A 144,179-nucleotide genomic window follows, 5' to 3' on the forward strand; every position below is an offset into this window, starting at 1 on the left:
CTTTGTGCAGCCCAGGTACTTGTAAAATATCAAATTTAATCTATCCAGTGACTTACATATGGTCTCCAGTATGACCTGCATTCTAGTTATTTTTGTAAAAACCTTGCTTCTTTCAGTAAAATATGAGTTGCTGGTCTCCTGGCAAATGTTCTGAACAGCCTTAAAACTGCAATTCAAAACAAAAATCAGAACTGAGAAAAATAAACTAGGAACTTGCTCTTATATTCGTATTTCTCCATGCTTTGGCATATTTTATTAATGTTTGTTTACAGATTTAAATAATCTCAAATGTTCATAATGAAAAAAGGTACAAATTAAAATGTGGCAATGTCTGGGAATACCTTCTAAAAACTGCCTCAATTTAAAAACTTTTTTTTTTTTCTAGCAGTTAATTGATAATGTATCTATTAATGTTTGGGTTAATAATGTCCAGATTTACGATCATACTAACTCTGAATTACACACTTTCCAAGTTTAGTGTTTCCATTGATTCCTCAATGACTAATTAAATTAATTACAGCTATACATTGGCCTACTTGTAACACATCAAGCTGACAGTACAGGAGATTAGGAGCTAGACCAAAACCAAACAAACTGTGCTATGCTATATATAAAGCATTGTGTGCCTGATTCAACATTCCTTGTAACTGAATTTTCCAAAGAGCCTACAGGAAGGAAGAGCCTTATGGGCCCTTTAATTTTAAATGTTCCCTGCTGTTTGTGCTTTGCATTATCCTTTACAATATTGCAATGCTGGATGGCTGGATGAAGTTGTGCTCCTGATCACTTACTAGAGAAGACTTTTCTAAAAGCAAGGATGTGAATCACAAAAGGAGTCCAGATTTTAGACAGCATTACAGTTTATAATTTGGATTAGGTTCAGAATGACTCTGTACATTTCAGGCCACTTTAAGCTTTCAATACTTAAAAATTAATGAAATGTTATGTTGTCAGGGAAGCCATTTTTAGCATTAAGGAGAAATACAAGAATATCTGTTTAAAGATTAACAAGGTTAAATGGAGAAGAGCACTGTTTAACAACAACTTTTAAAAAAATCATCGATCTCAGTGGTAAATGGTCTAAGTTAATAAATGTAAAAATAACTCATTAAAGAAATACATCTAAGTGGCATTTTTTTGCCACCAATGTTTCCATTTAATTATTTTCAAAGCCACACAGAGTTTCTGGTGGTTTTATTCAAATGTATTAAAGTGGTTGACCCACGGAACTATTTTTATCTATATATATTTTTTCAGCCAACAAATACTAGACATTAATTATATGTGCAATATATGAATAATAAATGTTATTTTCCATTGAAAATAGTATTTAGAGAGGTTTTCCTTTGGTACTTTTAAAAAGCAGCTTGTAACTAGGGAGAAAACTCCTCACAGGCAAGTTTTACCCATTTCTGAGGGTTTTATTACTTTCAAGACTATTCTCTATATAGTGGTGCCTGATTATTTTCCATATGCTACTGTCTTGCTTTTAAAAGCTCTTTCTCTAATTGCCTTTGAGGTTTCCTTACATAACTTCTTGTTCTTTTTCTCTCTTTTTATTCTAGTTCCAACACATACTCAGGCTGTAAAGGGATTTAGGATCTCCTCAGAGCCTAAGGATGTGTAGTTTTCTTTGGGTCAGTGCTGAGTGACATAGCTTCTTCTTTAGTCAAGAATTACAAATCTCAGAAATGCTGATGATAAGATCTGAAACTTTATGTACTTATCTGTAGTAATGTCTGAAAATTGCTTCTTCCAAGTATAGTGGAGATTGTCTCTTGTGCAGGGCAACTTAGGCTCTCCCTAAAAGAGCTTTTTTTCTGTTACATGCATATACATTCCATTTTTCTCTTGAGGGTGAAAGTAGATATAAGTAGGAGAATACATAATCTAGTCTGTTCTTATCTTAGTTTTTGACACCCTGTAGGAAAATTATATTTAGAGCTGTGCATTATCTCATGTACTCTGCAAAAGATGTATCTAATTGGTTATGGTCCACAGCCCTGGTCTTTCATCTGAATTCTTGTATACACAGAGGTGTGGTAATCAGCATGCACATGATTACTCTACACAGTAGGCTAGAATTTAAGACTGGTATTTTAACTGAATTTTAGAATTATAAGTGTTATTTGTATTCTTAGGTGGCTAAGTAATCAGTGAATCATAGAGATTACAAGGTACTGAGTTAAATTCTTAAAAGACAGCAAATAAGTTACTGCTCTCAGAGGACATGGAAGAGAAAGAAGTGAAACCAAAGCAATATTTCTAATAGGATAAATTTTGCATTAGGTGAGCAAGTCCTGGCAGCTTTTTCAATAACATGCAGTTTTGTCTTCACTTCTCTACACAGAAATTTACTCCTTTCTCTCCCTCAACTAATTTGTTCCATGAATTAAATATAACTCTAAAATGTAGAATTTATTTTAAAGATATCTAGTCTGATTTGTCAGGTGTTACATGCCATACAAACAGAAAGATAGAGTCTATCCATTGAAGAAAAATAAATTTTCACTTGCCTTTCATACCTAAAAAAAAAAACATGTAAAAAAGAAAGATATGCATTTACTCTAATTAGTTCACCTGTTAAAATGACCAATTTTTACCTTCTCTTCAAAAGGAATGGTATCAAAAAATGACCCTTTTGGTTAAAGACTATGGCAGGTGAGTTTGTTAGAGTAATGTAACATGAAGTGCATGAACATTTGAATTCTGACTCAAACCCATGACTTCAATGAACATCTGAGAGAAAACTTCTCATGTGTGCAACCTGCAGCACCTTAGTGTGAGAAAAGTTCAGGTTTGACTGTTTGAGGAATTCTGACTAAACAGAAATTACTTGCACATGACTGAGAAAGAAAGTTGAAGAAGAAACTGGTACCTGGTGATGAGGTTAATGCTCTCGTTTTGTCAGATTTTACAAATCACTACCTGTCAGGCAGAAGATTTCTCAGAAGCCCATTTTAAAAGCACCTACTGGGTCACAGTTTTTAGAAGCACTCATCATGCAGTGTCAAAATCAAAGCAGAGCATGTAAGGGCAGAGTAAAATCACAGCTTAAAAAAAAAAAAATTCTGCCTTTTAATTTTTTTTTTAATAGGATGGTAAGTACAATGCTTATAGGATTAGCATTTTGTAAGTGTTCTAATCCTTGTGATTTTCCATAATAAGAAATTATTTTTCCTTGTTTTTAACTAGCAAACTACAAACATTTGGGCTGAAATTCTTCATGCTACTGTTTGCTACTAGCTGGGTATCTCTGTAAATTTCAGCTAGCAAGATAGAACCAACTCTGAGAGTAAAATCAAGCAAAATACATCATGTGGTTTATGTTCTAGACCTGAGCAGACTGAAAAGATTAAATATTAGGATCAACCTATAATCAATCTTGTAAGACATTGTTAAATTCTCCAAGGTGGTGGTGTGGATTTTCTCACTCTGATTAAAACTTGTTTCATCTGGTAATTTTGTCATGATTACAGCCACTTTTACCAAACTGCACTTCACAGTTAAACTCTTCTGTCTCCCCAAGCAGTGGTCAGACATCTAGTGTCCAACACAGACATGCTCTGTGAGTCATTGCTCCATGGGGAATTATTCAAGTTGATCATTCCTGGACTCATGACCCCCTCCTAGGTTAAGCCAGAGCATGAGTGTGAGTCATCCTGTGAACTGGAGGGCTTGAATGATTTATGCTAAAGAGGAATAAAACATGCACAAACAAGGCAAATCAGCTGTCTGATGTCATTCACAGCACAGTGACACGGTCAGGTATGAGGCAGGGGAAGGGAATACAACACTGGAGTCATGGATGTCCATGAGCATGGCAAAGACAGCAGTGCCTTACACTGGCATTACCACTGAAGCCCTGCAGAGTGGAAATAGAGCCTGTGGGGTTTACCCTCTAACCAAGGCAGTGACTGATCTGTGCAGTAGTCAAATTACAATAATTCAACCTAGCTAAGTCCTTTGCACAACTTGTATCTCAGCATCATTTCAGTTTCCACCCTTAACAGTCACCTTGAGATAAAGCATTGCTTGCAAAAACATCTCTATTTGATAGGGACAAACTGGATGAAAAGAAATAAGGTCCTTTGCTACAGCTTAAACTAGTGTTATAGAACATAATGGGGGATTTTATATTAAATTGCCTCTTCTATACAGTTCTGCAATCTAAGGATCATTCAAGACACAGGAAAAAATAAGGCACCTATGATCTGACTTGTAGCAGAGCCAAGTTTCCTCAGCACAATTTAATGGTAAGTATGATTTGAATATAAATTTCTAAATATTTGGAAAACATAATTATAGATATCTTACATGGGACACGCAACATGATTTGATTTAACTCTTTGCATTTTATTCTTACACTTTGTTTTTTTTATCACAACATGAACAGATTTTCTTTCAATTTTTACTAGATTTAATTATTAACATCAGAAATTGTGAAATGTAAGCTGCTTCCTGTATTCAGTGCAGAGTGCAATAAACTGTAAATAATTCATGGAGTAGTACACTTCAGAAAATAGCAAACTCCTTGTAGCACCGTACAACTATCAGACCTAATTTTTGCTATAGGTTGCTAAACCTAAGATGCAATTGCTGGCTACTGCATGAGCTAATTATTTTCCTAAATGTTCCAAATTGATCTGAATTACTGAATTGTTTGCCCACAGTAGGAAAAGTTATAACCCATTCATCTCCAGATTTTACTGATCATTTTCCCCAAAACTTCTAATGCTTAATCCGCATCATGGAAAAATTCTCTTTTCCTGCTAATGTTTTTTCTTTTACAATGAAATGTGTTATATTCAACTAAATGAACAAGATTTTTATGACAGATTAGACTAAAGCAGAGAGATGTCACACCTCCTTCCTTAACATTTGTTTAACTGCTTCCCAGTTCTGATGTGACCAGAGTCACCTGGTGCACTTCTCTCCTACAGCAATATCACACCAGTGACTCATAAATCATTCTGTGATCAACCACTGTGTGCCCACCACAGCTGCTTCCAGTCAGTAAGCTCACAAATTAACAGAAACTCTCAGTATTAGTCCCAAAGAATACTTGTACATGATCCTAATTAATTTTGTCCCTTGTGTATGGATCCAGTTCTTACAGCCATGCAGGTCTGCCTGGACATTGCAGCCACCTCCTGTGCCAGTGAGACACGTTTTGCTGCCAGCAAACTCCACTGTCACACTCCTGTACCTCCCAAAGAAATGACAAAACAAGTATGGTTTGAAGACACTCTCTAAGAGCTCCAGTGATAACCCCATGTAACAGCACTTTCCTTTTCAATCACTTTCCCCTCTAACAATATTATCCTCTCAATAATTAGTGAGCACTGGTTATCATGTGCACTGAAGGTACAGTCATCAGGCAGGAGCCCTGCAGAAATAATGCATTCTTATTTAGGCACACACTGTCTATTGGTGCATGTTTAATTTACCTACAGACCAAAATAAGCATTTATAAAATTATTCATTTAATTAATAATAAAAAAAAATCTTTTTCTACTGTATTAGCACTAGTTGAATATGAAAACACTAATAGGCAGAAGAATTGAAATCTCTTTTTTTTTTTTTTTTTTTTGCTATTCCTTGGGCAAAATATTTTGTTTCATAAATGATGATATTTTTTTTGAAGTTTCATTTTGAAAAATCAAGCCTGAACTAAATTTTAAAAAAAAAATTGAATAGACCAAATGTTTTCAATGCTACATGGAATAAATGAATAAAATCACAATGAAGTATTTTTTGTGAATCCATACTAAGAAAAATGTTTGCCTAGAAAAAAAAAAGTTTGGATTGACATAGAAGGAATGTACTTTCTGATTGTTTTGATTTTGCAACAGAACTAAAAAATATAATTCATTTAACCAGCCTCTGGTTTTACAGAAAGCATGAGCTCTGGAGTTCTCATATACTAACCTCATAACTTTGCAGGTTTAGTGTTCTTTTACCACAGGTTTTTCAGGACACAAATTAAAATTAAATAGTAGTGTGGCAGAGATAGCTCTGGTCCCAAAGCTCAGATGTTGTCACGAGCACAAATTCTGGAGGAGATTGGACTAATGGAGGAGTGGCAGCACCAGGAAATCTCCCCAGTCTCTGCCAGGAAACACTTAATGCAGGGACAAACTCACTGCCATGTGCATAAACAAGCCTGCATTTCCATGATGGAGACATAGAAGCATGTATCAAAACCCATATGCATATTTGAGGTGATTTTTTTTTTACTGGTCCTCAGAAAAAGCTAGGAGGAGCTTGAAGCAAAGATGAAAAATACAATTAGAGACAAGTAATAATGTTGACAGACATGGACAGTGGGTGAAAACAAGCCTAGGAAAAACTACTCTTTCACATGCATATGGCAGAAATAAAAAGTTGTTTACTGAAATGGAAAAAAAAAGGTCATAAAAGACATCGTGCGCAATACAACTAAATATTTATTTAAAGGCATAAATTGTCATGGTGCTTTGCATAATTTCTGGCAGAAACCCTTCTTGAATAAACAAGTCCTACAAATTTGATCCTTATATACTTAAAAAATCCATTTCTAAGAGATACTTCATATGTCAGAGTGATCACATGTAGCTTAGCAACCAGGATGTTATTGAAATTCTACATAAAAGTGCATGAGTCATATTTAGATATGAAGTAAGTATAATGATGAATGTTTAATAAATGGCAGAATCAGTGAGATACTAGTTTTTATAAATATGCAAATCATAGTAAATTACATTTTTTCATACATTTGCTGATAAGAAGGGATAAATATCTGTGCTTTTTTCCCCCCATAAGAATGTCAAATAATATTTTCAATGTTTTCAGGTTATTTCCCGTATTTATTATCTGAAGATTTTTACACATCAACTTCACTTATCTCAGGTGTAAGGATTTGTCCTAAGAACATACATGATATCACTCTTATCCTGCTCAAGATCTGAAAGAGTCTTGTCTGCTTCATGTTGAGATTTGTGGGTGCAAGTGTCATGCATCTAACTGACAGAAAACATCTGTCTAGGGTATTTCATGTTCCTGACACCAGTTTCCTGATACTTCAGCTCTTTGGTGAGGCTTTATCCATTTTCTAAGAACAGACTGTTCTGTAGTTAGTGCACAAAACTTGCTCAATGTACTGCTTCAAAGATCACATGACACCTGAAATAAAAAAAAAAAAAGTGGAAATACAATTAATACCCATGAAGAGGTCCTGTTTCATGGCAGCACTGTTGCATTCATCACAAGCTTGGACTCCAGCTCCTTTGGATTCTTTCCTAAGCAGTAATCTAAGTACAAAATAGCCTATAACAAAGTGTACAAGTACACATGATGAAAATGCAAGATTCAATGTTGAAAGAGCGTTGATGCACTTTAGAATGACAGTTCTCACATTCCTAGCACAGACAACGTATTTACTTCTCATTATTCCAGGCCTTAAATCTGTACCCATTGCTCCTCTGTTCCATGCTAATTTGCATGCAGCATCATTAACACCAGCTTAGAAGAATTGTTTAGTAATTGGCTGTTAATTGGCATTGTGCATGCTAGTCTATCTCTTTGTCAAAGCTTTTTTCTTTAATTCTGATTAGGAATCAGGAACAAACTTTGATTAGTTATCAATCAGATAGGAAAAATCATCAGAAGTTTTTGAACTCTGGAAATTCCTGAAAATATTGCATGAAATAGAAATAGGCCTGTATGGAAGAAAGAGACCTTAAAGTAATTGAAGGAAGAAGGTGACTCTGTCAATATAAAACTTATTGCTGGTTTAACATAAACTGGGAATGTTGGACATCTAATCCAAACTAAGCTAAAGTTTCACTGATTGTCCACCATAACTTGCACAGACTTTGTGGGATCACTGCTGTATTATTATAATTATGAACACATTTCTCATGCAAAATGAGACTACAACAGTCATGGTGAAACCAAGAACAGCTTTTGAACAGTTCAGAACCCTTATTTATTTTATTTTTGGGGCACAAATCCATAGTTTTAGTCTGTGGTGAAAGGAAAGCAGAGGTAAACAGCATCTCAGAGAAGCAGTGTGAATGAAAGCCTGTCTCTTTTTCTGATATAAGGGGATGTAGGGGGTACTACTTTATCACAGAACCCATTCCTTGATCTGTTTACAGCAAGGTACTGAGCGAGCTAGGCTTGTGTAGTTCTTTTGAACTTCAAAAATTTTACTTCAGTTATCAGCACTTGTTGCACCACCAGTAACATCAAAACTAGACAGAATTTCTCAGTGTAGTTTTTCATCACGATTTAGGAAAAAAGACAGTAGTCTTTCCTTCCTAGGATCCTGGCATATGCTAAATAGTCAAATAAATGATTGCTTAAGAAATGAATCCTTAGGAAAGGTGTTTAAGAGCAGAAGAAAGTAGTAATTTAGATTAATTCTTCTTAAGGAGAAGCTTATTTGATTTTTTTTTCTTTTATATTATCCAGAAAAAGTTGTATCATCTTAAACTTGGCCAGTCAATAAACAAATCCTCTCTAACCTGCAGGAAGATTTCAAAACATTAGCTGTGAACAGCTCTATTTTTTGGTGTTTTGGTGACTGAATGTTGTTTCTGTTTTGGTTAATTATACAATAATGAACGAAAGGAATGTTGCTCTATGAATTAATTTTTGGAGTCTTTCATGGGCATCAGCACGCTAAGCACTGTAAAGGCATGGACAAAATGCTTCTTCCTCCTTGACCATACTGTTTCTAAACAGGCAAAAAGGGAAATGAGACGAGGGAGATGGAAATTTGACCAAAATTACACAACTGACTAATAGCAGACAAAGGATTTCCTGCATTTAAGCAGGGAACGAAGCTGCTTTTTACACCTAGGGTTTACAGGGGAAATTAAATACTCTGTTTTTTTCACTTGCTAGGATGTGGATATTATACTGGATTAGGAGAAAGTTTTGAGTTCTCTGGCTTTGAGTCTTGTTTTCAGTCAGGTTTGCTAAGGAAATGAAACTTGTGCAACCACGGTGGGTGGGTATGGGTGGCTGCACATGTCCCAGTAGTAACTTTTGAACCTGTTGGCAAACTGTAGCAAATTGGGCACAAAGTATTGGTCTCACAGATAAGGCAATTCAAAACTCTTGGTCTCAAAGGTAATATTATACAAATGTTGTGAAAACAGGGGGGACTTGTGTACTGCTTTAGTTTTGATATTAACAGAACAATGTACTTTCTTCAGTTATGGTTTAGAGTTTTCCTCTGTATTAAAAAATTCATTAATTAAAAACCCAACAACAAAGTGAAACCTCATAAAACAGTGCAACATTATGAACTGAGGCTGAAAGGAAGAAATCCAAATACAGTATTATTCATAATACAATAATGAACTGGAATAACTGCTCGTGGATGGATGGTATCAGATTTTCCTTCAGAGGGTAGAACTGGTGGCAGCAGAAAGCTTCACTGCTGCACTTAAAGGAAGAAAGAGGAAACAGATGAAACAGGGATGAAGCTATGTTCATGATGGAGAATATTTGTGTTAGTGAGCTCAAATGCCATAATCAGGCAAGATCTAATAAAAAATATTAGAATAGACAAGGCCTCACTGGGGAAGGCAATGATTTAGGTTCTAACATTAGAATGTTTGGTTTTAGCATGTGTCTCATGCTGGAACTTGCTTCTGTACAAGCTGGTGAGATACCCTGGCAGGAGGGTGTAATGGAAGCTGGAGAACAGGTATATATGCTTCATTTGAGTACTCTGGAGCAGGTCAGAAATTTTATTTCCCCTTTTAAAAAAAGAGTTCCAGTATAATTCAGTTCCCCATGCCTCGCTGTGAGCTGCCTCCAACAAACCAAAGCACACAATTTCCATTGTGTCATCCACATTCATTCAGCATAAGAATAAAATGCAGCAAGCGACCTTTTTACATGGGATGGGCTAGGGAACGTTTTTATTCTGGTTGCTATAGTAATGAATACAGCTAATTGTGCAATCACTGTGATTACACATTTTAAAAGGGTGGTACTTTCAGACAGTAGCAATACAACTGCAATGTGAAAAAGTGATGTAATCAAGGAAAGATGGAAGCATATGTCAACAGAATGCTTAAGACGTGTTCATTGGATTATGATGAAATATTTTAAAGAGGAAGTCTGGCTTAGTTAAGATATTTGCATCAGCTTCTTACATTAAAATCATCATTTATCTCTTCCACAGCTTTCTTTTGTGACCTTAACCATGAAACACAGAGTTAACTAACATTTATGAGCAGGAACAAGTCACTTTGGGTGCTTGGCCATGAAACAGGATCCAGAACCTAAAGTTATTTACATTGACCACAGACTGCATTCTGAGCTGGGAGCAAATGAACACACTGGTCATTCTTTCTGATAGATTATATCCTAAAACATCATTTGAGGTGCAGAAGAAGTCTTTGCTGGAAGGAGGCATTTCTTTTAATTTGAGGTTATGGAATTTGTTCTGAAGACAGATTCCCTTCAAAGGGAAAGGAAGTTAACAGTGTGGTTCTGAAATGTATTTAAATTCAAGGGCTCAGATACTGGGAGCCCTCATAGAGATACTCTCACAGAGAATGCTCTGACACTTATGATATCATTCTATGAGATGCCTAAGTTCAATTCCTTACACTGTTTGTAAAAATTCAAATCTAATCTTAATGTCTTAAATGGCAGGCTGTGGGGTAGGAGGCTCTCACTCTCCCATTCAATAACTGAAAAACCTTGTGTGCACAGGCAATGCACACAACAAACATGAGCACTGTCAACTACCAGAACACTTCCTTGGGAAGGGGAGATTCAAACAACATATCCAGAAGAACAAATGGATTTTGATTGTTGGGGACTTATTAACCTGACCAGAAACAGATACCACCAGACAGAGGAAGCTATGTCAGGACATTAAGAATTTTAACTTGGGTCTAAAGATTTTGAAAGACAAAATACTCTTTGGAATAAGATATCAATCCTGCTGAACAGTTCTTCATTAGTAAAATGACCATGTTGCTAGTTCCTTTATTACCCCATGTTGTGTGTGACTAACTACACCAAAATCATCAGAATATCAGAAATTACCACTGTATGGCCATGGACAATAAAATAAACTGACAAAGATTTAGCATAGTTAAACAGCTTCAATGTAAAAGATTCCTTTAAGCAATTTTTCAAAGTATTGAAAGAATTAACCTTACAAAAACATGGTATTTGATCAGTCAAAAGGAATGTTTTGCTGTTTTCCAAAACATATTCCATAAATCAACTGTAAAGAGCTTTAAATTATTCTTTTTAAAATAATTTGTCTTCTGAGAGCCAGAGACAGATAAGATACAAAGAAATAAAGAAGGAAAAGGAGGTATTTGCATGAAAGATAAACAAAAATTTTTAAACCACCAAACAACACATTCTGATCTTACATACATGGCACAAAAATGAGATTGAGATATATATGATTGAGATAAGCTTGTTAAATAGCTGGAGTGACTTCCTGAATTTCCTCTTATTCCTAATGTTTCCAAAACCACTGAGATTAGAGTTCAAGGAACAGGAAAATAAGGTGAATGATGAAAGCAGTTGAGGGCTACAAACAATGCCTGCAAAGGTGGCTGCAATGTAATTCATACTATATTTAAGGAAATACAGGTAATTAAAGTACAAAAGCAAAAGAAAAAATCAATTAAATAACTCTTCAGTTCCATATGGTATATCTAAGCATGTTCTGCAACCTACACAGCTCTAAAGGAATGACTTCCTATTGGAAGCATGTCAAATATTAAAATTATGTCTCTTTCTCTGAACAGCATTAGTACAGCATAATCTTGGGAATTTGCATGAAAATGAGATGGTCTAGCACATCTACATAGTTACCTGACTTCTAGTGGTGATGAGCCATGCTGTAAAGTCAGTGGCATGTGGATGCTTCCAACTGGGTACCTGAGAAATCATCAAAACTGGGTTAAAGAGGTGCAAGGTTGTGAAACCCAAAAAGCAATTACTCCTGAGGTGTGCTACTATCTATTTTTTGCCACTTATTCTGCTAAAAAAGCCAAGGGGTCTACAGACTATTCTGTTAAAAAGTTTGAACTATTTTTTCATTGTCACAACCACAGATTGAGATTTCCTTTTTTTTTTGGTCTACAATCTTAAGTAATATTCTGTAACTAATTCTGAGAAAAATAATGTGTAGCATGCACTTAAAAGCAACATAAACCAATCTGCATTATGAACACTTGTTCATTGACAGTCATTCACTGACTCATTAGTCACACAGTTTGCTGCAAATATTTTTTCCCTCCTCTTTGTTTTCTGAACTTTTAAAGATAATATTAAGTTTAAATACAAATTTTAAAATTTGCTTGTATTTGATAAAGAAACAGCACCTTTTTTTTTAACCTGTGAGTCATCCTGAGCAAACATTAACAGATCTTTCCTTCAAAATTCCAAAGTGATAAAATAGGACAGGTAGGTAGAGAGAACACACATAGTCACTCTTCAGACAGAAACAGAAACTCTGACTTCACTACTGTATTATTTTCAGGTTGTCAAAAGACTTCACTGTTCACGTTTATACCACAGGATTTAAGAATCTTTCAGAAGTGTTTTTCCTGGTTTCAGGTGGGATAGAGAAAGGTACCGTAACTTTTTTTCACAGATGATTGAAGCAGCAAAATAAAAAGCTGCAAACTAACAATTTTGAAAGACCTTCTACTTGAGGCTACAAAAAGCTTCAGATACTTTGCCTGACCCTATTGTAGACTGACAAGCAGAAATATTAGCAACAAAAGGGTTTGGCATATTTTGACAATTGTGCATTGTTTTCTAAGTTAGATATTCAGAGACACCTATAATTGCAGACTGAGTTCCTGAACCTAACTTTACAAGGACCTCTTAATATTGCCCTTAGAGGAGATCTTAATAAATAAGGATGTATTTTAAACAATATTAATTTTCAGCATATGAATTTTCAGCTCCCTGTTTGGCATTTTGGAATAAGAGTGCATTTAAATGTGAATACACTGAAATTGCTGAACTGCTGTCTAAATACCTTCAAATGGTTCAATCATTTATATGCTACTGAACACTGATAGTGGTATATATTCACCATTACATTCTGTTCAGTACTGGTACAACTTGTCTCCCTGATTAAAACTGAAGCCAACAATAGATAGGTCTTCTAATCCAGAAAAGTGACAGTAACACTCAACAATACTGCTATTCTGAGTGGTCCTTTTAAACAGGAAACAATACACCTTACTTTAAACTTGAAAAGGTAAGGCGGTATAAAACTGGGGAAAGGAAAGGATCTGAGGAGTTCAGGAAAATTAATATAATTTTAGGTCTAAGTAAGTGACATTGCCCTCTACTCATTTTGCATCTAGCCACAATGGACCACTAATATCCATCTTCTCTCTGATTGTTTAAAATTTTCTTTATTGCATTAATTTTCCTGATCCTGTTCCCAGAAACATTTATTTCAGTGTCTATTAAATCTAGGAAACTGAGGAGTAGGCTTTACATTTCCTTCCTGAAAGTATAACTTTGATGGTGTCAACAAAAGGGTGTTAAGTATTTTCCTGTAAAGGGTCTGAGAACAGTTTTGCTCCTTCACCTTTTCAAGGTATTTTCACCATAACCATAAGACCTATAGAGACTGATCAGTGTATTGCCCTATCCTGATGATATTCTTCAGGGACAACACAGATGTTTAACAAAATACTGTGATGGGTAGCAAGCTTTGCAAACAACTTTGAAAAAACCTTCAGGACTTTTTCTAAATAGCTCCAAATATATTGTGAAATATCAGCTCTCTTCAACTTAGAAGGCATCAATTAAATTACTCAGTCTACCACCTTTCCTCCTGGGCAGGTGGAACAAAGAGCCTCTAGGTCTAGCCATAAGTATACAGACAATTGAGAACAAAAGAACACGAGTGAGAAATGGAGTCTTAGAGAGCTTAATCTTTCCCTTCGTGCACACACTTGGCTGGTAAATTTGCCATCTGCAGCCCACACTAAGATTACTTTTTCCTTTTAAATAATGGCCAACTCACTGCTAGTTCTTGTGCCAATAACAGCTGAGGAGAGCCAGCCCTTGGCAGCCACTGTTACCTGTAACCACACGTTCTTAGCCTGGTTCTGCTTCCTTCTGATCCTCCAGAGCCATGGGCTCGATTGATTGCTGGAATTGGTTTAAGGGAAGATGCTTCTTCTTCCCTATCCTCTCTCTTCTCCATTTGACTCACATAATGAACATACCAGAGAAACAGAGAGAGGGACAAGCAAAACCTGGTGAGAGGAGCAAAGAACCTTTCCCTTAAAGTGATGGAACAGGAGAGTGCCTCAGTAGAGAAGAATGGGGCTTGTCTTTGTGGCATTACATTTTCAGCATTCAATTCAGTGCTCAGTTCAAATCAGCACAATCTTGCATTTCAAGGTGAACTCCCCTTGGAAAAGTTCCTGCCCTGCAGATGAAATCAGAAAGGGCAGAGAAACACCACTCACCACACCCACGTCCTGTGAAACCCCTATGACTACTCTCATTTCTTCTCACCTTGCAGTCAGCAGGAGCTGTCACTCCTACTTGTCCACACAATCCCTGCCCCTGACTTTGTCACTACAAATAAAAAGGGCAAAATTATTATCACTGGCCATGAACACTGCAGCAGCAAAACTGAATTTCATCCACTCAGTTTGGAAATTTTGAAGCAGCTCTGCCAGAAACAAAGCACATGGAAACCATGTCTACATTTCTTTCCAACTTGAAGGGCCAGTGTAATTTTAGAAAAAATTAAGTAAACATAACATTAAAAATACCAAATCCCAACACTTCTGTGAGCCCAACTTTCATCCTGTTATACTTCAAAGGGACTGCTATATCCACAACAATTTAACTGTGAAACCAATTTTAAAATGTTTAAACAATACACTTAGTATATTTCTAGAGAGTGAGTCTGGCCTCTTGCTGCTGACCAGGAGATATCCTGTAAAGGAAGTAGCTAATCACTGTCTCCTTGGAAAATGTTTACAAAGGGAGTTTGGGATGATGTTATCTACATCCTGTTTAAGTAGCTATTTTGTTCTCTTAAATCAGATGGTGAACCAAAAAGAAGCATTCTTAGTAGTATTGTTGTGCTTTTCCTTTCTGTATCTTGAATTTCTGGACAGTTATTTCAAGGGTACCAGCTGTTTTTCACCTTATCTATCCATACTTTATACACTATACATATGTACATATACACTTTATGCACATACTATATGTGCTTTAAGAAATAAGGCGCTTTGTGCTGTTCTTGTCAAAATCAGTATGTACATGTAAGCAGCCAAATAACAACTGACCAATTATGTTTATTGTGAAAAATCATAAAGGAAAGAAAGCTACTTTGCCACTCAGTTATAGTAAATAAAAACTTTTGTCTTTCTCTGATGCCAGAATTAAATGTGATTTTATTGATAGAGAATACAGATTTCAGTTTGCAATATTGTGACCTTTCACTGCATATTGTCCCACTCTGTGCTGCTTCTGAAGTTCTTGCAAGGTAGGCAGATTGTCCTTATAGGCAGATGATCAATATTTACTGTATTTCTGCATTCTTTTAAATAGCAAAATACCAAAATCTTGAATCAATAGAAAGGCTGGGGAACTGTGCCTAAAAGCCACACAAATCAGTTTGAATCTACTCAGAAGAATGCCACCAGTTAGTAACATTTCCTCACTCACCAGACCTCTTGATGTTTTTTTTATACTGTCAAGACATATGTTCATTGCTTTTTCTAAATTTTAATAGAATAATTAATTTTAGTCCACTTTTGTTTAAATTTTTCTGATTAAGAGCAACAGCAAAATCTAAGTTTCAATTATACATAGCTGATAGTGCAAGACTGTTGCCAATCAGCACCTCACAAATTATCTGTATATTCACCTAATGATGAACTTAGACATGATTCTTAAAGTAAGTTTTAGACTCCCTGATGACTTCAAGTCTGTGAGAGAGTCCAGAGTGCACACAGAAGAAACATTTAAGTTATTAAAAATTAGAAATATCTAAATTTTACTGTGCTCACTTCATATTGTAAGATTTATCTAAACAGAAGAAAAAGGGAAGAGAAATTTGGCCATTTTGGGGGGGATTTGTCTCTGCTCAAAATCCCAATCAGGGCACTGATGAAGCTACATGTGCTGCCTGATGCATTTATTAATCTACCAGTCTCACATTTCCAGGACTGAATGAGAAAACCTCTAATTTGGGTTGCAAAATCATGCACTCATGTGCATTCCTGGAATATATTAACATTTTCACAAGCACATATGCAATTCTTTTCAGAGTATATTACTAAGCAATTGAATAAATATTTACCAACACAACTGCATATAAAAAATCCAGAACTTTATAGCTCATTGTTGTGAAGGACAGTGTGGGTTTTTTTCCCATTTAATAAGGCCCACAGATATAAAGTGGCAGCATGCTTATACCTACATGGGTCACTGCTAGGGCTGGACTCATTCAATCCATCCCACAGACCTTTGGCATTTGAAGTGAACAAACTTACTCACAGTAGCTGTAATCACCAGCCTGAGTTTCACTGGGGATGGTGGGGAAATCATGGTTGGCAAATAACCAAAAAATGCTCTGGCAAAATTAAAAACCAGCAAGTCCACGCTCTACTCTAGGTTCTGGCAGTTTTTCTAAGCTTTTCCTTTTCTGTTTTCATGAATTCTAGTCGTGTCTCTCTTTCACCTTGTCCAGCTAAAGGCTGACTGCTGAATGTTAATGTTTAACTGAAGCAAACTTGACAGAAGAAATGTCAGTATAGAGTAGAGAGAGAATTACCCAAGGTCTGATAACCTCAGTGGGGTTATCAGAACAAAACCTTCACTAACTCTGCAGCTTTCCAAAAATGGAAATGTTTGATAAATTGGTGAATGTACCCAATTATCCTAGATTATCCTGATCAAAAGGAATAACCCAGGCTTGGAACAGACACTAGAACCACTCTACTAGCTACAACAGAAATCAACACTCACACCAACAAACTGTTCTAAGAGTTTTAAGATCTACAAACTTTAATTATAACAGAGAAGTACATATAGATGATACCTTAAACAGGGCAGACATTACAGAGCAGACACACCTTTGGCATGTCAAAGCTCAGATTAATTTTTTCACGTGCAATTGTTAGCAGGCTCTCTCTGAGGACAAGTTGTTAAATCTGATTACTACTTAGTTTGCACAAGATTTTGCAAAGATATTGACTTTGCATACAGTGACTCTTCTAAGGTTTCTATTTTCTGTTCTTCTTCCAGATTATGTTAGCAAGCTTTTCTTCTTTTCTGGAATTGCTTCCTGCACTATATTATCTGGCTTGCCTCTAAAGTTTTCTACTGCCCTGCCACATACCAGATGCTCTGTCAGTGCCAAGGAACCTTCTCATTCATGATCCCACACCACAAGGACACTGAAAAGCTTTCAGAATGTGTTTTTACAATGATCTGTTTTAAATAGATCTTAGTAAATTCTACTGGAAAAATGTTCTCATGCCACTCTTTGGTTGTGGCAGCAGCTGAGCTAATATGAGTGGGTGATGAAATGAATTAAATAATTAGTACTGTATGGCAGAACATGTATAATTTTTATTTAGGTTATCTGAGTTTATTTTTCTGCCTGGATTAGTTTTTGTGTTCAACTCACTTTATGGTAGTACATGCTCCACTGCCCATTTGTAAAGAGCAATTATAGACCCAAAAAAAAAAAAAAAAGCAAACAGAATAAGCTCAAAATAGATATGACAGTACAGCTTTCAGAAGATTACTTTTACTCTGATTCAAGGCCAATCTATGTTTGTGGACTTGCAGTAAGTTGGAGGGAAAAAGGTGTATCTTGAAGAGCAACTGAACTCCAAACATCCAGCTTGATATGAGGCAGTAAGATGTTCCTTTCACTTGGTTCTGGTAGTAAAATCCAATTTAGAAGTTACTATTGTTGCAAAATCTTCCAGGAATCTGATCACATGAGTACAAAAATACCTAGCTGGTCATGTTCCCTTGGGAGCAATGTGGTCCATCCTAGCCATTAGCATCTTGCAACTCTGTTAGCGTGGTGCCTTTGTATCATAAGTTATACTTTAAAGCAATTAACTACTGATTGGAGCTCTGAGAATAGAAGAAATATCTTGCTTTTCTGTAGAACACATCTCTGATCCTCTGAGAACACAAACCAAGCATGAATCTATTTTACACTAGGAGACCATTTCATCTGAAGAATGTCACATTCAAGGATCAGTATGTCAGACTGCTGTCTGGGCATATAAACTAAAACTGAATATTTGTATGAGATTGTGTACTGATTTTACTGATTGTGTACATAAGATTTACTTATGGATTACCTTCAGGCCACAAAGACAGAAAGTAGTCATTCTGTCAAACATCCATCTATTTGTGTAGGTATGCATGCATGTGAACTTCTCAAGGAAAAACTGTTAAGGAAGAAGCAAAGATGAATAGGATGTGCTTCTCTGAATTACATTTAAGCCAGGAGATTGGCTTAACAACACTACTGCCACATATGTGACCTTGGATGTATATTAATGTGTTTGTGTTTCTTAAACTAAAACAACTTTCAAGCTCTATGCTAGGAATGAACTTACAACTTACTAAAAGGAATGTTGCCTACTGAATGTGGTTTCCAGGAATATGTAGGGTTTTTCTTTTTGCCTGGAATTCTTCAGCAAAGCAAAAGTCAGGTTGCCCCAGTCTCTGTTGTGATAATGGTATTTATCACTGCCTCTGAGAAAAGCCAATGAGCAAAACTGATCATTTTGGAAACCTGAAGAGAAATGTGCCCTGAGTACTTTGAATATCTGAACCTTTTCAGTTAGTCTTAAAATTAAAGAATCAGTTTATGAAATTTGTCTGAATCTTGGTGTGAGGCACATTGGCATTATGATGACTAAGTAATGTTTAAAAACATAAACTGAGCTCTAGAACGAGATCTTGATAATGCAGCATCTCCTGGACCCTATATTTTGTATTGCTCTGTTGAGTGTATTTCCAAAAAAAGACCATTTGGGCAAATTTCGGTTACAACGTGACTTTGGCCTTTCAGATTTCTTGCCTGGCCATTTCTTCACAGAAGCAGAAAAGTTGACAACATTGAGTTGGAAGAGCTCTCAGAAACTCTTGGTTGTGATACGAGAACCATGAAAGTTTGTTGATCTTAAAACTCTTACAACGGTTTGTTGGTGTGAGTGTTGATTTCTGTTGTAGCTAGCAGAGTGGTTCTAGTGTCTGTTCCCAGCCTGGGTTATTCCTTTTGACCAGGATAATCTAGGCATTGGGTACCTTCACCAATTTATTAAACACTTCCATGCACTGGGGCTCCTTTGCTTGCCCTGCAGTTAAACTGGAGGGACAGCGTAGGGTGCCTGATAAGCTTTTCAAACGGCAGGCATCAGCCTGGGCACCTGAGTTTTGTGCCTCCGCCTCAGCATCCCACAGGGGCTCACTTGGTGATCCAGCTGCGTGTCCCTGGGGCGAGCTGGGTACCCGGGCCAGCTCCGCCGGGACGGCTCAGCCACCAGGGAGCCCCGGGGCTGGGAAGCAGGAGGGGAGGAGAGGGCAGGAGAGGGCAGGAGAGGGCAGATCCTGCCCTGCCCTACCGGGCCGAGGCGGTGCCGTGAAAAAAAGTTGCGGCGGCTTCAGAGCTGGGCGGTGAGAGCCGGGAGCGCTCTTGGGTACCTGGTAAAGCCGGCGGCTTCAGAGAAGAGCAGCCCCAGCTCCGAACTTCCTCCAGCCGATAAGATCTCCGCCAGCTCGTCACGGGTGGCGGCCGCCGCCGTCGCTGCCCTACTTGACTCGGCTTCAGGCTCCTCCCGGGCGAGCCGGGCGCGGAGAGCGGCGGCGGGCGGGGGCGATGCGCGGGGCCCGCCGCTCCGCCCGGGCTGCTCCGCTCCCTGCGCCGCCCGCACCGCGGACCTGCGGCCGGGCCCGCCATGGGCACCCTGGGCAGGAGGAGGGAGAACCAGTGAGTCTGCCGTGCCGCGCCGTGTCGGGACCGTGCGGTGCCCGGGCGGGGCTGGCCGGGCTCGGGGGTGGCACTGCGGGCCCTGCGAGCGGGACCGGAGAGGACAGGAGCGCGGGGGGGGCTGTGCGGGGCAGGATTCGGTTCCAGCCTTTGGGATGGATGCCGGTGTGCGGCGGGTCAGCGCGGGGGAGAGCCTGGCGTTCCCGGGAGGGGCGGCGGGCACGGCCCGGCTCGGTTACCGGGGCACGGTCCGACTCGGTTACCTGGCCACGGTCCGGCTCGGTTAGCGGGGCATGGTCCGGCTCGGTTAGCGGGGCACGGTCCGGCTCGGTTAGCGGGGCACGGTCCGGCTCGGTTACCTGGCCACGGTTCGGCTCGGTTAGCGGGGCATGGTCCGGCTCGGTTAGCGGGGCACGGTCCGGCTCGGTTAGCGGGGCACGGTCCGGCTCGGTTACCTGGCCACGGTTCGGCTCGGTTACCGGGGCACTGCCCGGCTCGGTTACCTGGGCACGGCCGGGCTCGGTTACCGGGCCACGGTCCGGCTCGGTTACCTGGCCACGGTTCGGCTCGGTTAGCGGGGCATGGTCCGGCTCGGTTAGCGGGGCACGGCCCGGCTCGGTTACCTGGCCACGGTTCGGCTCGGTTAGCGGGGCACGGTCCGGCTCGGTTACCTGGCCACGGTTCGGCTCGGTTAGCGGGGCACGGTCCGGCTCGGTTACCTGGCCACGGTTCGGCTCGGTTACCTGGGCACGGTTCGGCTCGGTTAGCGGGGCACGGCCGGGCTCGGTTAGCGGGGCACGGTCCGGCTCGGTTAGCGGGGCACTGCCCGGCTCGGTTACCTGGCCACGGTTCGGCTCGGTTAGCGGGGCATGGTCCGGCTCGGTTACCGGGGCACGGTCCGGCTCGGTTACCTGGCCACGGCCGGGCTCGGTTAGCGGTGCACGGCCCGACTCTGTTACCGGGCACGGCCAGGCTCGGTTAGCGGGGCACTGCCCGGCTCGGTTACGTGGGCACGGCCCGGCTCGGTTACCTGAGCACTGCCAGGCTCGGTTACCTGGGCACGGCCGGAGCTCGGTTAGCAGGGCACTGCCCGGTTCGGTTACTGGGCACGGCCGGGCTCGGCCGGCACCGCCCCGCCGGGCAGCGGCACCTGCTCGGGGACGCTTATCCGTGATGCTGTCCCCGCCGCCAAGGGCGCTCCCCGCTCTCCTCAGCCCCGCTCTCATCTCTTTGCCATGTCGGGGCACTGCTGCCAGAGGAGCTGTTCCAAGGAATAACCAGCGGTGCCACCGGCTGGGCTTTGCCTGTCCAGCGTGGCCAAGTCGGCCACGGTGTTACTGTGAACTTTTTTCAGGTGTGGAAACTTCAGGTTTTCTCCCTTGTGTTGCCAAAACCTGAAATATCTTCTGCATTTGCTCCTGCTTCGTTACTGCTTGCTGGGATCCTCTGCCCTGTGTTGAAGGGGCACTGGAACAAAGCTAGGAGAGGGGCTTAAGCTTGTGAAAACGCTGAAAGCTGATCAGGCTCTCGCTCTTTCTGTATGAGAACAGGAAGTCAGATCACAAAGCTGAGAGGGAAATTGAGAAAAAGGGGGAAGGGAAGAGAACATTTGCGTGTCAGCCACTGTCAGCCTAACAACGGAGGAGCTCAGTGATGGTTGCTGCCTCTGAAGGGTCCGGAGTGTATTTTCCTGAGTTTAAACTATGGGAGCCTGGGATCAGTGTTGGGTTGTAAATGACAGCGTGGTGAGTGTCGTGGCTTTCCCAGCATTCAAGTGAGACGGAAAGGTGAGGATAAGGCTGGACTTTCACGGGGATGAGGTAGGGTCCAGTCTGTCCTCATGAGGCATGCATATTTTTAACTTCATGCAGGAGTGCCTGTTCGGGGATGTCTGTGGATTTACTTCTGCTATCCGTATGTAATAAGCACACTGGAGGAATTTCTGTGCCTTTTCTTCCTGGGACTGTCAGCTGATTAATAAATAGAGCCTTGCATCGTGTTCCAAGAAAAGTTATTTGAAAGCCTAAGGTAGCAGCTTAAAGATGCTGCAGCCACTTATTTAGGAAGGCTGTGCAGTGTCTGAAATAAACCCAAAGAATCCCTGAAATTTCAGGAGTCCCTGAAATAAACCCAAGTTTTATTGAAACGGCAGTGTTTGTTGTTCTTTTGTTACTGTATACTCTGAAGTCAGATTTTGCAGTGGTTCCTGCTATTTGCAGGCAAATATATTTCATTGCTTTTCACCAATACAATATTGTTCCAACTTACTATTTCATACAGAAATATGAACTTGTATGCATGCAACGAATTGCCTTTAATATTATCCATAAACATACACATTCTTGAAGTAGAAGGTATTATATGGTCAAAACACAAGACTAAAATTAGATATGTGCTTTATTTTGGTCTCATTTACAATTGCTGTCAAACACAGTTATTTGCTCATGTACACTATTTTAAAACAACTTAAGAGGAAATATTAGTATAGAATAGATGCAAAATTAATATATTTGTTTTGATTGTGCCATAATCCACTATTAGGTGCTGATACTATGCACTATTGTGCTAATATTTTGTTTACTTAACAGTGACTTTTCAAGTTAAATTAATGAAGGTAGTCTGGTGTTTTCCAGTGTGTGTAATAGTTATATTTTTCTTCTCCTTTGCTTTTGGTGGGCACACAAACATCTGGTATTAGGTATTATTGCATACTCTCCAACAAAGAGACAAGATTTCTGATATCCCTGATAGATCATTCAAGGAGCTCTATAACCATGTGCTGTGCAACTGATATTTAGCAGAAAGAAATGTCACTTACTGAGCAGCCCCTTTGGTGTACATATTAAGTGGGAGGGTAATGTCTTTCAGCACCCTAACTAGAAGGAGTTAATTGTCCCTTAAATCTCTCCTCCTTTCCCATGCAGTGTAAAATTTGCCACTCTCTCTTCTTGTATTTACTTCACTATTGTGCTTTCTTCTAGGCAACCTGCCCAAGCATGCAGCACTGCCCCTGAACCAGCCCTGGAGCTGCAGCAGAGCAGCCACTGTCCCAGCCTCTCCAACCACACTCAGGTCATGATGGTGCCCTTGGGGCACCTGGCCAAGGGAGCCACTTTGGAAGATCTTCTTGAGACCTGCATTCAGTCTTTTGGTGAGTGCCTGGGGGTGTTGAGAGTCACATTAATTTGTTTCTGGCTTGGCTATGTTTGAATCCCTTAGTTGGGAATTAAGTTTATTGGTGGATAGAAAGGTGTTGACTGAGAATTGTCTGTGCTACAGGTGATTGTAGTTTTGGTTGGTGGATGTGTTTATGCAGATGTGTTTAATATAAGCTGAGAGATTAGAGTAACTACTGCTTTTTCTTGAGGGAACCAGGCAAATTCCAATAATCTACACTTTTAAGAGTTGGTGTTCCTTCAAGTACCAATTTTGTAATCTTTAGCAGGTAATAATTGCATTTTTTGCATATTGCAACAACATTCTCATAATGCATGTAAGCGACATGTTCAGATTAAACATTTTTAAACAAGAAGGGCTATTTTTAAGCTAGGTGAGATAACACTGGATTGTTTTTTGCATTATCAGTATAGAATTAAAGTTGTTTCTTTATAAAAGAGAAAGAATCCAAACAGTTATATTTTTTTAAACTTTTTGGTTATCTTTTTACAGTATGAATCGAAATATGGATAAGTGTAACCATTGCCTAAGCAGTGTATCCCTAGTTTCCTTTTCCAACTTTTTCATTAATAGATGTGTTTATATTCAATATTATTAAAATATGTTAATACTAAAGACACTTAAAGTGATTCTGAATAATTTGCTTATAAGTAGCACATCTGTTTGCTTTCAGTCTTCCAGTGCTTTGAGCTACTCCCAAAGTATATGTGGCAAAGTCTTAGTTTCAGAAGTAGTCCTAAGAAGATAAATGTACTTGAACACACACTCAGCTCTAAAATAATTATCTATATAGTTAAACAGTAACACATCGTCCTGATCTACTGGTACAGTGCATAAATACTGTGTAAACAGTGATTAATCTTTCACATTTGTTTAAAATGAGTTGTTGGTTTTTTTTTTTTTTAAACTTTAAGGCCTTCTAATCAGCATGTGCAGAGAAATGCATGTCTGAGAAAAGCTGGTGAAACGTGTAATGTCAGTAATGTCTTTTTTTTTTTTTTGCTTCTTTTCTTCCCCACTTTGTTATTGTGAAGACACTGAACTGCTATACAGCTCTATTCCTAAGATTTTTAAAACATAAGACCTTCAGGTAGTTGTAATACTGTGACTACTTGACCAATATTAGTGTTTCTATATTTTTATAAAAAAACAGTAATATAAATGCAACATTATAAAAATCCAGTATAGCTATTGAAGTGGTTAATTTAAAGTGGTGCAGGTGAAACCCTGAGCAGGAGATTTATTTGGCTAATACTCTGTATAGCACTACAGACATGCTTAGGTGTTCTCAGGTTCCTGGGCATCAGTATATTAAAAGGACTAAGGTAATGAAGAAAAGCAACTGTACCTGTGCAGTTCAGCTACACATGCATGTGAGTCTTTCTTAAGGGTTTCACACTTGAGCTAGAAAATTTACTGTAGTCCCCTAGATAGGGTTCTCTTGACCCTTGTCAAGCTGTACATAAGTCAAGCAAGGTGAATTGTAGTGCATCAGCAAACATCATTATGGCTCACTAAGGATTTCTAAAATCATGTGTGCTGCAGAGGTTTAGACCCTTAATTGGACAACTCATAGTGGTGTCTATATTTATACACCTTCTATGAAATTATGAATGTTCTTAGGCTGTGTTGGAGCTTCCCATTAAGGTACTTAAATAAAAATACATCTGTTACAACACTATAATGCATAATGAAGTTCATTAAAGAAGGCTCTTGTAGCTATCACCAAAACCAGTGCAAAATTCATTCTCATTATTGTGCCAATAAAGGAAGAGATGAAAAAGATTTTAATCTGAGATTTTGAAGAGAGTTGGGGGCAGGGAGCAAAATGGTGGGAAAAAAGCATAGCTGCAGAATGATTACAAGAATTCTGAATGATTGAGCAAGTTTCTTCTCATGCATAGTACTGAAATCTTCTAACCTCTATGCTAATAGTTCTGTTTAGGCTGAGATTATATCTTCAGTCTTGGAAAAGCTATATGCTACCTATAATATTTTGTATTCTATAAAGTCATTATTGTGATTTGAGCAAGTTTTATTTAAATGTTCAAAGTACAGATCCCTCCCAAGACATTGTACATTTGAAGTTTGCTTTCTGGAAAAAGCCATTGATTCATCTGCTGTCTAGTCCTAAGGATAACAAGAGGCAGTAGATGGAGAGGCTGATGTGTCATGTTACAGAGTATATACTGCATCTTGTTAGCATTATACTGCACTTGCTGATGTTATGTGTACAAATACAATTCCTCTGTAATGGGTGTAGCTGAGTTTATATTCCTGGACTCAATTATACAAGTTTGAAAAAAGCAAACTATATAAGAGAGGCTGCTGTCACCAATGGTATGTAAGGAGAAGCTGGCAGCCTTTTGCTGTATATGCAGAGAATATCACAAGAAGGTCTAACTAAGAAGCATGCACACAGCTGTGAAGAACACAAGCATAAGTAGTTTATCTTACAACATGGATTAGGAGAAGAAAGGAGGAGAGGGATATGCTAAGTTGAAATTAAAAGTGAGATGACTAAACTTTGCTGCATTCCAAGATGTTTTGTAGAAAAGCTTTGTCCAGGCAGCCAAGTTAATCCAAAAGTCAATGTAGCTAACTTAAATTCCTACTTTGGGATGATTAGTGTGTGTGTTCTTTCACCTCTCACACTTGGTCTTCTTTAGCATGGACTGATGAATGACAGGCCTGTGCCTTGGACAGAAACAAGTGAGGGTCTTAAGTGGCAGATTGAAGTCATGTAGGTGCTCACTACATCTGAAAGAGCAGCATCATACCAGTGTTTGTTCAACAGCATGATGAGAAGATGCTAAAATTAGAGGTTCCTACAAGTCCCATGAAAGTTTGAATCAGGATGAGGAAGATTAATCATCCTGTAAATGAGTTGCCAAAAGTAAAGGCAACAAAAAAGCAAGGATGTAAGTGAAGGCAAGAGTTTGGGGAAAAACCAGCACACTGAGAGATTGAAGGTAGGAAATATCTTAGAAAGGAATACTAGTCCTTTCTTAGGAGAAGATCTGTAGAGACTTGAAACCACTCTCACAGGTTTTAAGAGAAGGAATTTGGTTATAGAGGGCAGAGATTCAAAACATGTTCCAAAATGTGTCTCAGAAGACCTCCCAATGTTATAAGCAGCTACAGATGCTATGAACTGGATTGACAAGAAGAATTGTAGAGCACAATAAATGCATCACATGTGATTACTTTAGAAAAGTAGGGGAGGAAAAGAGAAAGAAAGAAGGGAGATGAATGCATAGAGAGGAAAAGCAGGAGGTAGGGTGAAATGGTTAAAAAAGCTAGAAAAGACAATAGCTGCAGAAAAGTTCAATGCAACCTCTACATCACAGAGATTAATCCTGAACAAAAAGCTCATAAAAAGTTTTTAACTTGTTAACAAAATGGTTAAAGCAAAGGGAAGCAAAGAAGGTAGTTAATAGGTCTTGACCTGGAATATACAGCTTCAGGAGGGAGATAATTTATTCTGAATGACACCTTCATTAGTGACTGTGGTTCTGGAGTGGAATTTTACATAGAACCATGACTTTAATCTCCTGTAGTACATAAAATGCCTGGAAAAAATGTACTTTTGACTGGCAGACAGTTCTCTGAAGGTCAATATGGCTTTGTCTCCTGTTTTGTTGTTAGTTGTAAAGGCACTTAATCTATCAGCTTTGTTGTTGAACCCATCACAGTAGGATCTGGTCTGCTGGCAGGTCAGTAGAACACAGGAATCATATGCTTATTAGCACAGCCATACTTTTATGTCTAGTTCTTATAGTAATCTTTGTGAGACTGTATAAATGCATAAGATACATTTAGTTCAGAAAGTGTTACAGATCAGTGAAGAAAAATGCATTAGCAGTGTTCACTGGGTACCTAATTTGTTAACTTTGTATCTGCTAAATGCTCATGATGTTTATCACCCCAGGGAATCCTCATGCTACCATGAACTTGAAGTTCTAAATACGTGTTGTGAAGTCAATTTCTAATCTAAAAAATGTTCTCTTTTTTTGTAACTCCACTATATGTTAGTACATAGTAAGAGGTCCCTGTTTCTTTCCTTTGACTTTGTCTATTTTTATCTTATAAATTTACCTTTTATAATCTAGAGTAAAGTTTAAGGGTGCTTATTTTTTTAAAACAAATATACCTTTCAAAGATCCAGTGAGCTATTTTAGCATGAATTCAAGCTAATAAACCATGTAGGGTCAGAGGGCCTTTTCCATGCCCATGCAAAGCATTTCCTTAAATTGCAATCAGGACAACATGTGTCTTCAACATGGTGCCAATTTGATATCTGCTTGTTTTATCTGTAGTGAACTCCTGAAATGTTACCTAGAATTACCCAACAAACAATTCCAAGAGTGCACTTGAAAGCAATTGTTTATTCAAACACTTACATCTTCCTAAAAAAATCTGAGGATCATTTAAAAGCTGAGAAGTCTGTAAGAGCTCAAGATGTTATTGTTAATGAAGGTGGTTTTGACCTTAACCTCTGAGTAAAAGATTTTTTCTTTGCCTCTTGCATTTGAACACTGGAAGTATTTTTACTTAAGGATATGGATGCCCTATGCTTATCCTACAATTCAGACACTTCATTTAAAAGGAAATCAAGAAGTGTCATCTTCAAATGCATCTCACAGTACAGTGTCCCTGGTTTCTTCAGAGATGTAAGTAAAAGGCTTTAGGAAAGTAACAAAAAGTATTTCTGAGACCACATAGCATAATTCAGTGTGAAATCTCATCCACAATAAACTGTTTACAGTGGAGCTACTTGTTTATACATATATGTGAATTTTCACCCATGGAGGACTTGAAGGAAGTGGAAAATTACAGCTTCAAAGATCAGCAACGTTCTTAATAGCATTTATGTGAAGCTAACACAATTTACAACTTCTAATGGCCTTAACAGTCACAGGCAGCTAGGTCTAGGAGTAGGTTGTGATGTTTTTCTGCAGTGTTTGATCCATGCTAAACTAGTTTGTTGCCTCTATGTGTGATAAAGTGACATGTTTGTAAACAAACATTAGAAACACTGGAAACTACGTTCAGTCTAATCTGAATTAAGGTTGCCACAGAATTGTTTTGATAGAAATCAAAAATCTCACAAAGGTGCTGGGACTGGTGGCTTCTTAGGTGTAAGCTACCTAAAATGATACAAGTTAATAATAATTCACATTTTCTGGAATAAAAACTAACTACATTCTTGCATTGTGTAGTTCTGATAATATTTTTATATTGCTTGTATCAATATCATGCAAAAACATATAGAGGCTTAGGAATTCTTTGAGAGTCAGCTTCATATTATATCCATCTTACAAACAACAAAACAGGCAAGTTAGAGTTCTCTCTTTAGCCCTGTAGGAATTTTCTCCTCTAAAATACAGAAAAAATGAAAACTATCCAGGTTTTCTCATATCAGTTAACTGGAAAAAACCACTCTGCCTTTAACATAAATACATTCTTCCAATCTTGTTCAAATATACAATTAACTGTTAAAACAATCACAGTTCAACTACTGAGTTTATCCTTTTATCAAATTTACTATGTAATAAATTCTAATGTATAATTCTGATACAAAGGCAATAAATTCTTTCAAGGCACATGCACACCCACAGAATGCAACTATGGCCATTTGCTTTTTTCCTCTCAGGTTTGCCTGAACAATTGTTTTGTGGTTTTTTTGTCTCATGCTGCACAAGCTTACAGGGTTTTATCCCTTGCTCTTGAAGCTTGGCCTGAATGTTGAGGTCTCTAGTCCCCCCAAGTAGTTAAATTTTATTCATGCTGCTGTTCTGTGTGAAAATGATGTTTATCATTGTCTGTTAAGTAATTTGAGGGCTATTTTGTCAAAGACAGTGCAGAAACTTTAGTATTGCCTGGCAACAGAAGCTATGTTAATGATCAATTAATGACATTGTGGGAACAGAAGAGTCATTACTGCTCTGTAGAATGCATGACATTGTGGGAACAGAAAAATAGGTGCTGTTTAGCTAACTATTAAAGTTAATTGTGGTTGTACCAAAATGAAAATGATTTCTTTTTTAACCTGATGTCTGTGAAAAAATTTTCCCAAAGAAAATGAACTTTGGTTATTTTTATATATATATTATAAAGTTCTCTTTAGCAAATTTGACTTCACTTTTCTCAATATAATTTTCCAAAGCCGAGAAGTAAGTAATAAAACAAAATGAAGAAAATTTAGACTTTTTTATTTATAAAGAAGTCTCTTATTTGCTTATATTTACTACAGTGGTATGCCTGCAAATTCTGTCTTCGTGCCTCTAAATATGACTTCAGGAAAAATAAGTACAACTTTTATTTAGCAATGCAAAATATTCTAATTGCCCATCAGGCAGTTCCCAAGCAGCAGCAGCCCTGACAAACCTGCAGCCTGCTTTTAAATGCTAAGCATTCCATGGTATGACATGGTCAGCTGGGGTCAGCTGTCCTGGCTGTGTCCCTGCAGCTCCTCACTGCTGGGGCACTGGGAGAAGGCATTCCCAGCTGCTGGTTTGCCATAGGCTGGAAGCACCAGTTCCAGATGTATGCCTAGAAGTACAGCAGAGGCTAGGAAACTTTGGGATGTAAGTGAAATGGTAAATGAGGAATATTAGAGCAGGATTGGAGCTGGAGCATGCAGCAGTAGTGAAAACTGAGGTCAGGAAGTGAGACCCAATTGATCTGCAACCTCTTCAAGCCCTTGAGAGGCAAGCAGCTTGGTGTCTACTAGCTGCAGTTTGAACCTTTGGGTGGGACAGGCTTCATCATCACCACTGCATCAACCACACTGTCAGAGGGAAGCTTGTTGTAGAGCACTGCAGTGCAAGGGTCAGGCACACATCTGGCCTCAGTGGTCAGACAGGGACACAGAAGTTTCTGGTTCTGTTCTGGGAGTCTGTTTTTTCCTATGCATCAGTGCATATGCTAGCACAGCTGTGTTGCCAAGCATTACACTTGAATTATTCAGGAGTTGCCTGCAGCTCAAAAAATTCACATGGCTCCAGTAGCATGGCTTAAAGCTTTAGGAAAAGTCTCAAATGCTTGAATTATGTTTTGTAGGCTTTGGAGAAAAAGACTATTTGATTAAAAAGTTCACATCTAAATTTGCTAGAATCAGTATTTTAAATATGCTGTAGAACAATGTGTGGTGTGCGTCCGTGCGTGCAAACTTTTTGTCTTCTGTGTACCTCATCTGAATTTCCAGGGCTAATGGAATGCTTTCCACCCACATTGCATTTCGTTTCTCTCAAAGTACATTTTAATTTATGAAAATAATCCCATTTTTCTTTGACAAGAGCTTTTTATCTCCTTGTTTTCATTTCAAAGAATTACCCACCTAGAGCTCTTTCTGCAAGATGTAGCTTTCCAAAAACTGTTTCTGAGAGAGGGTAATGATTTTTCCCTAGAGATTATTCTCCCCTAATGTTCCCTCCCCTCACAAAAAAAAGTCTTGTTATTCTTTTGGATGTATATTATCCCCACTTTTGTCTTTTGATATATCTGCTTCGTTTTTTAGTATTTGGAGGAACAGGAGTGGGTTCATCATCCTCTATTCTGCAGGGTGTTTAAAGGGAGTAGGCTTGAAGAAACACCATGTTTATGAGGTTTCTTCTAACATGTGTGTTTACTTGGCTTTTTTTGGAGAGCTGTTATTGCAGGATTGATCACAGAGTAGTGCAGTTCTTTCCTCTCAGGAAAATACTGATTTCTTCTAAGTTTAATTTTGGAGTTTTTCTTCCTAAGATCAATTACTTGTGTAAATAAATTTATGTAAAACTCAATAGTTGCAAGCATGTGTGGACAACAAGCCAATTTAAAAAGACATAAACAAACAAAACCAAAACTTTGGTGCAATTCTCTGAATGTTTTGGTGCTGTCTGACATCATGTCACTCTTGTGGCACAAAGGGGAATACCATCATCCTGTACAGAATTAAATGTAAGCTGGGGAGCTCAATATTCCACCTGCTTTCTGCTGCAGCTAAAACTAAAAAAAGCCTTCTATTACCTAATTACTGTGTTATTATATATATATATAAGGATATTCTTCTTAAGTTATATTATTTCTGAAAGATATTAAGCACTTAAGATAACGATTTGGAACAAAGAAAAATTCATTAAGGATGAGTGCAAAGCTCTACTTAGAGTAATCAGCTGTAAAAACAGTATGGTAAAGTCCATCATATACAGCATTTCTTCAGAAAAGGATCTCATTGTCCAGAGGGACTTTAAAACTGAAAATGGTATTAATTACAATTAATAATATTGTATCACTGCAAAAGACTCTGAGTGTGTGTATAGAGGGATGTGTGTACTTCCATATTTTCTGTATATACATTATACATGCACATTTACTTACATTAAAATGTAGGTGTATATAAAGGTATTATGTAAAGGATACTAAGAATAATATTCTAAGTCTGGTGCTAAGATCTCCTCTGTAGTACTATATTCAGGTTTTCTTCATAATGGTGCAAGCTACAAAGGGTTCAGAAAACAATATCAAGGTTGACCAGGTAGCTAGAAAACCTTGTCTCTGAGGAATAAAAAAATGTCAAATTTGGTGTTTCTTAGCTCAGAAAATAGATGAGGGATGCAACCCTGAAGCAGAGAAAATATATTGATAAGCTAAACAAAATTTTCTTCTCTGGGCTTAAGCAGTCCAAGTTGCCTGAAATATTTGATTAGACAGAAATGAAAACTCTTAAATTTTAGAGAAACTCAAGCATTGGAATAAGTCATCTACAAAAGCTGTGAAGTCCTTATCGCTGTAGAATTTTTAGAACAAGTTAAACTGGTTCTGAAGCACGATTTTGAGAAAGCTGTTTCTATATTGGAGCAGCAGAATAGAATATCTTGCCTCCTAGCCCTGATATCTGCCATCAGCTGTCATTAAAAAATTTGTTCAATCTGTTTGCTGACCCTCAATATTGGTGTCATAACTGACAGGGAGAATGGTGACTTCTTGGGACTCTGATTCTGACCAAATGTATTCAATTTAATGAAGAGAGTTAAATGACTGGTTCTGTTACAGGGTATCAAATTCCAACACAGTAGTAAGTCTGGAGTAAGAAGGCTACTATGGGTTGCAAAAGTTTTAAGCTGAAGGGGAACAGACTGTTTCCTGTTTGTAAAGGGAATTTCCAGGGACTATCTGTAAAATACTAGTGAAATATTTTATTTAGTTTTGGTTGCTTCTAGCCATTTTAAAGTTATCTTGCAGTACATGTGGGGCAGATTAATTGACTTAAGGCTGTCATTTCAGTCACTAAACCCTGCCATGTACTCCCACATGTGTCTGCATATTTCATACATGTGTGTGTTTCATCAAGGTCTTTGAGACCTTGGGACCTTAGGAACATAAGTTGCCTCAGTTTTCAGATCACATGTTGACTTAATAATTTTTGCAGACATTTATAGCACCATCCCCACACCATCTTCTTTAAACTGCTAGAAAAAAAAAATTGCAGAAGTCTTGAAGAATTCTGTGCAGCACATCAGAATAGCAGCCCACGACCTTCAGCTTTGCACTTTACTTCTGTCAACTGCTTGATACTTTTGTTTTTGGTGCTACTTTTTGATAACCACTGGAAGACCTAAGGGAGTTTACAAGAAGTTATTCGTGTTCTTAGCAGCTTAGTCACTGATCATGTGATGTCAGTGCTATGTGATTCACTCCTGATTCATTTCAAATTGTACTCTAGGTGATACAGTTGGAACCTGCTTATGAAATAAAGATGGCACTTATTAAATTAGGCCTCTTAGAGAAGCTAACTTTTCTTTCCTGCAAAATTCACTTTGGTTAAGACATCCTTGGCGTTCTTGCTACTGCCTTATTTTATTAATGCTTTGGAGGGAAGGTCTCAGTGCAGCCATCTTCTCTACTGAACATATTCTTTCTGTTAAGTGCATTTACCACAGGTCTGTGGCCATCAGGACCTGGAGAAATGCAGGTAGTTTACTCTTAAAGCCTTACTGACTTTTGAGTAATTTGTTTCTCTAAACCAGTAGAGGATCGAGCGATACTTAAGGTATTTCTAATCACAGATTATGGATTGTGAGGAGTCACTCATTGCATCATGCAATAGGGTGGCTGATGGGCCTAGATCAGAAGGTTCTCACCCTTGTGTGTTCTGAGTCTCACATAAGAAATGGAACTTTGTAATTGTAGGTTTTAGTGGCTTTGTGCTACTACATAGATCATAAAATACTTACCATTAACTGTCACTGTGCTTTCACTCATGGAGTTAAATGCTGGAAAAGTATATTCAACTTCTGCTTTCTTTTTTGTTTCAAAGTATATTTATTAAAAATCTTAGTACAGTAAGGGAATTTACAGGAGAAAAACATGGGAGCAGTTGGTTATTTGCACTTTGCTGCAGCGAGACAAAGCTCAGGTTTAGGCAGTAATTTGCAGCTTTCTTTAATGTAAATTATCTAAGTGAAACACACCCATGCCGCTGGGGCTGGTTCACTCCGTGGTTTTGCTCAGCAGGCTGTGTGGTTAGAAGCAGGTACACAAACGGAAATGAAAAGGAGTTTCAAACAAACTGCTGGGGGTTCAGGACGCTGCAGAGGCACCAGAGCAGCTTGCAGCACAGCCAGGACAGCTCTCCTGCTGCCTCCACTGCCCGCACAAAGAGCTTCACCATGCTAAATTCTGTGCTGGTCCGGTTCCATGCAGGCTTGCTGTTCACTGCCCAGCTCCACTGGCAGCATTTAGATTTCTTTTTGCACAGTGTTTGTTTTGTTTTTTAAGCCACCATGAATACAATGGGGGTTTTTTTGTGAAGGTGAGCATTTTAGTTGGATGGGAGAATAGATAGCCCCAAACCTAGTATTGCTCTGATGTGTGCAAAATAATTTCATGTCATTGTAATGAAGTGTATCTCTCTTGCAAGGTAATTAGGTCTGGATGTGGTGAAGCATAAATACACTTTTATTATGCAGGAAAACACCATAAATGTGTTGACCTAATTACTAATAGTAGGCAGAACATAGTGTTTTTCTCTGCACCTTTGTGATATGAAAAAGCTAAATAGAAGAGAGACCTAGAAAACAGAAATTCAAATGGGAACCTGGGGCCAAGTGGTACCTGTGTTATGTCATAGCAGAGGATTTTGGAATGCACACAACCAAAGTGCCAAGGGAGAGAGAGTGTTAATTTCTGTCTTTATTGTCTGGAAATGATCTATATTGTGCACTTATGAGAAGCTGTATATTCTTAATGGTATGTGTGCACATACCCATTTGGCTTTCAAGTTAAGCATGTACTGAGCTGTTCTCCTGATTAAACAGGAGCTAGTGGATGGACCTTCTGGCAGAACACCAAGTTTTGTCAAAGGATGAAAACTGATACAGGCTTTTGTGTGCAAGGCCTAAAATAATCTTACTCTTTGTGAAGACACTCAAAGAGTACAAAATGCTAAATACTAAAGGCCTGAATAAGTATTGATTCTTGTTGTCCCAGCCTTCCTCTGCAAGTTTTCCACTTTTCTAGCTGAATAACTTGCTGGTTTGCCCTCAGTGTTCATGCTGTAATACCTAGGAAGTTTAAATCTCAGAACGATTCTTTCAGCAAGGAATGAAATTATGTGTGAACACAAGCAAGGAACACATAAACTTTGTAAAACTGAGAGCTTGTATCATACCTTTACTTGGGGTCTATACTGCTCTCATTCATGGGGCTGTAGGACAGGCAGAATTTCCCCTTGCCCATAGCACTGAAGGTGGACACATTTGGTATCTTTCTGTAGAAGGGCATGGAAATTCATGTTCAGCAGCTAATGTGGAATGTTTTGCAAATGGGCTCAGTTTAACGTTCCATTTTGGTGATGTGCAAGTTAAAGTGCCTTCTCCCTGCCTTTCCCAGCAGTCATTTAATATGCTGGAGATCTGCCCTTTCACATCCCTCTTCCATTTCACTGTGTTGTGCTTTGCTTCTCTATCTTGTTCCTGCTGCTGCTTTTTAAAGAGAGAACTACACTTATTCCCATAGAGGTTAATCTATTCAAAATTATTCAAAAAGATAACATTTATTTTGTATTTGAAAGGGCGTGAAATTCCAGTTCAAGCTACTTAGGTTCTCTTATGACTGGCTGTGGGAGAGCACTGTCAGTTAATATTTACAAACACTGTCACAACTGTTTGTTGCAGAAATGGAAACTTTTTAAAGTGTTCTGCTACATCTCATGCCCTTGATCTTTTTGGAATATGGAAAAAAAAACCTGCACAAGACTCAGAAAACAGATGTTTTCAGAAAACAGCCTTTTTCCTGCTGAAATCCTTGTAATGCAGAATTCAAGCTGATGTGAAATGCATTTAGATCCACCACAGGGAGTATGCCCAGGTTAACCTCTGGGTTTCTAGCATGTGTTGTATCTCATTCCATGTGCATCTGTGCACATCTGTGATCCTATCCTGTGTGTGCACTTTGGTGTTATGTGTGTCATCTGTACAAAAGGGCTCACAAACACTTGAGAATATTGCTGTTCTCTTTGCTAAGGGTAGTCATACCAATGACTGGATGATATGGATCAGTAACTGAACTATTTTGCTCTTCAGTTCATTGATTTGTTTCCAAGTTTATATTAATATGCCTAAAGCCAAGCATGTAAGTGGATTGCTGGGCTTAGATCATTATGTATAATTATCTGAGTACTTTTGAGACACAGCTACTTTTTTGCTTGCCATTTTTTTCTTATTTTTAAGGGTCTGAAATATAGTAGTTGTTATATGGCTCTCACCAGAAAAATTATGCACTCCCTAAATTAGTAAGTTACTTCTATCTTTGAAATAACTTACGTGAACAGACCTGATTAAAATTAGGATTCTGAAAAAAGCCCGTTGCAAATTGTTTATGAAGATTTCAATATGAATAATCCTTTTTGTTTTTTAGATTTAGAAGGAAATGCATGTAAAAACAACCAGCTGCTAAAAATAATTCTGGCCATGCATCAGTTTTTCATCTCCTCTGCAGACATGCTTCAGAAACTTGTTGATCTATATCCTTTGTAATCTTCATCTGCTTTTAAGGTAACTTAATAGCCTGACAAGTTTGAGATGGGTAAGTAGAGGATATTTAATCTATGGGTGTGTTAGTATTCCACTAATTAAATTGTATACTTGCTCTTTACAGTTTTTGGTGGTATGGTGTGCTTTTGTTTGGTTTAGGATTGGCTTTTTTTGTTTGTCTGGTTTAGCTTGTTGTACACAGAGGAAAAGATGAAACTCCAAGTCAGGTTTTAAGTAGGATAAATCACCCTCTGTTGGCTGTGGAGGGAATATCTAGCAGGTGTTTGATTAATGTAGGCATCTCAATTGGGTACTGTGAGCCTGGGCCTAAGTTTCAGATCTGTTTCTCTCTCTGCCCACTATGAAGTCAAAGAGCAAAGAACAAAACTGTATTCACTGGGATATGAAAATTTTCAACAAAAATGATTTCTCTCAGGCACCCTCAAAATTGCTGAGATAAATCATAAGCATTTCCTTTTTATTTGTTCCCATTTTGAGTTGACTGCCTGGACTCATATATGTGTGTGTCTGGCTCATTAGATTTTTCACCATCTAACTACTAGATCATGTTCACAATACTAACCTTTCTTTGGAGTTTTTAATTGTGGGCTATGTAACCTGTCTTCTTAGCTTTACAAAATGTTTGCTCCTAGTAGATGAGCACAGTACAGGATGGAGACCTGTCATGCTAGGAATCTCCATCCAATTTTGGTACAATTCGATTTAATAATCCTTTCTTTCCTCCAACTCTATCTTCCAGACATTTACAAGCAGCATCCTTGACAGCAGAGCTTTACTGAGCACTGTCTGTCTGTAGCAGGACTGTCCTGCTGCTTCTCTGATCACAGGTGTAGGATCAAGTGTGCTCAGCTGCAGCTCTGGGGTAGTGTTGCATTTCACTTAGCCTTGTGGGCTCTTGGAAAATGGAGCAAAGTCAGTGCTTGCATCTTCTTTCTGAGATGGAAAGTTTTCTACAACCAGAGAAGCAACTCGAACTTTTATTAGACTTGCATATTTTGCAAGCTTGGTTTTTAACTCTGTGTATAGCTCCCTGTAAAGACACTGAAAGTTAAAGACAGTTTTGAACGGATCAGGTAGTTGGGGCTCTTGTATTTTGCAGAACCTTGCAAGTGTCCCAGTTGCACCATTTCCCATTCCCTAAGTTGTGGGAGTGATTTTAGGTGGTTGCAAGTTATTTGTAAGTCATCTAATTTTAGACATCCAGAAAGGAGTCCTTAAAAATATTTGGGAATTTACTCAGACTTCACCATTTCTATAGTCAGCCTAATGTAAGCATGCTTGAAGGGCAGATGGCATGTCCCTTCAGCTGTGGTACATTTAGGCTGCAGTTAATTGCCATCAGATTGTGAGATCCACAAGGTATTTCCATTAAATGGTGTTTTTCAGGCCTGAAAATATGTGTGTTGTCTTCATCAAAAGAATTAAGACATGCGTAATACATTTTCAAAATGGATTTTCCATGACTTCAATGGGCATTGGCTGCAATATCAAAACATGTTTTAAAGAGCTAATAGACTAAAAATATGGTTGTTTCTTTCAGTTGCCAGAGCAAATTAAATGAAAACTGTTGTGTAACTGAAAGGTGAGGTTACTATGGAGAGGCATGTTACATTTTGCTCTACCATTGTCTGCAACTGGTTATGGTTAAAAGAAAGTAGCTTTTTTTCTTTTTTCTTTTTTTTTTTTAATCTCCAGTGAATTAGCTGAAAAGGATTGTTCCATAAATGCATTGATTGATAAACTTGGTATGAATATTTTAAATTTTAATGATGTGTCAGTGCACAAGGTTTATGGGGAATTGTGAGAAATGTTGCAAAGAAACATGTAGAAAACAGAATCCCTTCACGTTAACACTACTCAGTACTCTGGCAACTGCATCAATATTACTCATAGTAGTCATAGTTTCAATAAACTTTGGTAAAAACCTTCTGATATACTTATGTAAAACCCTAATCTGATGTAATATTTGCCATCAGCAGGATGATTCTTGTTGTTTGCATGTTGGAAGTATCAAGCATGTTACATTTTGCATCATGTGCCAATGGATCTGGTTTTCCTTAACAGTTTTCTACCTATCTGAATGCTTTAGAAAATAACTCTTCCATGCTGTGTGTAAAGATTTGCTATTTTGTGAGGTAAGTAGCTTGGTTGGTAGCTATTAGTTGTTAGTCTGCAGACATCCATGTGACAAATACAAATATGTTTTTTGCATATCTGAAATTGACATTAAAAAGAGAAGCAGATATTCTGCTTTAGCTTTTCAAGGTTCACTTCAGCAGCTTTTTACAAAAAGGTCCAACTGGCTTTTAGCAGATCTGTTTAAATCAGTTGTCAGGTCACAGTTTTGAACTGAGTCTATAAGAATCTGTGTCTTAAACATCAGTGAAAATTGACAGTGCTCAGGAAATTATAGAAGTGGGTCTAATATTATTATATAGATCTACTAAAAATTAGGTGGGAAATCGCAGATTTTTTTTACTAAGCAGAGCTCTATTGCATTTGGTAAGTAATTCTTAGTAATTCTCACTTGCAATGGTCCTGGAACACTTTTTTTACCTAGTAAATATAATAAAGTTTGATATCTCAGTTTAGAGAAAACAGAAGAGAAGGAAAATACTCAGCTCTAATAGATTGATTGTACCTCTTTTTACATAAAGGGGGAAATTATTAGTAAAGGAAAGTAGAATTTGTTTTAAATTATGATGGTTTTATTATTCTCAGAGCAGAGTATTATTGGTTATGTCAAAATGCTTTAGTATTGTGTGAGATCTGGTAACATTTTCGCTTCCAGGCAAGTGCATACATACATGCATCTGTAAGAATGTGCATTTCCATTTTTCCAGCAAGCACAGGTTTTCACATATTTCAGTGCTGGGTGCTGTGTCTGTCTGGGATAGAGTTAACTTTCTTCATAGCAGCCTCTATAATGCTGTGTGTTGAATCTGTGAGTGAAACTCAGATTATTTTGCCTATTGCTGAGCAGTGATTGCACAGTATCAATGTAATATCAATGTAATATCAATGCCTTCTGTTTCTTCTGCTCCTGCCTGAGTGTGGGCTGGGGGTGAGCCTGAGGCTGGGAGGGGACACAGCTGAAACAGCTGCACTGACCAAACCTTTTCAAACCTTTTTTCTTTTTTTTCTTTTTTTTTTTTTTTTTTTTTTTTTTTTAATTTTATTGTAATAGGTATTGGATTACAGAATTCTGGATTATGTTCAAAATGGACTCTAAACTGTCCACAGCTATGGAGGAATTTCAAGAGGTGGTTAGAGCTAATGGTGAGGAGTTACATTGTCGTCTAATTGACACATCTCAAATGTGAGTGCCAACGCCTCAGTATACTCAGAAAACAAACTTTCACTCTGAATTTCCTTTATTGAAATACCATGTCTCTCATAAGGCATATGTTAGCAATCCTTAGAAAAATTTGTACTTCATTACAGATGAAATATACACTGTGTAGAGGAACAGAATGCCTTCCAGAATGGCTTAGGTTGAATTTAGCTGCTGTGGGGACTTTGGGCTGATTCTCTACAATAGCTAAGTTTGACTATCCAGGAACTTAGAAAATTTGTAGATACCTAATGGTTTTGCAAGATCACTTGAATTCAATGAAAAGGGAAAATACAATTTGGTTGGGTAAGATGAGGTAAAAAAGTGTGTTTATATTTTAGCAACAAAGGTAATGAAGATATAGTTTGTTACATTGTCAGACTCTTGATATTGTTTAGATGATTTTGGTTATAAAATACTTGTCATGAGAGGAATAAATCCTAGAGCTATACATCATGGAGCTCTTTCTTGGGAAGAATCTTTCCCTGTTACATGAGAGTGAGAGAGTTCTGTGGAACAGTACAACTGACAAAATAAGTATTATTACTTTGGAAATGCACAGGCTAAAGCAGAGTGGAATTTGGCATACATTATGTATCTGGTTATGCAAGAGGATATTTAGCTTTTCAAATCGAGATGAATTTTATTACTCTATAGGTCAATAGCAAAGTGGAACAGCTCATAATCAGAGGTTGCTCAAGGAAATCTAAGAATTATTAAATGGAGGAATGCTGAATGTGTTCAATGAAGACAAAGTTACAGACAGCTATTCTGAAAATATAGAACTGATTGCAGAAATTATATAGACTCATGCTGTTTATATTGTACTGAAAACAGTTTATATTGTTTATATTGTACTGAAGATGCTACATCAATAAAATAAAGACTAACAATAATATTTTGTCATGTAATCTAACACATGAAAGGAGTTTGCTGTTTAGAAATGCAAATAATTCACTTTTTACTGCAGTAAGGCCTGAAAACACTGTTACCTCTGACTTAGGAAAAGAGGAAAAAATTACTGTAAATAACTTGGAGTATTTTTGTTTTAAAAGAAATTCTAGGGACTGGTCTAGAAAGCTGACACAGCGTGTAAAGGCCAACACCAGTAAGAAAAGGAAAGTCTCACTTCTTTTTGATCACCTTGAGCCAGAGGAGCTGTCAGACCACCTGACCTATCTTGAATTTAAGTCTTTCAGAAGAATATCAGTAAGTTGTTTTTATTTGTTTATTTATTTATATTAAGTAAATATGGGAAGGCCATAGAAAATATGGCAGAGAAGTAGTTTTACAAGATGAACTCTGCCATACAAGATGTTGGACATGCTGAATCTGTTTCCAGACTCTTTATTTTACTGGTATTGAAGGTGGCCAGTGGAACTTAGTGAGTAAATCCCCTTCTGCTACAACCATATGAGAGTCAGAGAATGAACCTCAGCTGTGAAAGAGTTGTAAGGAAGAGGAGTAAACCTTCTTCCAAATCCAAGATATTCTTCCAAAAAAGCTTGTTTGGTATCAAGGGATGTCATTGGACACAGGAACAAGCAGCATCCTTTGACTCAATCAGTAGTCAGGCTGGAATAGGATGAAGGAAACTTGGAATATTCTCCTAGAATGCTAACCTTCTGTGGCTGCAGTGAGCAGTGCAGCAATCCTGTGCAGTGATTAATGGGCTGTATTGAAGATGGCCCCTGGACTCTGCTTGCCTTTTCTGGTTGTGATGAAAAGACTTTAGAAAATGCCATTTTTAATTTGAGTGCAGGATAAACATAATTTGTTATACAAGCTGTCATATACACAAACAATTCTTAAGGATATATTGAATTTTTTTTTTTGTTTGGTTTTGGTGGGGTATTTTTTGTAACTCTACCATATAAGCTGAGCCTATGCAAGAAAAGGGGCTCTCACTAGATGGTGGAAGATTTCAGTTATGTTTTAATGTACTTTATTTTGAGCTGACAGTACGTGACTGTTTTGTGTTAAACTCAAAAAGCTGTAGAACTGAAGTCATGCACAAATTGCTGCCTGTAGGCAGTAATGATATGCAAAGCTTATATAACTTACCATTTTCAAAACCTCTGTGCAGATGTAAGGTAATTAATGAGTATTACAAGTATGGTTTTAGTCAGAGTGTCAGATGTGTCACATACATGCAGGGTACCTGCATATGTGTTTGTACAAATTGAGCTTACCATGACTTTGGTCTGAAAATAATATATAATTAATAATTAGCTACATTAATTAAAGTTTTGCAGAATATGTTCATGATGTCCTAAGCCACAGAATCCTTTCATTATTTTAACATGGCATCATATAATGGGAGAAAGTCTGAAAATTACCAGTCTGTTACTAGTCACTGAAATAACTACTTAAAACTTGGGCACTTGAAAGTCAGAAGGGAATATTTGATTACATGCACAGCATACAGCTAAATCTTCCATGAGATACCATCCATCTTGCAGCAAATTAAAATGCCAGGAGTGGAGTTCTCAGAGTAATGACTGGAGGCATGTTGGTGCTTGGAAAGTATTTTAATCTGTAGTCATAAAGTACAGGGAGGCCACAGTCTTTGTAAGAATCTGGGTTCTGGATTCTTTTTGAGGCTCTTAAGTTAGTCATCACAATAACAAACTCTTGCATTATTTAAGTACCTGAACTTCTTTACAGTATGTGCCACTAACAAGCTTGTTACAGCTGACCTCAATGAATTTGTGTACCCCAATTGATTCAAAACTTTCAAGTAACATTTTAGAGATTAATTTCTTCAGCACTTAAAAAAACCCCAACCTTTTCCAAAGGACATGACTGCTGAGAAAAAAATATATACTGATTCATGGTTGTACTGAAACTGCTATGAAGTCCATAATTATTTAGTCAGATATTGAAAAAGTATCTATCTGTATAGTGTAATTGCTGAAATTTCAAGATCTAGCCAAACCTGGCCAGGGTTCAATATTCAAAGAGTAATTGTAATGTAAGTACAATGTAATCTCAGAGACAGCTCTACTTATTATTAATATTTCTTCCATTTTTAATTTAATAAGGACAAATCTAGAGGTGTCTGCTGTCATCTGCTTTTAAAGTGCTAATAGTTCTTATTAAACAGATGGAAAAAATTTATAAAGTTGCAAGAAGGTGAGTGAGGGAGAGTAAAAAAAAGAAATGTAGAAGAAAGAAATACAGCTGTGGAAAGAAATGTATGTCTCTTACAGCTATGAGTGTTTTTGGTAAGATCTTAGTAATAGTGGTCATAGTAAAGAATGGATGTAAAAATCCCATGTCACATTTTCTGATGATTCAAATTATTTTTGTTAATGGATAAATCAACAGAATGGATAAAAATTGCATCAACAAAAGTGAGTGATTTGTTCTCTTTAATGTAAGAATGGATTAAAAAAAATTGCTACAGGTACCAGTTGAAGAATTTTAGATTGCCTTGATGAAATAAGAGAATCTCACAAGCAGTATTAAAAGTACTAAGGAATCTGTAGCCCTTACTATCAATGGTCTTATCTCAGTTTCATATTAATAATATTAATATGATAAGCATAATCATATTATATTAACAATTAAAATTGCTTTTTGTATTAGTGCAGCTTAATTCAGAGGTGTATGAAACTCCATGAATTTCCATTTGCACTTCTTTTGTTCGTTCAAGTTCTCAGATTATCAGAACTACATTGTGAACAGCAGTGTGAAAGAGAACCCGACCATGGAAAGATCAATTTCTCTTTGCAATGGTATCTCTCAGTGGGTGCAGCTGATGGTTCTCAGCAGACCAACACCACAGCTTCGTGCTGAAGTGTTCATCAAGTTCATTCATGTGGCACAGGTCAGTTCAAATCTGGCATGTTAGGTGTTTATTTTGTCTTTCTCTGATACATCTTTCTTTTTTCTGCTCTTCCCATGCTACTACAGCCGGGTGAGCTGAGGTGCTGGCACTGCCCTGCTCCATCCACACCACGTGTGTATTTGTGTGTGTGTGCTCTTACCAAGAGTGCAGATGTTACAGTCATGGCACCAGGACTTTCTCATGTTCATTCTGAAGAAATTATTTCCACTGTAACACTAGACTTGCTTTTGAATCAGCAAGTGAGATTCCCAGCTGTGGCTGTGAAGCTTTCCAAGGCAGGAGTGACTCTCATGGCTGCGGCTGTAATCAGAAACATTCCACCAGAAACTTCTTTCTAGATAAAAGGAGAGCTATGGTCCTATTTCTACTCTTTGCATACTAATTCAACTGCAGTCATAACCAAGATAATTAGGCAGTTTTTCCTAGTTGTGGTAGACTGTGGGAAGAGGGGGAAGTACTGAGGAGGCACTTTGAAGGTTTACTGTATCTGAAAATTTAATATTTGATTAAATAACAGTAGGATAAGTTCATGTTACACCCAGTAAAATCACAACTCATTGCCAAAATACATGAAGTCAAATGGCACAAACTTGTAAGTCTTCAGAGCAATTAGAGGACATTCAAGTTTGGGTGTGCACATTGAACAACCTGAACCTTTAAATTATATTGATTAGTTTTTGGTTTTTTTTATGTCAACATAGAAGCTCCACCAGCTGCAGAATTTCAACACATTAATGGCAGTGATAGGAGGTCTCTGTCACAGTTCCATTTCCAGGCTCAAGGAAACAAGCTCATGTGTTCCTCATGATGTAATTAAGGTTAGTATTGCTTCTCTAAAAGAATCTTTATCTTTTTTTGTCACTGCACACACTAAAAGCAATCTTACTTCATTGGATAAGATGGAAAGAAAAAAATTTCTTTGGTTTTGAAGGATTTTTATTTGTTATTTCATCTCTACATCCCCAGTTACTCCGACACTTCTTGCAACCCTACCTTTCTTCAAGATTTATATAGATTCTCTAAAGGTTTCTCTAATCTCAGACATGATGAGCTGCATTTTCATTTACATGCAGTAGTAGAGAATAATATTCAAACATGAAAACAGATAATTGGATCCTAGAACACTTGAAAACAAAACTGTTGTCTTCTGTAGTAACACTGACCATCCTTAGTTTGTAAAATGCTAGAACAGAGCTCTGTACTTGGAGTGAAAGGACTGGTTTTGTTCATCTGATCTTTCCATTTGACAAGTTTTATTTAATTTAGACTTGAACAAATTTAGCCCTAATGCACACGTAGAATGTTGGAATGTTAGGAATCTATTTTAATTTCCAGTTAAATTCCTGTGAAATACTGATTAAAGCTATTTAAAAGGGAAGGAAGGCATATTTTTTAGCAATGCTTCTTAAGAAGCCTTCATGTGGCTTCTTAAGAGACTTCTTAAGAGAATAACACACTTTATTCTTTTTGGGGCCTGAAAGAGTCCATGAAAGTATCTAATGAACCTGTTTTGATCACAGTATGATCAGCTTAAATGAACAGTACATACCTGGAGTAAAGACCTGAAATGTGACCTCCCACTGGAAATGGGTACAGCTATCAAAATCTATAAAATCAGTTAGAAAGCTTATTTTAGAAACATATTTCTCAAATTTTGTCATTTTAAGGACTGCATGTGTGTACATCATTTGAATAACTTTTTGTATCAAGAAATTGTATACAACTGCTAATAGAAAGCAGGTTAAAAAGTCTGGTAATTAGTGACTTGAAAAAAGACTTTGAGGTTTAACTACGTCAAACAGTTTATAAAGGTTAAAGATTGAGAACTTCGATAGGAACTTCCCAGAGAAAACATTGTCCATTGATTTTATTATGTTAATGAGTCAATTTTGTACCTGTATAATTTTAAACAAGGGAAATATTTAACCTGCTAGGTTGAAGATTAATTTGGCCTTTATAAAAAAACCAAGATACTGTTTCTAATTAATTTTCATGAAAAAAGTTTTCTTAAAAAGACAGGTATGCCCCCTTGAACCACAGTTTGACTTCTGATCACACCAGGATGGGATCATGGCACAGCATAGGGTTTCTCTGCCATGATGTCTCCAGCAATTCCAGCTGGTGACCTGAAAGGCAGAGCATGCATTCCACATTTTAATGTGAAAATGGCTGCTTTTATGAAGGTCTCAGAGCTTGTGCTGTGCTTACACATTGGCTGCATACAGATCCCCCTGATTTGAGAAAATCATATTTCTTTTCATTTGACTAAATGGGGAGTGTAAGGAGACCATCATTATAGGTTAGGCTATATATTAACTATATATCATTACATATTAGTACCTAATTTATGGATATAGGAGGTCTAGTATGCCTAGATATCATTTGAAGTTTTGAAATTTTTTTCAAGAGCCATTATAATTAAATTCCTTAATGGTAACATGGGAAGATCTTATGCTGTGTAACAAAAACAGAAACAGTAGCCAGCACTGATTTTTTTATTTTCTTTTTATTTTTAGGTGTTTAATGAAATGACAGAATTGCTTTCATCTTACAGAAATTATGATAGCTACCGACGTGCCTATAACGAGTGCAGTAACTTTAAGATCCCAATCCTTGGGGTCCACCTGAAAGACTTGATATCCCTTTATGAGGGCATGCCAGACTACTTGGAGGACAAAAAAATTAATGTATACAAACTATATTCTCTGTATAATCACATAGATGAGCTGATACAACTCCAGGAAATGCCACTTCCCCTGGAGGCTAATATGGACCTTGTTCACTTGCTTACAGTAAGTGTGTTAGATAAGATAAATACCATCCAATTAAAAATTTCATGTACCTATCAAACAACTAAATTGAGAATTCCATTCATTAATGAATTATGCATACATAAGTTTGTAAGATTTTTTTTTTTCCCCCAAAAGGGGAAATGTACAGGAATAGAAGAGAAAAAAATTGGTGTTGATTTATCTGGCAGCAAAGATAGAGGTGCCAGTTCAGCAGTATGCTTCCAATTATTTCTATAAGGAAGGAAATGTTTATTTCTGCTCCACTATAGTAGTATGCACTCTCTGTACTTTCAGTAAGGAAGATTCCTTGTGTTGAAAACAAAATCACACAAAAGTTCATGATAACTGCATTTTAGCCAAGTTTCTTCTGGTGCTTAAGAAACTGTCTGACATAAACATGAGTCAAATATAGTTGATGTATTTCACTCCTAGTCCTATCTAGTCAGTGCCATGCTACTAAAAAATCAATGCTACCTATGATGTTTTTAAAACAATAGTTTTGGCTTCTCCTAGTAAGTTAAAATACTACCCTCTATTAAAATAGTAAATCTTCCTTTCTTGTTTCTCAGCTTTGTTTGGCATTAACAAATATCTCATCTTGGAAATAGTCTGCTTCCTTTTCTGGTTACAAGCCCTGTTTCAGAAAAAAGCTGATAGATAAAAGTGCTTATGAGCCTGAGGTTATTTGTTCTCTTGGGGAGCTCTCTTGTGGGAAATGAAGCACACATGTCCAGGGCCTGAAATACAGCTGTGTGAAGTGCTGAACTTCTTACTTCTTCCTGCTATTTGTTTTAAATGCTTTGTTTGAAATTATTCTAAGTATTTTTTTTCTTCTAAATACTGTTTTATTAAAAATAGGTATTACAAATATGTAGAACTTTGGCCATAATTTCATGCAGCTATACATGACAGGGCATAAATGAGAAGAAACATTTCATTTCAGTGCAGTTGCTTCTGAACTCCCAATGGTCCATGTTACAGATTTCCAGATAATGGCAATAACAGTCTGGAATGTAGAATTGGACACATATCAAATCACTGTGAATACCTGTGCAGCTCCAGATAATTTCTTTTTAGTGGTAATCAAAATTAAAAAATAATGCACCAAAACATATGAATACACTCTAGTAACAAGTTTGTAAAGTAGTAGTGACACCTCTGGGATTAAACTAATGTGTTTGTTTTCAGCTGTCCCTTGATCTTTACTACACAGAAGATGAAATTTATGAACTTTCATATGCACGAGAGCCACGAAGTCACCGAGCTGCTGTAAGGGCCTTTACAGATTCTTAACAGAGAGGGCTTTTATTTTAATGTAAAATCAGGACTATTTTTTTTAAAAGAAATTGTTATCTTTTGCATTCAGTTATTATTTTATTATATTATATGCTAAATTGAAAACATTTTAGCTTTGTAGACGGAGTGAAATCTATTAAAGTGCAAATTGTTTGGTCGATGATGAAGCCTAAGGTAGAATATATGGCAGAGTTGACACCATATCAGGTTTTATAATATGAACACAAAGATAAATGAAGTTGCTGTGTGGAGACATGGCATCAGTCCTAATCTTGGCAGTTAATACTGTTTCTTTCAAATGGAAAATTCTTACACAGTTCAAGTGATGAAACTCACGAGTGTTATGTGGTAGTTTTGTTCCTGTTTTATAAATATGGAAAAGATGGTGATTTTACAGGGCTGTCAGTGAACTTGACAATTTAAGGAATGATGGCTGTTTTGAACAGTTCAAGGAAGAGCTTAAGCACCATGTAATTATGAAAAGAAGGATGTCAGGTCCAACAGATCATTTCTGCAGTCCTGTGTCACACAGTCCACTGTCATAAATGGAATAAGTGCAATACTGAAAATCTTTCCATGTGGTACTAATGAAGTTCCTTTCAATTTATTGTAGCCTATGACACCTTCCAAACCACCAGTAGTTGCAGACTGGGCCTCAGGAGTGGCCCCAAAACCTGATCCAAAAACCATCAGCAAACACGTCCAGAGGATGGTAGATGTAAGTAAGGTTGGCCAGTGTACTTCATATTACTGTAAATCTTTGTAGTCTTAATCTCAAGGTATGAGAAAATACAGGGATGGGACTTCTGTCCTCACAAACCTACTTTTGCCTACCTGTAAACAGCAGCAGCTGTGAGGCACAGATGGAAATCCCTTCAGTGGGTGATGTAAAGAGTTCATCTTTGCTGCCTGTTCATCTCTTTTCTTTCTAAGCTCTTCTAACATTGTGAGGCACCCTTTGATACATGCTGTTTTGGAATATATTTCTGAATTTGTTCTAGGTGTGCTCCTTGCCTTGTAGCCAGTGACAAACAATAATACATTCCACAAGTGCAAACAGGTGTTTGCCTGACAATTCTGCCATGACTGATTTTCTCATACCACTGACCTGATAAAATAAGCTAGGCAGCTACACTGATTTGGCTACAGAAACCAGCATTGACAGCACTAATTGAGAGCATAGCACAAATTGTATATGTGGGCCTGGACAGAATGGTCTTAAAGCATTAGTAAAAAGCAGCTGTCATTGTGTGTGAAGCTTTTATTCCAGCCTGTGTTGACTTACCTATCAAGAAATCATAATGCTTCTTTAGTCTCAAGCAAAAAAAGCAATTAGACTGCTGCACTGTTTAATAGACACTGGGAAAAATGGCAGAGGAAATGCATAAATAATGTGGAGGCTTTCTAAAGTGTTAATGTAGACCATCCTCATTATGAACTATTGCTATTACCTTGTGCAGTCTGTCTTCAAAAATTACGACCATGATCAGGACGGATACATTTCCCAGGAAGAGTTTGAAAAGATTGCTGCCAGTTTCCCATTCTCGTTTTGTGTAATGGCCAAGGACTGGTGAGCACCTGCTTATCAACTTTGTAGTATCTGTTTTGGGAGGGGTTTAGGGGTTTTTGTGTTTAAATTGTATTTTATCATTAGGATGGTAAAAGCATCCTGGTCAGGCAAGTGAAAACATCACTGACAAAAACATCTTCTAAATGTGTCATGAATGACATTTTCACTGGGCTTACAGCAGTGGTATCCAAGCAGGTTTAGAAGGAAAAACAGACAACGGAAAAATTAACATTTTCAAATTATTTTTAGTATATACTACTAAAGAATTTTCCCATGATAAAGCTGTCCCTTAAAAATAGAGAACTGGCAAATGTATATTTTGATAAAATCAGGGACATTTTTCTTAACATATTGGAGCATGGAAAAATAACAGTAGTGATTATTCAGATGTTTAATATGAAGTAGTTTTGAGGTTGCATCACATGCAGATACTCCATTTATCCTGTCAGTCTACAGTTTAAATGTGTAGATAAGCCTCTGTGTGTTTTGGAAACAACTGGCAAGATCACTTTAGTCTTTTGTGCATTCAACTATTGCTATTATAAAATATGAAGAAAAAGATGTTTAATTCTCCTCATGCATTTAACACAATATATGTCTCACAAACAACTTTTCTTGTTTATTTCCAGGGAAGGTCTGATTAGCAGAGATGAAATAACAGCTTATTTTATGAGGGCTAGTTCAATCTATTCCAAATTAGGACTTGGCTTTGCTCACAACTTCCAAGAGACCACTTACTTGAGGCCCACTTTCTGCGACAACTGTGCTGGATTTGTAAGCTTGCACCATTTTAGTAAATTATGTTAATGTTCTTTGGAGCAGTTGTTCTTTTTTATCTCATAGCTGTCTTGTGTCATATACAGGAATGGATCTATATAAAAATCAGTGAAGTTATATAGAACACCAGACTTTGCTTCTGTAGATATTTAAGGTGCCCTTTACTCCCCTCTTGGCGGTGCCAATATGTTTAGACATGAATAATACTTTGTGGGGTTTGATTGTGTCACCAAAAACAGTCTTGGGCAAGACTTTCAAATGCAGAGCCTTCCACTCCATGGGCTGCTAGAACTCATGTCCTGATACTGACATGGCATGCCTCTGCCTGTGGCACAGAAGGTTAATAAAACTGACTGTCCTACCAATTTTCTGTTCAGCTGAGATCACACAAGGGTGCTGAGACTGAAGAATTCTCCATATACTCCAGCTCCACAGCTTCTTGAGGAACTGCCAGATCTGCTGATTTATTCAGTAGACTAACTCAAGATATTTTGTTTGTTGTTGACAAACACAAAATATTCTATTTACCTTATGCAAAAGGGGTAAATAGTTCTATTTTGACCTTATGATTTGAAGTGTAGAAATACAAGATATTCTGCAAGTGCTCAGATCTTAGAAAAGAGTGGAGTTTTTAGTGTGTTTTTTATCTGGAGGTATCAAACATGCAGAGAAATGTATTAATAAGTAGGCTTTCTGTTTGTTTGAATTTCAGCTATGGGGAGTCATTAAACAAGGATACAGATGCAAAGGTAAAGTACTTTATGCTTTGTTAATTTTAATCCATAATTGATAGTGAATGACAAAAACCTGTGATCATCCTGAGATCCATGGCTGTATCTAGGGACCCATTTAATCTGATCTCCCAGGGAGGACAGGACTGATTCAAGAATAATATGACAGACAGAAGAAATGCAGAGATGAAGGAACTTGTAACTGATATGCAGCACATTCCCAACATCTGTTTTGCAGCTTTCTTCCTTGCACAGGTATCAGCTTTCTCTGCAGCTCCTGCAGTCAGGGCACTTTTGTGACTGAATGGCACAATTTTGTACTTGGTACTTAATGAGTAGGAATTTTAGACATATATGGCAAAGGTACGGTGTTTTACAGATGTATGTTGGTGCAGGTAATGCATGTAGAGAACACCAAAGAAGGTTCTTGTTTCCCAGGAAGGCAGCAGTGTGAGAACTACAGAGTCACTGAATCACATAAACATTTTGTTTACAGACTGTGGAATGAACTGTCACAAGCAATGCAAAGACCTGGTTGTGATAGAGTGCAAGAGAAGACCCAAAACTTCAGTTGCAGACAGCAGCCCAACATCTGCTCTTGCTTCAAGCCTCTGCCCAGTAGGAGTCAAAGAACAATTCCATGGTGAGAAAAGATCACATTAAAAAGATCAAAATACGTAGATTATCTTTCCTTTGCTCCTTTTTCTTTTAAATCTGAGTTATACAGAATCCTTTTAGTTTTTTTCAGTTAATTGCAGTGTTTTATCTACATAGAAACTAGAACCAGGTATTTATTAGTTGTATCAAGTAACATCATTCCTGCTGTAGACTGAGTAAGGATAGACTCATTTTCCAGAGAGATCTTGTCACACTATATATGGTGCACAAATGCCACCAAAAAGTGAGTGAATCTTCTCCCAGACTCTCTCAAAGAACTTGAGGCCATGTTACATGAAGAGCTGACAGGTTTCCTTAACTCTCTCACCTTGTGACAAGCAAGTCTTGCTTTTCAGCAAGTTGTAACATTGGCTACTGCACTGTTACAATTCTGACTCATATTTTAGTGTGGAGTTTATAAAGTCAGTTTTCCTACATATCTGTGTGCTAGGAAAACCAACAGCTAATTGTCTTTATTTTTCCACTTCAGTAGCTGAATCTATAACTCCTGTCCATCTGTCCATCTTCCAAAGAATTGGAAATGAAAAATCTACACCTCTCTGTTCTTTTCTCCTTATATCAAGCAATCTGTATAAAATTTTCTTACTGTGTATTACTGTGTAAGCTTTCAAAGAAGGAATGTTGTCCTTGAAAAACACCAGGCTAATTCTGTTTTTGATTTTGATGTTCCAACTCTCTACATATTCACTTTCTTTGAATTTCTTTTCTGCTTTTTGCCTGTATTTGAAGTTCTTCAAATCTGCCTCTGGCCACTTTGATTATCAATCTTTTGTGTTGTATTTAAGACTCATGCTGGTGATTCCACCTTTGGCTTCCTATTAGCACATATGTAGAGCTCAATGCCCCCCTTTTCTCTTGATACTGACTATGTGCATCTCTGTGATGTGTCTGAAATGACTGCAGCACTATGTAATAATCACCTCTTACCCATACCAAAGTTTTTCTCAAGCTGACCTTGATGCCACACCTGTTTTCTCCTTACTGATCCATATTTGTGTTACTCAGACAGGGGTAAGAGCTGTTTCAAGAGACACAACATTGAGAAACTTGTAATGACACCTATTTTGGAGAGCAATGAATGTAGAAGTCAGTAAGGAATAGATGTTTTATTTATTAAAATAGTGTTTAATTACCACACCTCCTGTTTCTCCTTTTCTGGGAGAAGATCTTGCCTCAATTTTTTATGCATTTTAAAGGACAAGAAGAAGGATCATTCACCTTTCCTAATGGAGTAGTGGAGCACAGTGACGACAGCAAGGATCGAACCATTATGCTCATGGGCTCCTCAGCTCAGAAGATCTCAGTGAGACTGAAACCAGCTGTGATCCATAAAAGTACCCAGACTGATCCTGTACTTATGGCTGGCGATGTGTCTCGTAAGCGGAGAGAGAAGAAAGAACACAGGATGCCAGAGAATCCTTATCTCCAGGCAGCTCCAGCATCCACCTTTCCAAGCCCAATCCTCGGCCGCAGAAAGGCATTTGTTAAATGGGAAAACAAGGACTCCAGCCACAAAATGAAGGAGGAGCATCACAGCTGTAAACCCTCATACCAGGAACTTGAGCAGGTACATAAATGATGGAACAAATTCTGTTTCACACAACAGGTCAAGTAGTTAAAGTGTTGGGGAGTGGCTGGTGGGAAGGTGTCACTTTACTCCAGAGTAAATAATTGCAAATTTAATTGCAATTAAACAATCCATGAGTGGCATCATAAAGTCTTAGCCACTTTAACTTCCAGCAATGCTTCATTTAAATGATAAATTTTAGTACTAGTACAGAGCTTTATGATCACACTGATCCCTGTCAGTTCTAGAACGTGAACATAATCCAATCACTCAGGACAGAATGTTACTCCATAAAATGAGGAACATAGCTCTGAATTTCCTTGATTTTGGTGGCCTCTGCTCCTCTAAGTGACAGAATATATGAGGCTGGGAGAGTAGGGAGCTCTGTTTTTGTTCAACTGACAAGTGCAAGAACCACCAAGAAATTTTGCTGTGCTTCTTGCTAGATATCACCTGCATCAGCCCAGCTGTGTCTCAGCTTACTCTAAAATGTTCTGCCAAAATAGCTATTCATAAGACTGCGTCACCTCAAACATGGCCCAAATTCAGATTTGTAGAAACATCTTTCCAGACAGATTAAAGAGACTATTACAATCCCAACACTGCAACTAATAGATGGATCCAGCTATAATTATGAGGAACAAAGAACTTTCATACTTTTTACTCAGTATTTATCACTATTCTGTGATGAAGCAACATGGAAACAGTCCAACAGCAGGACCACAGTCTGATCTTTGAACGATGACTATAACTTTCAAAATACCCCTTGCTGCTGATAAAGTGAACTCATGTTTTATCAAAGATGAATGGCTTATTAAGACAAAGATTAAGACAGTCTTCTAGTACAAACCACTTCCCTTCAATCAACAGTATATTCAATACAATAAGGATGTGAAGCTTGGATGTAACTTCTGAAAACGCATTATTTAAAATATCTCATTCGTGTGAGTCCCATAATTTACTCTTGCCCTTGCTCCCTCATCAGATTCCGACCTCGATTACTAAACAGCAGTTGATATTATGAATTAATGGCTTCGCTTCTGGTACATCAATTTCTGCAGCAGTAGAGTGGTAAAGTGTGACCTGTGCTGTTGTTTCCCCAGACTGCTGTTGTTATGAGAGGTGCAGTAGAGGGTGGATAAGTGCAGGTTGTGGACATGACTCAGATACCAGCTGCTGGAAAGTTGTGGGAGTATACACAAAGGATAGAGCAGGGAGTGTGGAAATATTCAGATAAATTACTGGTTCTGATGAGAGCTACATCAATTTATGTTTATGGCAGTCAACCTAAGTATACAACCAAACAGTCCTCAAACAATTGCACTATAAAATACAATTCTCTATTTTTTTTGTTTGTTTGTTTAGGAAAGGAATATTCTAAAGGCAGACAATGAAGGTTTAAAGATCCAGCTGGAACAGGCACATAAAACAATTGAATCTCTCACAATCCAGAAAAGAAACCATGTAGTAGACAGTCTACAACACAGAGACTGCTCCTAGCAGATGAGAGGAAAATCTCCTATGAAATGGAAGAATGTAAGACTGAGAGGGGCTGTGATAAAGCTGCTTTCCAAGTGAACTGAAGAGAGAATCTGAAGGATGTTAAGCAGAAGTGTTCTTTTTATTTAATACATTTCCCTTTTAAACATGCACTCCCAAATGTATAAAATCATTCCTCTGACCTTGTAAGGTAATTTAGCATTATCTGTGTAATGAAAATGCATCTTGTGTGTTTGCTTTTAAAAGGAGTGAGAGTGTTGCTGAAGTCTGTTCATGCTGAAGACCATATTGATTTCCCAGTGACTTACCTGGCTGCCAGCAGCACACCTTACTGCAGAAAGGTTCTGACAAAGTAGCTATTCATAAGATCATGTCACCTCAAATTTGGCCCAAACTCAGTTTTGTAGAAACAAATGTTTGATAAAGCTGAGTAAGTAAAACTTCTTTCTTGGAGCTGAAACCAATTAAAAACCTGAATTGAATTGCCACATTTAATTCCAGAAATTAACAAGAACTTTAAAATAAGTAGCTAAGCTAATGATATTTGATTGATCCTTACACTATAATATAAACTGACAATTTTTCAACATCATTTAGAGCTTTAGAAGTTCTGCTATTCAAACACTTAAAAGTAATAGAAGTGAGACTATAGACTTAACATTGAATACTGCTTTCATTTTTGTGTTCCATGCCATGACTTGGAACACTTAATTCCACTTATTTGTTTTAAGGGGTAACCTTTTGTCCCCATACAGTAGATATGGGACAAGGTTGATGATATTTCTGGCACATCAAAGTAGATGCCATTGTTGAGCAGAACTTTTAGAGACATATTATGAGGGAAACTGTACAGCAATCTCTGTGCAATAGCTACTGTATTTCAGAGCTCCTGACAAGATTTCTCCATTTTCTCTCTCCTAGATTTCACATGCACTTTATATAAAGAGTCAAGATGAGTGTTCTCCTATGTCTGTAAATTTTGTATAGCAAAAAGTGCGAGGGAGGTAACTTAAATACACAGTGTACATATTGTTAAGAGAAAAATAAAAGTTACTGATAAATCTACTTGTCTAAATAGCAAATTTGAAAATTGTTATTGCATTCCAAGATAATCTGTACACTTAACAGTTGTATAAAACTTTCTTGTATTTGTCAGATATTTGTCATCACACATACAAACATCAGAAACAAAGTCCACTTAATGCTCAACACTTCTAAGTTACCCAGTCCATTATAGATTGAAATTTAGTCAATGACAATAGCATCTGTGCTTTGTGTTCAAAGTGGCATAAATATACATTCCATTCACAATTTACAGTCATTATCAAGTATGAATGCTTTATTTATAAAGTTAATTTGAAACTACTTGCCAGTTTAGTGATTCAAAATTCTTGTTTTGAAATTGGATTGTGCTTGCAACCCTATGTATAAGTAAAAATAAATGGAGGGAAAGAGCAGTAGTAGTAGATTTTCTGTAACATTACTGTAAATAACTGAAATGCATACAAAAAAAACAGCTCTGAAGACTGTGTAGCTTTTTAAATGCATACACTAAACCTGAATTATTAACAAGGAACATGGAATTGCACTTTGTTCAGTGAAGCAATCAGAATGACTGTCAGGTCATCCTGCAACCTTGGTTCACCCATTTTCTGTGAGCTTCTTGATTTTGTCCTCTATTCAGGGACTACAGCAAGCTATATTTCTAATAGGCATTTAACAAATAAAAGTCCGTTTTTACAACCATTAAACAAGATAAAAGTTGAATATATTTTCACTTACTTAAAAAATACCCCAGAGGAGCAGCTAAGACTCATAAATCTTGAAGGTAAATTCTCACTGGTGGTCTGAATTTGAATAGAATTTGTGTGTATACACATACTTTGTCTTTTATGGAATATGGAAATCATGAACAAAACCTCATAGTTAAAAGGAGAATTTCCTAACATCAGCAGCTGGCTGAAAGGCTACTGTATAACTAGGTAATACTCCAAAGTGAGTTATGACCACAGATTTGTACAGTCCTAAATGCTAACTTAATGTTTCTCTGTGAAGGTTGCTTGTTCAGTCTGAAAGATTCAAAAGGGATCTGTTTGCAGGAATGCCTTAGGGAACATGTGTGCTGAAAACTTCCTGCTTCAAAAAAGTCAGTTGATACCTGCATAACTTCAGAGCTAATTACCTTCAGGTTCTCTGTTTTTCTAAAGTGCTGTTAGTCCCTTATGTTCTTTTGGGGCTTTCTTTTTCCTGAATGAAAGACAACAGTGGAACCTGACTAGAGGGAAATGTTAAAACTGACAATGCTACCCAGAATCACTTGCCTTGTGTTAATCTTCAAGCTGCCTTATGTTAGGTAAAAAAGACACGATTCAAAGTGCTGTTTAGAAGTCATGTTATCTAGCAGTGATACCAAAATTTATCTTGTCATGGCTAAGTTAAATGGAAATACCTCTTCCTTCTCTAGGTTCAGCTGTACTTACAAGAACGCAAAAAGAACAAGCACCATTCCCCACTTATTTTTTAAGTGTGAATTCTGATTGTGTAAAGATAAAATTAAATAGATTGAGTAATATCATAATTAATAAGGCAGGGCTACTGATCATATTCAGGTTAAATACAATTGCTTTTAGATTAGCTTATATATGTTTTTGTTCTAGCAGCACCTGTTATTTTGTTGTAACTGATCTCTATGGCAACTTGTAAAAGTTTAATGCTGTCTGAGAAGACTGAAAAAGTGTACAGATTGTAAAGATTTTATATAAATTGTAAGAGTTTGGTTTAATATTTATAACAGAGAAAGTATTAAAATTGCATTTCATGTCTCTGATTTTGTATCTCAGAAATATTTATACAACCTATATTCATCTTCCTTGACTGTCATGTGAGACCCTTTTGCAGCATTAATCTAGAACCAGTCTCTAAACCAGCTTTACCTTCCCTGAGCCTTGGAATGGTGCCTGGGTGAACTTGGGAAGCTAGGTATTTGCAGATTATTTGTTTATATTTTAGTGGTTGACACAGTACAAACACTGGGTTGCTACTCACTATTCCAAGGATTACAAAGCACCAGACTTTATTATCATAGTCTCTCACTTTTTTTAAGAATGGTAATTTTCAAAAGATTTCACAGCACAGTACCCAAGTCTAAGCAAGGCTTCTGCTGATACTGCCTATTGCATAGACAGAACTGTAGCACCCTAAAGACTTACCTTATAGTAAACCTCAAAATACCATATGCTAAATTGGTTTTTATATGGGGAATGGACATCCATTCAGTTATCATCAATCACATGAGGGAAGACAACAAGAGGTGAAACTCCTATTTGTGCAGCAAATCTGCTCTACAGCCTTATGCAAAACAAGTTGCATTGTTTTTCAAAATTATAGAAAGTAATAAAATAAAACTTGAGAAGTAATTGGAGGGTATTTCCTTAGTTTATGTAAGGACAAAAGCAGTGATCATACAGATATACTATGCTTTTAATTTTTTTTTTTCACTAAGATAAAATATAACTGAGATTCCTTAGTAATCCCAGACAAAATCCCAGACTTGTGACATACCTCGCCTGTTAAAATTTTTCTATAAAGTTATCTATTGTCTTCACCGTTTTGGTCAAAATATGTGTTATTTTCATGACTATAAAAGTAAGTCTCATCACTACTGTAAATCACCAGCAGGAATTCTTTCTGACAAACAATGAGGAACATATGATATTGGATCCAAATCACAATACACACAGATGATGCAAATAATTTCAAATACAGTACTTTATTCCTCAGTGATTACAGCTGTTGACAAGTGTCTCTCTCAATTCCTGAAAAAAATCCCCAGCCTTTCTTTTTCAGTTCTTCAACAAACAAAACAATATTTACGTATTCACTAAGTGCGAATAAACACAAAAATGTTCACAAACATATATGAAAATCTTTTACTTACAACAGAATTTTTGAAAATAAATTTTTTTCAAAACAAAACTTGAGGTTTAAATCAATTACTTTCATGGTGTTATTGCATCATTTGAGAAATTAAAAGGATACCTTCTGACACGGGGACAGCAAATAATACCTCCATGAAATATGGTGGTGCTTACTCTAGGTTTCAACTACTGGCTTCACATTCTGAAGTTACTTAAGAAAAACTGAAATGGCCAGATTAAAGAAGAAAATCTCCAGGCAATTTGAATTTCTGCATTTTGCATGGTCAACATACATATAACTGAAATACGATAGTGAAATAATTGAACTGTTAGAATTGAAATGGGCATGCACCTGCTTTCTTTGATTTACTTCATTCAGAACTGTCCTGCCTACTACAAACAGGACGGACTGATGAGTGTAAAAACACCAAGGCACATCCACATATGCAGTTATAACAATCCAACTAAACTGCTGCAACCTTGCGTCCTAAGACTAATGAAACCATTAAGCATGTTTGTTTTCAAAGTGTATTTCCTTTATGAAGCCACATGCTTGACTGCTGATGACTTGTAGCAAAAAGTAACATGGAGATGAGCAAACAGAATTTAATTTAAGGCTTTGGTGGTTCAAAACTGCTCTCTATTCCTTTGCTGACCAACACTTCGCTCCAAGGCCAGCAGTCTCATTTGGTATGTCATCAGTTTGGGAGCTTTTCCAGAGCATTAGGGAAAAACCAAGCTCAGAATCAAGAGAACAAGTACTGTTTTCTCACCTGACCCATGTGAGGTCTCTTCACAGACTGCAGAGGATGCCAAGGGCTTAGGCCAGTAAGAAGCATGGAAAAAATTTGGCAAAGGAACTACAGTGCTAGCAGTTGGGTACCAGTAACCCATTATTGCAAAGGTTCACATCCCAGATAACGTGTTCTAGCAAGCAAAACTTCTGCTTTTTGTCTGGTACCTGCTGCCACCCCAAAGGTTAAAGCCGTATCTATCACATTAGAAGCAGCATTCTCAAGCAAACTAATAAGAGGGGAAATAACAAGAGAAAAACTTTTGAAAGACAATAATTTGATTTGGAACAGAACTTTACATTCATGCATGAAGTTGCCAATGAAGCAGGACATGATACGTATGTATATGAATGTAAAAAAAACACCTTTAAAGAATACCAATGGACACCAATAGGAAATTTGTGCAGAAAGAACTTGTAACTGAGAAACATAAATCCAAAACCAAATCCTAAAGTTCAACCTGCAGTTATGCCTACAATTACAAGTGCTTCAAGTCTGCTGTGCTATTTAATCATCAGACACACCAGGTTAATCAGATGCCTTCCTGTAGTGACCTGACCCTGATAAATGCTGGCATGAGAAAATACTCAGGCGTCATCCCCTTTCCACCTCTGTTCTCAGCAGAGGCCTCACAATGGAGGAGGATCTAAAAGATACTGGGCAGAAATAGCTGACATTTTTAAGTGATAGCTCTAAATTTAATTATTTTTTATATATATTTACAGCCACGATGGTATGACAGCTAACTCTTTTGAGACTAACCGTGTATGCGAGGGAGAAGGCACCCATACCGTATCAAGACAGGGCTTCTTTTAGGTTGGCAGAGAGAGAAAAGGCAGCTGCTGCATGTAGTGTCTTATTAACTTATCAACCAGGCAGCTGGTGACTCCCAAACACAGAGCAGGCAGGGGAGAAGATGGAAATTTAAAAAAAAACAAGGGGAAAGAAAAAAAGGCGAGAAGAAATGTCACATTCTTTCTTATGAAGCTCAGCTTATTCAAACTTTGTGTCTCAAAGCTGATACACAAGGATATACACATGAATTCATACCAGACATGATGGCTGCAGCCCTTCTGCACAATATGATTTTAAATTATGTTTTATGAAATATCAACAGTGGAAAACTGGTAAAATGAAAATATGACACCATCAAAACTCACTATCAGTTTACAGTACATGCTCTAACCATTAAAGAGTGTCTGATACATTATGAACACAAAAAACAAACTGATTTGACTAATTTGTGTAGAGTATTAATTTACAATGTTACTATAATGTGAAGTTCTGCAAGAATAATCAAATCTAACTGAATAATTTTGACCAAAGCCTTAAGGATTTTAACATTTGAAATTAAAATTCATTTACATGTCCCACATGAAAACTGTGAATGAAGAACAATGAGATGAAGAGAACAAGCCTGAAAGCAGCATTCTTGAGTTTTTAAAAGTGGTTTCATCCAGTTCTTAGGCCTACTTTGTTTTCTTTACATAACATTTTGGAGCAGGAGTGTAGACATGCAACATGCAATAAATTAGAGAGGTCTGACCATTAATATATTTTTGTTTGTTTAGAAAGGGTTTTATTCAGTTTTCTGAGACTTATTTTAAATAAAATGACATAATAAAAAACACCATATAAGCAGTACGAAAAACAAGGACTTTAGTCATCAGATTTTAGTATAAAACTTCATTTAACTAAAAGAACTAAGTGAGAATTGAATTCAGTTGGTCTAATGAAATGACTCATATGGTCATACTTAATTCTAACCTAAACCCAAGTCAACATATCTAAATTCCTAGTACCAGTAAACACCACCACTGTATTCTGCCAGTTACTCTGTTAAGATTTATGGTAATTTAGTATCTTCGGTATCCTCCCCCTCCTCTTCCACCATATGGATCACCATAGCCTCCCCTGCCACCATAACCTCCTCTGCCACCTTGGAAGCCACCTCCACCTTGGAAGCCACCTCCACTCTGGAAGCCACCCCCACCCTGGTAGCCACCCCCACCTCTTCCACCACCTCTGAAACCTCCTCCTCCTCCTCCTCCTCTACCCCCTCCACCCCCCCAGTTACCCCTTCCACCACCACCACCACCCCCCCAGCCACCTCTTCCACCACCTTCTTGTCTTTTTTGCCATGGAGGCATTTCAGGAGGAGGTGGTTCAATCTCTGTTGGTCTGCCTCCACGGTCAGGGACTCTGCCCATCAGAACCTGTATGGAAAAATTGGTCATTTTCAGATTTAAAAAATAATAGTAATAACTTGATAAGACACAGGATTTTCTCCTGTGGACAGTGAAATTCTACCTGATGTTTTCAGGAAATCTGGCACCTCAGTGCAGTGCTTGACAGAAGAACCACTATCTCTTGTCCTTGTAACACCACAACAGAACTCTAAAAGTGTTCTCATTTTTTACCTCTAAAGCAGAAATAACTGCAGCTAGCTGGCTCATATCACTTTTATGATATTTTTATGAAGAACACACCTGAAGTATTAGCATTGCAATAAGCAACATACATACTTCATATATAATATATATAAATACACATATATATTCATATAGAAAAGACTTATGATGTGGCTCTTCTACTTAAATTTCAAAGTTCAAGCTCAAGCTTAATCAGCCAACAAAAAAAACACTGGCAAACTGATGTGCAATTCTCAAATTAACACCAGTTTGTCCAACATTAGAAACTACTTACACTCAGAGCCAGAGCAAACAAAATATGCAATAGGCTGCAGTAACACTTCCAAGAAAAGATAAAAAAAAGGCGTCTTGACTATGGCAGGTATTACTCAGCATATGAAAAGAGAAACTACACCAGACAAAGTTAAACAAAACAAATTCTGTGAAGAACAAAGATGTATCCAAGTAGGTTTTTTTGTTGTTGCTTTCCTCTTTCCTAAACTCTGTGTGACCAATGTTAACATTCACTGATCAGTCCCAGGCACTCCAACTAAAGTCCTCTCAAGATAAAAAACCCACCTTTCTCTGAGATCCTACAATAAATTAAGAAATTTCAGGGTGGTAGGGATCAAAACATATTAAAGGGTATCTAAATGAGGCAAAAAAAATTAGAAAAATCTGTAAACAGAGGATCAATAAAAGCAGGTTTAATCACCATTTGAATGGTGAAACTCGCGTCACTACTTTCAAGCTTCAGCTTTTATCACACACAAGAAAGCAGCAATGTTGATTCATTACTGCAGCCAAGCCACGCAATTTTACTTTGCAGCAAAATGACATTTCTACAGAAACTTTTGTGATTTATAAACATACAGATGAACTAGAGATGTGGGTTTACAAACCAAACAATAATATCCTGGCAAGGTAGCCCAGGAACTGATACCACAAATACTTATATGTATCATTGAGCTGTGCAGCTCCACTGAACTCAAGAGGTCATTTACACACACATGTACAGCCCCCCACATTGCTCCCCCTCACCTACACTACACTGTTTCATCCTGTTGCATGACTGACTGTCTAAGAAGATAAAAAAACCTACTTTCTGCAATATTTACTGGAATACTGCAAACCTTCCTTTCTTAAATGGAAAAAATGAAATTAAAGTACCAAGTAAACCAGTGTAATTCCAGAATTCCTTTCCACAGGTCCGTAAATCCCCATGTCCATTTATCACATGCCAGAGAAGCATACCTTGTTGATAGCACAGGCAGTCTTCTCCCGTGTTGATCCACTACTTGTTCTTATGATCTTGGACAGATCCTCACGAGCAGCAAGGAGGTGAGCTAATGTAATGGTGGACTTTGGAGACAACGCATAGCGCTTGGGCTGATAGATCCGTGCTATTTCATCTGTTTTTACCTGAAGGATAACACCAAACACAACTTACTTGCCAGGTATCAAACAGACTTACTACAAACCATGTGCTGGTCTCAGTAAGTTTCACTTTGAACACAAGGAGTAGCTTCTGAAAATACAAGCTGTATTACAAAACATAGTGCCAGGCATCACCAGCTCTCTTCCTGTTGGTGGAGCTATTACATAGAAAGTGCTGCTGATTATGTTTAATTGATGCTGAAACTTAGCACCAGTACAAAAGAAACTCCTCTATCCACTGACATCAAACAGATGCTTTAATGTCTTCCAACATGTCTATAGATTAAAACTTAAGGAGTCCACCTGGCTTTCTCAAGAGCTTTACATAACCATACTCAGCACATCACTTCTAAATGTGATGAAAACAGAGCAGCTTCAAAGAAGGTAAATTTGTGGAGAAAACATGAAAATATATCAATGCAGCAAAACACTTATGCAAGCCATGAAAAGAAGACAACATGAGATTTTTTTCCAAGCATGCTTTGATGTTTCATTTATTTAGCAGAAAATAAAAATAAATACACTTTCTGGGAAAATTTAGAATGACCTTCAGAGTGAAATAAAACATTTGATATTGGCTAGACCAGATAATACATGCTGAAGCTGTACAACACTGTTTTGCTAGGTAATTACTCCATCATTTCTAAATCCATTTCAGTTTGCAAACTTACCCCACTTGGATACTGAACAAGTTACAAAAACCCAAAAAAAAAAATCCCCAAAATGCCACATCAACCAAAGCAGAGAAACGTATCAATATCTATTTAATGGTGGAGAAAAAAATGAAAGCTAACAAATTTTACAAAGACAACAACTTGTCTCTTGGCTTTAAAAAAAAAAATAAAAAATCTCTAAATTACACCAATGCCAGAACATTTTCAAACCCCAATATCTTTTCAAAGAAGTTATGGAAATCCTTCAATAGAAACATGGGGGAAAAAACTGAAAACAGTATGTAATTTTGAATTAGTATATAACCTGGCTATTTCTGTAACTGCATATATTTCACACCAACAGTCTTTATAAGACAGGAAAATGAATCATCTGACTACTTTATCATCAAAAATCTCTTTAAACTTTTCTCCATTTCAAAAGGGCATTCATTGTTTTTCAAATGGAATGGAACAATAGCAAGTGACAAAGTTTTAGTCTGCTTAAGTTAGTTATCCCTCACATCAACTACATTTTAGAATTATACTTAAAATTTGGAGATACATAGTTGTATTGGTACAGCTGTAAGGAAGTTATACAAGTAGGGACATCTCCTGGCTCCTCTGAGCTAAATGCCCCCGTTTTCCTTTCTTACAGCATAAAAGCATTCACAACCCCTTCAGAAATTAAACTGAGCTATTCCAAAGCAGCACAGCAGCACCTAGACTCATGTCTTCCAGTGATATTTAGTGAACTTCATTAACCTGATTCTGCATGTGTCAATGGCAAATTGTGATGCCACAAAAACTTGTAACAATCCATACTTTCAGTAAGCTTTCCAAGTTTTAAGATTTATCCATCTTAAGTTTTCTAAAGAAATCTCATGAGTGGCAAGAGCAAAAACATCTGTCTCCAGCTTCTCACATGTCTTCACCAAATTACAAACTTCGTGTGTCTTATCTCCCAACTCTTTTGGACACAAACAAGACACATTTCCAGCTCGGAAATATTATGACTATTTTTTAATATACAGAGTTCTACAAAATAATACAAATTAAATTATCACTATTAAAGCAATACCAGCAGAACAAATACAGTGGAGTGCTTTGGAATTTTTACTGACCTGAAGGATTACAAACAACTGTGTGATTTTCTCACACAAGCTACAATTCAAATAACCTGTTCAACTGAACAGCTGTTCAATTCACCTCATAGCACTGAATCCAAGATAGGGGGCAGTCACTGTAACCTCTCAGACTTTATGAACAGTCACTTTTTATACCCAATCTATATTAAGGCCCAGTGTTTGTCTTACTTTTGCATTTGAATGAGAAGTGCTGAGATTCCCTCCTAGTTTACTTCACTGGAGGGTGTTAGATACAGAAAACAGAGAGATGGGAACTTCAATTAAAATGAGAAACACTAACAAAGGATGCTATAATTTCTAAGCTATAAACAGTCACCAAGGATGGACTGTACCACCTGGTTAAATCCATTCCCTTCCTCAATACCTAGGATTTGGATATTACAACTTGAGATGAGGCTGGAAAAAAGATAACAGTGATGGAAGTATATTTGTGTATTTACAGGATATATTCTGTATATACATTCTGTAGGAAGACTTTGGCAACAGTAGCAGACTCCCACCTACAGGAAGCAAAAAGTAGATCAAGTTTACCTTTGCTCTATCAGACCAGCCAAAAGACTGCACAGTCACATCAAGCCTCTTCATCAACATCCGCCGTCGACACTCGTACTCACTGCAAAGAGCATCATTGATTTTTTCCAATCTTTCCTGCAGTGTTACAATAAGAAATTCAGTCAAATACATAAAGTTACAGAAATCAATTCAAAGTTAACTCCATCAACCAAGATGTCTATCCCGAGGTGACCACTATAAATTACATAGCATCTATGCAATGCTACAGTAGTATGTATATACAAAATGATTTGAAAGTGAGCAATGGATGAATCAGCACAAGGTCTGTTTTATAAGGTCAATTCTGGAAGTATATGATTATCATAGTTAGTATTTAGCAACTGATTTTAGTATTAATATTCAGCAATAGAACAGTGACTATAAAAAGGCAAAGTTAAATGAAGCCATATGCATTTATTTTGACCATCCTGTTAAATACTGAAAAGAAATAGAGAAATTTTTCTTTACCACTTGGTCAGAGTTCAGAGGTTTTGTTAGCAGTGATTTCCCCACATAGTTATTTTTAACTTTTGAGAGGATGTCCTTTATCTGAAAAAAAACACATACATCTCAGAACACAAATGATATTTAGATTTATTTCAGTAAAATTTGTTATAATCTCATTTTGCTACTCACAAGATCAAACACAGCACATTTGTTTTAGCAGACTCGTGAAAACAGATACACATCTTCTGGCTCATGATCCACTATAAAAAAATTTCCTGAATACTTTTATAAGATGACCAGCCTCCATACAAAGATATTTTATGGCACATCACTTCCTCATTAACAGAACAGAAGTTATATAGCAAATTTATCAAGTGCATACAAAAAGTAAGACTAGCTAAATTACTCATTTTAGATACTACTAAGTGTTGTAGCTACAACAATCGGAAATTCAGAGTTCTGTTGCCAAATGTACCAAAAATCTGGTAATGGGTGCTATTAAGAAAGGCAGGAGATATGATAGGTATGCAGTCATTCTTTCTCATTAATTTTATTCTACTCTTATAATTGGTTTCAGCTAACATAATGTTTAAAACTTTTGCATTCACTCCAAATCAAATCTGCTTATACTTCTTCCACTAGTTCTTGTCCTCAGTAATTAGCCCTCTCTTACCTTCCAAGAACCACTACATTCTCATCTCTCATTACAAGAAACCTCTACCTCCTCTTTTTGAGTGAGCTTCCTTTGGCAAAGCTCTTCTAAAATCATTACCATGAATGCCCACAACATACGTACATAACTTGAACATTATCCAACTGATTTTTCAGCTGTAGATGACTTCATGCATATTACTGTTCCTGCAAGTTTTGTAAGTCTAGTGGAGAGAACTACATCTTCATTTGCTTTAGTAAACAGCCATGGGGAACCAAGCAAAATGAGTAAAACTAGAGCTAATTTTCTTTTGTATGTCAAAGGAAGGATTAAGGTAGTGCATGAACTACAGTAAAACCTGTAACTGGGGACAGCCATGAGATACATTTGCAAGGATTATAAGGCTTCATGTATTTATACACAGGTATTTATACATTTGTCATAAAGGCATGGTTCAAAGTTCAGTTTTGAGCTTCATATGTTACAGAAATATCATCTCTACTGATTGCTATGAAAAAAATTGCAAAAGTCAAAAATTGAATTCTAGAGCACCTAGGTAATTGCTAAAAGAAATACTTAGCAAATCAACTCTCATATGTCAGGATTTTTGTAATTATATTTTTTTGCATATATGAAGAAAAAAATCTGATCTCAAATTTTGTGTGAAAACCAAGGTGTATGCATTTTGTTCTTTCTTTTTACATTACTGCTGGGCTGCACTCTGGCAGGATAAAAAGCACAGTATCACAGAAGAAGTCTGAGGTAAATATACTGTGCAGTGAACAAATTAAGGAAAAACACTGTTTTGACTCCATCAGAAAAGAGAGCCTAGCAGTATCTGAAAAGCGTCAATCTAATTATTGCAATACTCCCTGTTATTATATTCCATTCATATCAAAAGAGATTACAATAAGGGGTGATGCTTAGTTCCATGTACCATACTGATCCAAACACTCCTTTTTCTCTGATAATTCTTGCTTCTCTGTAACCTTTTTTTTTTTTTCACAAAAAACAGTCCAAGATTGCCTGTCTTCTGAATGCAGCCAGTTGTTTTTTTTACTGAAGCATGTACATGGTTCCATATTCCACTCCAAAATGCAAATGTACCTAAGCACAAACTATGTTATAATTTAAATAAATGTCTGAAGAATCAAAATCTGAAGTTAATAATCAGCAGTAGAAAAAGACCAGTATGACAGCAAGAGATGAACAGATCAGTAATTAGTACAGAAGAAGGAATGAACAGCTGACGAATTAAAAATTCTGATGGGCAAGAGGTGTCTGCTCATACACCACTGAGGTCAGAAATATTACCTCAAAGGTTGAAAGGAAGAGAGTCTATCAAAATGAGACCAGCTGCTGAAACAAAAACCAATACAACAAAATGAAAAATCCTCAATGTAATTTACAGTTAAGAGTGTCAAAGAAGATCTGAAAACAGTGATGCTGAACACTACCTAGAGATTAGAATTGTTGTAAGTTAGCAGCTGCAAGGACAGTATGAGGTAAATGCCTCACTGGGCTCCACATACAAAAGCCACACATTCTGCCATCACAAGTCAATCACTGCTGATTTCCATGAACTGAAGGGAAAGGAAATTTAGAGTGAACAATTAAGGAAGATAATCAATGAAAATCAGAACTAGAAGAAACAAGAGCAGCTAAATGAAACAATCCTTTACTGACTTCCCCCAAATTTCTATGTTTTCTTTCCAAGTTAAAGAGAATACCTATGTAATTTTTATCCAGCACAGCTCTACTAATCAGTAACACTTAAGGAGGAATCTCTCCAGTGATGAGCTGGTCTATGTTCTTGACACACTGTAAAGACATACTCAGATTAGTGAATCTCCACTTGCTCCTCACGCCCATCAGCAGGGCTCATGGGGAAGTCCTACAGCTATAATGGTGAAATAAGCTGAGCTGCCTTACAGCTGCAGAATACACTGTCCAGCCATGACTGATGACAGAGGTATGAGCACAGGAACTCTGACACACAACAGTCTGCCAGAGGACAAGAATACAATGGATGTGAGAATCTATGCTACAACTCATATTTCCCCACATGATAGTTGCCCTGGGTTGGGAAGGATATGCAGGAGTTTAAAAAACCCACCACAACCTGGAAAGAAGTCTGTAAATGTAAGTGGGAACAAAAGCAAATAAAACTCAGATAAAACAGAAGTGAAAACATACTCAAAGAAACAGAAAACAAATTGTAATAGGCAAATTATCCTCATATTTTTACAAATTCAGGTGTAAAAAGCAGACCAAATAATTAAAACTAGATGTAGGCAACTATATTTGACTAGTTCACATACTGTGTAATCAATGATCTTAGTAGCATTAAAAATTTATGGGATTACTTTGGGAGTCCACACATTCTCTAAATATAAAATGAAAACAAATAAGCTGTTGGATCTGCTTGAGACAAAAATACCAAATTAAAATTTGCTGCATAAAAATAAACAGTTATTCTATGGTTACCAAATAAAGTGTATCTTTATTGAACATGACATTTCTCATTTGTTTTCTAATTTTGTACTACTGAAAAAAATATTAGCTCGCATTTCATTACCATATTCAATGTATTTATTAAATATCCTCATCTTCTGTCAGAACAGAGCAGTCATTTTTACATTTAACACATTTTGCACAGAAAAACATCACATATGTATGCACCTCCAGCATTTTTTGAGATTTTGAAAAAAACTGACCTGCAGAAAGGTGTCATGTTATTAATTTAAAAGAGCAATACTTCGATGAAAGAAGGTTCCCTTAATTAGTCATAAGGTGTACTGTACAGTTGCAGAGAGAACACCTAAAATCCTAAGCACAAAATATTTTTAAGCCTCTCTTTCATATACCTGCAGATACATTCAGTGTTCATCTAACTTTAAATACATTTTTGTTTGACCCTGATGTGTGATGAACAGGACAACTCTTCGGTCTGGTCTGCTACATCAATATTTACTGTCCAGGCACCATGACATCTGTAAAATTACTACAGATCAACAGTTAAATGAAACACATTAATTTAAATATTAGTAAATTTTAGGATGTATACCCAAATATTTTAAAAAATATTATTCTCACATTTCACTTAAGTGTTATGTTAGCTTTATTTTGACTTAGTTTTCTCAGTAGCCCTTTCTATTTTACTGATATGTGAAAAGTAGCTGAGTACTTTTAATAATGTGGGCAAAAAAAAGTTCAGAAGTCTTTTGAATAATATCACAGTAAAAATTTTTTCAAATAAACAGTATTAGAATGTCCCTTTGTAACAAGTTGTGAAATTCACACTATCTTGATTGGAAAAAAGCCAGATGTAAACACTACTTGCAAGGCATAACACTGGCATGAACTTTTCTGAATCCTTCATCAATGTTCATTTAGAACTTACAGAGGTTTTGGCACTAAATTTCAGACTGACTCCTTGATTCCCCCTCTGTAAATATACTTTACAAGGGAACAGCATCTTAAACAACTGAAAAATTACTATTAGTTTTTCAGTACTATGTAATAAAATAAGATATACTTAGTGGTAGAAGGCTGTAATACTGCCTGTTTATCTCATTTTTCTCAGGTATATTGATAACCACTACCCTAGGTAATTACAGGAGATGCAAAAGATATTTGCCATGATTGTACATTCAAAGTTTGAGCTACTATAAAACTCATTTTGAATGACGAAAGCAATTCTGATTATTCACTAACCTCTTAAATAAACTGGAAAATCACTTAAAACAATAAATGTTCTAATGTTCCATACCAAAATACAGTGTGTGATCTGGCCTTTGGTTGGTTGCTGCTGCACAGCCAAACTATTCTCAGAACTACTCCCACAGCTACTGACAATGCTGAAGAGGCTAGACAGAGACAAAGAGTAGACATGTTGAAATGCCACAGATACATTTGCAGATACACTAAATAAAAACACTAGAGCAGTATGTAAGTCTGTAGTATGAATGATATAATATTAAACATCAACAGTGCAATTTTATGCAGAATCTAATTAAATCAAAAAAACAAAAAGTATTTGGAAAAATAAATGGAACATTTCAAGTTAATTTCTGTGAGCATATTTAAAAAAGTAGCAAAATGGTGGTCTTAAAAAAAAGTTTAAAAAGCCAATGAACTTTAACTGGTGGCACCATCTTTCTAAAGCAGCTATACCTCTAAGTGTAGATCTATCAAAATAACTCTAAACTTGCCCTATATTAAAGTAATGGCCAAAGGACAAGCAAACACATAGCAGGAATTCTACAAAATCTCTTGCGAGGTTAGAAAAAATCCTGTGTTTATAAGGGATGAAAAACAGAGAGAACAAATTATACTATTAATTTGGAGTCACAGAAGATGAACAAACTAGTTTTGCCACCTTTCTACACTTTGAACTGAATACAAGTGGTATAACCACTGTGGAACTAACAGACCTGAAAACTATTGGAAAACAGTCCAGGCACTATTTAGAAAAAAAACAACCAAAACCAAAGTTAAAATGCTTTAAGATTCTACTCACTTTATTATTTCTGAAAGTGTAACAGTTTATACAAACTGGGATGGCAACACCATGCAAATTCAAGCCTGTGATGCTATCTGACAGGAAATGCTGGACTTTGCAAAAGGTGGCAAATACTAGGTGCCTAATAATTCAAAGAAAAAGTTCTAGTATCACTATGTGTGCACGAAGGAACTGGTGCTCCAGGTCTGGTCTTGCTGTCCCACAACTGCAGAACTGGAATCCTCTCCCTATAATGGGATGAAACTAAAACTGTACCTCAGAAGTGAAGCAAGGAATTGAGCAAGGAAGGCCACTGGCCATGGCTGCAGCATATAAACACTCATGGATATAAACACAGCTAACACCCACAGAGGGAGACCAGCAGAATCAGACCATTAGTTATCAGCTCTAACTCTAACATTTTCGTTCCCAGAACAGTGCTAGAATTGTTTCTTCATCCCTTCAAAAATATTTACTGAATGCAAAGATTTCTTTAGAATTAAATAGATCAAGCATAGTTATAGTGTAGGAATAGGCAATTCCATTTGCACCTGGGTGATGCCTTTTATAAATTAACCTATTAAAGGTTTTGTCTTGTCACAGTGAAGGCAGATACAAGAAAATCATGCAAGTAACAGGCCCTCTCCCCAAAATCTCTGAATGTTCAGCTGCCCACTGGTTGATGAGAAAGAAGGAAAAAAACAAGCACAATCATGTAAAATTATTAAATTCAAAGACTCAGAAGCAGATGGAGTTTTTACACCACCCTTAAGGGAGGATCAGTCACTCTCTCCCCAAACACTAGAGAGGAAGAACAAAACTTTGAGCTGTCTGACAGGGAAGATAAATTCCACCTCAAGAGCCTATTTACATTCTGCAGTAAGGAAATCAGATCAAGGATCACATCAGTGAAATGAGTTAGAACCTGGAGGGACACAATGGAAAGCACTACCTTGCTGACTAAGGTTTAAGTTGGCTTATTCACTGAGTCCTGGCAATTCAGGCATTTTCATCCTCTTCTACAACTAGGGCAACACCACCAACAAATCTGTACTTGCAATTAAGAAATTAATAAACTAAAAAGAACTAATTTAAGTTTTGGATATTAAATTTAAATACATCCCAGAAATGACTACAAGTATATAAATGCACAATCAGTTATTACCCGAAGTTTTCTGTTTGCACATTTGGGTAGACAAAAACTTATCCCTTAAACTTGCATGGTAAAGTATGTCTGATGTGGTACACTGCAACCTCAAGGAAATGCTGAAATGCTTCACCTCATAACTAAAACAGTTTAACTTAAAACACTAAGCTGGCTTTCAGAATTAAAATTTTTTTGCACTTGTCAGACAGGGCTTTTGTAGGTGAGACTGCTGGGCCCTTAACTCTATGATGAATGCTTACAGAGATAGTGTTCACAGTTCAGAGAGAAGATGTAAAACCCATACCTTTTGTTCCACACTGGTTAACAAGGGAGGAATACCAGAAGATGAGGAGTTTGGCAGACCCAGTGCATCACAAATAGCTTGCACTTCCTGAATAATTTCATTGTGCTTTTCCAAATGAGAGCCTTTAATTTTCTTGCTCTGCAGTATCTTTAAAGCCTGAAGTTCTGTACTTAGAAATACTAGAGAGAAAAGCATCATAAAGGCACATTTAGAGACACGTAAGTATTTCTGCATCCACATTCTCAGTATAGCTACAATATATACATTTGTAAAGTAACCATGACAAAAGGAAGACTTTCTTCTGATCATTTCGGTATGTTTCCTGTTCTTTACCTCAGTTTTCTCTCAGCTGAATTCCTACCTTCAGTCTACACATTGCATTTAACTGTTCAACTCCCTTCTGCCACCACACCCCAAGTTCCTTGGCTAGTTTTATATTACCACACTGGTTCCTGCTGCCACTCCTTTGTCCAAGTCCAACTGAAACTTAGATGTCAACTCTGCTTTCAGCACCTTCAAATTGAGCAGCATTTTTGTTCAAACTGCCCTGAAATCTCACACATAAAATGTCTCAGTTTAGGTGAGCTAAAACAATTGAATCAAGAGAGGGATCAGGAGGCCTCAGTAAGTTGCATCATACTTTTAAAATAAATTTTAGTTTCTACTAAAATAGCTTTCTAATGCTGCTCTATTTTCACTTTGCACAAGTGAGTTGATTCCTACGGAGCTCGTATGCAATGACTGTACACATCAACTAAAAACACATAAAGAATGCTTCAGTGTAAATTGTACAGTTATGATAAAGCCTGCACATAAAATACTGTATTAAAAATGGGAAAAATGATTGTTACTCACACAGGAGCTTAAGACAATCTTCTTTCTCTCTTAATCTGTCTTTGATGTCTCCAGACACCAGTGAGGAATATGGACAAGACATTTCTCTCAGAAAGCCACTAATTTCAAGCTGGAAGCTCTCTATATCTTTCACACCTATGGAAATTAATGCACAGTTAATGGCTTTTTACAGAAACATCAAATCCCAACCTAATGTTTTTTAACATACACTTATATTGCAGACTTAAACAGTCCAAAGATTAACCACCTACCACCCCAGCAATATTTTTCTTTAAAAAGTCCTACATACAAGTAGACATGCCTCCTAATAGCATCTCATACTCATGCTTTGAATGAGGTAATGCTACAGCAGTCAGTGAAGACATGAACACAAATGAACATCAGTAGGAAGTGAACAGTTTATGTCACTAAATAGTGTGTCAATGTAACTAATTTTCTGATGAAGAATAAGAGTCATGAACTCATTATTTTCAGTGTCTGGTTTTAGTTCTACTACTTTTTTGGTGAAAACATTAGTAATATAAAATCTCATCCAAAACTCCAGGACTAGACAGAAATAATCAGGCAGTGTTACTGAGCACCTCACACACAGTGCTGCTGGAAAATGTGCTAGACCAACAGCCAGAAAACACCCAGCACTCCAATTTATGCCATCAAAATATGATTACAGGCATGAATGTACCTTTTACATTTATGTATCTCTAAAACCATCCCAAATCACCTTCCTTCTCCATTTTGAAACAGTCTTCACAACACAAGACCTTAATCTAAGAGCACTCAAATATCAGCCTGAGTTTGGCTACCTTTCAGCTTTCTTGTAAACTTCAAGACTGTAATTTCACTATTAGCTGAACAATATGGGTCTAAATCCAAATACTAAATTAACATTCATATACCATCTGTTGCAGTGATGCTTTCTTCCATATTACACAGTGACTTTATCTGGGAACCTAACCAAATGCAAAGCTCAAAAAATTCTGGTGAAGACAATCCATTTTCTGCTGCTTTTTTCAGGGCATCCTCCTCCAACAGGGCACCTGTGTACCTGCACAGACAGATAAACACCAGTAATAAGGAGTAAGTGTAACATAAAATATACATATTTTCAAATTATCTTACTCTAAGATGGTTAGTAACTACACTTAGAGGAATTAATCTTTCTACATTATTTTTGTCAAGGAATAATTCAGACTTTTTTCTTCAAACACACCAAAAAACTATTGGTCATTTGTAAGCAAAATAGTTTGTCAGAAAATATGAGACAGGCATTTTCACATGCGTATGTGAAAACAGACTTTGATCTCCTAGAACAGCCTGACAGAGAAGAACTCAAGTATTAAGTGTTTAGTGAAATTTCCTCCTAACAGTAACAACTGACTGCCCTGGAGTACTGGGAGTAACAAAACTGAAAATGAAATTTCGCACACGGGAAGCACATCGCGGGAGGAGGGCAGGCACCCAAGGACGAGGGGCTGCCCCAGCTCCCACCATCACCCCCGGAGAGCCGGGCTGCCCGGCCCTGCCCGCACTGCAGCCGGGGGAGCGCAGCGCCGAACCGTGACCCGCTCCCGGCCCGGGCCCGGCCCGCCGAGCCCAGCCCTTCCTCTGCCGGCCCCGCTCCCCGTCGCTGCCGCCGCAGGCCCGGCCCCTCGCAGGGGGAGCCGCCGCTGCTCCCCGCTTACCCCAAGGCCTCCAGCGCGTCCAAGATGTCGCTCTCCATCGCCGGGCCCGGCGGCAGCTCCCTCATGCCGGCGCCGCGCCGCGCGGTGCGCGCCTCAAAGCGGGCCCTCCGCAACCCGCGCCCGCCGCCGCGTTCCGCTGCCGCCGCGCCGCAGCCCCGGCCGGGCCGGCCCCCGCCCCTCCCTGGGCGGCCGTGCCCGCTCCCAGGGCCGCGGAGCCCTCGGGGCCGGTGGCCGGGGAACCCTTCCGTGCAGCCGGCTCTCCTTGCTCCCGCGCTGGGCAGCGCCCGGCCCGCTCGGCCTTCCCGCGGGGCTCGGCTCCCGGCCCTGCGGCTGTGCTCCGCATTGGCCCCAAACCCCAACCGCCCGCCCCGCTGCCCCGGAGAAATACAGAACAGATATATATATCTGTGAGAGCAAAACATGTGAATCTGTCACCGTTTTAATTCCACAGGGTGTTCTTCAAAAACCATAACTTTTCTGTGTACTCTAGGTGTTCTGTACAGGGAAAACAATTTGAATTCCCCAAACTGTGTCTTGACACCCACAATTGACAGACTATTTTGGTTATGATTATATAATTATGCTCTTCTCATAGTGTTACCATTTATGCAGTCCACAGCTTTCTCTGTGTCCACTCCTGAGTTTCCCATCTGTGGGGAAGGGAAAAAGAATAATGAGAACGCTGGCTAAAACACATTTTGTAACCATCTGTGCCCATTGCCCCGTGCCCTTTGCAATTTACAAACACAAACATAAAACCACAAGCACACATGAGAGCACCAAAAGAAGAGGTCTCGGCACTCCACAGCCATTATTTTCCAGCAAAAGGCCTGTGTTATTTTAGTTGGGTCACCAGCGCCCTAGAGCTTTGCAGTTTTTGTCAGAATTTCTTTTTCACTGGCTGCCAGAGAGGCATCTCCCTCAGCAGTCAGGTAACTCTTGGCACTAGCACAAGGAAGAAACAGAGGTGCACAGCCAAGATTAGAAAATGAAGAAGCAATGGGTCAGCACTGACATGAATCAACTTGAACTGATGGCAGCTGTGTCTGCCTACACAGCAAGGGGAAGACAGGAATTTTGGGGAAGGGTCTTCTGCCAATTCGTATGAAATCTCTACAGTTACAAGCTGCCTGTAATCTTGCTAAAAAACAAAAGACGTGGCTCAGTTTTCTATTGAGGTAGGTAAACCTCAAGCATTTAGTTGAATAGGACAAGTCACAAGTTGTTACACTGTTCAAAACTGCTTGAGAATTGCTCCTGCTGCCGGACTTGTGGTGGGAATTCTCAGCCTAATGGCAAGGATGGGGTCGGACCCCATCACCTCCTGGTCTGCCCTGCCAACAGAGCTGGCTTTGGGTTCTGCACAACCTGCCAGCTCCTAGAAGGGAAAATAAAAGCTGCCCACAGATGCACCAACTGCACATTTCAAAAGATTCATTCCTTTGTCCTTCTCATATGCAGCACGGGAATAAAAAATGAGGTCTCTTGAATTCAAACAGAATGGAGCCAGACACCGTTTTAATGCAGGAGAGGTACAAGTAATTTGTAGCACCAAGAAACATTTAGCAGACAATTAATTGACCACTAGAGGGGATCATAGGAGTGGAGAAGGAGTTGGATGTACTACATGATAAATGCTTTCCTCTAATCCAAGCTTGCCTACGTTGTACTGTATGTGCACAGTTTAAAAAATATTGAGAAAAGACAGCACTCTGTGCATGCTTAAGTTAAATTAATATAAGAAGCTTATATTAAGTTTAAAATACATCAGTAACGGGTTTACTAGCCACAATGAAATAGTTTTTTACACAGATATATTTTCATCAGTTTAACATAGTCCATAATGTCTGTTCAGCTTCCATATGTAAAAAGGTGCTAATCATTCTTTTAACCTATTTTTAAAAAATAGGTTCTGTTCTTCAAACTTGCTATCATTTAACCAAGTGTAGCTTGCTTGTTTAAAAGTCAATGTTTAATTGCTTTTAATCCTTCCATAAGCTTTTTCTTACCTTTAAGGATGATTTAGGAGTAGCCACCCCAGGCAGTATGAACCTCATTACATCACTGTGGAATCAGACTGCAAGTTGACATTGATCCATATATTTTAATTACATCAGTCTCACAAATGAAGTATTTGCAATGTGGATGATGTGATATCAATGTCACTGAACCTGAACAAATTTCCACTAGCTACGAGGATCCTGCCCATCCATTTACTGGGTATCTTGCTGACATTGAACTTGACATCACATCATAAATACTTGATTTAGAAATCATCCTTCTAGCATCTTCCAGACCACATCAAACCACCTGAAGCAGTGACATCAAAGTTTTCAGTCCAGAAGGAATTCTTTCAAGAAGCTGATAAATGCTGCAGAATACAAAGTTCAGTTCCTGGAAAATGGACTGCTCCCAAATTACTTCCTTGTGGCACATCTCTGCAGAGGGGTGGGAGAGGGCAGAAGCAGGCAGCCATTGACACCTTGTACAATGACTGCAACATACCCACTAGTACTCTTTTTCCACTACTTGTCTAAGAAGATGGTGGCTTGTCCTTGGGCTGGAATAAAATGAATAAGGTAATTGTGCTCTGTAAGTTTATAGACTTAATTACACATAGTTGAAGTTACTGAATTTTGTCGTTTGCCTTTGATGGCAGTGTGGGGCCTAAATATTTCAGTGAGATGTGCTTGCACCTTACAGCATCACTAAATAAATATGAATAATTTGCTTCTAATTTTTTTCCTAGTGGAGCGTTACAAGAGAAACATTATGACTACTAAAGAATTTAGATTTCTTTTTGCTTAAGTGGAGTCTCACATGGACTATATTAATACACAACAATACTAAAGAAAGGCATTGAACATAAGCAGCTTTACAAAAAGGAAAGCTGAGTGACGTGGAATTGCCAGCATCTTTCACTCTGTCAAGGGACTCAGGTTAATTGTCTTCTTGCTACCAAGATAGTAATTATACTATAAGGACTAATTACATCTGAAATCTATGTTGTTGGTTTTTTGGGTTTTTTAAAAGGGAAAGGGAGAAGATGATTTAGCCCTTCGGTGCTCAGTGAACATTTGTTTGCAGAGGAGGCTGCAGAGTGCTGGTCATAATTTTGTAGACATTATTCTGTTATGAATGAGATTGAAGCCACAAACTAGTGCAACATATCAAGTGAGCAAAAAAAGACACACATGCAGTAAGCCTGGCCCCTGCTACAGCAAATGTTCAGCCTGGCAGGACAAAGCGATGAATATTCCAAGTTCATATTTCTTATTCTTTTAAAAATAAACTGTGCCCATTTTGCTCTTCATACCATATGGCATGAATCATTTCAGTGAAGCATTCATCACATCATGATTTACACTGACATTATTTCTTAGAAGTTAAGTGGTGGGGCTTCACTGGGAGCAGCTTCAGGTATTATGGCCATTCTTGTCCCTTTAATTTGTTTCACTGAAAGGTAACTTCACTAATCTCAGCTTAAAACTGGAGTTATGGAGTGAAACCCAAGGATAAAATGTTCCTGCTTTTAGGTTTTCTGGTTGAAAGTTAATTTACTCATAAATGTACACAAGGTTTTTATTTTAAGCTTTTATACTCATGTATGATGTAGTCATAGGTGCCTGAGTGCTACTTACTCTGTTTTCATTTTAAGAAAGTAGAACAGAGGAAAGTCTTATGATAGTTATAGCAAGTACTCTCTGCTGAGAGACAAGAGAAAGGAAGAACTTCTGCATATACTAAGACAACATTATTTCTCTGCTACTCATGTACACAGTGTGACCTTGGGAAATGATTTAAAACTCTCTACTTCAGGTATAAAGAACAGTGTCATCTGGGTAGTAAAGATGGTAGACCAGAATTTAATAAATAGAAGAAATAATCATCATCATCATACTGTCCTTGACTGATAAAATGTAAAGTATCAGACTCTCTACCCTAAAATAAATGACATTATTATTATTAATATTACTAAATGATGGGAGTAGTTTACTTCTTAAAAAAAATCCCTGAATCAAAACATAAAGTAGCAAATGTTGGGTCTTAAATGCAAATCTGAGACTTTCAGAGTATGAGGCATCCATTCCACTGGGGCTTGACTCACAAGTCATACTTCACAATTTATAGCAAAACTGGATTCTTAACATATTGGAATAAAGATTTTTTAACAAGCTTCCATCTGTTAAACCAGCGAGTTGGCTTGGTCTGATCATGCTTGCTGTTTTAATAAATAGCCAGCATCATTTTTCAAACCACAGCTTTCAAATTATTTTGGAGCATTTCAACTCACACAAGTTGTGGCCAGTCCTGAAAGATTGACATTGCTTGTACGTTTGGGGGAGCCTAGAGCACACAGAGGGCCCAGCCTGCCATCCTGGTGGCTTGGAAGAAAGGCAGACCAGTGCCATTTAGGAAGGGTGGGCTGAGAAGTGACCTCAGGATAGCCACTTCCTTGACTAATGGGATTGCAAATGAGACATAATTAGTCTCAAACAGGAAGGGAGTGAACCACTAAAGTCCAAAGCAACTCCCTGTCTGGAAGGTGTGTTTGCCACAGCAAAAAAAAGCTACTCTGTTAGCATGGGAAAATGAACTGAGGGCATGTTTGTCTTTTTGCTGGGTTTTTCTTTTTCAACAGCACAAATGAAAATGCCAACAAAGAAGTGTGCATGGACCTAATTCTTGCTTTTCCCTCTCTACAACAAGACATTTGGGGTGTACTTATATTTTTTAATCATTTTACATATTATGTATTAACATAACATTTTACATATATTATGTATTAAAGGTTAAAGCAAACATCAGTAAAGTTAAAATGAATGTTTATTGTCCAGAGTAAAGCAGTCAAAAAGCCATCAACAAGAAGTCATAATGATTAAAAAAGGGGGGGGATTAAAAACAGGACTTTTAACAGCTAAAAAGACACACTATCATGAAAGGCTGAACATGCTTCTGAAGTCCTGAGTGATAGGAGTATCCAAAACAGGAAGTGTTGAAGATTTGGATGCTAACCACCAATCTGTGCCATCAGTTTTCCTTAGGGAACAACAGAAATAAATGAATTGTGCAGTTTCTTTTTACTTCTCCATGTTCTCTATTCTACATCCATGCTTGTCAGTTTCTCACCCATGTTTTTGTGGGATGTTTCCAAACTTTTTCTCCTCTCAGTCTTGTCCTTGTTCCAGTTTCCCTCATACACTTCAAGAGACTGAAAATCACAGGAAGTGGCAAAGGTTCAGAGAAATGGTTGCTTAAATAATCTAATATATGTGAAGCAGTTGAGGTGACATAGCTGAAATAATTAAGAAAAGTAAATTAAAGGAGTGTGAAGCATTTGAGCCCAAAGTACTGAAATCTGACAGGATTAGAAGCAAATTTAAAAAGTATGATGTGGCCTTTAATGAATGGAGTCTTCCTCTCATGGAAAATTCAATACAAACTCACATCCATACATATAGTACATATATATAAAAGCAGCTCCTTAACTTATATTTCAGGCTGGGGGAGGTTTTGCTTCTTAGTCTCTCTTTTTCAAATGATTCACCTAGGTGCTGCTTTTGTGAAAAGTTCTTAGCATAATTCTATTGGATTCTCCTAGGAAAAGAAATAAGGTATTTCTGGAAAGCTTTTTTCCTTTCCCTTGAACTGTAGGCTTTTTTTTTTTTTTTTTTTTTTTTAATAGTAACTCAGCTTTTTGGTTTTCTTTCAGCCCTTTCATCCCCTCTGTTGCTATTCCTTGAGAATTGTGGGTGGCCACTGAAGCAGTGAACATCACATGATGTCACTTAGCAACCTGATGTTCATAAATAGCAACAATCATTTTTCTAATGGCTATTTTTCCCCATCTGAAAAAAATGTTTAGACCCATTCCATTCTGCCAGTGCTGAATTCTTCATCTGACTTCCAGTACATTTATTGCTTATGCTTTCCTTTCTGGGGGTCCAATTTCACATGATTATATCATGGCTGATGCTATTAGGATGCTTCTAACTTTTTTTCTGAGCTTACTGGCAACATGTAATGACAGTAAATGTTAGCATCATTGAAGCTCTTTAAGAATAGTCTCCTCTCCCTTTTCCTAAATGCCTGTATTGCATAAGTCTCAGATGCTCTCAACCTACTGTTGGTGAGATGAAAGCAGAAGGGTCATCCACAACATTTTTTTTTTTATTTTAAATGCCTTTGGGAAATGCTCAGGAAGCTCAGAGATTTATCAATTCTTTCAGAAAGAATCTGGTAGGATTTGTGTGCATCCTCTTAATATTAGTATCATCATTTAAAATATTAGTTTTGCTGTGAAGGACTGTTTTCCTGTCTCTGTTAAATGGCAAATTTTTGCAAACAGCTCACCTTCTCATGAGTATTAAGACAGAAACCAGAAGATAAGATTATAAACTACAGAAAGTAGAATTGTGCAAGCCTTTGAAAAGGATCTTGCAAAAAATTGCTTAGGAAATACAGTGAAATTATACAACTACATAAGCCCAGCTTGTCCTCAAGGAGTTCTCTGTCTGAGAGCACAGAAGAAAAACCAGTCCCAAATCTTGTCCAAGCAGCATCAGTTCCCCTCTCCCATACCATCTGGCTGCTCCTCAGAAACCTGGGGGCTCTGTGACCAAGAAGGGGCAGTAATGTGGGTGAAACCAAGACACTGACATCATGTGTGTGATCACTTCCACAAACCCTCCAGCTACTCTGTAAATACTCCTCCCTCTCACTATTCGTATTGGTAATTCATACACCATATAAGTAATGGCTCAACAACACAGATGGGGAAAAATATCTGGTTTTCTTTGTCCTTTTTCTTTTTCTTTTTTTTTTTTTTTTTTCATTTGATATAAAAAAAATTATACTACAGAACAGAGAAATAAGGAAGACTGTACTGCCTTTCTGTTTCCAAGACATTTTTGTCAGTCATACCTTCTTTTTGTGGACCTGCATTTCAGTTCTATAATACTGAGGGTAAAACCCCTCTGCTAGAAACACTTATGATGCCCCAGAGCTCTCTACTGCTCTCACATAGCTGTTGTTATCTGAGCCACTTTAGGCACAGCAGCTCATGTCTGGAGGTTGGAGCAATGAAATGGCTACAAGCATCTCGAAATTTCAACTTTGCCGTGTCTGGAGGAAGCCAGAAGAATAAAAACTGCAAAATAAATTGCTTCCTCTTGTGGAGGGAGGTGAGGACAGAGGTACCTAATCAACAGCTCTCAGTCTACTAAAATCTTTAAATTCTTTAAACTGAATCTTTAACAGTAGAGGCAGATAAAGTGATACATATATTACTTTCTATGTTTATGTATTTTTCAATTCTTTGCCAATACAAGTTTTATTTTTTATTTCACATTTTTATTACTATATACATGATTATTCACAGAAATCACCATATTCAGGGTGTACTGGCTGGAGACATAGGAATAGAAAGTCCTTAGCCTGATTACCTCCCAACATATTTTTATGCCTTATATTTATATGCCTGATAATCCTTTTGCATTTTATAGTGTGAATTAAAGTTGGAAGCCATATCTAAATCAAAGGTTGTGGGGTGTAGCAAAACTAAAATCTCGAGACAGTTATGAGCTGCAATGAAGATGATTTAGGAAGGAAGAGTATTTCATGCTCTTTGTATGTCAGTAGATGGTGCTCTCTATACTATCTACACACAAAATGTATATGCATAAATTTATAGATGGTAGCCTTCCCTTAGTGCAATGGAAAGGACTCTGGGGAAAAACCCTACCTATTAAATTCAAGCTATTTGCAGTTCTAGTTACTGTATTTACTGGAAAATACACATTTTGCCCCTTATTTTCTAACTCATCTTTGAGTTCAGGTGTGTTCACAGAGGGATATTGCTTCAGTAGATCTGGCTTCTGCAGCAAAATGTCATGTAGCAAGTAAAAACAAACTAGTAAATAAGTTTGCTTAACAGCTTAACTGAATTTCATTGTAAGCTACATGTTGCATTTAGATCCATTTAGGTACTTATCTGAGAATGATATTCCTTAATAGACTTTTAAAACCGTCATGTTAACAATAAACTTACTTTTAATACATTTTATGTTAGCTCTTGATGCTGACCTTCCCCAACGATAATTCTCCTTACTTGTTCTGAAGGTTAGGGGACACTTCTAACACGTTGATATTTTTTAGGACTTCTTTTGTAGGAGCTTTTTGCTCATCCTTATTTTATTTATTTATGATATAGGCACTCATTCAGACACCAACCTACCTAGAAGATTTCCAGTCATAAATAGGAATAAAAAGTAAGCAGTGCTGAGACATGACCAAACTTTCAGGTATGCGGTTTCCTATTTCTTTTACTAAATGAAGATTTCAGCATCTTGCAAGACAGGAAGCTCTCTATTTCAAATCACAGTACATACAAATGACAGTACATACAAAGCATGTAAGCTGTCAGTGGCCCAGTTGTGGCAATGGAAAATCTCCTATAAGAGAATTTGAGTGCACCTTGTAGGCACCCAGGGATCTTTTCACCTCTCCTTTCTAACACAGGGCTGGTGCTCCTTGCTCTCTATTAAAACACAGATAGTGGAAAAGTATTTTTTAGATGGAAGAAGTTGGTTTAGTTGGTGATTCCACTGAGACACTGCTGTGTTTCAAGAAGAAAAATATGGTGGACAGAAGGGAGGAGTCAGGATAGCATGCTGGAGCAGTGTCTAGGCCAGTTTTCAGCTTCATCAGTTTTCTTGAAGACAAGTTAATGGAGGGGTCTAGGTTTTGCATGCCACCAGCTGCAATGCTGTGATGTGAAAGCCCAGCCTACCTTTCATAAAGCATGAAAAGTCATAGATGAGGAAGGGCAAAGCTCATAAAACTGATTGTCCTGAGTAAGAGACAGCTTAGTTATCCACTGGGAAATACCAAGAGACAGGCAAGGGTCCAAGGGTTGCTGTCATTCTAAGTAACAGTCACACTGTGTTTATTAATCACTAAAAAATGAGGGATGGAAGTTGTATATTTTAACTCACTATTTCTGCCTTTTCTATATTGTGGGAGATCCAGATTTGAACCTCTGCTGTGCCCCCATCTGACACCCCCAGAGCTGTTTGCCAACTCCCATAGCCCAGCCTGTGTGACCCTGACCCTGCCTGCTCTCCCCACTCCATGTCCCTGACACAGCCCCCATCACATCCCTGTCCTCATCCCACCAGGCTGCAGGCTGAGCCTTTCTCAGGCAAGCCTTCTTCTTGAAGATTGTCAGTTTTGAATAAATTGTTTTCACTGAGAAATTTCTGGAATTAAGCCCGCCCCTACCTAGCTGCATGCCTTGGAAATGTGCCTTTTTGACACAGAAGGATGTGTTCTATAGAAAGCACACTGCACTAAAGCAATATTTCAGAGAGCTGGGTGGATGGAACAATCACCATCACTTAGGAGCACTGACACCTGGCACTCTTAGCCCAGTAGGTTGAACTATTGGGACTAATTCACATGCCCACCTTACTGGAGAGTAAGTCAAGGATCATAGATAAACTAAGAGGAACCTTTGTTTTGTGAGTCCTGGCAGATCCTTGGAGCTGCCCAGCAATTTGCTTTTTGATATGATTGCAACCTGATGCACCTGTATGTCCAGCCAATATATAATATAAATTCACACATGAAATACTAGGCACTGAGTGATTTCAGGTGCTTTTTAGTGTGGAGTAGATAAAGCAACTGAATTTGTCTGTAAGTGCCTACAGAAACACCTGAGGAAAAAAAATCCTTGCTCTGAATTTAGCTCACAATCCCTATGAGAGGCAGTTGGCTGTCCATGAAAAGGGAACACCTCCTGGAAGTATTACAAAGGAAACCACTTGGTAAGTGTAGAGGCAGTACAGCTGTACACAGAAAGGGGGGCAGGTTAATGTATTTCATAGAATAAGACACTCTTGAAATACAGATTTCAGCTGGAGAAAATACATTTTCAAACCAAAATATTAAGTAAATTTCTTCCTAGATTCTACAACTGTTGTAAACATTTATGAAGAAATGACCAATTTGAGAATCAAAAGGAAGATTAACAGCTTTAGTTTTATATGCTAGCAGCCAAATTAATTTCTCACTTTGTGGAATTCATCCAGGCTTCTACTCTCTAACTTTAGTGAGTTATTCCAGATTTAAACCAGTGTAAGCAAGGGCAAGTTAAAAATACTTGTGCTACAATTGGCCTTGAAAATACATTTCTCCATGATAGACATTAAATTGACTGATGAGGCAGACAGCATGTCTTGCCCATAATAATTTTGTATTTGCTTCTTTTCCTCAGTCCTTAAAATGAGTTCATGACTTCATGACTCTAAGAGTAAATGCATTATATAATGAATACACTTTTTATTCAATATTTGGGGAAAATTAAAGTAAATGTTGTATGTAATAATACTGCATGGAAAAAGCAGTGACAATAATCTGATGAGGGAGTCAATAGGAAGGCATTTAGTTAATCCTGTGGTCTGAGGTAAATGGCAGACAATCATGTAAACCTAATTAACATCATAAATACAAAAAAACACATTAGGCCATCAGTTCTTGACTAATCTCTTATTTTCCTCAGAATACCGTTGCATGAAAAGGTTAGGGCTTATATACTCAATTAAATCTAATTCCATAAATAATTTGTCATGCTTTAGCCAAAATTGACTCAATCTACACTCCTGCAAGCAGATCTTACACAGATGGACCTTTGGAAACAAGCTTTGCCTAATGGCATTTCCTCCCTATTATTCTGGTACCTGAGCATTGCACAGAGGGGAGGGATTAATGAGAAAAGAGAAAAAAACACACAACTGTTGCAATAATTATGATATCAAATTTCAGTGCAGACAGTTAAGTGAAAGGAGCCTTGCTGAAGCATCAGCACCTAGGAAAAGCTCCTGGGAATGAATACATTTTCTTTGGATTGTATTTTTGGTTTGGGAGAAGAATTTGTGACATTTTCTTTGGGGTTTTATAAAGCAAAAATACCCATAATGTATCAGCAAATTTAATTTCTGGTCATTCTGTTGTTTCCTTCCATTCTTCATTAATCCTGAAGTATTCTACATAATTTTTAGATAGTCTTTCCATGAATATGACACTGTGGCTAAACATTATAAGATGTACTTTGGTCTTCATACCTTTATACACAGACCTGAATGGAATATCAGAGGATGGACAATATCAGACTTTATAACAACTACTTATTTGTCACAAATTAACTTAGAATTGAGTAAATGGAAATCTCTGAAGGATTTTTGAAAAGTATTTATTTATCTGAGCTATCTGAGATAATGTAAATTTCAGCTCTCAGATGAGGACGATTACCAGCTGTGTGATGAACTAGCATGTTTTACCTAGGGAAAAGGGTAAACCAGTATTTTTTTTATTTTTCAGTTTATGTAATACATATAGGTTGCTTAAGAATAAATACTTCAGTTATTTCATTACATCAGCTGTTAAAGGGTAAGATGCTAAAACTGGATGCCAGCCCTGAATCCTTGTTCCTGTTCAGTCCTGACCTGGCAGCTGGCCATTTCCAGGGAGAGTCAGTGGGGATTTTCCCAGGTGTATTAGGAGTGACAAGGAAGACACATAGAAGAGCAATTGTCCATCTGCTGCAAATCTATATTAAGTTGTTCTATTCAATATTACCTACATATCTTCATCTCCAAAAGGAAGAGAAGGAAAAAGACTAGAGAATAGTTTTCTACTTTAAACTCAGAATTTGTGCAAAATATTGGGTGCTTTGTCCAGGATTGATGAAATTCCATGAGCATTAGCTGTAAACATTGGAATTTTTTGTTTTGCACAGATGTCACTATGATAGACTTTGAAGAACCTTTCTATGCATTTTGTACTGTTATACTTTGTTAACTGTATTGCCCTTTTCCTGTTGCCCTTCTTGTTGTATTTTTGCTCCTAATGACAAAGCAGAGTCTAATTAGATTTGTAAAAAAAAAAAATTACCCAACTATTAGTCTTTATTAAGAGCTAATAGAGTAAAGAACTCACTGTTAAGAAATAAAACAAATTAAGAGGGATACGTGCATGTAGTAAAGAGGTGTCATGGAATGACAGGAAAAGGGCAGCACCTTTAAATTAAGAAAGGAAAATGATGTAATAATGATTAAACCACAAAACAGAACTCCAACACAGTGAATGAGCAATGAAAATAAGGTAATAAAAAGGAGTACTGAACTAGCTCATGAGACATGTTATTACAGTGAACATTATGCTAGGACTGTTTATTTTGCTTAGCATTATGGCCACCTTCAAGGTTGCTATGACAAATGTGTGAGCGTTCAACGGAAAATGAACTTTTTTTTTTTTTTTAAACTAAAAAGGCATCCACCAGCTCTCTGCCTACTCAATTTCCTAAATTACGTGCCACATAAATTTAACTTCATTGGCACTAAACAAATGTTAATGTTAACCACTTATGGGTTAAAGCAATTTCTGAAATATTCAGTGACATTCTCTGTTGACATTGCTCATTCCATAAATTGTCATCCATGCAGTTTTGCTTTACTTAAAATGTAAGGCACAATAACAGCACCCAAATAAGAAGTTCTACTAGCTAAAGGGCTGATCTAGTTTAAAAATGAGTATATACAGTTTCTACTAAATTTCAGGGATATTAAAGTGTTTTTTTTTTTTTAATAACTGGCCTTTCAATGACTTTTTTTTCCATGGCACTGAAAGAGTCTTATTCATGTATGACTAAGTGACAGTAAAATTTATGCAAGGTTCTTACAGCAGAGGGAGTAAGGGAGGAAAAGCACAACAGGGTTTCTCCATGCAACTTACAAAAACATATCAATGTGGTTCATTCATCAAGCAGTGACAAACTCAGAGGCCTGCTACCAGCTGGAATAGATGTACTGAACCAAACAAAGAGGGAAAGTGGAATTGGGACAACCACAGTCCAGAACTGAGCTGAAAACAGAGCACAACAAGGTCATTTGAACCCAGTGCACAGGGGGGGTCACACATTTACAACCTGTTCTCCAGGTTGTAATCCAACTTCTAGAGATTAAGATTAACTTCTAAAGATTAGGTGTTTGGGATGTTTGGTAAGGGGTTCCCACCTGGCCTGTCAGGATGTGTAAGGGGAGTGGGAGAAAGCTAGACTAGCATTGCATCATTTGAAGCTGTGCAGGTAGTGCTTATTAATGTAATTAAATAATGAAAATACTAAATGTTGAGTGGGGTCACAATGGAAGCTCTGACATAAGAAGAAAAGGTGGTGTAAAAAGAAGAATATAAGATCAGGAAGCTCAAGTAGTCACATTTCAGCATTTCAAAAGGAATAGATCAATTTCCTTTACTGGGACCTCAAGCTGAAGGTACATTGCTCTCTAATCTGACAACTAAAGATATATGTGTGATATTATTGATGGAAACCTTATTATATGTTTTTTCTTTCCTGAAACATTGTTTAGGAGTAGCATATTTTGTCAATTTTTTTTTTCTGTTTATGCCTAGAGGATGACTGGAAGAAAACTGTCACGGTTTGTACATCATAGCACAAGATTTGCAATTTCATCATTGAGGTGAATGGTGATGAGATGAGGTGTAACTCCATCACTGCCAGATTAACAAAGAGCATCAGGAGACTTCAAGTCACAGCACAGGAACCTGCAAGACTACAAGGGATAACAATCATATTCTTGCCTGATGTTTTATGTTGAAGATTCAGGCTTATAACAGATCTCCTAAAAGAGCTGTCCATGACATTGTTAAAAGAACTCTAGAGCAGTGTGCGTACAGATGAGGCACTTCTACAAATGTTCCCAAAGATGATGCTCTTCTAATGGCAAGTATCATAAAAAACCTTAACTTGCTGCTCAGGGAACAATGTATGTAAGCAAACAAGTGATTGAGAACAAGAGCAAAAAAATGACAGAACAACCCAAAACAGCTTTCTAGGATGTACTTGATGGTGGGAGAGAAGCAGAATCTCCTGGCTGTTAGGATTTTACTTGAGGCACCACAATTTGTTTACCTGGCTATGGAGATTTTGCTTAAGATACCACAATTTGCTTCAACATCAGGCTGGGTGTATTTGCCATTCCTCAGGACATGCTGTGGTTCACTAAGCTCTTCTCAGCTGAAAAGAAACTTTTCATGCCATGCCTCTGCAGAGTGCTGCATGTAATATTTATGTTGGTAGGAGAGCTGAAATGACTGTGTTTGAGTTAAACAGATGAGCAGAACTAATGCAGGGGTTGAGCAAGGCTGAAATACCAAGCTGCTAAGGTAAATCCCAGCTCAGCTTTCTTATTCTGGTCAGTTAATGGCTTGAAAACATTGAAACGAACATATACAGATTATGTGTAGCATCAGCCCTTAATAACTAATCTGGAGCTATTTCACCTGAAGAAAACTGTCAATAAACTGTCAAGAAAACATACATACTAGACATGAAAGTCTTCAGCAAGCATAAGTTTTTGGATGAAACCAAGACTGTGCACTCAGCAATCCTTGGCATTCATCACATTGTATATGAGCCCAGTTAAGATTTTAAGCAATTTTACATTCTGAATGCTTGAGATCTATGTTCACTCTGAGTTCCTGTATTGAAATATATAACTGACTTTGAGGATGCTACGAAAAAAAACCTGCTTGGGAAGGATCTTTGCTTCAGTACTGATTTGACATCACAAATTACTGTTAGCTGTGATTTAACAGCCAAAAAAGTCAAAGGTAAGACACTAAGTTTTCAGGTATTGTGCTGATCTACATGATGACATGGCAGCTTCTGAATATCTCTGCATAACATAGCTATATCTGTCTATATATAGATAGACTATGCCTACTGACATTAAGCAGCACTGTTGACACCCACCTCTTTACTAGCTTTCTCCACTTTTGTAAGGAATCAAGGTAAGGGTGAACTGACAATCTTTTGTGATCTTCTTTAAAACTGTTGCTGTAGATTTGTTATTGACAAGTTACTTACTGTCCAAAAAAGGAAGAAAAGAACTCAGTGAAAATTGTATTAGTGTGTTGCTCCCAGCCACATTTCAGAAGCTGTTTAAAGTCTAGTGAGTGGCTATCCAAGCATGCCAGCAGCTGGTGAGATTACTGCAATTAGAGTTGATCTTCAAAGTCAGAGATATAGTTAAGCATTAACTGCACCATGTAGTGAAAATAGGGAAGAAAAGATCATTGCAAGACAACTGCAGCTAGTGAGGTGCCATCCAATCATCCATGTAAATATGCAATCTGAAATTCCTCTTGGGCTGCATCACAGATGTCAAAGTTCCACCAAGTCCTGGCAGTGCGTTCACCAAATGCTCTGACAGCCAAGACTTTCATCTCAAGTGATGTTGTGATAGTATGTCAGTTGCTGTGTTTTTGCAGACATGAATCATTAATGATGTCAGCCTTTCCTAAATGACCTTTGCAACACGTGGGAGCAGTTGCATTTAAATGTTCTTAAGTCCAGTTACCACACACGCAGTTTTAAACTGGGCATGCTTGGAGATCTTTTCTACAGTACAATCATTGATTACACAAGGTGAGATTTTTCACATACAAAATTTTTAGAAGGCAAACAATCTCAGAAGAGGTCCACATGCACAGCATTCTAGTTTGTCCATTTACAAATCTGTATCACTTTGATGTCTTGCGAAGGACAGTCCTTTAAGCATCAACCTAAGGAAGCCTACATTTTTTAAAGGTCATTTGTGAATAAATTATAATAATGCAACCTATCACTGATCTAGTACATGCTATTTATGAATCAAAGAGCAAGCCCAGGTGGTGTTCTGCCCAGGTCTACAAAAAGACTCCACTTATATATAAGATTGCACATATAACCTTATGATTGTCTGCTTCATGAAGGGGAAGGCTTCTATATCTTCCTCAGAAGTTTAAAAGTAGATGCTCAAGTGCAAGCCCTTAGGAAAAAAGTGAAAAAATATACAAATCAAGGGAGCAAGGACTTGAAATAAGCTATTTCCCAGTGTAGGGAGCTTGGCACTCAAAATGTAAATGAAGACTATCCCCAGGGGTATGGTCACAGGGAACTTCTATCTCATTCTTCAGCAGATATGTAGCCAATTGGAAATACCTGCACTGGGCAAAGCACATTGTAAAGATTAGTTTGGAAGAAACTATTCTATATTTTCTAGAAATATAAAAGTCAACTGGTTGAGCATTTTCTAAATTATGCCAAGTAATAACAATTGTCCTAACGCACTTACAATACAGATCTGCTAACATTCTCACCCTACTTTTCCCTCTAAATGTAAATGTTTATGTTAGAGAAATTCAGAGGGAATGGAGTTAACTGCTGCAGTGAAGGAGTTTCAGTAGATACATCTGGGCCACACATTCAGGATGTGAAGTCAAAATGAGTCTTACAGCTCCAGTGCCTTACAATCCTAACTCTGGTGTCAAAGGTGTATCACTGCAAGATTGAGGAGTGATAGCATGGAAAAGTACAACCAACATAACCATTCCCACCTTCCCTTAGTTACTTCCCACCTTGTGGGAGGAGTAGGGGGTTTTTTGGTTGATCTTGAGGCAAAATCCTTCTACTTTCCTTACACTACTGTGAAGCCTCACAGCAGCATTTACCAAGAAATTATACTTATGATTAATAAACACTGGAGGAAAATACTATCAGTAGAGACAATTGCCACCACATATGAATGTGAGCCAGTTAAGAGGTATCAGGCTGAACAAATGAGGACTGAGAGGAAAGCAAAGATGTGACAGGTCTAAAGGGAAGAGGAACTTCAGGCAATAACTCAGCATTTTTTGGAGACACTGGTAGATGAATGGAGAGAAAGGCTAGAGAGAGTATGAAGTCATCAAGGATAGTGCAGGAAGGACTTGAGTCACAATCAGAATGTTATTGAGTAAGCTGATGAGGCAGACTTACCACCTCACTGCTAGCTGGAGGAAAACTAGCAGGAATCCATTGGCAGCAAGACACTCAACAAGCAAACATTGCAGTTCAGGTACTTTTGAATTTTCCAGAAACACAAAAAGGGCCAAAATTTTTATATATAATTTTTCATTTTATATTGCATTTTTCTAAACTTCATAAGAGAGAAACAGGACTAAGAAATGTGAATTGGCAATTACATAGTTAAAAATTATTCTAGTAACCACTTGAGAAAAATGTCTGTCTAAAAATGGGATGAATATTTATGTGCAGTAACATTACTTTGATTTTTTAGTAGTGGCATGAAGGGGAATGACTCAGTCTTCTCAAGTCCCCACCCATCCTCTGGCCCTGACTACTAAGAACAGTTTAAATTTTGTAGTAGGTACAGGGTCCCATATTCACTGACTAGCTGCCAGCTCTGCCTGTACTCAGCCACGTCCAGTCTCACCCTGCTGCTGCTGCTTCAGCCTGAGCAGATGTGTGTGCCTTCCAAATACACTGTGCACAGGCATTTTTACCTTGCTTGGCTCAGGCCCCAGATTCCAGCCAGGTTTTAGAAGTGCTTTTTGGTAATCTGGGAAAGGTTTGGAGGTCCTGATTTTTTTTTTTTTTTAACTAAACTATCTTGAAATTAGCAACTCTGTGAAAACATTTTTGTGCCAGAAGAGCATGTGAAGCAGCTGCTCAGTACTTATGCAAACACCTGTGAATATTTTTAAGCTTACTAACACTTAGCTTTCCCCCTCACCTCAATACCACATTAATACCTATTACTTATATTGAAAAGCCTTTGCTCATGAAATATATTCATATTTTAATAATTCTGACAGTGAAAAACATTGAGTTATAATGATGACATGACTAAAATGACAATCCTTCGATCGTAACTTGAAATATTCAAGCATTAACAGTAGGATTTGCCTCAAAATTAGAGATCAGATTTAGCAGGCACAAAATCACTTCACTTATTCTGACACTATGTTGCTTATTCAAAATCAATAATTTTCTTGAAAAAACACAGAATTACTGCTGCAGTAAGTGAATTCTGGAAATCACCTAGTCCAGCCTCAAATGCCCAAAGTGGGGTCAGCTTGAGCAGATTACTCAGGGACCTGCCTCGGTGAGTTCTAAATGTCTCTGAGGATGGAGACTCATCACTTCTCTGGTCAACAGGCTCCAAACACACTAAAGCCTTCAGAACTCTGACTTTAGAAATATAAGTTTACTAATGTAGCTAACACAAAAAGTGTGTGGAAGTCTGCAACAAACTAGAATTAATCAGAAGTCTGGATGCTGCTATTTTAGAACAGCATTGTTAATTAAAATGTCTGGACAGCAGTTAACCTTCAATACCAATCAATTCATCTGTGCAAATCTCAGACATGCACCATGTACAAGGAGAAGTGTTCTGTACTATGACTTGGCAGATTTCTGAGACACTGCCTGTTATGGAAGAGCCAGGACCTTGACTGTATCAGGCTTTTCTTATTAATTCAGGTACACAAAAAGGCACTGGGGAAATCAAAAACTGCATAGCTGTATTCAGAATGTTTGAAATTTCTTGTTAATGCTGCATCACTTGTCAACACATCCTGAAGAGATTAATTTTGTGAGCAGGGTCCAGATGATGCTCCTCTTCCTTTTCCTTCCCTCTCTATTCCCATGATTCCACAGAGGTAATTTAACCTCTGTCCGACAGTACACCTCTTCACCTTGCAGGGATCACCATCCTCACTTCTCACATCTCCACCAATTTCCAGGCTTCCAAGAATCAACAGAAGACCACTAAACCCAAGGAAGCAGGAAGAGTCATTCAACATTCTCATGAGAGAAGTAGCCCTGAAAGAAAGAGAGTGCTCTCCTTCATAAGCAGCATTTTTAACACTTAGCAGTAGAGTTACAGAAAACAAGAAGTAGATCCTGCACAGCTGGTGACTCAAGTGTCTCTAGTACTATTGAAGGCCAACACTGACAACCTTCCCAAACTAATTTGTTCCACCTTGTTGGTGTCAACATAGTTCCAACAACTGTTAAAATTATTTAACTCTATTACCAATGTGATTGTTAGGGCAAGAGAGCAAACCAAGGGTTGTTTAGAGCTTCAGTGTTTCCTTTTCCTGCTCCCTTTGAAAAGAGTTGCCCAATAATGTTTTGCAGAATCCAGCCTGTTACCCATCTTCTAAACAGTTAAATACAAATAGGGAAGAGACAAAAGAAAACGTAGGTAAAACCACATCAGACTTGGAAATCAGTTTTTTTTGATTGGTCAGTCTGTGGCTGAATGTGCACCTAATGGAGACAACTTCTCAGCATTACCATATTCAAGAGTAATGCAGTATTTCAAACTCTTCTGAGGCTTGCAATACAACTTTTAAATACTTCTTATAATGGGCATTTAGTAAACAGCAGCTATCATCATCAGATGCACACAGACTGTAAAAACTGTATATGCTGGCAGAGAAAGCTGAAGACTACTTCAGTACACACAGAAAGTAAAAGAGAACAAGCTATGGAGAAAAGACAGGAAAGATCACTGTAACACTTCCCTCACAGGCAATACAAGCAACAGAAAAGCACCTACACACATTGTCAGGTACAAAGAGACAGGCAGCTCCAGCAAACGGCAGTGATAACTGCTGACAGCAGCAATATGTTTGCAGAACCCCCTTCAACTTCAGAAACAGTATTTTCATATCTTCAGTTTGAAAGAAGCAGTTCACTATGCCACTTGTTTACATGGGATACAAAATGGCAAGTTACTTATACAGAGGGCTAGGAGGTGTCAGGTGTAAATAGATTGGTATCCTACAAATGTAGTACTGGAAGGAGAGAGTCATACAGGAGTGGTTTGGCAGGTTACAATATTGGAGTGAGGAAGATTAGCCCATAACTCAAAGCCAGTTTTGCATACAATAGTAAGTTTAATCATCTTAACAGGCTTTCTTAGAGCTACTTTTATCACTAACCACAGAAACAGATTTGATTGATCAGTACTGAGTCTACATTTAGAAGGGTGTCTCCTCTTCTTTGAAACAGTTATTATTTGGTTAGCTTATTTACCCTGATTTGTATTACTCAAAATCAGAATGCAGAAGAGGTTTTTGTTGGTGGTTTAAAAAATAAAAAAGCAGCAAATGCCAAACATGAAATAACTGTTCCTGTGCATTACCTTGAACTGACATAGATAATTGCATATTGCTAAAAACATCGGATGTAATTTGGTAGGTACTGAGATGTGCCTGGAGTCTGCCAAACCACCACTTAGCTAAAATCACAATTAATCTGAAAAGCTTATTCTGTCAAAGACATTATTTTCTCAAATATTCCTAAACCCCTCGAGTCAGGGCATGGATATCTAGAGATACAAGTTTCTTGAAGAACTGACTTATCTCGTTTTTTCCTTTTTCTTCTAGGTGAAACCAAGTATTGTTAGTGATTCACAGTATGTATTACTCAAAGCACAATTAAGTCAGATCCCATTGTGTGTGTATACACACTCTCCAATCTCAAATTAAAGGTATAAATGTGGATTATTTTTTATTGTCATTCATTTACTCGTTATGTCTGTTTCCAAACTGTTTAATTACAGCTGGTGTTCTCCAGTTATGGAAGTGATGATACAGTCCTACAGATTGAAGTCCTTCTGTTCCGGCACAGGATCCTATAGTGATCCATGACAGTAAGCCAAAAGCTTCAGGAAACAGTGATACAATGGGGTAAGTATTAATTAATTGCTCAGTGACTTGGATATTTTTGTGAATTCTCTTTAGAAACTGGCCACCAGCTCTATGAACTCCAGCAACTGAGTTTGACACAGCAGCAAAGAAAAAAAGGACAAGAAAAAAAGGAGAAGAAACAGAAAGCCCCCACAAAACCCACCACCACAAAACCCACAAAATAAAAAACAAATCAAGAAGAAAAAAGAATGAGAAAAAAAACCAAGAAAAAGAGATCAACAAGAAAAAGAAAATAACAAGGACCCATTACCTACCCTTTTTTTCTTATTCAAACCCAGAAGATTGTGCATTAACCATGACATTAAGGTAGATTTGTCTGAAATGTAAGACTAGGTTTCTAAATTGTATGAAATCATGTTTAACACTGAACTACTTTCCTCATATGCGTTTTTCACATAGTTCTATAGTTTTGTCTACTAACTCCTCATTTTATTCGCCATTCAATTAATTTGTCTGTTTCATTTCTCTGGTAGAGGTGCATTTTCACATCATCAATTAAAAGCTCAAGTATCTACAGTTTATAGTCCATGTAACATTTACACCTGGCAATAAAAATTCTTCAAGTTAGCAACTGATCAAATGAACAGGAAGAATTACTTTATTGGCTGTAACCAATAAGAAAGCATTTGTAAAACCTAGAGGCAAATACAATTCAATTTAAAATAATCTATCCTAAACCCTGATCACTGAACTTTCAAATTACAGTCTCACAGATTCTACTTGTTCATTTTTCTTCATGGACTGATTAGTTTCCCTTCCTTTTCTGGTGTATATCTTATTCTGTAACTTATTCAAAGCTTAGAATTATATTCAAAGATATGCATTTTTGTGGTGGGGTCAAGTGGGAACTCAGATATATATGTTTTATGTAAAGGAATTTTGACCTCCTCAGAATGATGTCAATGAGTATTGCTGTGCATACAAAGCAAACTGGTATAAGCCCACGTTTCTTTAAAAGTTTATATCAGCTCTTAAAAATGGTTCCTACAATGAATGATGCTGGTAATACCTGTATTTACTTCGTTTTATTCTATTCTTGAGCTACAACATTTCATTTCATTTGCACTGTTCTGAGCAATCCCAACACAGAATGGAAAACATGTTATTTTTTTCAAGATAGTTTTAATCAGGTAATTACAGGAAAAACATTGAAACAGTTTTTATGGTGCTATCTACTATGTCTACTTACAAGGATATGATGTAACAAACCAGTTACAAACTTAAAGACATATTTACATTATATACTCAAAATAACAAGCTATATCCATATTTTTTAAGCAAACACCTATGGGATGAATTAATTAAATTATACATCATTTAGTAGATGCAAATAGCAGTTGAGGTTTAATGGAAACAATATACACATGAGGCACTTGGAGGTCATTAGGGTGAAAAGCAAATGGCACCAAGCAAAAGAAGGAAAACAGCTTATACTGTAGCTTTAAACATGAAGGCTGCTTTTTTACCATACGCATTGATTTCTTTAACGAACCACAACTTTTACAGTTAAGAGAAGCTTTCAGAGGAAGAAAAAAAAAAACCCAAAATGAAAACCCAACAGCCCCCTCAACCCGTCTTTATATTTAAATGCACCAAAGTAAACAAGTTTTATCCACCCAGCTGCTGGACTAATAGTACCATAAGGCATCTTTTTAAAGTTCTTGTTTTTGTTGCCAGCCAGCGATCCTGATCTTCATGTTACTAATATGAATATATAGCTGTACTGGCTGCACATTGTGCCATAAGCTTGGAAAAGAATTAAAGTCTAATTTAAACCTGGGCACTATTTACACAAGTGTTCAACATTATCCTCCAGGTACACACTGAAGAGAACTCATCCAAAATGGGAATGTTATATTCCAACACGCACAATTAAGGCATTCTTCAAAATACCTTTGCTTTTCTAGAGAAAACTGCATTGGTTAAGACTGAAACATTGCTTCTATAAGCTCTTGAAGAGCTCTATAACATCATGCTGTTTACTAAACAGTTACCATAATAATTGGAGATTATTATTAGATATTGCTTTAACCATGCACACAGTTGTACTTATATCCTTCACAGCTACTGAATTTCATGTGCGAGAGCACACACCCACCTGTGCATACTCACAACTTGATTTGTATCACAAACCAAAAGGCCAAATTCCCTCCGCATGAGCATCAAAACTCCATCACTTTGCTGTGGGAAGAACTTTGAGAGGGGAAATTAATAAAATAATCATCATAATAAAAAAGAATAATAAACCCCCTTTCTTCTAAGCCCAATGAAACTATCAAAAGAATTTTAATTTCATTCCTGGTTCTTATGCTCCTGTAACAGGCCATCACAACTATTTTAAACCTAACAAAATTATGGTTAAAGCATTTTTACTTCAGTATTAATAATGAAACTTAAGAGACATGACAAGCTAAAGTACCCCAGTCAGATTGCAAGTGAGTTCTGTAAATTCGTGGCTGCAGCAGAACCTAAGGGTGCCCCCTAAGCCGTGCGCTGCTAGCCCGTTAACTCGGTGTCAGCAGGAGCTGTGCCTGCAGGCTGCCCAGCTTTCCCCCAGTAGATGGTGCCCGAGCGCCGCTCTCCCTTAACTTCCCCAATTCCAAGGGGAAGCCACTTTCACGGCAACCGAGGCTTTCAGCGAGCGAGGGACTTAATATTCAGTGGCCGTTTCCGAAGGCTCGGAAACAAGCAACACAAAGCTCTGCTACTACATGCCTGACAAACTACAGCTCCGATGTTAAGGATTACAGACCGGGGAAGAAATTTCCAAATGCTCATGAAAGTTTTTCAGAAGAGATAGAATGAATGTTACGTGCTGCCGAAGCCAGATGATGCATGGATGCAACAAGCTGATCTGGAATGGGTTTGCTGTATGCCTACCTTCCCCTGCTCATCTCCTAATTGTAACAGTGGGTAAGATCCCTAGCACCAGAGAAAAAGTACACGTGCATGCAACTAAAACCAATCCTTATGCAACCTTGGATCTTTGCATTCCTTTGGTCTCCCAAACCAGGCAAGCTGGCTGCCACTTGCAGCACAACAGGAACAAGCAAGCATGGGCCCATTCAGTAACTGCCTTTAGATGATACAAGTCTTCAAAGAGAAAAGCAAAAGGTGAAAACATTTCAGCAGCTAAGTAGTTAAATGCAAGGTGAAAATATTAATGCACACATTTGATAAAAATATTAAAGTTTATGTGTCATATAAAATACAGTACAGGACCAGGAGTTTCACTATGTTGTATAGTGCTCAGAGGAAATTGCTAAAACTAATTTCTTTCTGAAGTATATATACAATATTATTATATAGCATATTCGTATACAGCCAGCAAGTTCTTTTCTTAGGTTGTTCATATCTCTCTACCTTGAATTGGAACCTAGCACTTACAAATAATAAATTCCTCTCATTCACTAGAAAAACATCACCATTTTTTAAAGAAAGTTGTTTTTAAAGGTAACAGTCTATTTATTCTAGGCAACCAAGTTTAGCTGAAAATGTGTGAAACATGAAAACCAACCAGAGTAGCAGCTTTCAAATACGTAAATAAGAAAACCCAAGACTGCTGCTACCATGTCATATTCTTGGACTTCAACCATCCAATCAACTCTTAATACAAAACTAGAAGCTCTTCCATAACTTCTATAGTTACCAAGATATTTGTCTTCTTTTTCAATGTGAAATAATACTTTGAGATGATCTATGTACACAAGGTGGTCAATTCAAGCTGTAATATAAATATAAATGTTTTCTTTTAAAAAGTATTTTACAGACAGTTATATACATTTGCTCATTTCACTTCTGGGCTACAAAGGAAAATGAAGGGGCTTGATACATGCAGAAAAAAAATTATAAAAAAGATACTGAAGAAATGCATGTAAGTGAGAAAAGTAAGTAATGCATTTTTAAAATTAAAATTATTTGATTCTGTGTTTAATAACAGGGTATACTAAAGACAATGAGTCCCACTCCAGCCAAGATGTTAAACAGGCACCTTTGCTAATGAATTATGACTGTTTTTAATGTTTTACATATTTTTAGTAAGGAGTAAATGATTCTTATTTCATAACACAGCACAACATCTAATGCTTTTAAAAATTCTCTGTGGGTTAATTTATTCTTACCTGAAAATTAGGCTAAGTACAAAACTGTAAGAAATGCCATACACAATATACCAGCACTCATACAAATACATACACACACTCTTTCACTCTCCAGCCTCCCTTCCCAGCCCCGCCCTCAAATTTCCCCAATTAAGAAGGTCACTCAGTTTTGCCTGGGCTGTAATTTATTTCTCAAGCTAAGTCTTTTGTTGTTCTTTTTGAACAAAACACACAGTACTTTTGTTCTTGCCCGTTCAAATTAGAAAAAGTTGTGGTTCAAAATAATGAAAACAATTTCACTTTTGTTATTAATCTTTTGTTTTAATCATAGTACTTGATAAACAGCTGAACAGGATCCTAGTTTAACAGAAGGATAAACAAGAACACTGATGACAATTTGTTACAACTGCCTTAATGTACCTTTTGCTTAATGAACATTTGAATATGCAAGAAAGTATTTTTGGAGAATATCCCAAAAGAAAACAACTTGCTGGTTGAACAACAGAAACAACATCCTTTTTGCTATTATGTTGAAATCAAAGTCATTTATATATAAAAATAAATGTTATGTTCTAACAAGAACATTTTAGACAATTACATCTGTGCTTAACAAAAAAAATATTGGTCACTCAAGACTAGAATAATTAATATTTTAAAGGTTTTTAGATTATCAGAATGCATGGATACAACTCAACACAAACTGTAGCTGAAGGGAACCAGGACTGAAAATATCAATTTGTCCATCTGGAATAAAAATGCAACTAAATTAACTATTTAAAATACTACCATGGAATGTGACAGTAGATATGGTCCATACCTACTATATCAGAGGGAAGGAAAGTTTAACATGTAATAATTCGTACCTTACACATTTAGTTAAATATAAACATTTGTTATTTATACATAAAGTTGCTTCCAAAAAACTATTAATAAGTGATTTAGTTGCACTTAAAATCAGTTTCATTTCTCATTTGCTGAGTATTAACTTTTCTTAATCTTAAATCAACTGTCACTAGTGCACTTTTAGTTAAAATTTCCCCTCAGATAAGTTTTAATCCTTTTAAAAGAGCCCCCTCACCTAAACCATGAATGTACAAAGTGGCAAAAGTTAATCCCTTTTAGTATAATCATAGTTTATATACTCATTTTATAGCCAATAATAAGAACAGGCTTTCCTTTGCAAAATCTCCTTCACAACTTGCAACAAATGCCACGCACTCAAAGGAAATAGTTAGGCGTGGCTAGCACTTGTAAAATGCCAAGGTCTGACAAGTCTTGTTGCTTCCTCCACATCAAGCATCTCTTACATGAAAGAAGATTCCCTTCAGCTTGCCAAAAAGCTTCCACAAATCCAAGTTAGATGCTTCCTGGAAACAAAGATTTTTCAGCTCTGTTTGGCACAAGACTGATTCATCCCGCAGCTTTATGCTTTCCTCCACAGCACCCACACACCTCACCACAGTGATGGCATGCTCTCAAGGGGAGGTAGCAGCACATACATGGAGCAATGAACGAGAGTGCCACCAGTGCTAACCAGCGTAAGCAGAACTTGTCATCACTAGTGTCACACGAGCAAGGATCAGAGAAATCTCCTTCAGAGTCTGACATGCAGTGATACAGCATGCTCTCTGCGCAAAGCATGCAACTAACTTGGTAGATACATCTTTTAATAGGATCTGGCGCATCTTGACATTTTCCTCTGCCATTATCTTCATGATTAAACCTTTCCTGGCAGTATATACAGCGGGAACGCTCACCATCCTCTTTTCTTCTCTTCGAGTTTTTAAATTTTGATGAGGAAGGCTGAGTTTTAAATACCACAGAACTCTTTGAGTCTTTCAACTTAGTTCCATCCCCACATGGGTATAAATAGTCAGATTTTTTACTGTCTGATTTAGAAAACGGTATATTTGAGTCTGCGTCATCCCTCTCCAGGTCATTCTTCCACATGTCAGGATGCCTGTAGTCTGCATAACGACGTATCAAAATGTCACGAGGGTTTATTCTGACAATTTCATCTTCGTCCTGAAAACTAACATGCCTGATTGACTTCAGTGGGACCTGAAATGGCAAAGTAAGAGAAGTTTACTTTGGTGAAGTCCCAAATTTATGTCCACCTACAATGTAAAACTTAGATTAGAAAACTAAAAAAGCAAAATTTTTTCTCTTGTTGCCTGAGGATAAAAAATTCAGATTATTTTCTCACTATTACAATTTATAAGCATCCCCACAATAATGAGTCTTCTGCAGGGTATTAGGTCTATGAGCTTTAGTATTCTTTCCTGAATTTTTAGTGTCTCATAAGAGCTTTGGGTATTTTGGTATCCGCATAAAACTTGGTGCTGCCCTGTGAATTATGCTCAAAATTAGAGTGTTAACATCTTAAAGTGGAAAATAATTCCACAGATTAATTATGCCTTATGTGCTTATTTTATGTGATGATCTGCTGCTTTAGGACTAACTCTCCAATATATTCACTATTCTTTTATCCAGGAGAAGCTTTCCTTAATTCCTGCTCTAAGATTTCAAACGCTCTCCAATTTATAACAAGAGTATTGAATACTGGTAACATATTATGAAAGCTGTGTTCTAGATAAGGATTTTGCAGTATGAAGAATAACATTCACTGTGACAATCAATCAATAACAGCATCTTTTGAATGTGTCTCCCCTTAGCTAATATACAGAACTTAAACTGATTAGTTAGGGCACTGGCAGACAAAGACCCAAAGTACTTCTTAAATTTTCAGTTTGCAATGAACTGACCATAATTTAAGACCTTTTACTAAAAAAGGAAAGTAATAAGAAATGTGCTAAACACATACAAAACCAGCAGAGAAATAAGATAGAATTCTTGTTTTTTCCGCCTTACAATGAAAGGGCACGAGGGCATGAAAAAGTTGTCAAAAATGACAAAATTCAGAGAATCATCCAAACTGAAATACTGCAGGCCTTAGATATCTAAGTGTAAAATAGTGGATTACCACTGAATGTTACTGAAATCACATTACAAGTGATTCGCAAGAAAAGGTGCAAATAATGTCAGGATAAAAATTTAGCACATGTGTATAAAAGTAGCCCCTGAAAATAGCAGACAGTGAAGCAAAAAAGCAAGGATTTCACTATGCCTCAGTATTTCTACCTTACAGGTGGCAATTATTTTCCTACACTGTAGGGCTATTATAATCAGAGCCAGATTATGAGTGGGCTTCAAGTCAAATTCTGCCTTTTTCTCTGTCAAGTGCACAGCCTGTAAACCATCTCTCAGAAAAGGCAAAAAACCCTTCCGCTCCCTAACCTATTAGTCTTACAAATTCCTCCAGAATCATGAATTACTTAGGAACAATCTTAGGCATCAGTATTGTGGCTTTGAGAGGGTTTACCTTCTTAGTACTCAAATTACTGAGAATTAATGTGTCACCATTCCACAGTCAAGTACAACAATTGAACAGCATGTTCCTAATCTGTTGCAATGTGTGAAAATACTGAAGATGAAGTTTTAGGTTAAAACACTTCTATGTGACTTTGCATGTGTCTGTGCTCCCACTGCTTGAAGTCTGCGTGTCCTGGTTTTGGAGTAGGAGACAGAGAAGGGAAAAAGGAAGGCAGCTGGAAAAGAGGAAGGAAGAGCTTCTTAAAATATGCTATCTTCTGATTATGTAAGAATATCTGTAGCCTGCTCTAACCATCACTTCCCTGCTCAACAATCCTTGTGTGATGAGTACAGAACTGTAATTAGAGATGTTTTGCCCTGGGACTTTCAACTGGAGTATGCTAACAAGAACAATTTTTTTTTCTTGGCTCCAAGCCACATAGTTGAACTTCCACAAGGTTTCAAGGATACAGGGAGAAGAAAGGTTATATCCTATTCAGCTAACATTGCTTCTTTTCCATACTTCCCTGGGCTCCTATGCAAGCAGTTAGGCTTCCCCTTTGCTTATAAAATATGCAGACTGCTTCTCAGCTCTATTCTGTTTTCAAACAAGAGTAAGAATCTATTGTTTAGCAAAAATAACTAACTATGGCTAATTGGCTTATTTGAACATTTTACAGCATAAATTTATTTAAGAAAAAAAGCCACAAAAGTAATTAGAATTCCATATGTTACAGGCATAAAAGGTCCTTACCCCACTGTCCACTTAGAATATTATGCATGCACTTAAGACAGTAAATAAAACTCATTGTTTAAAAGAAAAAAACCCTAAAACCTCAATACAAAAAAGCCACCCTCAACATCCCATTCCCCAGGCAGCTAATAGCCATTAAAGATCACTACAAATACTAACAACTGTAGAATGTGACCTCTCCTTAGACTTTGAAGGCTTTTTATTTGTTTGAGCAGAACACATCACATACATAGAGCACATTTATTTTTTTCAAGATTTGAGCCCAACACCTAAAAATGCTTAACTGGCATGTTACAAATAAGGCACCACTACATTCTTTATGGCACTGATATTAAGAAATATTTTTTGAGCAGAACATGCTGAAAAATAAGCAAACTGGAAAAATGCTGGAATGAGCTTACTCATTGGATATTAAATGGGACTTATGTGAATGCATGAAGTACATGAAAACTTAGGAAGGGAGGAAGAATGTTACAGCAAACTGAAATTCCACAGAGAATCCGATTCTGAATATGATTAGCCAACTGGAAATTAGGCAGAGAATTTTTGCTGACACAACTGAACCCACAAGTATGGCACCTTACTTGAAGGGGTGCACCTTTAAACAAGACAGTCACTTCCTTGGTACTGTGGCCTTTGCTGTTTCTCCTTAGAGAGATACACTTGATTTTGGGTCACCTTGCAACTTCTCAAAATGAAGACACCAGCAGCTGCCTACATCATCACAAAGTACTAAGTTTAACACACATCTGTGTATCAGAAGCTGGAAAGCTGAAGGACTTGAGTGTTTTTTTTACTAACAGTCAAAATATTACAGTCAAATCTGAACTGCCATTAACCACTTTTTTAACTGGAGCATGTACTTCTTGAGCTATTCAACTTATGAGCACACTCTTAAGTAAGAGGGTTCAAACTTATTTACACAAAATTGAAACAAATTCAGTAATTGGCTCAAGATTGGCTGGTCACATGCATGGAGTTTAGCAGAGCCAGTGCAGTTTGTGCACATAGAGAATGCCAGGTTTTGGTGACCTGTCTACATCTAAATGCATGCAAAACCATGCAAAAACCAGAGTGTGTCTGTTGCTTGCAGGTGCTATGAGAACAGTATTTTAAAGAATATCTACTTAAATTTTCATGGAATTCCCCATAACTTCACTTTTCAAGAAGTGAATTCTAACATTGTCATTTGAAAGAAATTTCTATTTAGTTTCTATCAGACACTGACTAATCAGTTTAACACAACCTAAATTATCACTTTCTAAGTGGATGATTTTATACATGCTTTTGAAACGTACAGGTATTTTAAGCTACTGCACTTTTCTTTAAATGCAGGCAAGACTAACAGGACATACATCACTAGTTACTGTAGCCATTAAATATTAGCTGCAATAACCAACCTAAGAACCCAGGCATTCTATTCTAAAAAAATATTTACAATTCTCTTTGCAAGTAAATGGGAAGAAGGAAAAATATGTACCTTTATAGGAATAAAAATATGAGGTGATTTATACAAAGAGATAATTGGAGTAGATCAATGATTAAAGATGCAAAATTAATCATTTCAAGGTTCTTAGTTCTCCAGATGACCCTGCTTGCTTCTTTTGCCCAATAAAGCAGTTTAAGAGTAGCTGATATAGGTCTTAAGTACAATCCTATTTTTCTCTGCAAAAAATAACTGAAAGTACTAAAAAGCTTTATTTCAAGCAGCAGAGATATTTTTTGGTAAGTCTTCAGAACTACTTGAAATTGCATTCTACTTTGACTTCTGATATTCAGCATATTCTAAAACCTTCCTATGTAGTTGGTTCTTGACATAAAACCACCAAATTAATTATAGTCCAACTTACTAAGACTACTTCTCTAGTCTACGAAAAGTGTCAGTTCTTTCAGCTTTAGAAAAAAAGAAAAATGTATAGTGCTAAAGGAAAAGCTGCACCAATGGCTGAACACTTTTCATACATAACGGATACATATATTTTCCTTTCTGCACCAAAACAGAGTACTTTAGTTTAAACAGGCATTTAGAAAGCATAAGCAATGTTTCAATAAAAATATTTAGCAGAAGTGCCCTACTGTACAGTGCATCCAAGACAGCACTTTTAAAGTTACTTTTCAATATTTCTAAGCAAAACAGCATCAGTATACATGTAACCAAAACTGAGCTAATAACCAATTAACATTTTCTGAAAAAAATTAAACAGCTTTTAAAGACTGTAGATAGTGAAATCTGCAATACAAAAACAGACTTCAAAAAAATTAAGGATTTATTAATGTAGTCTGGTGCACTAAAAAGATAGGTAAATACCTTCACAAAGCTTCACCTCTGCCATAATAATGCTATAATATTTCAGCTGCAAAGTTTATATTGAACATTTCAAGAAGTTGAGAGCATGTGGACTCGGAACACAGCGATTTCTTGTCAGAAACTACATACTGTGCCATTAACACAGCAAGCAAAGTAAGGACAGCTATTTTATTAGTATTCTTACCTGGTTAGGTTGGCTTGGTAAACAGGCTCTCCTGGTGTTGAAATCCTCAAATGTTGAAGGCCTTAAATTTGCACTATTGTAGGTTTCACTGGTTACTACAGTTTCATGTTGAAAAGGGTGATCTTTCATTAGCGAACCTGATGTATTCTCTTGAGCAGTCTAGAACACATAAGAACTCCCTTGAAATGATTTTTGCATTTATATAAAAACAACACCAAACCCAACAATTTTATACATAAATGTGTTAATATTCTGATTCTAATATAATGTGTTAGAGGTATCTATAAACACAAGTATTCTTAAACACACATTTTTGAAAGCATTTAGAAGTAGGCAAGTATTTTCTTTACTTTGAATCAGCCTTGGTAAATACAGAATTTCTCTGCAGACACTATACAACTTGGATATATTCCTTTGAAATACAGTTGCTAAATCAGATTTCTTTAAGGAAGTAGAGATTAACTTGTCTGTGAGATGATGTTTTCTCTAACTACCCACGAGGCTGCCAGTATTTACAAAAAAACAATGGGAGAAAAAAAGTTTTGAGACTAATAAGGCAAAAGCTAAACAGATCTTTTAATAAATTAAAAGCAAAATCAGCTGGAAAGGAAGAGAAAGTAAATTTTAACCTATACTGGCCCAATTAAAATATCTAATTGCAGGAAGTGTGCATTAAAAATTAAATTACTGTCTTTTCACAATTACAGTTGTATCAGGCAATTTGATACAAAAATGAGCCCACGGAGCAATATATGATGAGATAGCTGCAGGAGCTGTGCCATTCAGAAGGAAGAGGAAGTATGTTTGGGTGGAACTTACTGGCTTGTAAGATGATTCAATTTCTGAAATGAATTGAAAAACAAACAGTTCTCATTCTTTAAGCTTGACTGACTGGGACATACTTAAGATACAGCAGAGCATTTTGATACAAATTCCACTGGGCCACCAAAAATGTAGTGTATGTTTTGTTTGCTGTAAAGTTAACTGGCTGTCATGATGGATAACACAGAAAATTCTGGCATCATCCAGCTTCCAGCAATGAGAATGTTTCAGCTTTATTATAAGGATTTGTATGTATCAAGAACACATTTAGAGGAAAAGAATAAAAATACTACAGAAAAACACTGAGGCAAAGGCAAACCTGAAGTTTTGGCAGGTTAAGTATTAACTCAAAATCATTAGTCTTCACTTATCAAAATACTTGAGGAACTTATTACAGGATTACATTAATAAAAGCCTAATGTATCAAGTTCTAAAGCATCTAGACAACATGAAGTAGCTGGTCTGTAGCTGATTTTGTAGGAGAAAGAAAATCATCCCATCACTAAGAATTTATATATTGTTTCAGAAGCACCTTGTGGGAAACACTAAATTTAGTAATTAATTCATGATCAGTGTAATTAATACTAGAGAGCATACACCCCAAGAAAGACAGAAGCTCACTCAATCAGGTTAAAGCTCCCCTGAAAAATTCTGAAGACAGGCAGAATGCCAAAAAGAAGTACTACTTTCAGATTCTTGAGCATGACAGCACCACAAAGTAATAGACTCTGTTATTGTCAAAATTAAATTTTCTGGTCAGTGTTGGAAAAGGAATATAAAAGAAATACTGGAATGACTAGCAACAATTAGACTTTATATATGTATACTTATTTTAAGAGCAAAAAGCATAAAATATTAGTGCAATAGCAAACATCTTCATAGCAGGAGGTACTCCTGCAGATACATTGCTCAATGACATAAAAAGCTTCCAAAACAGTGGCTCAGATCACAGAAGAGCTGTATTCAAAATGAGGAAGAAATGCCTATGACCATTTTTGGTTAGAGCACTGTTGAAAATTATTACAAGTATTTAAGCTAACAGCTAGAAGCCATTTTACAGAAATCACAGTGATAAGCATCCTCTTCCTTCCTTTCCCCTTCTCCTGGCTATTATAAATTTGAGTGGTCTAGGGAGAAGGGAGCAAAGTGCAAAACTTCTACTCCTTCCTTTCCAAGGAAAAAACACATACTACCCACAAGCCAGTCTTTATCCCTGGGTGAGATTTGCAGCAGCCTCCATTATTTTCTGTCCCTTCAGGTGATTCACACCTTTCTTTAAAAATAAACTATCTACACAACAGAGGAAAAAGGGCACATGCTCACACAGGCAGACACAAGTACTCCCCTTGGCAGCCAAGGAAGCCTCCATCTAATGAAGGACACAGGTACAGATCTCTCTTACTGTGCTAACTAGCAGTGCCAGATGATGTATGAAACCCAAACCTTAAACTTAAAGCAAACCTTTGTGCCCTATACGCAGCAATTATCGAAGAATGCTATCAGAAAATTCCAATACAGATACCACAATTCCAACTAATTGACTTCAAGGACAAATTTCAGGGTGGCAGCAGACAGAGAAAAGCATGGGACCTTTTGTAAGGCAAGAACTCACTAGACAGAATTTCTGAAAGCACAATGCTCAGCTTACCAAGCTATCCACTACAAGTAAGTGGACACAGGCTGACTTCTGGTATTAAAATGAAAAGCAATCATGTCAGTTCTTTAGCCAATAGATATTCACTATGCATAATTACAGAAATGACAGATGAACATGCTGAACTCTCTGCTTTTAATTAAACTGTAGTTTTGATACAGTCAAACCCCATTTATTAGTATCCAAAAACCTTTTCCTTGGACAACACTCCAATGTTTTGTTTGATTACAAGGTCATAAACACCTGAAAATTCACAGTTATAATGGAAACACTGACAATCTGAAGTAGGAAGACGTAGAAACAAAAATGGTATTGTGTTGAAAATACATTTAAGTAAGAAGCAAACATATAAAGTTTTCCACAAGAACATATATAGAGTATCACACACTAACACAGATGCACACATTCTTCTTTTCTACTGTCCAAAGCAATTACACCGCCCACATTCAATATTCTTTAACCACAGCCTGCAAAGTACAGTACTGGCATAGGTTATTCAGTATCATCTGTAAAGTAACCTACGCCAGTTTTTAATGCACAACGGAAATCTGGTTTGCTCCCAGCTGCTGGTATAATAATTACTGTCCTATGGTTGCTAAGAGATACTCTGAATTTTTTTTCCAAGACTACTAAAACATTTCTGTGCGCACAAGCAAAAGGATGCTGGGTAAAGCAATAAAATGACTCCAGCTGTAGCTCTCCAGCAGAATTCAAAGCCAGATGACAGCTGTAGAGAAAATGAAAACCAGACTGAGCTTCTCTTGTTCTTCAAATTTTCTCTCCTTACTTCTCCCACTTTGCCAGAGCTAAGTCTGGGAGAGAATTCAACATTGTTCTGCAAACATTGTTAAAAATGTCCTCCTCTAAGTAAGTTTAATGATTACACAGAAGGATGGATGAGAGACCACATTTCCGCTGCATCCCAGTTCCTGCATTTACTTCCCATGAGGCCTGAAAATCTGCTTTTGGTGCTAACAACACAAGAAATGTTTAAATGCTTTTTCCTTAATTTTTCAGTTCTGAATAAATGATACAGGTTTAAAAAACATCTGAATGACTTCTTTCTGCTTTGGCTATTTCTGAGACTAATGGAGCAATATTTTCTGACATAGGTTGAAATATTACCTAGATTATTCTGAATATTTTGTACAGTTTAAACTAAAAAAGAAGACATTTGATATGCCTCTTTCTGCAAAGGCTTTTCCACCTGAATAGATAGAGAACACTTCATGTAAGGAGACTGCTAGGAATACAGTGAGGAAAAAAAATATAATTCCTTCTGTTTTTTATATACAACTCCAACAAAAAAAAGCTTAATAAACCAAAATTATTTAGCACAATATATGAATATTTATTTGAAATCAATAATATGAATCAGTATTACTTTTAGTTTTAAGAACTGGACCTAAGCAATTTATTAACTGCACAAAATATTTCTAATCTTTAGTGTTTTACCATGTAGTATTGTCTTATCCATAAAAAATTAGAATGTGTCATGGGTAAATTATTTCTTATTTCTTTACAAGTTGTAATGTTATTTTTGTAAAATAAAACTTCTGCAAACATTTTGTTAGAGACCAAATAAATTGAGTGGTCATTGAAGGCCCCTATGAAGAGGTCACTAAATAGTGTATCTACAGAGCAGCACATGAACAATTAATGTCCCTGCCTGCACCAAAACCACTTAAGAGGCATGTAAGCTGCAGGCCTTTCCACCTTCCTGTTAATAAAAATCCAATGTGCTTACTTCTGAAGGAACAAGCCAAACTTTTTATTTTCTGCTTAAAATTTATCAGTCTACAGTTTTCTTCTGCCAGTAGTAAGAAACTCAAAAGCATAAGTGATCCAATTCTTATTACTTCAAAACTGTTAAAATGTGCTGGTACCCTATAAATAACACCAATATGGGTGAATCAACAAAAACTGAAAGGAAGTAAAGCTCAACTACTCTATTTTTCAGTTCACAAAAGCTAGACTTATGCATTAGAGGATCCAAAACCTCCACAAAAACAATTTTAATTGTATGAGCTCTAGATTTAATTTAGATTTACTTCTAAAAATACTTTTTTGTTATTTTTTCAGTTAAGCTATGTGAGTTTTATAGCAAGTTGTTTATATTTGGTAGAGGAAAAGAACCTGAGCCAGGTCCTTTAACAAACAAGCAAACTGACTTACTCAAGCTGATCATTTACTACATTCAAGATGCAAGGTTTTATATCAGTAACATCTAAACTTCCTAAAAAAACAAATTCCCAATGCATATTTCCACATAAGTACATATACTTTTCCAGCTTCCATTTACCAACATTACAGAAAGTCAGATAGCTCTGCCTTAACTCATTTGTATATTTCTGTTTGAAATGAATCTTGTAAGACTAGGGCTTACTTGATGATATGAACAATTTGCAGCTAATAAGTTAATTAAACAATTAAAAATAATTGTAATAATTTAAGTAACCATGAAAACCCCTAAGTGATCATATTATTTTAATACTAGGATTTTAACATTATTTCTAAACAACAGAGAGGCTAAAGAAACTATAATGAAGCTATGTCTTCTTAAAATGATAAATTTGATCTTCAGCAAAAATAATGCTTTCTCTGGGAGATTTCATTTACAAAATGCAAATTAAAAAAATCAAAAATTTAGTAAACCAAGGTATAAAGGAGCAAGCCAATTGCTAGCCCAGAAGACACAAGACAAGAATTCAGGTTTTGGATTTACATTTAAAATATGCACATACAGCTTTTGGACAATCACTATTTCTGCTAACTACTTCTATAAAATGTGATAATACTTATTACAAGGCAGTATTGAGATTTCCTACTGAGACGATAATTTTTTATCTTCTTTGGATCATTTTATTTGCTCTCTGTAGAACCAAATATAGCCAGCTAGTAAAATAACTTATGAAGCATGTTTTAGCTTTCTTCATCATCTAGTCATCTTTATTAAAAAAAACCAAACAGCAAAAACAAGCCACAGTTAATGAAATTTATATACAAACTAAATACTAATACTAAATACATTTATACTTCAAATATAGGATTCTACTACTAAATATATTATTCCTGCTGTGTAAGATGACTAGAACAGTATAGAAAAAACTACTCTTTAATATTCTATCCACACTCCAAAATGCCATTGCACAGATATACTCCAAAACACGCTCAAAAATACTAACAAAGACTTTGGAAAACAGCTCATAAAATAAACAGGGAAACAAAAAATCATTAAACTACATAGAGGTAATAAGAATTTGGGGACAAGTCAACATGACTTTTCAAATACTCAATATGTTATCTTTAAAGAATGATTGTCTTATGCATCACGTTAAAAAGACCCTGATGTATCCAGTATCACTTATCAGAGTATCAGTCTTGGAAGGGAGGGAATTAATTTGAAAGAGAATGTGAACTATTTGGTATTTCAAAGGTATTCTTGGAGACCAGACCTGATGCCTGTAACTAAAATGGTGTAAAGCTTTTTTACACTCTGCTCATAACCTGAAATTACAGCTTCATTATTGATATATAAACCTGATTTAGATGGAGCATAGCTAAACCAGGGTGGATTCAGTTTTCTCTGCATTTCTTTTTTTCCCTCCCTTCTGGTATTGTTATTGATAAGCAATGTTAATATCACTTATTTCACTTTGGTGTGCAGATATGGTAAGAGATATTGGCTAGCTTTTTTGTTTCTAGAAAACAGGACATCTATCCACACCACAAATCCACAGTTAAGAAATGTCAATTGTGATGAAGTCATTAAGCATGTTTTCCTGTATAGAATGTAAAAGATAGTTCTGCCAGCAGCTTGTACCACACAAGATTTTTTGTACCTGTAGTATATATATTGTTCATGAGTATTTATATATAATATCTGGTTTACAGACATGTTAAAAATATATATACATTTATTTTTTAAAATTGAATATAAAGTAAACTTATATTTATATATATAAATAGGTGGTGTATAGATAAATATAGAATACATGTTGTAAATACACTTTTCTCCACTTTCCCAATAAAAAATTTGTAACTATAATGAATCTCAGATATTTTCCTCAATTTTGGCATCCTTATATAGAAAAGTAATAACTAGGCAGCAAAATCAAGGGGTAATTGGTTTGTTCTAATCTCATTAGGCCTGTAGAAACTGTTCAATTATTAATCCTTGCAACAAAGCATGTTTAAGCAAGTCTTTTAAGAGCTGATTAAGGACTGCATTAACTTTGGCACATATTTCATTCACTCTGTCAAAATCTCGTTTCTTTTTAAAATATCTAATATTTATAGCAATTTTACTTTCAAATGACTTTAAAAAAAGCACTGCAAGTAAAGAACAACAGGTGGTTACACAGCCAACACTTACACAAAAATACATTTCTTCTGCCATAAAATGAAAAGGTATCAGGAGACTTCTGTATTGCCACTGCATTGCAGTATCCTTTCTAAATACTTGACTCTCAGTCTTCTATCATAATATCCTCAAAGTCAGCTGCTAATTTTCTTGATTTTGCATTCTAGAGGTTCTAGGCTGGATCTATTTACACTGACACAGGATTTATTATTACATAAGTAACAAGACTGTTTCCCAGAAGAAATCACTTAGCAACACTATCAGTTTTCTCAATAGTCACTAAGACCACGGAGTCAACTTGTTTCTTTACCATCTTCATATTAATTTAAATTTCTGCATTCTGAAAACTGAATATATGTGGGAATGAAGACATGGCTTTCCCTAAAACCATAAATAAGAAGGAAAAAATAGCAAGCATACATAGACACAAGTAGGATTTACTCAGTTATTTACTCTGTGTGTGTGTAAATATATCTCAAATATTTTTTATACTGGCTTTTTAATTACATAGGTTCTTGGATATTACCAGGCAGTACTATGCATCAGTGTTACAGTATTTATAGTATATGATATGATAATGACCTACAGAAACTGAATAGTGCAAAAAAGGATCAATAAAAACTTGAATCTCAACAAGTGACTACTTTATCTTCAGAGTGCTTTTAAGAATTGTCAGAACTTCTGTCTTTGTTTGGACTAGATTCTTTCAACCATTGTCTCAGCATCTTTTCAACTAGAACCATTTGATGTTAGAAATATTTTATCACTGTAAAGTGAAATCTAAGAAAACAAACAAAAGATGTACAAATAAAAAGATTCTTTATCTCTCCATTTTCTGTTTCCCAGAAGACTATTTCATACTTCAATAAGATCAAAGAGGACATAACTTGAACAGACATTTTGAACTTAAAAATTAAACTCAGGATACTTAATGATCCTATGGATTAAATAATAACTACTTTGTTTAGGACAGACAATATTATAAGTCTTCGAGACAATTCTTCTGAAACTCATTTAATTAAACTGAATTTTGCTATTGCTCTTATTTTGCTTATTCTCACTGATGAGAGCAAAATCTGTTGAGTACATTTGTAAAAGAAAAAATGCACAATTAATTAAAAAATTTACTCACTTGAAAGCAGTCTTCTGCCACTTCAACATCATTTTGGGAGGGTGGATAACCTTCATATCAAGAAAAAAAAAAGTAGACAAGGTTATTTTCTTCATATTTACCACTTACTCCTTCCAGTAATCCACACCATTTCTCAATATCCAGTGATGATGACATAAATATTCTTATTTACTTTTTTAACATATAGATCACTGCATTTCAAGTTGATTTAGTAGGCACCGTTCATTTCTACACTCTGCATTTTTTATACTGAATATTCCTAGCCACACTCCTCTCTCTTGTTTCCCACCTTCCCTATAAAAGCATTTTCAAAGTGTCATCAGCAGTGAGAAGCAAGGGAGTATATTCCTTTTAATATGGCGTTTTGAAAATTAAAGACAGACATTTGGTTGGCATGAATGCACACAGTGTTGTATTTTGCTATAAATCAGCAGAAAATGAAACTGTGAAAATCTAAGAGAAAAAAATGACTCTCATGTTCTCTAATTATTTGTCTTGAAGGGATATGGATCATACCAACACAATTCCAAAGCAGTTATTAGAGCATGTCAAAGAGCACTTTGCTTCAGAAACATGGTCCTTACTTAGCAGGATTAGTAGGATAACACACATAAAATCCCTAAAATTACTTTTCACAAGCCTGAAAGAGATGTTCTTTCAATTCAATAGACACCTATTTTCTTCCCTCCCTGTATCAATCCAGCAATACATTTATTTTATTTTCAGCTCAGAATCTAGGCTTGATGATATCCTTCAGTTTGCTCACTGGTTTCCATTAATTCAGTGAAATTCTGGAACCAGCTGGCCATATTGCTGTCTGAGTAAATTTTTCTTCTCTTCCTAAAAAAACCTGTCCTCAGAACTATGGTGAATGCAGAACCACTACTAACTCAGCTGTTAGTAAAAAATAAAACTATTAACTGAGAGTACGTGCAGATAAAGAGAAAACTCAACAGGTCACAAATCATTCAACTTCCCAGCTTATCCTACAAGAACACAGGACTTGCAAAAAGCTTCTAAGATCCAAGTGAGAGAATATAACACTCCAGCTTCCTCCATTTCTTCATGTCTAAAAGAAAGAGGCAATGCTTTATTATGTAGGGATGTTTCAGGCAATTACCTTATTAGTGTTTGTGAAACAATTTAAGACACTTGAAAGAATGGCACTTTAGAAATGCCAGAAGTACTATTTCAAAAACTATTAAAATCCCAATATACTAGAGTTTAATCCACATCCTTAAATACTGTCAATGTAAATGTCACACAAAGTGCTTTGACATATTTTTTAGTAAACACTCAATATTCTTCCATCCCACCAAGTCCTTCACGTGAAATATGTACCTTGAGAAATATCCTCTACTGCTCTCCGAATACCTCTATCAAATGCTCTTGCATCAGCAGGACTTTGAAATGTGAGGCCAAACTTTTTGTCATCAATCTTCCAGTGGTAAAAAGTAGGAGTAACTTTGTTGTAAACAAGGTCTTTCTTTAATGTGCATTCCAAGACCACCTTTCAGAAAGAAAACAGAAGGAAAATATATCAATGACATTAAAATGAAAGATATCAATGAAAATATATCAAATTTGAGAACAAAAGGTAGTATTTGTGAACTACCTAAAACACAATTGATAGAGGTCTCTTTTCAAATTTCTTACTGCTACAAGGGTATAATTTTAACTTCATTTGCATTACAGCCAAATTATTCACAATCAGTTGGTATGGTTGGTATTCACTAAGTGGTATGGGTTGAAGACCCATATTTGTTTACTGAGTCAATCTTCCCATTCAAAAATCTCATAGCTAGAAAAGTATCTCATAACTGCAACAACCAGTACAGACTTGATAGATGTTCAGTAAATGAAATAGGTCACATCCCCTGCAAAAAGCACTGTGTGCTAATAAAAAGTTTTACTATATCACTAGGATCTACAAAATCTTTTAGGACTAGACTAACTTCACGCAGCTTTCAGGCAGTTTTTTAGATTTCTCCCAGAAAGGCTACTAGACAAGTGAAAGTAATACAAGAGAATTGCTTTTTAAAAAATGGAATTAATAAAACCTAAAATCTTTATGACTATACTAGACAAAAATCAATTTGTGGCTCATGTTGAACTATAAAAAACCAGTAACTGTGAATAATTAACAGAATTATTTGGCTATAAAATCATTACAGGTATACATGCACATTGAGTTATAAAGCAAAGCCACAGTCTTCACATAGAATTATAAAATGGTTTGGATTGAAAAAAAACTCAAAGGCCATCTAGTTCCAACCCTCCTGCCATGGGCAGGGAGACCTTCCACCAGACCAGGCTGCTCACAGTTCCATCCAAAATGGCCTTGAACACTTCCAGGAATAGAGAATTCACCACTTTTCGGAGCCACCTGTTCCAGTGCCTTACCACCCTCACAAAGAATTCTTTCCTAGTATCTAATCTAAATCCACCTTCTTTAAATTTGAAGCCATCCTGCCTCTTCCTGTCACTATATGTTCTGTCAAATAATCCCTCTCCAGTTTTTTTTGCTCCCTTCAGGTATTGGAAAGCCTTATCGTCTTCCCCTTCAAAGAGTCTGATTTTAAAACTATATTTGTATATTTACTTTACTGACAAAAATTATTTTAAAACACATTGTTACATTGAGTGTTTATTGATTAAAAAAAAAATCCAATGTGAACAAGAAAGTATGGAAGGAGATGCACTGATCTGTTCCCATAGCAGTATAATAAAGCTCCCAGCAAGACAATGTGTCTCTCTGTATTTGATGATGAAGGCCTACACAGACTGAGAGATGAATGAGGAATTTCAATATTCTATAATTTCATTGATATTCTATAATTTCATTGATGCACTTTCAGAATTTTAATTGATTGTTTTGTTACATATGTGTAGGATACGGTAAAACTAGCTAAAGTATAAACAATTATATTGAGAAAACTCCTCAATCTTAAAAAAAATAAATATATACATATATATATACACACACACCAGTGCTTGGGTTATTCTTACATATTTTTTGTGTTCCTTTTCTCGTTTCATTGTCTAATTATTACATAGGCAAATAGGTTTTTATCTTTTGCTCTTCATTATTTATTCCCCCTACAACCCACCAGTAATCATCTCCTCTCAACTGTTATTGCCTTTTACCTCTGCCTCTAGAAGGATAATATTCTTTCTGCACATATAAAATCCTTCAGCATTAAATATTTTTTTTTATTCTCCACTCGGATCTCTCTAAATGGTCAACAACATGTAGGTAAAACTGCCTACAAGAAATGTAAAAAGGAATCTGCTTCCTGTAGTCTGCAGAAAAAAATTGTTGCTGGAATTAAAAAAGGATTATTCTGCAGTTCTAAGGTGCATCAAATAATTGTTCTTTGTTCCTCCGGATGATTTTAAACTTGCTTCCTCTTTGAAAAAGCAGTTAAAAATGAAGGCTTCTCACAACACTGACTTTTCTAGGTGTGAGAGCTCTTTAGGGGGATCTCTAATACACTAACACCAACTATTTTAACAGTTTCTTTTGTGTGCAGTGTCATCCAAAACATCAACAAAAAGTACTGCAAGTCTGATTTTATAGCATCACAATGAATTTCTGGTTCCAAAGGGATTAATCTATATTACTTCATACTGAAAATTCAAACCCAGTCACAATTTTACCACTAGAGATAAAAACTGGATTAAAACTTCACTGAGTAGAAGCTATGGTTCACAAAGACACACAAATCAAGCTACAAATCCCCAAACCAACTCCCTCCAGCCCAAAAAGCAACACTCACCCACCACTTCCAACCCTCACATTTTATATAACAAGATATGATTAACAAAACAAGTAAACATCCCATCCAACACTATAAATGTTTTCAACTTCATTCAAGGAAACAACACATTTGAGGGGGTGACACTGATTTTTCCCATCTAATCCGGTATGAAAACAGACTGCTTAACACAGAAGATATAAGTGAAAGGACATTGAAAAGGGAAAAATATGCTGCATTAAAATTGTATGTGTTATCAGATATAAGAATCTATACAAGCAAGACTTGATGCCTGCCCTACCTGAGAGAAAACTGAAAACCTATAGGTTTCAATTAGCAGTGGGACAAATTTATGAACATCCAGGCCTTCAATAGTATTTGTTACATCCAGAAATACGAAAAACCCAAATCAAATAAAAATACAAACCACTCCTGGAAGCATTTTTCTCTCTCTGAAACAGTCCTGTGCTTTGCAGGAATAGTGAATTTTTAAATTGTAAAACTTAATTTTGCCAAAGGCTTCCTGATGCTCAAGCATGGAACTATCATAGGGGCTGGGGAAGAAGTATCCTCATACACGTATTCTCCAAGGCCTGGAAATGGAAACCAAGCTTTTTCAAGGCAGATGTATTTCAAAACTCCAATAATTTTTTAGTGTACTTTGCTATGGTTCAGAACTCTCCACATCATAGGTGAAGATCATATACTCCCCCACAAGGTTATCCAAAATATGTACTCCCAAAGCTTTTTAGGAAGACCTTTCCCAAGATCTCTGGGGACACAAACAGCAAAGACCTGAAAAATTGTAAATAAAGTGCCTACAGCTTTAGTAAGTTTCATTTCAAAAAACACCTCATGGATTACTGTTCTGAAGGATTTCTTCATTTGGAGACTTAACATAAGACTTCCATTCCAATATGAAGCATCTACTTTGGCACATAACAGAAAATGTTGCAGAATCATCAGACCTAAGACAGAAGAAAACCAGATCCACATGACCAAAATTTAAATTCTCAGAGCTTAAATAGAGCTGTGTGTCTCCTGTTCAGCGAAAAAGTCCTTTTAATATCTAGATGTCATTAAGTGTAACATTAATGAATTCATTGCTACTCAAAAATACTTGTTTGCTTAATGTTTTTTTTCTCATCTCTAAAAATTAAATTCTTTAAAGACAAAGTCTATCTGGCTTATGTATACAAGATCAATCCCCAGAGTCAGAAATTTTCTACTTCAGCACTTAAAATCCAAACATTTTTAAACAGAAATAAAATGAGTATTTAAGATATGATATCATTATTTAGAGTTTATTTCAGAAAAAAAGAAAAAAAATCCAAACTTTTGCATTTGGTAAAAAACTTTCTTTCTTAGTAACAGACCGAATAATTGAACACTTCGAGATACTGGATACTATTTTTCTGGTTTCTAGCTGTACTTTTAAAGCTTGCAAGAGCACATTTTAGACAGACAGCTTCTCTGTTTCTCATTCCCAATCCAAATCTACAAACATAAGCACATAGTTTTTAAATGCCTTTTCTGCTTTACTATTGGGAACAAGCAGCATGACCTGAGTATATTCATGCTACAGAGTATACAAACCCAGCGCCACAGACACCATATGACATAATTATTCTATGCATACTTCTTTTGGTTCAGTTCAAAAAAGATGATGATGTAAGGGCTGTACTACAGCCCATCAGAATCAACCTGCCCTCAAAATTTAAAGACAATTTAAAAAGTAAATATTTAAGTTGTTAACAGCAGGTTTTTAGAAGAGAATGATATTTATATTCAGCTTAAGCTTTACACAATTTGTTTTTATTCAAAGGAAAGATTTTAAACTTTGTCACTCTTAATTCATGGATCTGAAAGACACTAGTAATATTTTTTTTTCATCCTTTGATGAAAACTTGTATGGCAAAAGTCTGGAGAAGAAAATAAACCAGAGAAATCTATTAGATTTTCATTCAAGAAGGTAAAATTCACAAAAGCCCAAAAACCAGTAACTTTGAGCCTAATATGTTTTAGCACAAGCGCTGTTAAGATAGAAGAGAGCTGCTGTAAACACAGAAAGAGAGAACAGCAGACCTGACCAGGTTACGAAGGAGTGCAATTGTTCCAAGCAGACTGGCTGGAGCCTGGTCTAGGAAGGTGATTATAATAAAGGGGGAAATGTGTAATTATGTGAAAAGTCTTCATGAAATACCCTTACATTCCAACACAAATCTAAACAACCTGAGCAAACTAGCAGGGAGCATTCTCTCTCAAATTAATTCAATGGTGGCACCACTTTGATTTTCTTCTCAGATAACTAGGATGTTTTTGTGAATGTCATGAGATGTTTTAAATAGTTCTGTACTGCACAAAAATTTTGGAAGTTCTACATGTAGTCTGAAGCTGGTTCATAGAAGGGCTGACAGCAACCTGCCTCTCAGGTCGAAAAAGAAACAACAAAAGCCCTCTCCAACAATATTTTGATGTTAATTCCAGAGTATTTAATTTATACAGCTGACTTACAGACTAAGATGTACACTTGAAATTAAATGCCTGCATAGACCATAAAAATACCTGGAAAGATCTGGCACACTGGAATAGAACTGCAGTGTAGCGTCAGAAGCAGCAACTAAAGTTAATTAATTCTTCTTCAGTATAACCATTTAAGAGGCATCTGGAAGATACCTCCATCAAATACCTCACCTATGGATTTCAAGCTGCTTTGGGAGAGAATTCCACCTTTCTACTGACACATTGGTTAAACAGTTATACTGGCATTATGATTCCCATTTATCTTAGCTAAAAGCCATAGATCTGAACTCTACTTTCTAACCTCAGATATTTCAAAACCTATGCTTCCCCAGGTCATTGAAAAGTGCTCCAAGTTCTACACTCTAGGTTTCCAGGATAAAGGAATTTCTGCACATTTTCTAGAAGCTAGGCCATTTCACAAAAGAAGAGACTTATTAGCCAGAGAAAATCAAGATAAAATCTTGATTAGAAAGGTATTTTAGCAATGTGTAATGTGACTTTAGAGAATGCAGGGAAGTTAATTTATAAAGATGACTTTCTCTTTTAATCCATAGTAGTATTTTCAGAAACAGCTGTGTGTACCTTGCAAAAAAGTTAGTGAACTGGAAACTATGGTCCAAGTGACTTGTAGATATTACAGTAGATTATTAATTAAACATTCCTGAAGAGACATGTACTCTAAGTCTGAATAACTGAAATGTTAGAAACTGCTTAGGAAGTTTTCAAAAAAATTGTTATACTCTCTTTTCAAATACAATGGCAGAGTAACCAACTAAACAGCATACTAACTCCAAAGATTATTCAGGCAGTGAGATTTACTAAGGGCATTCTAAAACGAGAGTAGAGGGAAGTTGGTGCACAGAAACAGTAGATTCAGCATAACACTTCTGCAAAATCTGAAGATGATCAAAATATTTGGGCTCTACTCAATAGCAAATACAGCAGTTTCCACTTTTGCTTTACTTCTAAATAAAAGACTAAAATATGTAAGTATTATGGAATAAAATAGTCACATGTCACTTCTGTTTGGACTAAGACCCTAAATGTTTGTCTTCATTAAAGAAAAGGTTAAAATTTATGCTTGAACAGTGAATCCACAGGAATATCCTAAGAATGAATGTAAAACCATTAACCATATTGAAAGCATAATGATCAGAACAGTTTTTGAATCAGTGACACGTCCAAAAGAATTTCTCTTTCAGTACCTGCTATCTTCTGCCCTTCTAAATAAATATCATGATCTAATTTTGTCATCACATATCTTGGTGTAGGATCTTGGTTCTTCTGAGCCAAGTGGGGTCTTGTTGCATACCACACCACTTGGTTGTTAATTCATTACACATTAGCTTATAATTTGCTTTATCTGAAGTCTGTAAAAATACATGAACACACAGTGACCTTTCATTCAGTTATCAAAGAATTACTGGCTCTCCAGTGTTCTTCTCCACACCCTAAATCCATATTTGTTAGTTCCCTGAGCTTTATTCAATATACACAGGAGAGATGTTAAAAGCTGCACTTCCACCTTTTATCCTGTGTTTTCAAGGGGCTGGATTCCAACAGAAACTTCCCAGAACTACAGCAAGATTACAATCTGCCCTGACAGACTAGTTAGGTCACATTTGGGGGACAAGTACAAGGAAGACAGATGGACACAGGATGGTACACATACAAAAAATCGAAAACAAAACAAACTGTTCAAGACAATAAAGGTTTGGAAAACATATTCATGCTAACATGAGTTTGATTTTAGACAGGAAGAGGGGGAGAAACATTTAAAACCTTCTACCAGAAGTGGAAACAAAACAAGTCTTGTCTAGGGGAAACGGGAGAGAGTACACTGCAAACAGATCAGAACACTGATGGCTGGACATATTTATATGCACGCAGGCAAAACATTAAGCCAGTCTCTAGTTTGGAGCATTTTATTATTCTTAAGGCAAGCTGTGAATATTCCAAGTACTAAGAAAAAAATTATCAAGTATCTCTAAACGCAATTAAGCATCTCAGAAAGAGCCTCTAAGGCTAAAAAAAGTTCTAAAGGGAACTGCTGCAAAGTGAGGAAGGAACTGCAGGTGCACGTAGCTATGCGGGAACACAGGGTACTCTGCTAATAGCGCTACGCCCCACCGAAACAACTGAGTCAGCAGAATTTCTATTTATATGCTCTCTTCCTACAATAGTCACAGCCAGGGCACAAAACTCAGCAGTCCTGCCACAGGAGAAACTGGTGTGCTTGAGGAAGGGTCAGCAGGACAGTATAAGAAGTAATTTAATCTTTTAAGCTTACGGAGGAGTTAAAGTTCATTTGCAGAAAAGAATAAACTCTTGAAAAAAGTCGTGCAGATGGAGCCTTTATGTCTTCTCCACTCCTCCTTCTTCCCACAGTAAGACACAGCCCCACTGAGAAATCTGTTTGCCACACAAGTAACCAAACAATCCTTAGTAAGCCCATTTTGTCTCTCTTAGGTCTGCATGTAGAAATGGCTGAGATCCTGCGCCAGTTTTCCTTTTGTAAGGTTGATTTTCATGAAGTGTCTTAAGAGATGCTTATCACTGGTATTTTATGTAATGTAGCTGATGAATGAATACTGTCTACGTGTTCATCAAACCAGGTCAATTCTTGGACCTGTAAGCTTCATGCTGTCTTTCACTATAAAGTTGTTCTCACATAAAATGGCTTCTTTTTGTCATAGCCATATTCCACAACTAACCAAATCACTACTAAGGAATCTCATGTTCTTAATAAAATTCTCATTTCCAACACTCCTCCTAAATGCAGTATAACTGGTATAGAAACAAGATTTAACTCTAATTTTCCACTGGAAAAAAATTAATAGCAAAATTTTTCCCAAAATAGATGGAGAGTTTCTAAAAAATCAATGTACTTGATTCTAAAAAAGCAGGGTATTACATTTAAAACAAATAACTGGCTCTTTTGGTACACAATCATTGACATAGAGTTCAGCAACAGCATTAGACAGACTATAAATTTACTTTGTAGTCTATAGGCAATAATAAGCAAGCATCTATACTTAATGTCCCACATAGTTTTAATATGATCATTAAATAGATGCAAATTGTTACCGTTTTATCCCTGAGTCGTTCTCCATGGATAAGAAAATCAGCACAGCTATTCTCTTCCTGGGGAATGACTTTGAAGACTGTGACACAGCTCAGTCCACCCCCTCCAAGTGGTAACCATCCACCACTTGAGTCATCCCGGGTCATCACCACAGCTCGCACTCGTGCATAACTATTACTGAAAGAGAAGCAAAAGAAGAAATTAGTTTTCCATAAACAAAAATAACTCAAGTCTAGTAAAAAACAAAACAAAACCAACAAACCCACAACCAAGATCACAATAATTAACACTGGCTTTGCACAAACATCACCTAGAAGAAAACAATTTAAGGCCACTCTCTAAAAAATGTTCCTCTGTATTTTTATGCCTTCATTAGGACTTCTCAGAGCTCGTGATCTTTTGTAAAGAGGCTTAACCAGAGAATATGGTTGCCAAATCAAAACTCATATTCTTCTAAAAACTTTACACTCAATGATCTAGCTAGAGGGCCAGAAAGAGAATAAGAATCAACTCCTGATTTATTTTAGACTAATCATGAAGCCAGTCAGCCACCATGAAATTGCACAGAAAAGAGAACAAGAAAACAGAAAGAGGTCAGGCCTTCTGTCACTGAAATCTAAACAAGAACAGGCTTCTAGCCAGAAACTCTGCTTCCCTTTATCTATCCCTCTTCCTCATGCATATAACTCATCCTTTGCAAGGGTAGGTCAGGACACACACTGTAGGTCTTGAAAACAGAATCAGTTTCAACTACTTAAAATCCATATTTGCAGTGTCTACTTGCTGCTTCTCTCCTGTATTTGCATTGTGCGTAAAATTACTTGCATTTTACAATCTAACATCTTTTTCCATCATTTAGTATTTTTACAAAATAAACAAATTATTATCATGCCATTACTTAAAAGCCAAATTTCAGAGTACTGGAAAAAGATTTTGGTAACCTCCCTCTCTCTTCTGCTCCCAGTTTTTTCTTTTAAATTAAATGAAAACTTTTAGTTTTGGTTATGAATTTGCCACTACATCACTTGGAAAACCCCATGGTTTGCCAAGGATGTTATAAGATGCTACATTTGAAGTACAGTTTACTGTTGATGACTGAACATTTCAACACCTTAAAATAAGGTGTTATCTTTTTGTTACATATTCCTGATTGAGGGTTTAAGTACTTATGCCGCTTAGCACCAGTGATGTCAAATTCATGGGCTGAAGAAGAAATATTAGAAGAGATCAAACTTGTTCCTTCTGTATTTGAGATAAAGCTATTCACCAAGCTGTTGCACTTTTAAAAGATCACTGCTTTATTTCCAACACCCCCCCCGAATCCCCAAAATAACAAAGGTAGGCTTTTTTGCGTAATTAATATATTACATTCTCACACACATGTATGATTCACAAATGATTCACTTGTGTGTGTGTGTGTATATATATATATATATATATATATCTAAGAGCAAGCATCTAAAGCTTAAATACATAACGGTTTGCAAAATGGAAAATTGTACAAGACTATAATTTTTAGCTTATGGGCAGCTGAATTTTGTTTGCTGCCTCTGAGCAAAGCACCCTCCTCCCTCTAAATCTCATAGTTAAAATGACAGTTCAGTCAATGCTGCTCACCATTTCTTTACTAACATCTTTTAGTTAAGTACTCAAACACAGCAGACAAACATAACGAAGATAAATCCAATCCTTCATTGTACGCATCTCACACAATTCTAATACCTGCAAATAAAACTGGCTACATCTCAATAATTAATAATATTACTGAAAGTTGAACCATTTTTCACTGGTCTCTATCACTGTGTTTCACTTGGAGCTGAGGTCAGACTGTAGTTGTACACTTTCTACACAGGTAGTCTTTCATTTCATTTCATTTCTCTCAGAAGAGTCTCTTCTGACAGAAACTGAGGACACCAGGACTCTCCTCTAAACTAATTAGAAATAGGATGCAATGACTGGTTAAGACTAAAAACTGTCAACTAGTCTCAATTTAAGTGAACCACAAATTTAGCTTTTAAGCTATTCGCTCTATAAATTTGGTTGTATATCTGAATATTAGAGCTTTTATTTGTATATCAATCGACTACAGCAAGAGTTCAGTTAAAGAGAACTTCCCTTAGGCTACATGAGAAAACCTACAACAATATTAATTTTTTCTTAAAATGGAAGTTCACATTCCATGTCCATTTTCTTTCCAAGAACTGCCAAGCACAAGCAAAGACAGAGGCTTAAGCTACACCCATTCAATAGAGTTCTCTGTCAGTGTCGGGGGTTTTTTCCCCCCATCTTATACTGTGATGCCTGGTCTGGTCTAGTTAATAATCTAGTGATTTGCTTTTCATATATTCCAAATGAATGTTTTAAACATCTATACTTTCAAATATTTTAGAAACTACTATCAAATCCACTGCATTAGTGCAAAATAAAATTCCCCAAAAGGTAATATTTAATGAACAACCCCTTAAATTGAAACAAGACAGTTTTTCCATATAACCACCTGGTACACTAACCAGACAAATTCTGTACTTATAACAGTGCCTAAGTCTACAAAGAGATTTTTAACTTTATTTTTTTGTTGGTGGCTGTTGTTTAATATGATTTTTTTATATTTGAATGGAACTCACAACTGGTAACAATAGCTATTCTTAGCAACAACACAAGCTGGTTTGCATTTAACCAGAATGCAGTGGTAGGACCTATGAATGATTCTTATTTCCAAAATCCTCTGCAAACAAAACAGGATGTCCCTGTCACACTAGTGGTGCTATGAGAGTGCTCGGAAGTCCTGTATCTGTAAGCATTATAGCCCCATCTACTCTTTGGAACTTTAGAACAAATAACTGCTGATATACCTTACCAATGGGAAAAAGGGCAGACAAGGCTCTAGTGTTTTCCTAACACAGCCTAAGGTTTTTACCTACTCTTGCATGTTTAGCAGCTCTATCAGGAATACCTGAACAAAAGTAAAATCAAAGAGTTGAGCATTGCTCTTACAAAGCCTTTTACCAGAGCTACCACAAGTGTGTGAAATGGAGCATGAAGAGCAGCATTGCAACAGCAGGTCTAAAGCTACTGTACTGAAGCCAACCTTTCCTGAGACTCCCTGGTTTTGGTTGTGGCCACTGGAAATTCTTGAGGCAGCGCAAGGTTTAAAGAAAATGGTATTTTGGCCAAAGGAGCATACTACTTTCTTAAAGTCAGTACTGAGGATCAGTAAGACTGGGGACAATGACACTGGAATCCAAGATCAGTTTTTAACAACTAAGGAAACAGATCTCTCTAACATCTGAGTGCCTCAGATAGGACATAAGAGTATGGTATTCTTATGTGATTAAAGGAAATGATAAATTGGAATAAAGGAGAAAAAAAAAAAAAAAAAAGGTTATCTACACTTTTTTTCCCTCTAGCAGTGAAGACTTACTGAGGAGTACAGCATGTGTCTGAGTGCTATACCTAGTAAACCTGAAACAAAACTATTTTAAGATACATAATAAATATGTTGTGTGAATTTTCATTCTAAAAATATAATCAAATGAAGATTACTCTTATACCAAAATCAAAATCTGAAGTGAGGTGAATTAAGCAGCTGTAAGAAAGTGTTAGGGGCAAAATCAAAGGGTGGCAAACCGTAAGTGGACAGGAAAGATATGACCTACAGTCCTTGCAGCAGGCATTTTAAGAGCACCAAGCATTAAAATCTCACAAGAGGTTTTAAAGGCTGTCCCTCCCTCCAAAAGCTGTGTTTATGTCATTGCAATGCTCTTGGGTCCAAACTGACTTATGAGCTGGATGAACTGTTGTTGTGCAAGCTCCGGAAGCACATCACTGGCCAAGACCAGCTGGCACCTTCAGCTCAACAACTAAGGAACAAGCCTGCTTTTGGTGGCTGGGGAAGGAACAGAACTGTAATTTCGTCACCATGATTTTTTTTTTTTTTTTTTTTGGTGAAAAATAAATTACTTTGATCCTTTGGGTATTTCTTACATTTAATATAAAGACAATAAAGATAACAAATGTTATTACATTTGTCCTTTATTCCATTAGCCAAGCAAAAGAAAATGAATATTTAGAATTTTCTGCCAAAATAATTTTCCCAGAAAAAAAGAGGAAGAGATGTTTGGGATAGTGGGGAAGCAGCCATCTTGTTGCTTTACATATATTTTAACCTAGTTTCAAGAGTATGAAAATGTTCCCTCTCCTAACTCATATTAAAATTGCTATTCTTTTACTTGTACTGTGTTTTGCACATTTCTATTTTAATATAGGACTGAAAACCAAAAGTGATTTCAGAAATTTTCCTTAAAGCAATTGTACTGTAATTGCAAATTGTTTTTTTAGTACTATACACCTACTACCATTACCATCAAGAAACCTGAATCTGCAAGTGCAATTATAAACTGAACCATAAGAGAAACTGACTCTTCCAGCTTTGGTAAAAATATTTAGAATTATAATTTTTTCAAAGCTGGAAAGCAGATTTGAAGAAAAGGACCTGCAGTTTCATATGGACCAAGCTGAACACATGCCACACATGCCCTTGGGACAAAAGATGCCATCAATGTTGCCAGCAGGTCACAGAAGCTGGTCCTCTGCCTCTACTCAGCCCTACTGAGGCCACATCTGGAGAGCTTTGTGCAGTGATGGGCTTTCCAGTACACTAGAGACATGGAGCTCCTGGAGCGGGTCCAGCAGAGTACAACGAAAATGATGAAAAGACTGAAGCATCCATCATATGAGGCAAGGCTGAGAGAGCTGGGACTTGCTTAGCCAGAAGAAGAAAAGACTCAGGGTATTTTCTTAGTGCATACAAATAGGTCAAGGGAGGGTGCAAAGAGGATAGACAGAGGATCTTTCCAGTGGTGCCCAGCGAGAGCACTAGAGACAATGGACACAAACTGAAACACAGGAAGTTCCATTTGAACATCAACAACCACATTTTCACTGTGAGGGTACCTGAGTACTGACACAGGTTATCCAGAGAAGCTGTGGAGTCTCTACCCTTGGAGAGTTCCAAAAGCCATCTGGACATCCTGGGTAAGCTGATTTAGATGACTCTTCCTTGAGCAGCACAGAAGACGACATCCAGAGATGCCTTCCAATCTCACTCATTTTTTCTTTTCTTTAATTTTGTATTTCAAAGCACAGCAATTTCAATAAAATACAACTTTAGAAATATAACCCATAAACATATGGGTTAAATTATAAGAATTCATGATACTTCGAAGCAAGAGTTGTCACTGTGCAAACTGCTATTTAAACACTTCTGACAAGGCTAAGGAGAAAAAAAGGCATTCTGAAAAATCGTGACACACTCTGCTATGAAATTATACTATCTTTGCTGGCACCCAAGTTAACAACTACAGGCTGGTCTCCAAATGTGAAATGGTCATGGATCAAGGCTCTTTACCTTTGACTTGTTTATACACATACTTTAGTCCCTCCAGCTTCTGGTGCAATATACTTTTGTGTTTGTAGCCTTACCAGAAGAGCGTACATGAACCACACTTGGCTTTTTATGTTTTTTTTCATCCCAATAGCTAGCAGAAGACTTTATGATTCCCAGTTAGAGAAGTGATCATGAGTACATACATGTCCATAAGTACACACCAAAAGGTACTCTCAGACAACTAAGCTAAAGTCTGTTTCATGTGCAGATAGCAATTTTTTAGTATTGACTCAATATAGAAAGGAAAATAATGTCACCAGTACAACGTGGTTTTCTCAGTACACTGCTGGTGTTCTAAACCCTTGTTACTAAAGGTTTAGAGAATGAGTGCCACTGGCACAAAATATTAATGACTTACCTAAAACAGAAGGAGATGCAAATGCAGCACAAGTGCTAAAGAAGACATAATTTACATCAAGTAAATGTATGACAGCATATCTTATTATTTTTTAATGAGGAGGATATTGCCAGAATAACAGTTACTAAATGAGGCTCTGCTTAACATCGCTGTTACCCCTTCCTCTCAAAATTGTATCAACGAATCAGAATATACACCAAACTCTTCTGCTGGCAGAATGCAAGACTTGTCAAATTTTCTCCTTTAAAAAGAGGCAAGAGGTATTCCTCACAATAAACAGCAAATGTGCATGGCTACTACGGATAGGAAGTGTATTTCTGTGAGGAGTTTTGCATGGAAAGAGATGCATTTCCAGGAGGAACTACACACAAATGCTGTTCCATTTAGGATATTGGTAACCACACTGGTTTATTGAAGAGCTTTGGATTTTGTCAAAAAACCTGAATGGAACATTTCTGCTCAAATAACAACCCCCAAATACCAACAAAACAAAACAACAAGAAGAAAATCTATTTACAGAAACCTGAGCTACCAAACAAAATGGCTTGAACCCAAAATGGCAAAAGGAAAAAGCTACATGGGAAACAGCATTATATAAATAGGAACGGATATCTGGTATCCTGAAAGAGCCAAAAATACATGATTACAATTATGATTTAGTAGAAGAGGCTCATAAAAAAAGTTGTTTAACAGCACACGTAGAATTCAAAAGGGAAAATGAGACACAAATGAACAAGTGTCAAAATACTATGCTGCTCTCATGAGGTGTTCTCTTGGATACAACATAAGAATAATTAAAAAAAATATAAAAGTAGGAACAGGGTTCTAATGCTCCTATCTGCATACGGATAATTTAAGATTTATGTTCATATAAAGTAATCAATGCTGCAAGGAAGAATGGCTGCTGCTGTAAGCACTCTTGCAAAACACAGAACATACAAAGAATGGAGAAGCTGTTAAGATTTGAAACCCACCAAAATTACGTACAAAGTATATATTTGACATTTGTATGAAAAACATTTTAGCCCTGCTCCCCAGCATCTTCTCTTGTTTGATAATTATAGCTAGTTTCTATTACTTCTGTATGTCATCCATGAGGGCTGGTTAAATAAAGTAATATTTTGTCACAGGATGTGATTACAACACATACTTGGATTTTACTCCTTTTAAAGAAACTGCCTTCTGAAGGCCTAGGTTTTCATAATAGAAATAGCTCTGTAACACCATCTGGTCAAGGCATATTACTTAGAAAATGGCATCAAATATAAAATACACAATCAAATAAAAAACCCAACAAACTTATTTTCCTTCTACCCTTCCCCACAAAAATTAAAAAGAATCAAGTAGCATTCAAAGATGGCTCTACAGGTTTTGGACACATGTAGTAGAACGAAATAAAGAGCATATAGTATGTAATTCCCCTTTGTAGCAGTTTATGAGAGAAGCTGGACATGGAAGATGCTTTTTGACCACTTCCACAGCTTTACAACAGAGGACTGCTGATACCAAGGACTTCTGGATTAAATTCCATCCAGTTTTAGACAGATGGGTAACATAATTCAAGTGGCCATCCTGGTACTCATGCACCCTCCAAATTTAATGGGCTTCTCCAGAAACCCTAAATTTGCCTCATTTTTAAAAGTTGACAGCCATAACTCCAGATACATCCACTCTGTGTTCTAGTCCGGCTTCCCTTCTCTGCATATATTCTCATAGTTTTTGCTTCTTCTTTACCTCAGAATTTCTGAAGATCTACAGGAATCTCTTCCATTTATAGCACAGAATTGTCTGCACCCTCTTTTAATTCTGTGAAATCAGTACTTGTTTCTTACCAAGCTATTGGGTACTGATGCCATGTATTAATTCTGATTTGTTTACCATGTAAACACTTACAGTAAGATGGAAGAGCCCACAAGTGAAGCAAGATAAAGAGGTTTAGTTTGGGGATTTTAGTGAAAAAAGTTACCATTTCTTTCCAACCTTGCAAAAACAAAGAAACATCTAAAGAAACGATGGAACACAAGCTTTTCATTTTCTTGAGCTCTTCAGCAAATTCAGGACAAGCACAAGTCTACAGCCTAAGGCATATTCCATTGAAACTAAGACAACTTGGCACTTCCAGTAAATTTCATCAGACAACACTATCCAGTCTAGATTCCCTTTTTTTTTTTTTTTTTTTTTAAATGAAGTTTACAGATTCAGTTGTGCATTTCATTTTCCTGGGAATAACAATGATTATTACAGTTAAGGCCGACAATTTATGGAAACATTTTAGGTACTATTTGTATCTGAACAGGTCAGAATTCTCTTTTCTCTCATAGCCATTTTCCTCCAGTCTTATATGCTCACAAAGTCCAAGTATGAAGCATGCAAGTGTAATAAGATCACTTTCATTGTCAAAGCTGGTCATCTAGCCACTGGGGTTATACATGGCAGGACTGGAAATCCTGTTAACAGATGTGAATACATTAATCAACAAGCCATTTTGTAATAAAGTTCTTGATCACTAAAATAAGATAAAGGCAATTAACACATTCCTTATAAACAATTTTAGCTACCCCAAGGTACAATAGACTGTACTAAATGTGTTATTTTCACCTTTTATTCCACTGCTTGTATTTAGGAATAGTACTCCACAAATGCTCAGATAGCTATTATTTTCCTCCACCTAAGAATATATATATATAGCAAAAAAAAAAAAAAAAAGGACAAAGTTGCTATACTTTCACAAACAGGTAAGAAAATATCATCACAGATTTTTTTGCATTTATTCTGTCAGTTGTCCTGGACTACAGACCCTTTGGGTCAGGGAACATCTGTAATGAGCATAATTCAATGAAGCAACAGAGCTTAGGGTGTGAGCTGCTACATACTTTTTAACTTTTGGCAATGCATTATGGAAGAAAAAAGCAGCAGACCCACTCAGCTTACTCACCTAGAATAATATTGTAATTAGGTAGGAAAGCACAAAATCTAAATTTTAGTCTTATCACATTAAAAAACATTTCTAAAAGGTACAGGTCATTTCTGGCATGTATTTTCCCACTCAGCCTGCCCAGAATAGGAACAGAACCTGGAACCAAAAAAAGCATATGCACACTTACAAAAATACTCTAACAGCCTTGCTGAGCTGTGAGATTGCTATTGAATGTTGTTTACAAATAACATTAATGTGTTTCAACCCATGTGAATTGAAATTGTAGCATCATTCATTGATATTGTTAAATCTAAAGCTTGTCTCAACATTTACATTGATGTGGCTTTTCAAGGACTTTAACCACACAATATGAAAGTGATCCTGCAAAATAAATTATATTCTAAGAAAATCCCTAACGCAAAATTCTCCTTTTAACGTAATAACATCCAAAAGGATATTTCAAACACACACAAATGGGCAAATCGTAAATGTCTGCAATAACAAAACAGAAAGACTACAAACCAAACTGGAAAGTCAAAGTAAAAAAGAAAGTCTGAATGAGCCTTAAGAAAGAAGCTTGTGAACTTACAGAACTTTTTTAAAGGTGTACATTCACTGACTAAACAACAAGAAGTTACCATTCCCTTGCTACACAGCACCACATTTCATGGCATGGACCAGTCTTTTCTGTCATTTTAACAAACCTTGAGTACTTCACAGAGAGGAAATTAACTGAAATAAACAGGTGAAATAATAATGCAAATACTTCTATTACAATAATTCATCAAACAAAGAAAAACAAAATATTAATAAGATTATACAAAATCTTTCAATGGTATGCCCCTTGTATTTGCCATACATCAGCATGAATAATGTAACTTACATAGCCATTATATAATTGTATGATTGTATTTGATGAGCTCAGTAATTAGCAGCCTAAACAGGAGTCTAAGTAGAGAAACAGGTAGCCCACAAGCCTTAATGTCAGAACACAGGAATTCTAACAGCATCATCCCCAAAAAAGTGTAACTAAGCCTTGGTTTACTATATTCCCCATTCCAACTACTGCTAAAGTATTATTCTTCACAAGTTTCTACAAAGAGCTGCATGGAATGAATACATAGGTCGTGCACGATCATAACAGAAACAAGCAATAATAAAACAAGTGCAAAGCCTCTGAGTTCAAAATGAAGATTATTTAAGTTCCATTGTTTGCTGCTTTTCCAGAAGAAAAGTTTAGAAATTGAAAGCAACTGCACAGTAAAAGGAAAGAGAGTACACACACATTACCCCCCACCAAATATGTAATAAACAAAAAAAAAAAAAAAAAAAAAATTCACACTTTATGAATGATAGTTATGAGAACTCCTACAATAATCACTGAATCTCTGTCTTTTCAGCAGCTTAAAAAGGATAATGCATAATTGAAGAAATATAACCAGAAAATTATACATCTCTGCTTAGAGAGATTGAAGACATTATATATTCAGTAAACATAAGAAGAAATTAAACTGGTAGAAGAGACAAACAGGTGTAGATGGAGAAGATCAAACTCAAGGATTTCAATTTGGCTCTTTTGATAGTACCCATGTGTTTTGTAACAGACCTTTGGTCTTACTGCAGCAACAGAAGGACCTTCTGTATTTATACACCAAGGACAGTATCTACTATCAAAACAGTGAGGATTTACAAATCATTTTCCCTTATTATAAATAACAATGAATTTTGAGTACTTTTATCTGCAAAAATACTGCCCAAGTAATTCAAATAAGCCAGCAGAAGTCATTAACTGTTTTATTAGCTGAAGAAAAGCAATCAGCATTTTATTATGCATGCTGAAAAGCAAAGTCAAAAGACCAACAGCATATTACAAGTAACTGCTTTAGTGGTGCTAACAATCTCTAAATTTTGAGCTGAAATGTTCACTGTTTAGGAATTTAAGCCTCAAGTATCAGCTGCATCACACAGGTTCATTTGACAAAGTTCTGTACATTTTACTCAAAACCCAGCATTAGGAATGCATTTATCATATATGAGCTTTACATACAGAATGTAAAATAGTGTTTGTGAGGGCTCTGCTTCTTAATTTGGTTGCTCAAATACCAAGAAGTTAAATGGAGTTGAAAGAGAGGAAAGAATCTTCTTTAGTCATGCAGCAATTCCTAGACAGATGCACTTGCCTGTAAGTTCAATAACACTGGGAGGAACGGATAAAAGAATTTTTAAGTCAGTAAGTTCTTAAACATTATAATAATGATAGAGAGAAGCAATTATTCGAGGAAAAAAAGAATTTTAGAACTGCCACTGCAATTTTAGACACCATTAGGCAGCTAAATCCTTGTAGCTCATCCTTGTTTTCTTCATCCCTGTGTTGACTGGGAAGTGTTGTGTGCCCAGTACTCAATACAATCATCTGTATGAGGTATTTTCACAGAAGATTGATTAAAAACCTAATATTGCCTACATAAAAAGATGATAAAGAACACCAAACAAAAAACAGCTGACACAGTTTTTTCTTTAGAAAGCACAAAAAAAAAAAAAAAAAAAAAAAGCCCAAGTGTTATTTAAGGGGAAGAAGAGGGAGCTAAAAATGTTAGAACTCAAGAAACCAAAGTAAAGTAATAGACATTTCAAAAGTCAGTGACATGAAAAGATTGAGGGGGGGAAAAAAAGTTTGTATAAATTGTCTCCTGCCAAATAAATAACAGTAGTGGAGAAAACAAAAAAGGAGAAAACAAAAAAGGAGAAAACAAAAAATAAGGGATGCAGAAGAAGTAGGAAAGAGAAAGGAAACAGTATCTCCTTTTCCCAAACAACAAGCAGACACGAGGAAAAATTAGGTGCCCTTCATCAATGACAAGCATAATCACAATGCACATCACTGTTTGACATGCAATTGTTATGCTATGGCTTTCCATAATACACTGAGTTGTTTTTTTTTTTTTTTTTTTTTTTTCCTGGATTAAAAGAGCAGTAGCTAAATTTAAGTTAGGAAAAAATGGGTTAGCTTGGTTCCAATTAAAAAAACCCTAGAGTAAGATAGAAATTTCTAATTTTTAACTGTATATTAATTAAGTAATTTCCAGCAAATATAAGTTAATGTAACTAAACCTATACCATATTAACAGTTTTAACAGGTGGAAAACTCGTATGCATCATGAAGAAGTGGAAAGAATGGTTTTATGAAGCATTTCCAATGAATAAGCAGAGACAGCTGAAAATGCAGAGCAGATTTCTTTTAACCTTTCCTGAAACTCCTCTCTGCAGCATGATCTCAGGAGGTCCTTAACCAGAGACCTGTGAGAGAACACAAAACTACTGACAGTTCTACACTATCTCCTGCTAATAAATCCAAGGCAACTTGCAAACTTACACTACAGTTATTGTTATAAGCACTTTAAAGTAATATGATCTGGCACTGTTGCCAGAAGCAGTCTCCATCCTTCTCTTGCCGTGGTCATTTATTTCTACCATGCACTGTCTCCATTGCTTCTGCAGCTTTGCAGTTATCAACATTGGGAAAGCTGATGTGAATCAAGACTAATCCAGAATAAAGAGCAACTTTCAGTACAATCCAGTACAATTATCCAACCCTGATCAGTAAATTACAGCTCAGTTGGAGTTTGCCTGCTTATCTACATTACATATGTATTTTGAGATTAGGACACAACTAACAATATGAACACCTAGGATTTAAGTCACAAAGTTTGGCACAGTTGACCTTTTTCTGCAATATAAACATAAAGAGAAAATTTAATGATCAAGCTTTTTGGCTTTATATGTGAGGAATTATGAGGACCAAACATGTAAAAAAGTAATGGAAAAAAAAATGTTCTTCCTCCCAAGGAATATATATTTTCTTTCTCTCAATTCTTACTGTGAGAGGGTTTGGCCCTCCTTGTATTAGTTAAGCCCAGTTTACACGCTAACAAAACAAAAAATTTCCTTTATGTAATGACTGAATACACAAAAAGAAAGCACTTTCGATTACAGAAGGTGCAAAGGAATTAACTCTGGTAGCAGAGAAAATAGGTATTCTGAACACTAAAAGTTCATCCCTTAATGTAGTGAGAGAAACCACAATTTTCAAGAAATACAATTGAAAAGACATCACAAAAAGAGAATCAATTTCAAACACATATAACCTGTATGTAGCTTTAAATCTGTGTATCATTAATCCATTAATCCACCTAATATTTTCAGTGCAGATATAAAAGAAATGAGTACTATTGTTCTGCACATTAAAACATTGATACAGCATACCTGGTCCAACTTTTATTCTAATAAACCAATAATTTTACAATAAAATAGCACTGAAGGTAGTAGTTCTACTGTATAAATTTAGAAGTCTGAATGCAAAACTACCATAGGTCTCAGGAAGAGTTAGGAGTATTCCATCTGGATCTTTTCACTGGAAAGGAATTATAGCAGCCTCTCTTTGGAAGAAGTTTAGTAAATACCAAACAAATGTGATTTGCCTGAAGTGATTCATCTCCTCATCTTCATTGATGCATAGTCACCAGTACTCAAGGAAATATCACCCAAAAAAGGTTCTAAAATAGAAAACTAGCCTTCAAAAACCATCTAGAAAAACTCACTTGGCAACTGAACATTTTCTCCTACAAAACATTTATTCACAATAAAGAAAAACACAAACCAATGAAGTGACTGTACGTTTAACTAAGTACTTGTAAAGGAGATGCTTTAAATTGAGATGATCAATTTATTGGTAAAATACATTTTCCAAGCTCCAGTACTACTGGCATCATGAACCACTGTTGCTTGTAACCACTTCCCCCCCACCCCGTTCATGTTCCTGCATTATTATGCTAAGCACATAAGGGAGAGGAAATACAAATCTCCTCTCTACAAAAGAGGAAGAAGGAAAAAAAGCCTCAAACATGAAAACCCTACAAGTTTTGCAACTCTTCATCCTCTAATAAGGATCATTATTTACAAAAACTTATTCAGCATTTGTTGAGAATGCAAGGAAATAATACTAACACAAAATCCATGGATTCTAAACTTTAAACACTGGTTTCCAGTAAACTGGCACTCAAAAGAAAAAAGCTTGCACTCATGTAAGCATTTTGACACAGACAGATGATACATCTCTAGAAGACAAATTAAAGGGTGATGCTCCATTGAACAGTTAGGAGTACACTGTACTATGCATAGCACATAAATGCTATGTAGATCTCTCATTTTCTGAATTCCTTATTAATTGCAAGATGTAATTCATAGGAGTTGTCTGAGCAGCCATAAATGTAGAGCCCTATCAGTGATTCAGCATCTGTATGTCTGCAGCAAAAATTATTTGCTTTTATGGGATAATGGGAAAGCAGCTAAAACTCTGCACCTAAATCCAGCCTGAACTCCTCCCCCTTTCTTCTCCAGTCTTGGCATACAATTCTCCTACCTCCTTTATGTTAACTTAAATCGGTATACAACTGTAAAGAGACTAGTTGTGCAACCAAAACAGAAAACCCATTCTCCCAAAAAGATTGTTCTGACAGATCAGTGCCCCAACTTACCTTCAGCCATGTGCCACTTATGTCTAGGGCCAAGGCTGTGTAGGTGAATGCAAACTATGACTTTCATTGGCAGCTCAAAACTATATTGCATCATTAGAAATGCAGATTTACATAGGTTTTTAAAGACTTATCTAAAAATATTCATTCTGGGGGACACATGTATGCAAATGAGAATTTTTTGTCCACAGGAAAGCCATAGAAGTTGCTCTATAGTCTACACAAATTTTTTAATTCTAAATAGACTGCTCTTTCGTTGTTTACTTCTTTAACTCAGTAAAGCAGTAAAGATTTAAATCAGACTGAAACTGACAACTAATATCCTAGCCATTTGTATAACATAAAAATCCATTTGTTCTTCTTGTACACTGGAAACAAATAACATTACCCCTTTGCTTTAAGGGACCCAGAAACCAAGAAAAAAAAATTCTGTTGCATTTGGTATATTTCAATCCCTGTAGATCCATTTATACACGAACTTCCTAGGTGCGAACCCTAAGAAAGTCTCATTCAGTAAGGATATTGCTACAGCAGTATTTTCCAGATAAAGTCAGTAGTGCATACATTCAGACGAATGTAGAGCTTGAAAAAAATGGAAGTTAAAAAGAAAGAAAGAAAGAAAAAAAAAAGAAAAAAAAAAAAAATCAAGCCATGATTAACTACACAGAGCTAGAGGCTGAGAGCACCACAGCCTTGTTTCAGGTATGAAATAAACACTTTTATAATTTTAAATTGAAATTATCTCTTCAGTCTATTTATGCATTTACTCTTCACACTCATATTCCAGCTTCCTCAGCAGCATACACACAGTTAAAACCCGACACTTATTAGAATAGACTTCTGGTGGGAAGTGCTAAGAATTCACCCCACTGCCTACCAATCTATCCAGAAATCTGTTCTCACTCCTACTTCCTCCTGTCTGTTCCTTTCTGAAACAGCAGTAGGGGGGTTGGGAGTTTGCCTTTCCTCTACTGAATCACAGTTGTGTACATGAACTATACCAGACCATATGGCAATCTCTCTCAATCCGTAAGAGGCAAAACAAGCTTCCTACCAGGCTAATCTGAAGAGAAGCAGGTAAGAGCAAGAGCCTACAGATACCAGTGTCCACATGCCTACACGTGAGGCCAGTCACTGCATCCATGCCTAACAGAACAAGTAATAAGTAGGAAGTATAGAAAATGTTACTTCAAAGAATAAGCGCAGCCCTGTCCATACTCACAGAAACATGCTCCAGCTTCTATCTAGCTGCCTACGTGCTAATTCAAGAGGTCCAGAGGAAAAACAAAAATTCAGATGTATTGTTTAGCATGCAGGAAAGCTTTGACATAAAGAAAATCCCTGCTGTTGAAGAAAAAACAGTGCCTGTTTGATGAGCAATGCATGCAGAGGATAAACCCACTCCTGGAGAGTGAGACTAAAGAAAAAGGTTAGAATCTGAAAAGAAACCTCCACGACTGCCTGGAAGCTGCCAGACAAAACCAGGCCAATCAGAAACATAGTGAGGATGGACTTTCCTTCTATTAACGTTTTATTGAACACCAAATTCCAAAAATCCAGTAGGAAAACCACTCCAAGACAGCACCTGAGGAGATATTCCACTACTCAGCCTCAGTGAGACCTGATAGGATTTCCAAAAAGGCACAGCCTTTAGATCCATGAAACCTGTGTTTAACTCTGATAAAACCAGAATTGTCTCAGCAAAGACACTGAAATAGGATCTTGCTCACGTTCTTTTCTGGGAAGCTAAAAATTATTTTTACAGAGATTTTATTTTCAATCGAATAAATTAATAATTGCATTTTACAACAGCTTTTAGCTCAGCAACCAAGTTCTTGTGTAAAATAGTACAAAATTTTGTCAGCATTCTTATACTAGGTTTTAGGGTATAAAACATACATGACCATGCAAGAAGTGATTTGACAGAAAATAGTTCCCTCAGCTATGTAATTTTTATTTTTTAGTTTAAGTCAACTAGTAGAGTCATTATATTTGTATAAAAACACAGTCATCCAATTTTCCTACTTACCTTTTCTGCTCACTGCTATGCTAGATTCTTTGCTACCATAGACAACTTACTGAGAAAAACAAGCAGCTTTACTAGAGGACTAGGGAGCAAAACTGAAGTGGCAGAAGGCATTACCTATTACCTGCCTAAAGAAACATGAAAATCACCAGAGACAAAGAACTGTCAAGTAGCTGGAGATACATCCAGGATCTGCCTATAGTGAAACAGTACTGCAATAAGGACCAAAACTAAACCAGTTTCCCACTGCATAATTTCTTCATCAATATCCTATACAACATGGAAATAGACATGGGTCACTCAGCATAAGAATTGCATAATAGCCTGCCTTTAATTAATAGGTGTTAATGTATCTGTAACCTGCAATCAATGATCTATGATGTTTGATATAACAACACCAGAAGTGTTATTGTAAAGAACCATTAAGGTTAAATATCTCTCTCAATTTAAGAGATTGTACATTTCACTCTGTCCATATTACACTAAAAAAAGTTCATAAATAATTAAAGAAATAACAGGTTTTAACAAAATCCCTAAGCACTAAACTAAGAAGAAGCTTGACCACACACGTAATTCCCTTAGAGAGAAAAAGTCATCCTCTACTGAAACACTGCTCTAGATATGATGGAAGAGGAAGAGTCACACTTCCAAAATAACAAAGAAAAATAATTTTCTTTTCATTGATAAGCAGCTAGGAAAAGAGGGCACCTTTTTATCTTCTTGGTTCTGCTTTAGGTCGTAACTTCACGTTATGAAGATTAAATATCCAAAAACCTTAAGGGTTCAAATCTTAGTGTAAGAAAGTTGAAGGGTTATAACTTTCCCTCACTTAAACTTTATAATGAATACTGACTGGCAAGAAGAGAATGTCAAAGATGCAACTAGCCTATCACATTTTCAACCTTCATAAGACAGCTGTAAAAAATAAAAACCCAAATAACCCAAACAAAAAAAAAAATCACAATCCCTTCCTCCCCCCAATGCCACCTTTGATAGAAACTTAAAAGTCTGTGTTTAACAGCAATGAGCTTAAATACTAAATCTTGAAAGTCCTATAGGGAAATACAGATTTGAGAAATCTCATGGAACCTCTTTAGGAATGAGGTTCTCTAAATCACACTACAATAATTTGAGAAATTTGAGGTTCAGTTAGCATCAAACATCATTATTTCTTAAAGGTTTTTCCCAGACCGATTGCATGTCAAATAAAATTAACCCCAGAGATATAACATGATCTTATAATAGTTTGACTAAATTACAAGTTTTAGAGTAGACAGCCATCAAAGTAAGGAGAACAGGCAATCATGAATTCAGGAAATGTACATTGCCCTATAGTCAGCTAATGGCAACTTTAATAGGATGTGATGGATTTTTCTCCACCAGGAGAAAATACTGCCTGCATTTTTGCTTCAACAACCCACGCCAGCTGACTAATGGAGTTATATTTTTGTCTCATATGAGGATGGTTACTTGCCCATCCTTTAGCAGTTGCAGAATGAAACATTAACAACAGCTGTGGGGTGAACAGAAAAGCTGCTCTATTTGGTAGCCAAGATCCAAAGTACAGGCCTTTCCTCTCAAACAGTGGAGCTCATTTTCTGTCACAGGGTGATGAAAAGACACAGCATAGAACAAAGCCACTTTTAGGGCCTGAAGTAGCTAACTGAAGGCACTTTTAAGGACTAATACATCTTCATGGGAAAAAAAAGTAAAGGATTCACAGAAATTAAAAATAGGGTACTCGGATAGGTAAGAGCCCTTGGGAGCTTAGAAGTTGCTGCTGAAAAGAAATACTGGTGGATTCAGACAGGTTTCTTTAAACAACTCTTATCAAATACTATTAAATATGAAGCTCTTTAGTGCAGCATGCTAACAATCCTAATCGTAACAGACCAATCCCAAAGAAACACTCCTGCCATGCTACTGAATAATCAGCATATGCCTGCAACTAGAAACATCTTTTTATGCAAACACTTGGGCTTCAGTCCTGCAAAAATTTAAATATATCACTCTGAGTAGACCTACAGATCTCTGTGGAAGTCTGTAGAGTTTATCACACACATAAAAGCTAACACATATTTATAAGTCTTGCAGGATAATTGCTTTTGGCAGAATATAAATAACATTGCTCTAATGTGTTTCAGCATCATGGTCTCCTGCTTTAAGAGCCAGACATTCTGGTGAAGCCTGTCATTCTTCATATAAAGAGTGGCAGCTGTATAGCCCACAGAGACATTAAAACTTCTCTTTGCATTTTCTTTAAAGTTTCATAATAGTGTTTGGGCATTCTTTTAAAGTACAAGAAAGCTAACAAGTGAAGCTGATAAAAATTGCCTAAAAATGCTTTCTTACTAGTGCCATGGATACCACTGGTAGGACTGGAAGCAATTCTTAGACAACTATCTATAGCTTCCAACACTGCCAAACAGAACATCAATTAGGCTGTGGAGTTTACTAGGTATTTTTCCAGAACTCAATGCACTGGGCAACAGGGCAATAATTCAATATGAGAAGCAATCTTAATAAAGGACTTTAATGTTCACTGTTCTATATACTTCAATGAAGAACCTTAAAAAACTTCCAGAAGAAGAGCTTTCAAAATGCAAGACAGGCATCTGAAATAATTTTAGAAATTTAATGCCAGCAGTTTGCCTAATTGATTTTTAAATGCATACCTAAAACTAGGCCCCAGATTTCTCTCCTTGTCAGTCCCCTTTTTTTTTTTCCTTTCAGCATTGTCTTACTGTTTCTATTGCCTTTCATTTCAACTTCTAACAAGGACAGACAGGAGCAAAGAGAAGTAGCTTCAGGTTCCATCAATGCCATTGAGAATTAAAAGAATGGTTGGTATATATCACCTACTGCAAGCCCCAGCTGGAACAGCAGACCTGTCTTGGCAGAAGGTCCAGCTCTAATTAGGGGAAAGGAATTAAAAAAAAAAAAAAAAAAAAAAAAAAAAAAAAAAAAAAAAAAAAAAGAGTCCAATAACATAAAAAATGTAATTTAAAACAAATACCCATTGGCTCTCTCAAACCCATATGAATTTACATTTGCAGTCAGTATTGCCTTGGCCCAAATAACTATGGAACACAGAGGTAAATCTTGAAGTACCTAACTTTTTATCAATAAATCATCAGTTTGTGCCTCAATTTTATCTAGTGTAAAGCAACATCTTTAAAAAAAAACAAATCACACAAAAAAAAAAACCTAACAACAAAACCACAACAAAACAAACAAGAAAGCTACCAGCTTCCAAGTATTAATGAATGAGCCTTGACTGAATGGAGGCTGAAGGAAAGTGACAGGCGATCTCCCCTCTGCTTCATGAGATCCTTGTTCAAGGCCAAAACCCAAGAGTGCCAGCACCTCCCAGTCCCTTTCTCTATCTGTTAAAACACCATCTTAACATCAGAAAGAAAGCAGTTGACACCGACATGACCATAAATTCAATGCATTTCCTAACAAAACTCAATTGCTGCATTCTTCCCTAGAACATCACACTTACCATTTTCCCTCACCTTATTCACATAGTTGTGAGACAAATAGTTTCAAGGAAAGAAATACCCATGCAGTACACAGATACTGAAATACTTCATTTAGATAAGACTCATTTCAAGTGCTACCATCAAGCATGAACAAGTTACATCAAATGATTAAAACTCTGTAAGTTTGCATAGCGATTTCAGTTCACTCGAACTTCTAAATGCCTGAAAACACAACACTTCAATTAAGAACAGATAAACCACCCAAACCTAACTTTCTGCTCAAGTCAAATGAAACCCTACCAAACAACCACATGGTAAAATAGAAAAGTCAGAGAAAGGATGTCAACAAAATTTTTTGCCAGATCCTTTTTACGTAAATCATGAAAATCTTCAGGTAACAGCAGAATTAAGAAACCAAAATAAAATACAATACCAAATCATTATTCATTTGTGATGCTCTTGGAATACTGTCCAGGTATTAACGGCATCTCTGAAGATCTTCAATGTCTATTGGGTTTCTCAGACATTTTCAAAGGGACATTCCCAATCTCTCAGAAAGGAGAGAGTGTAGCTGACCCCTCTGTAGTCTTTTAACAGTCTTGAATCACCATCTGCCTTGTCACAACTTCCCCAAACCATTTCAAACCACAGATCTGTTTTACCATTAAAAAGCAACAACCGAGCATTTCAGTTCAGTAGATTTTAAATAAATCTACTCCCACTCTCTCTCATTAACTGATTTCAACTGTAAATTTGCTTTAGTTGCTTTAGGAGGGAACTATTAACTACATAGAGACAAAGTTATTTTGTGTCAAAATGACAGCACCAGTACTCTTATATTTAGTGAAACTGGATTTGTCAGTGTTGATTAAACACAGTGCATTAATGGAATTCTCTTTTATTTCTATTTTAAATGGCTTGT

The 144,179-nt window shown here is 36.8% G+C and overlaps 3 protein-coding genes across 4 annotated transcripts in view; 1 reads left to right on the forward strand and 2 right to left on the reverse strand.

Moving 5' to 3' along the window:
- Positions 1-19,824: 19,824 nt before the first annotated feature.
- On the forward strand, positions 19,825-56,664 carry RASGRP1 (RAS guanyl releasing protein 1). Of its 2 annotated transcripts, none has more exons than XM_056492425.1 (17): positions 19,825-19,999; positions 22,981-23,150; positions 36,080-36,185; positions 38,289-38,351; positions 39,404-39,535; positions 40,606-40,759; positions 43,209-43,382; positions 44,105-44,221; positions 45,920-46,195; positions 47,384-47,464; positions 48,105-48,209; positions 48,952-49,061; positions 49,691-49,835; positions 50,551-50,587; positions 51,066-51,212; positions 52,444-52,814; positions 54,180-56,664. In XM_056492425.1, exons 1-17 carry the CDS (start codon positions 19,968-19,970, stop codon positions 54,312-54,314), a joined length of 2,355 nt encoding a protein of 784 aa, XP_056348400.1. In that variant the 5' UTR covers positions 19,825-19,967; the 3' UTR covers positions 54,315-56,664. The 2 variants fall into 2 exon arrangements, with proteins under 2 accessions (XP_056348400.1, XP_056348399.1); XM_056492424.1 differs by having other exon boundaries at positions 36,080-36,177; positions 38,281-38,351.
- Positions 56,665-58,064: 1,400 nt separating this feature from the next.
- On the reverse strand, positions 58,065-75,060 carry FAM98B (family with sequence similarity 98 member B). Its single transcript, XM_056492426.1, has 8 exons — positions 74,815-75,060; positions 74,029-74,177; positions 73,133-73,267; positions 72,278-72,456; positions 65,692-65,772; positions 65,203-65,319; positions 62,691-62,858; positions 58,065-61,241 (listed from the first exon to the last, which is right to left on the reverse strand). Exons 1-8 carry the CDS (start codon positions 74,877-74,879, stop codon positions 60,882-60,884), a joined length of 1,254 nt encoding a protein of 417 aa, XP_056348401.1. The 5' UTR covers positions 74,880-75,060; the 3' UTR covers positions 58,065-60,881.
- A 25,159-nt stretch (positions 75,061-100,219) lies between these two features.
- The window catches only part of SPRED1 (sprouty related EVH1 domain containing 1), a 57,172-nt gene continuing 13,212 nt past the window's right edge, over positions 100,220-144,179 (reverse strand). Inside the window, exons 2-6 of the mRNA XM_056492685.1 lie at positions 123,497-123,671; positions 115,470-115,638; positions 114,129-114,178; positions 106,158-106,316; positions 100,220-101,600 (exon numbers count right to left, since the gene is read on the reverse strand). Of these exons, the coding sequence (XP_056348660.1) occupies positions 100,950-101,600; positions 106,158-106,316; positions 114,129-114,178; positions 115,470-115,638; positions 123,497-123,671 (1,204 nt within the window). The 3' untranslated portion in view covers positions 100,220-100,949. The remainder of the gene's footprint in view (positions 101,601-106,157; positions 106,317-114,128; positions 114,179-115,469; positions 115,639-123,496; positions 123,672-144,179) is intronic.

The sequence above is a fragment of the Oenanthe melanoleuca genome, chromosome 5 (assembly GCF_029582105.1).
Source record: "Oenanthe melanoleuca isolate GR-GAL-2019-014 chromosome 5, OMel1.0, whole genome shotgun sequence".
Classification (NCBI taxonomy): Eukaryota; Metazoa; Chordata; class Aves; order Passeriformes; family Muscicapidae; genus Oenanthe; species Oenanthe melanoleuca.

What these genes read in the sequence shown, in the direction of transcription:
- RASGRP1 (XM_056492425.1), top strand. Translation starts at nt 19,968, where the DNA reads ATGGGCACCCTGGGCAGGAGGAGGGAGAACCA. An exon ending in AGTCTTTCAGAAGAATATCA is followed by an intron (nt 40,760 to 43,208) that starts GTAAGTTGTTTT and finishes TGTTCGTTCAAG; the next exon opens with TTCTCAGATTATCAGAACTA. An exon ending in CACGAAGTCACCGAGCTGCT is followed by an intron (nt 47,465 to 48,104) that starts GTAAGGGCCTTT and finishes AATTTATTGTAG; the next exon opens with CCTATGACACCTTCCAAACC.
- FAM98B (XM_056492426.1), bottom strand. Translation starts at nt 74,879, where the DNA reads ATGAGGGAGCTGCCGCCGGGCCCGGCGATGGAGAGCGACATCTTGGAC. An exon ending in AGATTGTCTTAAGCTCCTGT is followed by an intron (nt 72,457 to 73,132) that starts GTGAGTAACAAT and finishes TTTTCTCTCTAG; the next exon opens with TATTTCTAAGTACAGAACTT. An exon ending in GCTGGTCTGATAGAGCAAAG is followed by an intron (nt 62,859 to 65,202) that starts GTAAACTTGATC and finishes GTTATCCTTCAG; the next exon opens with GTAAAAACAGATGAAATAGC.